The sequence below is a fragment of the Rattus norvegicus genome, chromosome 1 (assembly GCF_036323735.1).
Source record: "Rattus norvegicus strain BN/NHsdMcwi chromosome 1, GRCr8, whole genome shotgun sequence".
In the NCBI taxonomy this organism is placed as follows: Eukaryota; Metazoa; Chordata; class Mammalia; order Rodentia; family Muridae; genus Rattus; species Rattus norvegicus.
In genome coordinates, this window is record NC_086019.1 from 98,979,297 (window position 1) to 99,123,475 (window position 144,179).

Below are 144,179 nucleotides of genomic sequence, written 5' to 3' on the forward strand. Positions count from 1 at the left end.
CACTCTTGAGACAAGGACAAAAAGCAGCCTTGTTCTTTACCAAAATACCACAAAACAGTCTCTAGGCCACATGCTGAAATTCTTCTCTGCTGAAACCACTTGGGCAAGGTCTGCACAGTTCAAATCACTCATAGCAACAAAATCTTCTATATTCCTAGTGATGGTTCATTAAGGCCCACTTAAAACATCCAATGGCTTTCCAAATCCGAAGTCCCCAAATCCACATTCTTCCAAACAAAAATATGGTCAGGCCTATCACAGCAATATCCCAGTCCCTGGCACCAACTTCTGTCTTTGTTAAGGTTTTACTGCTGTGAACAGACACCATGACCAAGGCAACTCTTAGAAGAGCAACATTTAATTGGAGCTGGTTTACAGGTTCAGAGGTTCAGTCCATTATCATCATGCTGGTAGCATAGCAGTGTCAGACAGGTATGTTATAGGAGGATCTGAGAGTTAAACATCTCCATCTTAAGACTGCTAGCAGATACTGACTTCCAGGCAGCTAGGACAAGAGTATTAAGCCATGCTCACAGTGACACACCTACTCAACAAGGCTACACTTCCCAATAATGCCACTCCCTTGGCCAAGCATATATGAACCATTACAAGGGAAGACTACTAGGGATACTTTGATAAAACCATTATATACATTATGAAATTCTCAATACAATTTCTTTAAAAAAATTTAAAAGGAGGAAAAAGGAGAGAGAAACAGAGGCAGAGAAAGACTCCATGCTATAGGGAGAGCTTAGCAGTTAAACCACTTGCTATACAAGCAAAAGGATCAGAATCAGAGTTCATTGAATCCCCTAAATCCATATAAATACCAAGTTTGCATGGCAGCTCTCCTGTAATCCCAATATCAGAAGGCAAACAGGATATTACAGAAGCAGGCTTGCTATCAAGACTAACTGCAATGGTTGGCTCTGGGTTGGACTGGGAGACCTTGACTCAAAGAAGGAGGAATATTCCCAACATTAACCTTGGCTTCCAGACATGCACTCTCTCTCTCTCTCTCTCTCTCTCTCTCTCTCTCTCTCTCTCTCTCTCTCTCTCTCTCTCATGCTTACACATGAAAAAGAAGAAAGAATACCCAAATGTTCCAGTTCATTTGTGACTCTGGGACACTCAGGGGGTCCTGACACTCTTGGGTCAGGTGACTCTAAGAAACAGATGCCAGGACAAACTGAGTCAGGTCTCCTCCACACTCCAATAGACCCCCTTCTTTCTTTGTTCCTTGTCTATCTCCTCTCTTCTTGACTTTCGTGGATCCCTAGAGGTCAGGAATAGGTCAGACAAACTGTGTAGTCCATGGAAGTTTGAAAAGTAAGGCTTATATTGTTACAGGGCATGTAGGTCTTTACCTACTGCCTCAGTTTCCCAATGTTCCAAAATAAATAAGGGCATGGGAATAAGTTAAGGAAGATATTTACTTTGGCCAAACATGGGTGGATGGTTAACTTCCTCCCTACTGTTCTTCCCACAGGCTTATAGTTTATTAGCAACCTCAAGACAAAGGCTAGCTCATATGTAATAGCTCATATGTAAATTTAACTGTAGGGCAGGTTAGTTACTATTCTCCCGAAGGCACAGAAGACCCTATGTGGGCCTTAGGTTTCCTCTGTTATCTCTGTTCTTTGTTGTAGAGATGATATTCTATATAAGCCCAGGAAGAGGAAACTGAAATGGGGGTAGAGACTTCAAAAAAAAAAAAAAAAGGAAGAGTCTCAAAAATCCCTACTTATTGGGGCAAAGCCATTGTCCCTAAACCCATTCCTTTTGTGTGTGCATCTTGTATTTCTCACTCACTTTCAGAATGGGACCCCTGCCTGCCTGTTAGACACATCCATTGTCTTGAGAAAGAAACCATAGCTGAAGTGAGAGCACAAGCTTCACTCTTTAGGTCTTCAAATGCTCATAACCTCTCACTCGGGGATTCTAGGCAGGGGCTCTACCACTGAGCCACGCCCCAGCCCCTCACTGGAGGATTCTAGGCAGGAGCTCTACCACTGAGCCACACCCCCAGCCCCTCACTAGGGGATTCTAGGCAGGGGCTCTACCACTGAGCCACGCCCCAGCCCCTCACTAGGGGATTCTAGGCAGGGGCTCTACCACTGAGCCACGCCCCAGCCCCTCACTAGGGAATTCTAGGCAGGGGCTCTACCACTGAGCCACGCCCCAGCCCCTCACTAGGGGATTCTAGGCAGGGGCTCTACCACTGAGCCAAGCCCCCAGCCCCTCACTGGGGGATTCTAGGCAGGGGCTCTACCACTGAGCCACACACCCAGCCCCTCACTAGGGGATTCCAGGCAGGGGCTCTACCACTGAGCCACGCCCCCAGCCCCTCACTGGGGGATTCTAGGCAGAGACTGTACCACTGAGCCACATCTTCACCCTGAGTTGGTTCTTACAGTCTATTTCCAACATGCCAACCATCTGAGAACTTTCTAATATGATAAGCTATTGTACAGTCCCTATCACATATCTTGCTTGCATCATGTTTTCCAGGAAGGCCAGCTTCCATGTGGTGAGAAAGGAAGTTTAGAGACTACAGTCTTTCACTAGAGAGTCTCAGCACAAGAGAACTGGCCATTGTCTCCTGGCAGACCCTGTCAATGGACACATATTTAAAAAAAAAAAAACAAAACTCTAAATCCTCAAGAGAAAATACGTCACAAATTCAAATTGACATTTTCAATTTGAGCTTAGATTGAATTTTGATTTGCCTCTCTTTTCTCATGCTGGAAATCTTCTAATGACATTAGCATAGTTGTTTCATGGTTTCTTCCTACTTCGTGTGAACGTAAGAGGGAGTTTCTGAGTGACATTGTCACTGAAAATATGGTACCACACAGCACAGCTGCAGGTAGTTCCTGCCTTTACATTTTAACCCACTTAAAAATCTGTTTTAAATTCACTAAAAGTAAATTCTCTCTGTGGGTTAGACACCTAGCTCAGCCCACGTTTAGCTACATCTTTTGATTTTTAACCTTGGATTTCAATGAACAGTTTCTTTTTAAACTTTGAATTAATAATATTCAACAGTTATCTAAACTACTCATCTGTTCTAAAACAAAGTCTTCAAAGGTATATTGAGGCACATGCACCTTTCTTTTATCTGCCCCCTTCCACTGTTTTCCTTTGTTCTCCTTTTAATCACACTTAGGACTTAGAATTTTGCTATTAGCATCCACTTTTGTTTTTGTTTTGTTTTGTTTTGACAGAGTCTCACTATGTAGACCAGGCTGGCCTCAAACATACCGAGATCCACTTGTCTCTGTTTCCCTTTCCTAGTGTTGGGACTAAAGGCATACACTATCCTACCTGGTCTCACATTTACTTTAATAATGGCGTGCTATGGTGGGGTGGTTTGAATGAGACTGGTCCCCATGGGCACATATATTTGAATGCTTGGTCCCTAGTTGGTGGAACTGTTTTGGGAAGGATTGAGGTGTGGCCATGTTGATGATGTGTCACTGAGAGAGGTTTTTGAGGTTTCAAACACCCAAAGCAGGCCCCTGCCCCCGGCCTCCATCTTGCAGATCAGTTGTAAAATCAGCTACTTCTTTATGGCATGGCTGCCTGATACCATGCTCTCTGCCATGCTGATCATGGACTAACTCTGTGAGACTGTAAACACCGTCCCAGTTAAGTGCTTTCTTCAAAAAGATCCTTAGTCGTCAAAATAAAATAACCAAGACATATACTATCTACTTTTCTTTACATCCTTCTTTATTTCATAGAACAACATACCAGAGAGAAGCTTTTGTCGTGTTATGAAGAGAGACACTGCCCCCTCTCACACAGCTAAAAACTGTTCTGTTATGGGATCCTTTTGCTTTTGTTTCAATGTAGAGTGTCCTCCCATGTGTTGACAACTTCATCTCCCACATGCACCTTTGGAAGATGGTAGAACATTTCAAAGGTAGGGGCCTAGTGGGCAGTGTTCAGGTCACTGGGAACGTGACCTCAAATGGGACTGTGAGACTCTAGTTCATTCCTCTTCCCTTCATTGGCTCCCCATGATAAGGTAAGCAATTTAGTCCATATGTATTACCACCACGATGCGTTATTGCCTTAAAGTGGTTCAAAACCAGTGGGCGACCAGTGCATCACAGAGGGGACCTCCAACACTGTGAGCTCAAGCAAACCCTCTCCTTTTGTAAGATGATTTATCTCAGGCACTAAGAATAGTAACTGGAAACTCGACCACTTCTTAAAAAAGAGAGCTGTTGAGAAGGAAATACTACAAACCACAAAAACCAGGTGTTGGAGCAGGGACTTTCAGTTGTGTGCGGCATATATACGTGTGTGTGTGTGTGTGTGTGTGTGTGTGTGTGTGTGTATGTCTATATGTGTGTGTATATATATATGTGTATACACACACACATTTTATATATATATATATATATATATATATATATATATGAACCGAACTTTAGAATTGAGTTGAATTGAAGTAATGATTATAGGAGAAATATATACTTGTAGGTGTGGATTTTGATAGAAATAAAGAAATGATTACAGCCATTCCACCTTGGTCACTTACTTTGTTCCAGGAACTGGGATAAGAACTTTCCTTTGTGTGGATTACTTGCTTTGATTTCTGATAACTTCACAGTGTATCAAGTGGTTACAGGAACAGGATCTTCTTCCACCTAGAATTCTTATCACGCCAACCCTGGGTGAGTTCCAAGTTCATGGGTTCTTTTCCTCAGCAGTACTCAAAGCGCTAAACTTTCCCAAGCATGTCTATGTATTTATCTAGAGAATTCTAAGCTGGGATTTGACCAGCAGTTAGACACCCACACCCACCTACACATACTCAGGATTTTCTGTGCAGTCTTGGAAAAATCCAGGAACCATGAAAATTCCTAACAGAAAGCACTTAACCCCAATGGCCCTGAGTGACAAAGAGTGTCATTGACAAACAGGTGCTCATAAGCCTGGGCAAGGTCAAGTTTCCCCCAAAGCTCCCTTCCCTCAACACCCAGCCCAGCACTTATGGGTTGCAGTCTGAGCCATGGGGTATACAGTATGACCTCATACACAAGCTTTGTTTAGAGCCCCTGTCTGTTAATGTGGCCCATTGTACACATGAGACAGATAGCAGATGGCGTGTGTGACTAAGGTCTATTGCATCGCCCCCTATTGTCCACTGCGAAATAGTGAAATAGTGTACAGCCAGCGAACTGGAGTGGCAGATAAAAGTTCTGCAGCTGACCTTCACAAGGGATAACTGAGGGCTAGTCCTCAGCAATGGGAGCAGTTATGACCTTCCCTGTGGCCTCCCCACAGCCATGCTCCTTGAGGAGAATGGACGTGGCTTCCCACAGGGGCCTCATTTTACATGCCTAGACAGGGAACTAGCACCATGTTGAAAATGTACCAGATCGTTGAAATTTGAGCAAAAGACTCACAGAGACAACAGTCTGTTTCTCTTAACTAGTGGCTATGGCACGAACTCACATGCTTAGGCTCTGTCAGGGATGCAAGTGGAGACAACCCTAAGACGTCAGTTATAAGCATGGGCAGTTTCTAAATGGTCCATCTTTGAGAAGAGGTCATGAAAGTTGGTTTCTGCCCAATGCCCCTGGACACACACTTTGAACTGAACATTTCTTGGGATTTCCAAAGTGAAGAAATAACTCATTTGTCAAGATATGCCCAAGGTGGTACCATAATGCCTGTAATATTTTAATTCTCTGTTTTTTGTCTCCCTTCCTCATTACTAAAGAGCATATTTGGGGGGAAGGATCTTATTAAAACCCCAAGACCTTCAAGAACAATCTATAACCTGATTCCCTGTGATTTGTAAGCAAGTTAAAGGTAGACTTTCAATAATGTGAGCTTCTGGTGCCACTTGGGCTGCCGGGTGATGTAACAAAGGCATACTGACTCGGGACAGTACTAAGAGAGGCTCCCATGCAGCCAGGGCACTGCTACAGAAGAACCAACAGACTCGAACCCTAGAACAGTTGTGCGAATGGGACCAGGAGGACAACAAGCTCCAGGATGAACTGAAGTTCATCCAGTGTTAGTCCAGTGTTGTTATGTCATTTCCTATATGAGCTGGAGCAAGTCACCTGACTCCTGTGATTCTGGTTCCTTTCCTGTTACGTTGTTAATCCTGGAAATTAACACTACATCCCTCCCAGGGCTGTGAATGAGGACATTCGTAAGACAGCTTAGAAGAACGTTCAGCGGAATTGGGATGCCTGGAACCTCTGCAGCCTCTGGCTAGAAGAGTGTGGTATACAGCTAAGTCTGCTCCAGGAGTTGAGATGGCAACAGTCCAGAGTGCATTTAATCCCATGAAGAGTGAATGTGGAAGACTCTACTGCTCTTTGAATACTGGTTTGGGTCTAATATGGCTTAACTCTATCCACCATTTACCATTTTAACTCCTTGGTTCCCTTGTAGACAAGTTCTGCTATAGGTAAATTTTTAAGTTAAAAATTCACACACCCCCATATTTTGTTCAAAGATCACATTTTCTTTTGGAACCAAAAAAACGAACCCAACTTTTTAAAGAAAGTGACTCTAAAATCATGGCTACTACTGAAGTATCTAAGGCCAAACACATTTGTTTTCTCTATTCCCCAAATGCAGTCTCTACCCAAAGAGCTGTGGGTGCTCATACCTTGCTCTTTGGAGAACCAAGAAGCAGAGGCCATAAGTTATTTTATGGGGTGCCTACAGAGAAGACCCCCCCATCTCATGTGATTCATCTTTAGTCCTTGCTAAAGGACACAGGCATATTCCTCCCACAGCCAGGCCTATGAAGCCAAACACAAGGAAGAATGGGACCCACAATAAAAGCAAAGATAAACCGGTGTCTGAAGTTTCACTTACAACACAGATTTGGGAACAGAGTCAAGGATTTGTACTCGGCTAGAGACTTGATGGCAGCAATTCAAGGGCAGAGATTTGAACTCTTTGTCCCAACCTGTCCCACAGGCCACCTCCCAAACAGCTGATTTACTTGAGTCACTAAAGATACATTACTGGTTTTCTGATGGGAATAGAGGTGTGAGCTTAGTTATAGAGGGTGAGTGACAGCCTTTCTCACTCTCTCTACTTGCTTTAGCAAGAACTGTCCACAAGGAATCCATCTAATCACTGGTGGAGTTTCATGTGGTCTAAAGTCAAGATGCACTTTGTGGCCAGAATGTAAAGAGTTAAGTTGTTTCCTCCCTGTGATGTGATGCCTGGTCCACATCTCCTCCTCCAGCCCAGCCCTTCTCTCCTCTCCCAGGGCTAGCTTCCTGTGATTTATGGAGGGCTCCATCCCTGAAGGGAACTGACAGTCACTCTCATTTTCTTGTGTCCCCCCCTCCTCACGGCCAAGGTCATGAGTGAGGGGCCCCCTCCGAGTTTCCTCCACTCGTCCTCCCTCACCCTTCCTCCGGTATGGCCTCATGAATCATCCCGTCTTCACATTGAACTCCTGATGCTTCCCCAGCACCAAACTGCCCGACTTCCGCAATTTTTCTTCATTCTCACTAACAATTTGGTAATGAAATATTGATTTTTAGTTAGATTCAAATAGATGTTATTAAGTTTGCATTGATAAATCGTTCTCTTTCTCAGGCTAGAAGTACCTCAGTCAAATTCTAACTGCGCTTCCATACCTGGTGATGTATTAATCTGACGTGTCTGTCAGCCCAGCTGCGGGACCAGAGCTGGGGGTGCAGGTCTAATTGCTGTTACCTCACGGTGAGCGGATAATTCCAGCTGGTGTGTGGTAAAATTTTTTAGCCCGGAGATTCAAGTGAGTAAACATTTTCCACTTTTTAACCAGTGTTATTTTCTCCACGGCCACTTGCCTCATGGGGGATAAGATAGACACTGGCCTGTTTAATCTCAATTCCCTGCCCCAATCCCACCATGCACATTGTAAACAGAATACATAACATTCCAGTCATATTATAAAGTATTGAACAGAGAGGAGCAAAAGTATGTCAGTCTGTCCTCAAACTGTCCACGGTGTTCTGAAGGCTGTGAGTTAAAGCGAGAACTAACAGTGCACTAGGGCTTTGAACAAGTCACCCAAAGAGGGACTGCTATGGAGCTCAGATGCCCAGCTTCAGCTGTGGCATGGACTTTGGCACAGCCTGGGAATTTTGTGAGAATGGTCAAGGCTACCACATACCTCATCCTCTTGGTCACTATTGTGGTCTCTCCCACACCTCCCTGTTTCTCTTAAGTCTTCCTCTAACAGCCTTCTTCAGGACCCAGATGGTCCCTCCAAGCCATGCCCAGGGCTATTAAACACTCAAGCCAGAGAGGATTCAGATACATAAAAATCTCTCTCCTAGCAGAGAGCAGAATGTGCTACTTCTGAGAGAGGAATGTCTTTTCCCTGGTAATAAACTGCCCCCATCTCCAGTTGCCAGTCCTTGCTAAGGGTTGTTATGACAACAATCCATCCTGATACCTCTTGTTTATCAGATAGACACAAGACTCCAGTTAGACCAGACAGCGTTCTTCTCCAGAATGATCTTCAATAGAGAGAAATAATCCTTTCTACTTTTATAGGATACGGGGCCAGAAACACCGAGAAGCACACTCCCCGCCCACCGTATGAGAGGTGGCTGCCACCAGTCAGGAGCAAGACTGGCATTGTGGCAGCTTCCTAGTCCTGGAACTGTCAACAAAACCATGACCTTCCTCTTAGTAAGTCTTCCTCTGGTAAGATTAATCTTCCCAAAGCAGAACCCATGCCATGGTCATGGGCACACCCTTCATTGGATTTCCATCACATGCCATACAGCATCACAAACTCAACATCAAAGCAGCCTCCATCCACCAGCTCTTGGCTGAAGGTATTCATCTATGTGCTTCCTTTCTCCCATTCTAAAGATCACCTAAGGCTGTTCTTCATTCTTAGAAGAACTTTCTTCTCTGATCCCCTCTTGCTTCTCTCCCCACCTGTCACTCATTTTTTTATTAAACCATGTAGTTGGTTTGCTTCAATAAAACCCACGATCAAGGTGTCTTATAGAAGGCGGGGTATATTTGGACAGATAGTTCCAGAGGATGATAGTCTGTTCTGGCTGAGCGGAGGCATATCAACTAGAGCAGGAAGCTGAGAGTCCACAGCTTAAACTGTGAGCAAGAAGCAAAGAAAGTGAACTGAGAACAGCTCTAGGCTTTGGAACCTTAAATCTTACTCCGAGATGCACTCCTCCTAAGCTGGGCTATGTACCAGTGCCCGTGTGGACTATTCTCCTTCAAACCACAACACCCAAATGTAAAGCAGTCTTCCTTAGGTGACATCCCCAATTATAAGTTATCAGTGGACATTATCTCCCCAACTAGATTAGAATCAGAAGCCTAGAAGAGACACAGTGCCTATGTCTATGGTCCCCTCCGATCTTTTATTACCAGTGTTTTACCTGGAACTAGAGCACCTAATAGATAATATAAATATGCGTAACACTGTGTTAATTCATTGACTCCTTCATTCTCAAGTCCGACCCATTCCAGAAAGCCTCACTACCCCCTCCTCTTCTGAGCCCTTCCCAGGTATCTCCAGTCAGAATTAATCTCTTGCCTCTCAGTGTTCCCACACCATATTGCATCCAACATCTAATTAGCATGTATTAATTAATGTGTACATTTGCACGCACTCCTTTAACAATGTATTTGAAACCTTAGCTGGGAGGTGCCTCCTAGGGTGTGTTTCCCACTCTCTTCTAAGTTCTCTGAACTGCAGACTCATTTGTCTCCTCAGTTCCTAGGACAAAGGTTGAAAGGAGTCGGAGAAGGATTCGTCGGACTGAACAGACTTCCGATGAATTTCTCTGAAGGTGCAGCTGCAATATCACGGGCTACCTTTGAGCTTTTTAATATCTGTCCCCAAATCAGTTACAAAGACAAGCATATTTTAAAACCAGCTGGCTGCAAAGGTTTGAATCTGAAATATCCCACGGTCTCCCATTTTTGAGCACTTGGTCCCTAGTTGGTTGTCTGCTAGGAGGGACACCTGGGGACAGAAATGTGTTGATAGGGGTGGGTCTTTGAAGGTTAGACCCTGCCCTGGTTTCAATCTCCATCTCTGTTTCCTGGTCACCTCCCAGGTTAGTTGTTCCTAACCACAGCTCTCACCACAGACTGTGCCATAGTGTCCTTATCTCCATGGTAGATTGAAACCTCTGAAACCACAGTCCACAGGCAACACTTCCTCCCTTAAGTTGATTTTGCCAGGGAGCTTGTCTCAGCAGTGAGAAAAGGAACTACCGTATTGATTTACACCAAAAGAGAGGTTTACAAGCTCCTATGAATCAACCTAGTTGCCCATCAACAGATGGATAATGAAAATAATTTGGTACGTGTGTGCATATTCTCTATGCATACATATTATATAGAGATAATATTCAGTTCCAAAGAAAAATGAACTTAAAATCGTACAGAAAAAAAATGATGGATTTAGAATGTATAAATCTTAAGTGAGGCCGTACAGTCTCACAAAGAAAAAAATTCACATGTTCGCTCTCATATGAGGAACTTGGCCAATAGCATGTGTGTAAACAAACCTATCTGTAGGTACAGAGCCACATGGTGTAAAGAGAGGAAGAAGGGCTAAATATAAGGGCCTGAGGAGAGATTGAAGTCAGTGATGGGCGCAGGTCATGGAAGAGGATGTGAAGCTGATTGCTTATCTATCTCTAATTTGGTCAAATGTTATGTGGTTTCCATGATGGATAAGTGGATAAGATTTATTTAAAGTATAAAGTGTGATGTGTCAGTCCATAGCATCCATTCTGTATGCCTGCTCTGTATGTATAGAGTTTCTTAGGGTTGTATCGATTCGGAGTCAGGTGTGATGTTTTCATTTATTAGCCAGTTATTTTTTTTATACTTTTTTAAAAGATTTATTTATTTATTTCATGCATGTGGGTACACTGTTGTTGTCTCCAGACACACCAGAAGAGGACATCAGATCCCATTACAGATGGTTGTGAGACACCATGTGGTTGCTGGGATTTGAACTCAGGACCTCTGGAAGAGCAGTCAGTGCTCTTAACCGCTGAGCTATCTCTCCAGCCCCAAGTTATTTTTTTAATAATAAAGCTTATTTAAAAATAAAGGAGATAAAGAAAGAAAGGAAGAAAGAAAGAACAATGTCCACGCTTACATCTGCTGAAATCCTGATTCTAAACAATGTCAAACCCTACCTCTCTCCCTCCGCCTCTCTTCGTTTTGTGGTGTCTTTGTTCTCAGGCAGCCTGTTTCCTCATGGTGCTAAGGTAGCACCAAAAGCTTCCGTCAAACATCACATCTTCCCAACAGGAAAAGCAGCTTCTCCCTTTCTCCCATTCAGATCTGGACATTTGGATTGACTGGACCTAGGTCATGTGACCTCCACTTAATCTGGTCCAATTTTACCTTGTAGATATTGGCCTGCTTCTCACAAGATCACTAACTTCGGCCTCTCGTACTTTAATTTACAGAGCACGCTGTTGTTTCCTTGTGGAAGAAGCCTTTTCACTTAGCTTACCTGGAACTATAAGGAAACCGCGAAGAACAGCCATTTGTACAGAAGTAGTGGTTTCCTCCCTGTCAGTCTGAAGCTTTAAAGAGTCAACAAGTCTAAGAAGGTGATCACCTTCATGTTAGGAATCCTGAACGCCAGTTTCTCACATCGGCTTCTCAGTCTGAGCCCCAGAGTTACAGAGCTGTGGGGAAAGGGATGTCATCCACCCATGTGAGGGTGGTTAATGCTGAGAAAGGACGCAGGGATCTGCAGAGGCAATTGTCAACACAGGCCTCTGTTTACTTATGCCATCTTCCTTCAGTAGGCAGGCCTGAGTCCTAGCATCCTGGAGAAGGATTACATTAGCATCCCAACTTCTGCTTATGGACGATGGCTGGAAGACAGAGAAACCATCTCTGTGCCGAATATGTGTTGTCAAGTTGACACAGGATAGAGTCATCTGGGAAGAAGGCCCAGGCTACCCACTACGGGCAATGCCTCCCCTTGGCAAGTGGTTCTAAGATGTATAAGGAGGACTAAGCAAGCCATGAACAGCAAGTCAGTAAGCTGTGTCCCTTCATGGCCTCTGCTCCAGATTTCTGCCCTGACTTCCCTCAATGATAGAGTGAGACATAGGATGTAGAAGCCAAGAAAACCCTTTCCTCCCCAAGTTGCTTTTGACCATGGTATTTATTACAGCAACAGAAAGTCAACTAAGACACCCTGCCACTCAAAGGTCAGGCTTTAGCCTACTCATCGAAGCTGCTTCTAGAAAAAGTCTGCAATTCCTGTTACAGATTCTCACCAGTCCATGTCACCTAGAAAGCAAAGGAAACCTAACACTGTTAATTGGCATTCCTGAGCCCTTTCCCTGTCCGCACAGTTAGCCAAACAACAGCTAGAGGACAAAGAAAATTTATATCAGCATGATTTAGGATCTGTCTTTGCTGGAGAAGCCATCTTTCCGGTCTGACTTCCCTCAGTGAACCAGTATGGTGCTGATTGCTCTGGCAAGTGGACCGGCCTCTGCACCTGTTTTGAAGGCAACCATGCTTCCTCACAGCCCAAGGACCAGTGACCCCCACTGCCAAAGTAGAGCCAGACGGGCAGGGAGCAAGGAAGTCTCCCATTTGACCCCCCACTGCTCAGGTTTGCTTCTCGTGGCCACTGTGAGTGCGGTTTAGATCTGATTGATTTCATCTGTGAAATGAGCTGAAACTCCCTCCCAGAGAGAAGTGTTCAGCTCCCCTCCTCAGCCCAGACATACCAGATCAATCAGATTGCCCACCACCCGGCACAGGTGGGCACGTGCAGAGGGCTCCAAGAGGGCAGAGTTCATGGGCCTGGTGGCAGGAGATCGGTTGACAATGTCCACAACCTTCAGAGCTCAGGGTGCCCTGTGGTTGCAAGGCTGAAAAACTAGGGAGACAGAGTTCAGAACAATCCGTCCTTTCCGCTTCCACCTCGTGTTTGGGTATCATGCACCTGACATGTGTTGTTGCCTTACGATGGCTTTTCAAGAGGAAGCCCTCGGAGACACGCATGGGAAGGATTTGTAAGTAGGCTTGATGCAGGAGTGATCCTGGGAAGGCACGAGTTGATGGGATAAAGAACTGAGGTAGGGGAGGCCGTACATCTGGAAAGAGTTAATTAAGGAGGGTCAGGATGCCACCGTGGGCAGCTGGGCCAGTCTCTCTCACGGGACCTCCTCTCAGTGGCCATGAAGAGCAGGTCCTGGGACTGTGTCACTGAGAGGAACAAGCAGTCTAATAACTCCCAGCTTTTGTTGCTAGGCTGACACCCTGTCCTGAACACAGAACACCCCAGAAAAGAAAAAAACAATAAGCCACAGGCACGCAGGAACTGTGGAACCGTTTGAGGTGCTGTGCTCTGGACGCAGAAGCCCCTGTGTCAGAGCACTTGGTCCCCAGCCCACAGAGCTGTGTTGGGAGGGCCTGGTAGTCAAGGGACCTAGCTGGCTGATGTTTAGGTCTTAAACTCACAAGGTTTAGGCCTTAAAGCTCAGTACCAGGTGCCACTACTGGTCTTAGTCATAGTTTCCAGTGAGCAAGCCAGGCTGCAAATTCTCACTGTCAGAGAAGCCACACTTCCCACCATGACAGACTGTCCCCCTGGAGTCATGAGCCAAAATAAGCCCCTTCTTGCTCTGGTTGCGTCTGTCAGTTATTTTGTCTCAGTGAAGAGGGAAATAACTAACACCTGCAGTGACCCCCGAGGTATATTTAGGGACAGCAGGGTCAGTATGGTAATGTCAGCTTCAGCTGTGTCCACAACTCCCACCCCTGTCTTCCCCCTGGGCTCTCACCCCTCCTTCCCCCTCAGCTCCCACCCCTCCTTCCCCCTCAGTTCCCACCCCTCCTTCCCCCTCAGTTCCCACCCCTCCTTCCCCCTCAGCTCCCACCCCTCCTTCCCCCTCAGCTCCCACCCCTCCTTCCCCCTCAGTTCCCTCCCCTCCTTCCCCTCAGTTCCCACCCCTTCTTCCCCCTCAGCTCCCACCCCTTCTTCCCCCTCAGTTCCCACCCCTCCTTCCCCCTCAGTTCCCACCCCTCCTTCCCCCTCAGTTCCCACCCCTCCTTCCCCCTCAGTTCCCACCCCTCCTTCCCCCTCAGCTCCCACCCTTCCTTCCCCCTCAGCTCCCACCCTTCCTTCCCCCTCAGTTCCCACCCCTCCTTCCCCCTCAGCTCCCACCCCTCCTTCCCCCTCAGCTCCCACCCTTCCTTCCCCCTCAGCTCCCACCCTTCCTTCCCCCTCAGTTCCCACCCCTCCTTCCCCCTCAGCTCCCACCCCTCCTTCCCCCTCAGCTCCCACCCCTCCTTCCCCCTCAGTTCCCACCCCTCCTTCCCCCTCAGCTCCCACCCTTCCTTCCCCCTCAGTTCCCACCCCTCCTTCCACCTCAGCGTCCACTCTCCCTTCCCCCTGCAGCCTGTAAGATCTTCCTTGGAGCCAGTCTTCAGTGTCTCTGTGGTCACTTCAGAAAGCCCCCTTAAGTCCCCAGAATCAGAGTCACCCTCATTTTAATAGGAACAAAGGAAGGACAAATGAAAGGGGCAGAGAAGGATACAGGGGTCAGTTGTAGGCAGGCGTCAAGGAGGCTGGCGCCCCTGGAACAAGGGGCCAAGCTTGTTCATGTCTCAAAGGACATTAATGCAAATTTTTATAATTTCCCTCTTCATCTAAAAGAGACTCTGGCTCAGTTGTCTAAGAGGCACTGATGAAGCTGACGTGAAAAATCCCATAATTGGTTGCCAATATCCAATTACTCCCGGGTAATATGGAAGTGATGGCGAGGCAAGCCAAAAGGACCCAGCCTGGGAACAGCCAATGCACATGGAGGCTTGGCACAGTCCAATTCATGGTCACAAACAAGGGACAGGGTAGGACTTGGGGGGGGCATAGGGGAGTCCCACCCTCAGACAAGCATCTCCTGAGCTGTTTCTCCTCCAGAAGAGCCTTTCCTTAGGCTGGAAGATGATTTAGTGTCAACCAGAGACCCCAGGAAAACAGGCCTGTCACAGGCCGGGAGAGTGACTGGTGCAGGCCAGGCCCCACTCAGTAGGCTCTGCCACAGGCAAGCCAGGACGTCATCCTCTGGGCTTCCTCTTTTATGCAGTGGGTCTGTCAGGGATGGTGAGACGCCAGAAGGAAAGAATTCCATTTACAATTAAGTCTTCAGGTTGAAGTGTAGTTATGGAAAGATGACCAAGGTGTGCTGCCTCTGATGAACCCTGGAGAGGAACAGGCCAGAGCCCAAGCCTGGCAGGATGGCCCTTAGGAAAGAACAGGTGATTGCATCTGGATGCTACTCCTTAATACTAAGGAAAATCGGTGGTTGCAGAAGCCTTCCAGCCATCAATCCTAGACTCAGGACAGTCATGAGCTCGAGGCCAGCTTGGGTACATAGAAACATCCTGTCTCAAACAACATCAAAAGTAATATACTATGTACTGAGGTAACTATTGAGAAATGGATACCCACACTAGCCCCCAAAGACTTACTGGCTTCAGAATCTGCCTATGAAGGCAGTGGTTACTCTGTTCTCAGGAAGGTGACTGTCACTGAGATGCCCACCTCCAGGCTCAGGGGTGAGGTCAGGGGCAAAGCAAAGAGGATGAGCCCTCCGCCGTTCTGCACTGTATCATGTCTACAAATAAATGAGGTAATTCAGTTTCCAGGACACGTAACCTTTTCACTTGGCATAAATTGTGATCACCCAAATAAATACAGGGAAATCACATTAAAAACATATATATACGAAGCTCATCCATTCAAGACATTTTTTTCCAACTCTGAAAAATACGCGTGTCTTACCAAGAGTAGGAAAAAAAGAAAAACCACCTCAGTTCAGGACTTCGTGTGTCTATATACCTCTCTGTCAGCCGCAGACTAGCGTCCTGTGATTCCTAATAGCCCAAATGACCCCAGAGTTGCCCCTTAGAAAGTTCAAAGGTCAAAGAACACCTCCCCCCATTCTGAATTGGCAGAGAGCAAGTGAGATGTATGACCAGGTCACCATGCAGTGCCAGGAATGTCTGAGCAATAATCAATTGCAAATTATGTCTTATCAAGTTAAGAGTCAAATGGGAAGGAGGCTGGGGCTGAATATTTTTATCAAAGCCATTTGATGAGAATGGAAATTACCTTAAGGCTTTAACGAGAGGTTTGGAGAGGATCCTCAAGGAGCATTTGCAACCAGTTCTGTCATACAAAAAGAGTCAAGGGTTGGAAGAAGGTGGCTCAGTGGTAGAGCATTTGTCTGGCCCGGGCAAGACCCAGGTTCCATCCCTAACATTGCAAACTAAAAAAAAAAAAAAAAAAAAAAAAAAAAAAAAAAAAAAAAAAAAAAACAAGACTCCAAGGAGGCAGAGGCCCAGGGTTGTGGCCTCCAGTGGGGTCTTCCCCAGAGGCAGGAGGCCTGTAGTTCCTCTCTGCTCACCCTAAGCTCCAGCCAGGGTTCTATTCTCCTGGGGTCTGACTGACAGGGATGAGTAATCCTCATACCCTTGAGAACATGGGGTATCTCTGTCCTTTGTGTACTGTTTCTGCCGAGAGAGCTTCCTTCCATTCATCACGGCCTCATACCAGGGTTATGGGGAGGTCAGGCCTCACCAGTGTGCCACAAGGGAAGCAGGACCAAGAAGGACAGTTGCTGTCAACCCCTCAGAGGGGGATTCTTCCTTGTGAGCATCTCTCTACCGAGGCTGTTAGAGGCAGGGCTCAGACATTTCTGAGAACAGAGCAGAAATACTGCCTCAAAATACCATTCAGTGCTACGGAAGAGAGCTCATGGGAGTCACATTTCACACTGTCTGTGGAGGCTGAAATGCCAGGTGAGGCCTTGCTCCCATCCCACTGTCTGGCTACGGCTGGCCTGCATAGTTCATGTGACCAGGGAGGAGGGGCTGTTAACACATCCATTGTGTTTGGGCTCCCCGTGCACACCGCTCTTTGCAATTTACATGACGCATGATCTTTTGCTAAACTTCACTGCTCATAATTTTCCAGAGAAGGAAAACTTGACGCCCATCTTCCTCCAACAGGGAAGATCTCAGGAGGAGCAGCCTAAGGTCACATAGTAACAGAGCTGGGTCAAGGTCATCAATGGACTGCCCAGTGCTTTACCCTGTATCTGTAGGAGAGGGGTGAGTTTAAGGAGACTTGGGGGTCACCATGTGATTGTGGAAAAGGCATGAGATGGATGACAGGAACACAGGAGCCATTCGGTGGACAGTCTGTGTGTCAGCCTGTGCCAAGAATGAGAGCTATGGTACACTCTGCGGCACAGGGAGGAGAATAAAATGGAGAATCACATCTCAGCAAGGCTGAATGGTCTGGGCTATATTTACCAACGAGGTACAACACTAGGGAACCTTGTACCTGGAGGAGAAAAACAGACACACGCCCTCCAGCTCTCTCCCTCATGGATAGAAATCTTCACTAAACTCAGCAAGGCACAGGGTAACAAACGGGTGCTGTGAAATTACTTCAGAAGAGCTTCGCACTTCTCATGCGCTCCGGCTGCAGAGACGTAGTGTGCTGCAAGGAAGGGTGAGTGAGGTGCAAAGTCCCAAGAGTCTTCTTCTACAGCTGTATCTGCTCCCTATAAGACCAGAGACTGCTCCCCGAGGAGGAGATGCAGGACATCAAACCTCCGAGTGTCCTCCCTAAAGTACTTCCAGGTTGGGATGGGCTAGTCCGGTTGCCCTCCCCCCCTGGCGATGGGCATTTGTAAGAACCAAGAATCTGTGGTGGCAAGATTCTCGTTTTGTGAAGATGACCCTTCACTCCGTGGTCCCTGCTGAATGCCTAGGCCTGCCTGGAGTCCGGGGACCACAGAAACATCTTTACCTCTGGGCTTTAATTATGCTTGATTTTAGCTTCTGCTGAGTGATCGTTCGTCTTCCTCTAAGCCCCCATTTTTCCCAGAGCAGTGTCTTGATGTTATTAGAGCTGTCTATAAAATATGAATCCCAATTCCATGATAGTCATAAAAGCCATAAAATTCTATGCCTGCCATGAAAATATTACATGATTTACTTTTGTGTGAAGTACATATTAAATCTCAGTGGTGGGATAGGAGTTTGGCTCTTCAACACCACGAACTTTTAATAACACACACTTTGCCTTAAATTCCTATTATTTTAAGTTCCCTTTCTTCGTTTTACAATAGCTCTTCCTTTCAAAATAGAGTCAGAAAACAGCCCTGGTCATATTTATGGATAAAAGTTAGTAGTCACGGTATTTCGAATTCCTTTCACCCCTTTTACAGTGTTTGTTTTTGTCATGTATATGGCGTGATTTGTGTGTTGGTGTGCTTCGGTTTTATTTCAGGTTCCTTTGGAGCAATATCAGGTGATTAACCAAATCTCCCTTCAATGAAGCTGATAGTACCATCGCCAGGGTGAACGGGTGTGCCTGCATAAATCTGCACACACACACACACACACACACACACACACACACACACACACACGTAACTGTGAGCTAGAAAGGGGGGAAGGAGAGCAATCTGTATGAAATGGAGGTGCAGGAGAATGCACTAGAGTACCCCTCTTTTTCTCAACTCCTCCCCATGGATCAGTAAGTGATAGCAATTTGGTGTAAGAGGTGCAGAGGGGAGGACTTGGATTAGCCTCTGAACAGCATGGGGATTTGGAGAAACGGAAAAGATGGGACAACATCAAGCCTAAAGCCCTAGGCTTCATAGTGAAGAAGCTGAGGCTACTGAACAACTGCATACAAGGAGGTACTGCCCAGTCAGCACAGCCCCCAGAAGAATCGATCCCTACCCGAAACCCCCAGCTCCACACGTACCAGCTTTCCTGCCCATACACCCATAACGCATTTCAAACAAATCAAGGGTGGAGGCAGGATTGGTTTTCAGCCTGGAGGGTGCTTGTGACATTTGGAATGAGTTGAAACTGATCTAAGAGATTTTCATTTCAAAAGATATCTGATAGGATGTGTCGATGGGGTGTTTCACACACCTCATTGCAGTTCAAAGACTTTGGCCACGGAGGATGGCGATCCCAAGGTGGAGAGCAGATGTGTACAGCTGCAGCGGGAAGGGGGCTCCTGGTACTCAGACCTACCCACCAGCCATCTGACATAGCGTGGAGACAAAGGCTCGCGTCTGATCCAGGCAGGCTTTAGGTTTATGACATCCTGGCACCAACTAGGGGATCCTGGTCTCCTCTGAGCTCAGTCAACTGCTCTGTCCTATACATCTGAAAAGTTACACGAAACTCCTTCGCAAGGTGGTCCCTCAGAAGAAGGGGGAGGGGACAGCAAAGAGGAAGAAAGGATTCAAAGTGAGGGGTGTTAAGTTTTATTTCTTGCACCAGGAAGTCTCCTACCCTGTGGGCTGTGCCCGTGTGCACACAGACTCGCAAGGCCTGTCACAGCTTACAGTCCACAGCACGTATTAGGGCGAGCACTAGAGGGAGTGGGAATTATGAGCTGATGTCCATGAATCTACATGAAATGAAGCCACTGAAGCAATATGCAACTATGAGGGATGTGGAAAGTGAACGTCTGCGTTGGCTTCAAGTCTCCAAAGGTCTCCTTGCATCCACTCACTGCCCAGCCAAGACTCGGTAGTTCTAAACCCACCTCAACCCCTTCCTAACATTCCTCTACCTATGACGTCCAGTGGACGCTATTGCTCCCTCTGCAGTCACCCTTCCCACAGGCAGGGTCCTGACGTCAAGATTTGGAAACAGGTCTCTGAACCCCAGGATCTGCATCTATCCTGTTGCTGGGTCCCTGGGAGCAGAAAAAGAGTCACCTGCGTTTAGAATGCAAGCTATGGTTATTTGAATGAGAATGGCCTCATAGGTTTACTGAGTTGCAGGTCGGTTCTGAAGGACCAGGGGGTGTGGCCTTAGAGGAGGTGTGGCCTTAGAGGAGGCGTGTTATTGGGATGGGCTCTGAGGTTTCAGAAAGCCCTAGGCCAAATCTAGTGGTGCACTCTCCTGCCCTCAGATTAAGATGCAGCCTCTCAACTCTCCTGCCTCTGCTCTGTCATCCGTGGACTTGGAAAACTCCAAGCCCAGTTAAATGCTTTCTTTTATAAGCCTTCCTGGGCCATGATGTTTTATCCCAGCAGTAGAAAAGGATCTGAGACACAAGGCAATCCCATGTCCCAGCTGCAACTGCCTTACAGCACCCATCGAAGCAATCTCACAGATTAAACAAATAACCCTAATATTAATCTCAGCAGATCACTGGGGGGTGCTGGCACATTCCTGTGATCCTAGCACTGGTGACCCAGGCAGGAGGTTATCCAATTCAAGGAGAGCCTGGGCTACAAAAGGACTTCAAGGCTAACCCAGATCATATAATGAACCCCTCTTCTAAATAATAAAAATCACCTACAAAAACAAACAGATGAACAAACCACTTTGATGTTCTGGGCATGTGAACCAAATGGACTTGAAGAGGATCTTTGCAAGACTGAGTAATCCAATTGCTTCTATTAAAAATAGCAGAAAAGGCATGACAACTAGACAAGCTAACCTGGTGACAGGAACCAGAGCTTCAGGTGGAAATCCGCTTCCGGTATGACTCTCCCACAAGGCTTCCTTCGGCGGCTGGCAGTTGAGAGAACAAAAGGCAGGAAAACTCTGCACAAATGCTAAGTTTTGTGAGTGAAAATTGATCAAGACAGACAGATAAACCTGATGGGGGGATGGGATGCTCTAGTACCTTGGGCCACCTGGGATCGGGTGACTGGTTCCCGTAGGATTAAAGAAAATCACCGGAAGTGATGGTCTTTTTTCTTTTTCTACTCTCGTGCTTAGCATCACCCACTTGGAAGCTTCTTCCCCCTGGCGTCTAGCATTTTGCTGAGGGACAGTATCTCTATCGCTAAATGATTTCGCTCTTCAGTGGGTCCTACAGCCATCACCTCTGAAACTAAAGACCTTCTGGGAGAATGGAGAGATTGCAGCCCTGGGGTACCACATAGGGATACTACACTATAGTCATTACTTGCTCCTAGAGTTTGGAAGAGTGCCAGTTCTCAGAGTCTTGGCAAGAATAAATAAGTAAGAGGATCCTGGGATCCTCTGAGATTCATACTTTTACATTTCATTTTTTTTTTATTAACTCTTCGGGAATTTCATAAAATGTATTTTGATTACGTTCATCCTCAACTCCTCCCCTTAACTCCTCCCAGGCCGACGCCCATCTCTCTCTCTCCCCTTAACATCATGTTCTCTTTCCTAAAAAGCACTAACCTATGTACTCTGATGTATGTTACCCATATACGTCTGTGTGGGGGAAGAGGTTCATGATTCCCTGCCCCTCACCCACGAGCAGCTGACAGTGGGTGACTTCGACTATCTTCTACAGAGTCGCCCTTTTGGTCTGAGCATAGCTAGGGATATTCCCATCAGGTCAGAGTCACAGCCCACATGTGTTTCAGTCAACAGTGATGGACACAGTCTACTATGAAAGAAACTCATGGTCCCTGATATGACAAGGGAGCTGAAAAATCCCTATTGCCCAGTGATGCTGGAACCATCCTGGCAGTGTTTGTGGTCACGTGGTGATGATGACAATGGTGACATAGCACATGTCATTGTGCACAATGTATAATGTCTGATAAGGTAATATATGACTAGGTGATGTATTAACTATGCTTGACCTCATTATTTTACTTACATTAGTATGTTTTCTGCGACAGAATCTACCATATCAGAGCCAGTGCGGCATCTGGCCCTGCATTTACTTTTTCTCTTGGTGCCATCAAGAGGCTACATCCCAGCAACTGACCTACCCCTTCTGGGTGTTTGTAAGGTCACGCTCTATTGTTTGCTCAGTGGTGACCTTGCATGAAGATTAACCCCTCAGAAAGCAGTTCCAGCATTGACAAAGGCACAGCCGTAAATCAGGACTTGGGTTTGAAGTTGTCAATCACAAGCAGAGTACCACTAGGCTGCCAGGCCAAGGAGCCAGTGCACAGTAAAAGGTTTGCAGGAGGTGAAGAGACACAGCACACATCTCTGTGGCACATTCCTCCCTTCCAAGCTGAGCCCAGCTCCAGAAACCCTACACTGATCAACCAGTGTGTGTCTTGACAAGAACCACCTACTTCCAGATTCCACAAGGTTCCCTTAGCAGATTGCCATCACCTCAGCACCTATGTGTGCTGGCTAGCTCACTCTGCATTCCTCTGCTCTGAGGGCAACCCTGCCCTGCCTTAACTCTCAGAGAGGTATAGTCCCCCGGCTCTTTCGACCCAAAACCACTTGCCTTGATGTCAAAATTTAAGGAATAATAACAAACAGGTGTGGGACATTAACAAAGGCTGTCACTAATGTCTGCTTTTGTTCAAAGAGGAAACAGGAGGAGGACAAGAAGGAGGAAAGAAAAATAGAGCAGCCCACCCTCCTTCGTTCCCTTTGTAAGCTCATTGTTGTGCAGATAAGACACGGGCTGCTTCATTCCAAGCACCTTTAGAGTCTTTCTAAGCTGCTACATGGATGTCCCCAGCCCCAGGGACTCGAGGACTAATTACCACTTTGACACAGTCACTGTCTTCTCCATCATCAGCTTGCATGAACGTGTGCACCACGATGTCAAAATTGACGTACGTGTCAATCATTTGGCCTCCCCAAACACTCAATTAAAATACACACGAGAAGCTTTTTCTCAAATTTGTCATAACAAGATTTTTGCATTTGCGTATTCTTTAACTAAAGCTAAGGATCCTGTATACCTCTTCTAATTTATTATCGAGTATTTATTATGGGAAGAGAGTCTTTTTATTCCTAATCACAACTCATTAAAATAGAATATTATTCTCGACAATCTACCGCTGAAGACTCATCACTGTTATCAGGAAGGAATAAAAAAGCATGTTTCAAATGAAACTTCATTTGAAGCATTTTCTCTTTGGAAACAGTCCAACGTGTGTGTAGGGGAAAGAGTATAACACATGTAATAAAATGCCTTAGCGAAGAAAATTTTCCACAAAGGAAGGAAGGAAGGAAGGAAGGAAGGAAGGAAGGAAGGAAGGAAGGAAAAAGGAAAGAAGGAAGAAGAAAGAAAGAAAGAAAGAAAGAAAGAAAGAAAGAAAGAAAGAAAAAGAAAGGAAGAGGAATCTAAAATCCTTTGCAAAATCTGAAGCAGGATCCTATGACCAAATCCCAAAGGTTATTTCAAGGGTACCCTAAAGAAGAAAGAGGGGAGTAGGCTAAGCATTTGCCCCCCCCCCCCCCGCTTCTGAGTTTTAGCCACGAGCCCCTTTCATCACCAGCCTTGCACTGGAAGTGCTAGGTACCTTGTTAGTTGTGTGACGCTGTTCCCTGTACCCCTCATGTTCCAGCCAGAACAGACATTCAGATCATCATTACACACACAAAGAGGCCACATTTGTAATTCTCATGAATGTCACCCCATCCACAGCAGGCCGTCGGAATGGGGTTATGAATACTCCGTTTGCTGACTGGGATGATTCTGGCATTAGCGATGTGGCGTTTCCCACATGTTTAGCCTGAAAGAAGACATTTGTTTGGACTGTATGCTTCTGTGTACTTTTTTAAATGCAATAAAATTGACAGATGACTCTTTTTTTTTTTTTGCAACAGGTTTGGAGGAAGAAAATATCGTGAATTTGTTCCCCCTTCCCCTTTCTTCCTTGATGGCTGTTTAGGCAGCGGTCTTAAAAAATCACTAGTCACTAAAATCCCTCATGCCCGTTTCATATTGTGTTGATTCATATTAAATTCATGACAACAAAAAAGCAACTTGAGGCACTTTTAGAAATGACCGCTCTTTAGTGTGCCTCTCCTTCCTCCGGGCTCGGTGGGCCCAGCGCCCATAAAGCTGCCTGCTGTCTTGTGTCATGAAAAGAAACAGCTTTGCCTGGGAATGCCATTACTGTGTAATGAGGCGTGCGGCAAAATATACCTTCAGCAGCCACTTGATGAAGGCTTGCTGACACACCAGCCCAGACAGAAATGTTTTTTTTGTATGTTCTTCCTTATTTTGTCCATCAATCACATCATTAGTCAAAGCAGACAAGCCTGTCAGCCAGGGCCCAGATGCGGAGTGGCAGGCGATCAGCGGACAGGTGTTCTAGCCCCCACCCCCACCCCCTCCCGAAACCCGCACACCCAAAATGAAATCCGGAAATGAGAAAGGAGCCAAGACCTTGTTTCAAGGGCTGAGACGTCAACAAGAAAGAAAGGGCTGGGAGGGCAGAGGTTCAGAAGCCCACTTCAAGCGACCGGAGCAGCAGGGATTCATGGGATTGAACACAATTCCGGAGACGTTGAAGCAATCAGGGAGGGAAGTAGGAGAACACACACACACACACACACACACACACACACACACACACACACACACACACACGAGAAAGAACTAATAAACAAATAAATAAATAAAACCCTGTTCATCTCTTGTGGTCAGCGAGGTATTCAAACACAACATTCAAAGACAGTAAATAAGAACAACTTCCTGGGTGACCCTCTTTGGGATCTCAAATGCATAAAATTAAATTGGACAGTTCAGATGCCTGGGGCCACCCAAGCCTGTCTGAGCTATCTACCTGACACGGGCTGGGAAATTGAGGGCTCCAAACAGCTTGCTTCTGTAGCAGCATGGCTTATTTCTAGAGAGCTAAACATCCTCCGGATATAAGCCACCCCTCCTTTCCTGGGGATCTCAAGTTCCTTCCTTCCAGGCTTCCTTTCTGCCAGGGATTCATTCTCTCTGGAATATAATAGGTTAAAGAAACCAAGCATATGGAGTCATCTTCTCTGGTTAATTTCTAGCTTTCCAAGCAATCCCTGAAATGTGTGTGTAATGAGCTCATTGCTTGGTTACCCTTGGTTACCAAGGAAGACCATGTTGCTGAGCCTCTCCTGACCTCGCCCTGGCCATTTCAGCCCCTGAATGCAACACGAAGGCTTCCGAAGGGTCCAGTTTAGTAGAGATGTTGCCAGGCATCATGACTCACTTCCCATCTTCAAAGCAGACGTCCTAGGTTACAATAATTTTAATCATAGCATGACACGAAAAAGAGAGTATAGCGTCTCATGTCCACTTACTCCTCCTTTTACCGTATTAAATTAGCATGGCATACTTTTTATAGTTACGGAGTCTATGATGCACATCTTTATGAACAAAACTCCACCTCGAGTTCAGATTTCCTTCCTCATGCCTTTGTTTTTAAGCAGGACCCGCCTAGCATGCCTGGCGACTAACTGTCCTTTAGACTCTTGGATGTAGCAATTTCTCAGACTTTCTTATATTGTTTTGCCTGGTAGTTTTGAGGAATATCTATATTCGCCATTTTTTAAATAAATATTCTATTTTTAAATTTAGACTTTATGCACGCGAATGGGGTCTCAAGATTACACCTCAATAAAAATAGTGTTTGAAAAAATAAGTCAGGAGGGGAACTTTGAGGTGGGAAGGAATTGGGACCACAGAAAGGTCAGAAGTCTCTACACAGCACCAGGGAGAAGATCTGATGCTCCAATCTTCCCCGGAGTTGACCTTTCTAAAGATGCTGAGCGGGAAGGGAACGATACCTGATACAAGATTCAAGCCCACACGTCCACCTTTAACTGGGAATTAAATCTGCAGATATTCCCTCTGGGGCTTCCAAAAGGAAAGCAGGAACACCATTAATCTAAGAAGCCCTTATATGCCACCATGGCAGGACTCCATTTATCTGGGCTAGTGGTTGAGTTGGGCAGGGACCGTGGAAACACTGGCTAGAGGGACATGAAGTGCCATGGACTGAGGCCCCATGAGGGCCAGGGCTGGGAGTATAAATCCCAGGCTCCTAAAATAGAGACAGTTATGGTCTGTAAACCTATCCTTCTGAGAGTACTTCCAAGGGGGAGAGAGAGAGAGAGAGAGAGAGAGAGAGAGAGAGAGAGAGAGAGAGAGAGAGAGAGAGAGATCTCGTCTTGCCTTTTCCATGGGCCCAAAGGGCTCCTGAATGAGTGGGTCAGTGGGTCAGTGGGTCAGTGGGTCAGTGGGTCATTGGATCAGTGGGTCAGTTTGGGAGTTACTTCTGATGAGTATGAAAAGCTGTCTGCTTTTTCTCCTGTCTCAAAATCCTATCTGACAAGGAAAATAGTGACTCACAAAAGAATTCTAATTACCGCAGCCCCCAACACGCAGAAGCTTGGTGCCTGGACTCTGAATATGATGTGTGATGTTGTTAAATTGCGCTTTCCCTTCCATCCGTGCGAGGACCCCAGGTTTTCCAGCTCCTACACATGTTTTATGAGCCTTCCTTTCAGCCAGAAGGTCTGTGGAAAGTAAAATAAATGAATCCAACACTATTCATTTTACATCATCTGACATTTATTCTTAGAAAAGACAAGTGACAATTTGAATGGTACAATCACACCGTAAGGATCTTGACATTGGATGCACAGTATATTTCAATCAGCCAATCAATCAATCAATCAATTGTACGCAGCACTTACGTTGTAAGAAGCCAAGTGTATAGATAGCTCCTTGGCCCCTACGGATTTTAATGATTGGAGAATGAGAACCATGTTTTCCCCCACTGTGAGCATGGGCTAGGTGGATAGTCTTGAGAGGTCATCTAATTCACAGATCCGTCAGGAGACAGAATGGACTTTTCAGAGATTTTTTTTTTCCTTGAGAATTTGGGAAGAGAAAACAGAACACATTGATCAAGTCCCTGTGGTTTTTAGTTTATAAATGAAAATTCTCACTCTCAACAGGATAGTACATTTGGATGTACTCGTGCATTTGATCCTTAGCTAGTGGTGCTGTTTGCAGAGATTACAGGACGTACAGCCTTGCTGGAGGAAGCACATCCCTGGGGATGGGCTTTGAGAGTTTATAGCCTCACCCCACTTCTAGCTCACTCTCTGCTTCTGTTTATGGTTGAAGATGTGATCTCTTAGTTCTCCACTCCTGCTTGATGCCATGCCTCCTGCCACAGTGGACGCTCCCTCTAGAACCATAAGCCCAAGTAAATTCTTCGTTCCAGTGGGTTGAGGTCATCATGTTTTATCGTAGCAACAGAAAAGTCGCTAATACAAACACTGATACAAGATCAAGTTTCAAGGAAAGATTCTTCTCTTGTGTTTGTTGGAAGCCAATCAGCTGATGGGGTTTAGCTATGGCTTTCAGTATGTTCCTCAAGGGAGTTATGGAGAGAGCTCATCAGGTAACTGTGGGTGGCAAAAACTAGATCTTGGGAGCTTGCTGCCTGGCAGCCTAGCTCCAGGCCCCAGTGGGAGACTGTCTCAAGGAAATAAGGCAAAGTGTGGTAGAGTGAGAAACCAGATGTCTTTCTGCGGCGTGCACCCACATGCACACACATACATAAACTTATAACCACATGCACAACACATAAAACCACATGCATGCAAACAAACACACACATATAACCACATGCATACAACCATACATATATGTGCGCATGCATACAACCATACATATGCGTGCGCATGCATACATACAACACACACAACACACAACACACACACACACACACACACACACACACACTTTTAAGAAATGGTGCCTAGTTGAAGGTTATAGATCATCGAGGATCTGCCGCTGGAAGGTATAAAGGTGACTATGGGAGGCTAACAAGATTGGCAAGTCAAAGTGATGTGGCCAAATCTCCTGATCTGAATTTAACTCCCAAAACTCACAGGATGGAAGGAAAAAACTAACACCCAAATGATGTCTTCCAACCTCCATATGTGTCATGGAAAACATATGCATATGCGCCCTCCTCACACACTGGCCCACATAAAATAAATGTGTGAAATGTTTTAATAAGATCATCATGGAGGGGGCTGGAGAGGTGGCTCAGTAGTTAAGAGCACTGACTGCTCTTACCAGGTTGAGTTCAATTCCCAGCAACCACATGGTGGCTCACAACCATCTGTAATGGGATCCGATGCCCTCTTCTGAAGGCAGCTATCGTGTACATACAATAAATAATTCTTAAAGATCATTATGGAACTCTCCCTTCTGGTTCCCAATGCCCTCTCCCTGTGATTTCTCTTGCACATACTCTCGCCATGATAAGATGCAGCTCACAGGTCTTCATTGCATCCAGAATTATGCCGTTTGGACTATCGGTCTTCAAAACTATCAATTTAGTAAGCCCCTGTTTCTTCATAAAGAACACAGCCCAGGGCATTTTCACCACAGTAACAGAAAAGTCACTAACACTGTGTCCAAGAGTAGAGTTCTAGGTAGAGAGGTTCAGTGGGTTGACTTACGTCTCTCAGAAGTTTCTTTCAGTGTCTCTTAGGAGAAATGGTGTGCTTTCTCGTGTGGTAGCAGTCTTCCTTCCTAGAGCCTTGACTATTCCTGTAGAAGAAAGCACAAGGGGGCAAGTAGCTGGCCTGGGTACAGCAATGGAAAGAGATGTTATTTGTCAGTTGGCATGGCCGAGGCACCTTCTAGCCTTGTTTTACATCTTGTCACCAGTCATGCAAGGATGCCATTCTTTAAAGAAGTTCATGACCATTCAGTGTCCTTTGTGAGTAGCAGTAGGTTACAGATCGGTTACAGATCTGGTCTTAGAATCTCTATCTTTCCTTTCATGCACAACACCAGCAACAGGCAGGATTCATGCATGCATGCCTTTCTGGAGTTGGTCACAAAGGCAACCCTCTTTTCTAGATGCCATACTGAGTTATGTTGGCAGGAGGCTTCTGCATATCAAGGAATATTTATGTTTATAACGGGAGATGAAATAAAAGCCCTGTGGCTCCATAGGTGGAAAATAAAATGGAAAGAAAATTGAGACATAAGCTTCTATTATTTGGGTCAGAAATGTCCTGCAAACATCTAAAGGTCAAAGGTCAGTCACCAGCTTGTGTTGCTCCTGGGAGGTGGGAGACCCTCTAGAATGTGAAGCCCCTAAGAGGAGGAAGTTTAAGTCTTTGGAGTGTGTCCTTGACAGGGCTTCCAAGACCCCAGTCCCCTCTCTTCCTCTTTGCTTCCTGGCTGCCATAAATGATTAGCTCCCTCTGTCATGCGCTCCTGCCAAGATGTACTGTTCTACCACAGCCCCCAAAGCAACAGACCAACCAACCATGAATTGAAATCTCGAAAACAGTAAGTCCAGATAAATCTTTCCTCCTAAGAAGTTGTTTGTCTCGGGCATTTTTGTCACCGTGATGGAAAGTTGAACTGACACAGGTGCTGAGGTTGGAAATAAGATCCCATTCCTTCTCTTGACTAAGCTCTCTGTAACATGCAGCCACCAAGGTTGCCGAGGTCCCAAGACACGACACCATTGAATTCAAAGTTTCTGAGATCACCCAATGCTCAGGCCTCAGAGCAGGGACATAGGGTTTGGTTTTTTGTACAAAATGAAAAGATGATGCTTAACGCTTTGAGAAAACATGATAGGCTCCTTAATGCTCAACAGGGCAGCTGCATTCTAGAACTGTTTAGGGAACAGAGTGCAAAGACTAGCCAGTGCCCTTCAGCAGCATCAGACTGCTTGGCCAGCGGCCTTATGGATGGAACAGGGAACCTATGAAGCGAGAGGCTTCCTAGGGTGTGGCTCCAAACTGCCTGGGAGCCTACCAAGCAGCTCCCAGTTAGTGTTTGTGGAAGCAAAGTCTTCTGGTTACTGTGCAACCTTTGGAAATATCCTCTTCTATGGAATTAACCAATGTTTTTGACATTGCCTCCCTGTGTTTCTGACCTGGGATCTCTCTCTCTCTCTCTTTCTCTTTCTCTCTCTCTCTCTCTCTCTCTCTCTCTCTCTCTCTCTCTCTCTCTGTGTGTGTGTGTGTGTGTGTGTGTGTGTGTGTGTGTGTGTGTGTGTGTCCTGTGAGTCTGTATGAGCCTATGTGACTCTGCAAGGCTGCAGAAGCCCACCTCTCCTTAAGAAGCTCTGGCTTTTCTCCTCACAGTTCTCCCACTCCTCTTTAGAGGCGTAGTGAGGTGAGACAGGTGGGTGAGAAAATGTAGTGCTTGTGAAGTCAAAGGGGTTCCTTCAAACTCACATTGAAATATGTTTGGCATTTATTTGGAGAGGATGAGAAGAAATTAGATTTGGGAATGAAATTACACACGTTTGCTCTTGAGACTTTACTTCTAAGGTAAGTCACCGTACACAGTAAACAACTTAAATATCTTAAATATCTCCGACATACACAGAATGGTACAAGTCCCCAAATGTAGACAGAACCCTGTTTTCTTTCTTATCTTTAGGTGTACTAGTACCACAAAACCATCAGAAATCTCTCCTCCCAGTGAATTTTATCAGCCCATTTCCATGTGTCCTTAAACAAAATTAAATTAGCACAAAAGTAAGATGATCTCTTCATTTCTCCCCAACTGAGTTCATGGCAAATATCTTTTAAAACTAATCTGCATGGTTCTTCTTTTAAAAATTTTTTCTTTTGACGTAATTCACTTTACATCCCTGCACACTGCTCCTCTGCCAGTCAGTCCTTCCCACAATCCTTCCCCCATCCTTCTTATTCTTCTCCTCTGAGGGGGTGGAGCCCCACAAATTTTGGGAGAGCCCCTACTCCAGTTTTTCAGGACCCACATGAAGACCAAGCTGCACATGCGCAGGGAGGCCTGGGTCCAGCCCGTGTATGTTCTTTGGTTGGTGGTTCAGACTCCCACGATCCCCAAGAGTTCGGGTTAGCTGACGCCGTTGGTCTTTCTGTACTGCAGCTTGGTGTTCCACAATAAGGAGTGCTGTGATTTATGGGAGTTTACTACCTAAAAGGATTCCCTTGTTTTCATCATTACAGACCAGTAGCCGAGAGACTGCAGAGATGATGGAGCAGTTCAGAATAATCCCTGCTCTTCCAGAGGACTGGGGTTTGGCACCCAGCACCCACGAACGGTGCCTCACAGCTTGTAACTCCACCTCCAAGGGATCAGGTACTTTCTTTCAAGGGCACGCCAACATACACATATACAAATACAAATACATCTTTCGAGGAGGAGGCTGGTGTACAGTTTTGCACGTATGTCTTTGAAGTTTTCAGAAGTCTTATCATTGTTTCTAGAACTGAAGTGACTTGTTTATAGATATGCGTGTTCTAAGTTGTAAATGCTGTGGCTACATTATGGCCTTTGGCCAAGCTGCCCTTTTAAACGGCTAATTGACATTTCACCCATGGTAAATGGCATATTTTCCTATGCCCTTACCTGCTCACGATTAACCAGTCTTTTAAAATGTTAGCATTTAAAAAAATTCATTAAGGGGCTGGAGAGATAGCTCAGAGATTGAGAGCATATGCCGCTCTTCCAGAGGATCCAAGTGTTCCCAGAACCCGTGAAAGGCAATTCACATCTGCATGCAACTCCAGCTCCATAGGATACGACGCCCCCTCCTGGACCCTTCACACACTGCACTCATGCACATATGGACAATTAAAATTAGATTAAAATTCAATGCTACCAATTGAACGTATGTCAAGAAACAATCTTGTTCTAACTTAATGTTCTTCTGATTATAGGAGAAAATGATGTTTTAAATATATAAGGATACATTTGCATTTCCTGAATTGCTGAATCATTTTCTTTGTCTATAAAGTTTGTTTTTACTTTTCTCACTGATTTTCAGGAATATCTCATACATTTTAGATGAGAGTTTTTCGTACGTATATAATGACTCTGTCTCCATTTGTCTTTGTTCAGATGACTATGTTTATTTTATTTTTAATTACTTTATTTATTTTTATTTATTTATGCAATGGTGAGGGACTATGCATGTACTCTAGTATATGAGTAGAAATCAGAGGATGGAATAACTTTCAACAGTTACTTTTCTCTCCTTCCATTGTTTGGATCCAAGGAGCTAAATCAAGATATCAGGCTTGGAAGCAAGAACCTCTAGCTACTGAGCCTTTCCCACAGCCCTAGTTTGCTTCAGCATAGTCAAAGATGTCAACCTATTCTTTAGAGCTACTGGGCATCATATCTTATTGAAAAGTGTTTTCTGCATCCTAAGGCTGTTTCCTCCTAGTAATCTTTATCACTTCTCTCTTCAATCAGTCTCATGGTTTTATATTATGGACTTCCAATCCAGTAAGCAAATACATTTACCACTTGCTGATTAGACCCTGTCCTTCAGTTCCCTTCAACCCCTTATCTTAAACTCAATTCTATGGCTGTACTTCTTCTCTCTTTAGCCTTTTCTATGGCTTTCTTTCTTTCTTGGGACTCACAGTTTTAACTGATATGCCTTTAAATAAAATGTGAGACTTCTCCAGGGAAATTATTCCTCCCACCTCAATGTTCTCTGCAGTTTTTCTCCTATATGAATTTAGAATTAACTTTCTAGATTTTTCTTTTACATGTCTGAGTATTTGTCTTCATGCATGTATGCATGTACATATACTAGTCACATGCATGCCAGATGTCTATGAAGGCCAAAAGAGAATGCCACATCCTGTGGAACTGGAATTACACACAGGTTCATCAAATCCCCTTGCTGGAGTAAACAGTTGACTGTGACCCATGCAACATGGCTGCTGGAAACCAAACTTGGGTCCTCTCCTAAGGAAAGCCACTGAGCCATGTCTTTAGCCCCACAAAAAATGTATTTTGAGAGAGAGAGAGAGAGAGAGAGAGAGAGAGAGAGAGAGAGAGAGAGAGAAGGGAGAATATTCGTTTAACTTTTGTTCTATTTTATTGTGCATTTGGTAGCAATCATTCATATGCCTAATTTATAAAATAAGCCTGTGTAAACAGAGCAAATAAAATATAAATCATGCTTCAGTGTTTAAGACAGGCCTGTGGTCTGGGGACATAGCCCAGAAGATAAGAGGATAGTACTGTATTTTTGGTTTTACATCACAAATCTAAATTTCTTTATTTTGTTCTTTTTTTACTGAATTAAGAATTTTTCTTCCTTTTGTAACTTACTTGGATTTTAAAATCCATTAATGAAGGATGAATTTTACCTAATTCCTACTTAATTTGTAATCTGCATTTCTATTTTACTCTGTGAAATATATTAATTACAATAATAGGTTTCTTCAGGTTTGATGACTGTTTCCTCCTTAAGATAAACAGGATTCAACTTTATTTAGAGACTTTTCTCTGTTTGTACACGAATCTTCTGAATTTATATTCCTGTTGATTCCCTTTTGCTTCATTTTATTGGAAGGAAAACGAAGAAAGGTCTCTGTGTATTCCTGGGACCTTGAATATAAGATGTGTCTATTAAAATACTTTTTGGGGGGCTGGGGATTTAGCTCAGTGGTAGAGCGCTTACCTAGGAAGCGCAAGGCCCTGGGTTCGGTCCCCAGCTCCAAAAAAAAAAAAAAAAAAAAAAAATACTTTTTGGATTTTTAAAACTTGGTTGGAAGGGTCTATAACTGATGACAATTTAAGAATGATTTTCTAAAAGATAGATTTGTGTGTGTGTGTGTGTGTGTGTGTGTGTGTGTGTGTGTGTGTGTGTGTTTAGATGAACATGATGGCAGTCCATGTCTGTGGAGGCTTAAAGAAGGTGTTGGATATTCTGGAGCTGGAGTTATAGACAGTTGTGAATCTCTAGATGTGGGTGCTTGGTACCAAACCCAGGTCCTAAACAACAGCCAGTGCCATTATATACAATATCAACAAAGATTTTTTTTTAGTTAAAACTGTTATGTTTTTAAGTTTTAATTTGAGAAAGACTTAAAGAATATCTCTGTAGATGTTTAGAATGCTTTTTCATGGCTCCTTGATTTATGGATTTTGATGCCAAGTTGTTGGGTGCATAGTACTTGTTACAAAATGAACTACATAAGGCCTTCTATCCAAAATGATGCATTTTCCTGGGACATAAAAAAAATGACTTTTGACAGTGTGCTGGAAAATATACCAACAGACAGAGCGAGTGAGGTTAGAAATCAAGGCCCTTCAGTGACATGCTGTCAAAATGGCCTTTTGTTCTCTATGAAGGGGGAGATAACTATTCTAACCTAACTTTGGTAATAACAAGGTAAGATTTTGTTTAATGGAGAGGCACATAGGTTCTGAAAAAGCCATAATGGAGGGTCTACAGGACAAGTGAGAAAGAATAGTTTTAAAGAAGCCTTACTCTGAAGCCACACAACATCTGCACAGGTCTTTCAAGGCATTGTGGACCCTGCAGGTCACTGGCCATGGAGTCTGCAGGAATCGTATTGAAAGGCTCCGAGCATTCTGTCACTAAAAAAATTCATCTACAATAGAGAGAACTATGAAACTCCCAAGCTGGATAGGTCCCAACACAGGCTGAAACTCAGGGCAACTGCAAGTGACATGACATGCTCCCTGATGAACTCACACTTGGTCATGAGGAAAGACAGCATGTGACAGAGAGGGCAATAATCACTTTTAACTGGCTGATGCCATGGCCAGATGCATTGATGCACACAATTTAAGGAGGAAGTCTTACTTGATCTTGGCCCATGGTTTCAGAGGGCTCAACCCATAGTTGCTTGTTCCTTTGGAAATCATGCAAACATCACATTGACAGAACTACGTCAGAGGCTGCTCCATACTGTTTGGTGGACAAAAAACAGACAGAAAGAAACACAGAAAGGGCCAGGGTAAGATACCATCTCATTAAGATACTGCCTAGTTACTTCCTCTAAGACTCCGCATTTTAAATTTAATCCTGCTTGATCGTATCATTACAGTATAAATCCATCAAGGAACTAGTCCACTGGTTAGGTAGGATTCCTTATTACCTGACCCTCCCTGATAACACCCTTGCAAACACATCCCAAAGTATAGTTCCTTCACTAGTCCCTTAGACATAATCCTACAGACTGATCAAACTAGATACCATAGACACTGGCTGGAACTAGGCACTGATAAAGGTCAGCGAGTTGACATCACCTCATGGGACTGGGTAGGACAAATCGGAAGCTGGCTTGACCCAATGAGAAATGGAAATGGCTTGATAGTGACAGATGTAGGCTGTTCGTGTTATTGGTGCCTTTTCTAGTTCCCTAAGCAAGGGACAGAAAGGTGGGCTTAGGCCAAGCACAATCAAACCAAGCACTGAGGTCCTATGGAATATATGTCTTCCCAGAGGCTCCCTGATCTCAGCACCTAGTTACTGATCTCTCCTCTTTTAGTCCTTTCTTCTGTGAGAAACATGGTCAAACATTGTCCAAGCAGACCCATCATGGCCTTAAAAATCACAGTACATCTTTTTTTCAAAAAAGCAGGTTAGGATGAAGCCACATCTCTCCCTCAAAAGTTAACAAAGTACGGATTCTTTTGGGATGAGAAAAATAGAGGAACAAAAGAAATAGAAGAAATTAAATGTAGGCAAGTCATTGCTGACCTTGAGTATTCTATTAATAATACTTGAGGGTCCACTGATGTCTGGTTTTGATTATTTTTTTTTTCTTAATGGTTTCTTTTAAAAGAAAACCTGCCTATAGGATCAAAGACATCGCCATACTTAGAGGAATGAATAGTCTAAGAAAAAATGCCTCCACTTGCATTTTTGCAATTTTGCATGTAGAATTTGTATAAATGACACAACCTGGAACAACGTATAAACTGTTACAAAGACGAATACAGAGACAAGCAAGCATCTACTGTAATTTCAGAGAGCAGTTTTCTTTCTCACAAACGTTATGAAAATTAGTAATTTCAAAAGGCTGTTGGCGAATTGTGCTATTAGCAACCTGGTACCGCAAGAGTATAAATATATTAGATTTGAGGGAAAGGCATTCTCAAATTCTTTAAATTATCTTTTTTCTTTTTCGTTCTCAAATTCTTTCTTGCTGTCAACATTCTGAAATCACATAGCTATAAAAAAGAAAAAGAAAAAGAATAAAAACCACAAAACCCTGTTTTGTTTTGAAAAACACAGAGGCCTGATAATATTTACCTTACTGCCCAAGAGTGACAGAGGCTGGAAAGATGGCCACGCCCCACTCATCAGGTCTCTGCTTAGCCATCAAGCACTGCATTTGCATAACAATTCTACTGGTGAATTAAGAAGAAAGTGACACTAGGAGGCCATAGAACCAGAAAAGAAGACGTTGGGTCCTGAAATCCAGGTATTATTATAAGCAAGCCTGGTGTTCTGTACTTGGCCCTGGTTATTCTGTGCTGCTTGCCTTCTGTCTTTCATGGCTACTTTAGTAGAACATGCCTTTGCTCCTGACTGTGAGAGAGGCTGGCACAGCTTTGTGGGAAACAAACAACCACAGTTAAAGGATGCTTGCTGGTTAGTTTTGTAGGTATGTGACTCCTTGAGATTTAAAAACCCTGCTAAAAAACACTGAGGGTTTGATTTTTCCAAGTCCCAGAGAATCCATACAACTTGAGGCCCTTAAAATAAATATAAACTGTGTCCTGGGAAGATGAGGCTGTGGATTATTTGAACAATCCATGACTAATATGCATGAAGTCCTGGGTTCATTCCCCAAACCACAAAACTAGGGACAATAGCATATTCTTGTGACCCTAGCATTCAGGCTGCAAAAGCAGGAAGATCAAAAGTTCAAGGTTAGTGTCAGCTGCATAATGATTTGCAGCCATCCTGAGCTACATATAAGGTCTTTCTCAAAAAACAAACAAAAACAAAACAACAACAAAAAAAAAACCAAAAAACAAAAACAAAAAAACCCCAACCCAATAACAACAACAAAAACAAAAACAAAACCTGATACAACAAAGTATATAGAACTACTAAAGCATCACAGAACATAAGAAAATTAAGTTTTCTTTGGGATGACATTAATCTTGGGTATCAGGAAGCAAATAACACCTATGACTGTCTTAGTTTCCGTTCTACCACCTTGAAAAGACACCAAGACCATGGCAGCACCTGTAAAAGAAAGCTTACTTATAGTTTTACAGAGTTAGTCTACGATTATCATAGTGGGGAGCATGGTGCTACAGCAGAAGCTGAGAGTTTATATCCTGTTCAGGCAGCAGGCAGAGAGAGACACTGAACGTGAAATAGGTTTCTAAAACCCAACCCTAGTGACGTACCTCCTCCATCAAGGCCACACCTCCTAACCCTTCTCAAACAGTTCATCAATCTGGTAACAAGCATTCAAACATATATGCCAATGGTGTCCATTTTGATTCAAACCATGATAATGACCCTGTAACTGAGTCAAAAGCAAAATATACCCATAGAGAGGATGGGCCCACAATCAAAAAAAAATCACCAAGCAGATGAGAAAGAAGCAGATCTACAATATGACTCCATAAAAACAGCAAACAGGTAGATAAGAGCCCGAAACTGAGACTCTGAAACATCAGCTTGAAAGACCTTTCTACACAGTAAGCATTTTAGTGGGAAAGTTTTAATAAGTCAGGCATTTTTTAAATTTCTGAAGTATGCATGAAACAAGACTATAGAAATGCATATTTCAAAAAGAAATAAGTTGACAGAGCTCTAGAAATGAAAATCTCAGTCATTAAGCTGAGTATAGATTAAGAAACAGATAGCTAATGATCAGATGTCAGAAGCAGGTACATACCAGGAGCCATTAATAAGCCTGAAGTTATATTTCCTTCTTCAGCATCTCTGTCTTTAAAAGGAAAACAATAATCATTATTTATGACTCAGAAATGCCCACTAATTGAAGTTCTCTTCCATAAATAAATGTGTTCTATAGCATAGACCTATTATCACACCCAGGATACTTAATATCATTACACTAGTGTCATGTGTTTACTCTTTTATTCTAGACTATTCTCCTGTGGGATTTTCCCCTAGTCACACAATTTAGACCAGTTCCCTATTGGGACAGACAGACAGACAGACGCACAGGCACATGCACACAAACACAGACACACCCACACCCACACACACACACACACACACACACACAGAGAGAGAGAGAGAGAGAGAGAGAGAGAGAGCGCATAGAGCAGCTGTCCTATGAAATACAGTCACATCTTAATTTTTGTAATATTTCCCCATGACTGGAGTCAGCTTAAGCATACTGATAAAACTGCTACAAGGATCACAAGATGACTTCAAGGGCTTCTTAGAATTTACTTAGCAAGTCTGTGTTGGCTGTGGTTTTAGTAATTCTTGGCACTGAGATTGCCGTCTGCCTACACAGTATCCCTACCCTTTGGTATCCATGATCATTTGGTTCCAGAATCTGCAGATGCTCCTATATTCACACACATGGCATGGTCATTATCAGTAATCTGCCCATATTCTTTCATACCCACAAAAATAATTTCCAGGTGACTTATGCTACCTCCTATGGTAAAAAAATATTAGGCGAGGTGCTGAAGAGATGGCTCGTGGGTTTATATTGCTTACTGTGACTATGATAAAACAACATGACCAAGAATGAGTTATGGAGGAAAGTTTGTACTGGCTTACAGTTCTCAAGGTAGAGTCTATCATGGTGAGGAGCATGACAGCAGGTGGCTGGAGCAGGAAGTTGAGAGATCACATCTCAATCCCACACAGGAAGCTGAGAGAGTGAACTAGAAATTCGGTGAGGTTATAAACTCTCAAATCCAGCCTCCTAGTGACACACACACACACACACACACACACACACACACACACACACAGCAACATTCCAAATTCTAAGTGTTCCAAAGCCTCCCTCAAAGAGTGCTACCAACTGGAGACCACGCATTCCAATAGGCGAGCCTACGGGGGACATTTCTCATTCAAATAATCATACTGCTCTTGTAGAAGGCCTGGGTTGGATTCCCAATATCCATATCTGGTGGCTCACAGTTATCTGTCACTTCTGCCTCAGGAGGTGTCCTGGCTTCCGTTAGCACCTGCACACATGTGGTGCACATAAAATCATGCAGGTGCACACATAAACATACTTTTTTTTAAAAAGGAATTGTTAGGTAAGTGGTTGTTACGCCATGCTGTTTAGGGAGTAATGAACAGCAAGGGGGTAAAGTCCATGCAGGCTCAATACACATGAATTTGTTTTTCTGAGTGTTTTCTAGTGAGATTGTTTAAACCTATTAACTTGGAGCCCAGATACAGAAGCCTGGCTATACATAAGCATGCGGAGGAATTAGAATTCTCCTTGAGAAAGGGGTCACAGGTGTGGAAAGGGGAAAAGTGACAAATGTCCCCTATGGTCCCAGAATTGATATGGGGGAATTATAAGGAGCTCAGGACTTTGTGAAGACACAAAGGAATCTCAAAGGAACTATCCCACCTGCTGGCTCTGGCCATTGCTGAGCCTGGGTGCTGTGCACCACCAGTAGAAAGCAGCATATCCTTGAACCTGAATCCCATTCGGTAGGAGTCATTTGTGTCCAACAGGAAATGGCACTCCTCGAATAAACGGCTGATCCCATTCATGTGCTGGGAAAGATGAGTTGACCTGGGACCAACTCATGACAAGACTGAATGCTGGTGAGCAAGTTCAATAGATCCTCCTGGGCAACCCAGAGACACAGGACAATGAGTGAAGAGTGCTCTGCAGTCTGTAGGTCAGATTCCTAGTAACATAGCAAACACCAGCTCATCCTCATGCAAAGTAATGGCCCAGTAAGAAAACTCACTATTTTCTCCCGAACATAATGAATCACTGAGCTACTCACAGATTATCCTAAACCCCTACCTGGGAAACGCCTCAGGATGATATTTGCGCAGACATTATAAACAGGTCAGGGTATAGGAATGGAAGAGAGGGCAGCCACTGCTTTCACCAGGTGGATAGCCTTGGCATTGGCAGCCGGGGGCACTAATTGACATCATGCTGCTCCTGATGCAGGGCCATGGGAAATACCCATCATTGCCCAGTAATTAATTACCATTCTGTCTGCACCCAAGAGCTGAAAAGAAGCAGGCTGGCAGAACACAGAAGGGAACAGATCATCCCTGAAGGCAAAGTTGGCAGGGAAGATTCCCACCTCACGCAGGTGAAAATTTAACCCTGAGTCACCTTTCTCACCTTCCTTTTCCGCTCTCCTCTCCCAAGAACCACTCTTTTGTTGTTGTTTTTGTTGTATTGGGTCTCACTATTTAACCCGGGCCAGCCTGGAACTCTTGACCTTCCCACCTCAGACTCCTTCACATCACAGGCCTGGCTGAGACACTTTCTGAAAATGCTTGAGGATGAAGATAATGCTGTCTCTCCAGGTACCTTCTGGTTAAGGCAGTAGGAATGTATTTCAATCTATGATAATGAGCACTAGAGAAATAAATGGCTCATTCTGACCCCAAAGCAGGTCCTGGGTGGCTTTGAGTTTGATGGAGGCCTTTAGAAGCAATCACACAATTTGGGGTGCTTACTTTATGCTCATGTTCTCACAGCTGAAGTCCCCCAGATTCACCTGTGGTATCAGCCAGCTCCGATGGGCAGTCAGGGACAATGTTCGGATCCCCATGTGCCTGAAGAGCATTCTTGTCATCTCTCCTTAGATTCCACATGAAGCCTGGGTGGCTTCTAGGCATCAAGGAGTCAGGAGGCTGCTAGAACCTTCTCAGAGGTCAGGGCATCTGCATATGAGGTCACCAGGAGTGTAGAGTGCACCCTCCTTTAGCCTCGGCGCAGAGGGTCCTGATGCCTCCCCGCCTGTCTCTATTTTACCTTTCCCAGGATTTTTTTTTTTTTTTTTTTTTTTTTTTGGTCAGGTTGTAAAATACATACTCTCTCCCCAGGAGATTCTCCCGTTGTACTGCAGTCCATCTAAACAAATATGTATTTACAACGGGTTCTTTTTTAAAACATGCATTATGCAGCTAATAGACTGGAATGAGTCTTTGGGGGAAGTGGCGCACAGTCTCGGCTGTTTTTTTGTTGTCTACAACATTCACCTCTTTTATACGGCTATTTATCTGCCGCTGCTTTGGATGGTAGGGAGGGCTACGAGGAGGAGAAATCATCCACCCAAATATGAACTACGTGCATAAAACCTCCAGGTGGGCATCTCCTGCTAATGATCTCTGAGGCTGGTATGAAGCTGAGCTCTCTACTAAAAGAAGTCAAAAAGGGGGAAAGGCCCTGCCTCCGATCAGTGACTCGCTTTGTACGTTTGAAGCTTCGAGGCAAATTCCTGCCTGGGAATGTTGTCCGCTGTTAGTGAAGGGAAGTCCCACTCAAGCAAAGAAACAACCTCATCAGGTTCAGGAACAGAATCTCTATGGAAGTTCAACCCCAGAGGAAATTAGTCCTACAGTTCAAGGATGTCTGTGGCACCTGAAGTAAAGCTGGTCATTATCTTCTTTGCTTCTGTTTATGGAAGCAATTCCTAACATCACCTGCCAGTCTAGCAAGTCACCAGAGGAAGAGAGCCTAGGCTATCTTTTGAGTAACTTTCAAATAATCTTCTAGCTTCATCCTTCCTCAGCCCATGGCCATTCTGCAGCTAAGTCAATCACCAGTCAGAGAAATAAGATGGTGAATTAGTTCTGATCTGATATCATCTACCTCTTATTTTTGTACATGGTATTCATCAGTATTTACCCTCTATCCTAGCAACTTGTCTCATGGCCATGACAAACTACCCTGAAAAAGACAACATGAGGAAGGAAGGAATCCTCTGGGCTGACTTCAATGGTACATTCCATTATGGTAGGAAAGACAAGATGGTGGAAATCTGAAGCAACTGCTCCACTTCCTCCATACTCAGGGGGGGAAAGAGCAATGACTGTGCTCTGCTAGAGTTCCTCTTTGTAAGAAATGATGTAACCAAGCCTAGGGAATGGTTTCTGCCCTCTGCTAGGGTAGCTCAGTTGACTTAATAGAGATAATCTCTCACAGGAGTGCCCAGAAGCTCACCTACACTAAGTAACCCTCATGAGTATGCCTGAAGGCTTGTCTCCTAGGTGATTTTAGATCCTGTCAAATTGGCAACTCTAACCGTCAAATTCTAGGAGAAACTAAAACTAAGAATTTAAACTAAGATCATGTATTCATCAATCCAAAATGAGCCAAGCCAGGAGAAACAGCATACAGTTATGAAAAATAATTTTATTTCCAGGGACGAAAGCTAACGTGAAATCTGTCCTTTATTGTACTCCCGTTGCTCTTTAATGTCTGATCCACTACACGCAGCTGGTATGGGTTTGTTTATTTTGCTGTTTTGTCTGCTTTTGTTTTCAGACAAGGTCTCATGTAACCCAGGCTGGCCTGGGACTTGCTGTGTAGCCTGAACCCTCTCTACCTCCAACTTCTATCTACTGAAGACTGGAACGACAGGTTTGCAGGACCATGCCCAGCTCAAGAGAGCTGATTTTTCTTCTCTGCTTTTGTTTTCGGCCTATTGCGATGCATCCCTTGGTTGGAATGTACCAAAATCTGTGACGTTGTGCCATAGATAGGCTTCTTTAATAACTCCTTCAGATGCTTACGGTACTCTCCTTTGATACTACCCTGAAACACAGAGTCAGAACTGTTTAAATATTAGGTACAGCGTAGCATCTGAAAACGCATCAAAGGAACATTTGTCTTGTCTTAAATCACCATCCATTGATCTTTCTTACTCCTTCAGCTTCTCGTTCCCTGAGCAGGCTTAACACTTCGATCCTTTAGAACATATTGGTTCATTGACTCATATGGCTCTTCCTGGATTAAAGACACCTTGTTATGTGGTGCTGAACACTGTCCTTCCTAACACTGCTACTGACCTCAACAGAACAGGATTGAGGTATGGGTATCATGGTAAACTTGGGGGTCAAATATAACTCTTCTTGCAAGTACAATATTCCTCGAAAGCTTAAATTTCATCATTGGTGATAAACATTAGCTGTTTTCTTTTGGTTTTCTCTTTTTCTTTTCTTTTCTTTTCTTTTTGCTTTTTATTGAATGCCTGCAGTGAACACCTGTCTAAATAAGTAACCTATGTGAGGAAGGACTGAATGCAGGCAAAGGACAAGAGACATGAAGGAGGGTGTGAGGCTAATTGTTATTCCAGTTCTAACTCTGTTATGGGTGTTTGGGTTTTGGTGGCAGATAAGTGCATAAAAGTATCCAATATTGAAAGTGTAAATTTTAATATGAAGCTTCACAGCTTCTTTTTGAATGTTAATTCTGTCTAGAAGTTCATTAAGACTTTGGGTCTGGGGTTGGGGATTTAGCTCAGCGGTAGAGCGATTGCCTAGCAAGCGCAAGGCCCTGGGTTCGGTCCCCGGCTCCAAAAAAAAAGAAAAGAAAAAAAAAAAAGAATTTGGGTCTGGTTAAATTTTGTTGCACATTATTTTATTTGAAAGGTTATTTTTAATACTTTTTTTTGTTAAAAGAAAACGATAAGGCAGGAGAGACAGCTCAGTGGTTAAGAGCACTGACTGCTCTTCCAGGGAACCTGAGTTCAGTTTCTAGAACCTCCCTACATGGTAGGTCACAGCTGCCTGTAACTCCAGTTCTATGGACTCTGAGACCCTGTTCTGACTTCTGTGGGCACAAGACATGCACATGGTTCATAAATACATATGCAGGGAAAATACCAACAGTCATAAAAATACACAAATAAAATTTAAATAAATAGATAACCAACTGGAGAGGTGAAAGTGATGTTCCATTATAAAGCCAATGGTTTCTATTTTGCAATTTGAATCATTGTTACCAATTAGCTTTTTCTTGAGATGCCTGTGCCCATTATACATTGTCAGGTATCAGAAACAAGCTGCAACTACTTTCTTTCATATATGCATATGTGTATGTATATGTATATATAAAAGCTCCCATCGAGAGTTGAAATTTTTTAGAAAGTCATAAATGCTCTCAATTTACCAAAGTTATCATAGAATTTTAGCTGTAAGAATGCAGTAATAAATAATTAAAAGCTTTCTGATATTTTTTGGTGTCACTGCCTTGATGAGCTTCAGAAATTTTGATCATCATCAAAATTTTGATCAACAAAATGAGTTGACATCAAGAATTTCTCAGAAGGGTCTCTAGAAACCCCAGAATTTTCAGATCACGGTCTCAGAACCATTAGTTTAGACCCTTTGGACTTTCACTTTATAGACAGAAAAAGTTCACCCTGATAGAAATCCTATTGGAGAACTTCATGCCCAAGTACAGCAGTGGACAGAGTCGGGGAATCACCCTTGATTGGATCACACAAAGTGGTTTTCAGGTTACAGCTACAAAGGGCTCTATAAAGCAAGAGAAAGCAAGAGCTCCTGAAAAGAACGTGCTCAGGTATCCCCTCTTCCTCCTCCTCCTCTTGTCCTCCCCTTCCCCCTCCCTCTGTCTCACTCTATAATTTCTAAGACTTGATGCTTTCTAGGGTAGTGCTTATAAGACCAAAGTCATGGATTTGATCAGTCAGTCAGTCTGATGGCCAAGAGAGGACGCTGTGCATAGAAATGAAATGTCAGGACCCAACCCAAGCATAGATGAACCCTGAAACTTAAGCAGGAAGACCATGCACTCATTCAATCATTGAGAAATGCTTGTCTGGTGCCACTAAGACAACACTGATGTTAACTAAACATGGCCCATTCATCATGCAACTGAACTCACATTAATACTGAGGAAACATGCATTTCTTTGTGACTAGTGGTGACTGTCTAAATATAACACCCAGCAACAACTCTGAAGAGAACCCATAGGTTCATTATCAGTATCTGGCTGTGGCACCCAGTTCTGGGGACACAGGAGGGTTTGTCTGAGGAAAGACAGTTGCATAGAGTTCAGTGGAGACTGCATGATGAGGAGTTAGAAGAGAGAATGTCAGGAGAGACAGAAAGCAGGCAGGAGTGGGAGATAAGACCTTGGAATGAAGTAGGTACCTAGGCTAGACTATACAGAACCTACCTGGCCAGGTGAAGAGATTTAAAATTTTGTACTTAGGGAAATAGGAAACTACTAATGAATTTAAACAGGATAATTGATATGATGAGATTTGCATATTCATAGAGGCAGAAAATTTGTCAAGAATGAACAAGAGTCATCATGAGGGAATTGCTAGAGGGACTGCCAAACAGAGATGACGCATGAGGAAACAGATGTGCACAGCTCCTCACCATGCGTCTTCCCTAACCTAGTGAAGTTGTGGGTAGGCTGGACCACAGCCTTCACTGTGGGACTCAAAACACAGGGCCATGGGCGCTAAGCAAGCATGAGCCCAAGAAAGCCATATGCACTGTCTCACAATTGACTGGAAATGGATTCCCTTCAAGTTCCTTTCTTAAACGTAAATAAATAAATGTCAACGGAAGGATGGAGTGGCCAGAGTGGACGCCAGTGGAAAGGATGGTCCTGGAGTCCATAGCCAAAAGCATCAGTCAGGGATACAGCACATGGTCCTCGAAACTGAGTCAGCTCAACACATTATGGCTATTTATTGGCCACTGTTATTAGACTTTTCATCTCTGTAACAAAACACCTGACAAAGGAAGGGTGCCTTTTTTTAGCCTATAGTACCAGAGATACCAGTTCACAGCCTTAGTTCTGTTGATTACGGTCCTGTGGCAAGACAGAGCTTCACAGTGCTAGTCCATGTGGCAAAGGTTGCTCAGGTGACAAGTAAGAAGTAAAGAGACATGGCAAGTACCAGGAATAACATCCAAGACACTCCCATAGTGGCCTCCTTCCTCCAGCCAGGCCCCATCTCCGATAATTTCCATCTCCTACCCCCCTCCAAAAAAAAAGAGTAACACTTGCTGGGATCAAGTATTCAAAATGGGACCCCGTCCAGGACAGTTCATATTCTAGCCATAACAGTTCAAGTCAAAGGATCAAAAATCTCAATGAATGGATAGATGGTCCTCTACCTAATCAGGACCAGAGAACTGACTTCCAAGCTCGCCTCCAGAAACCATAGTTTTCTCCCCCGGGGGAAAGAGAAGAGTACAGGTGTCCCAGCTGGAGTCCTCTCAAGGTTAGCTACATTCACTTCTGCCCGAGTGCTGAACCATTGTTTAAGCAATGTTTAAGACCAGGTGGCACTCTGGTGGGACTGAGTTCCTCTATCTGCTCAGGGCATATTGTGAGGAGCGCGCATTTCCCAGGGAAATGATAATGAATGAAGTAAAAATCCAATGACGCTGGAAAACATTCAGTGGAGAGTCGGGAAGAGATGATGATTGTGGCAAACGCTGCAAAAAAAAAAATCATCATTGACCCTGGGGTGGGGCAGGAAGTAGATGCTGACAGGTTACTGGTGACCAGCATGGGGGTGCCACTCTATCTAGATGATGAAACACCTGAATTAACCTTCACCAAGGCTGGGGTGTAGCTCAACCACAGAGCACTTGCCTGGCATGTGTGATCCCTAGCAATGAAAATAAAACCTTTTTTAAGTAGCTGTGATTGTACCAGTAGGTAAAATTAGCCACATTAAGGAGAAAGAGAAATGCAACGTGTTAATCTGAGATTTAGACCCACTGATAACCAGGCTCATGGAAATCACCCTTGTATCCTGGGCCAGAATAAGATGAATAAAGGAAAAAGAGTGTCAGTACCCCTCGAAGGAATCCCACAGGGACTGGGTCTGTTCATTACAAACAAGCCAGGCAATTTGCTTACACTCAGCCACCTCTTGTGAGTCTTAGTTCCCACAGAAAACTCCTAATGCAATCAACGCAAGAACTATAAATCATAACACATCTTATGGTATTAGTAAAGCATTTTAAAATTCATAGCTGATCAAGTCATAAAATCTCTTGATAAATAAGACCCCACATAACAAGTTCTGAAATACAATGAGACCCAGTAAAAGAATAAACCTGTTGGATAAATTTGCTATGCAAAAAAAAAGGGGAAAAAACAACAAAAGTCCAAACTCAATGTGATATATAATGGAAGTCTTCTTAAACAAAAAACCAGAGAAAACAATAAACCTGCTAAAAGGCTCAATTTACTGCCCTCCAGGGCCATATTTCTCACCTGTTTTGGAAGCCACCAGACAACTCAACCTGTTTAACCTTTGCAGTCTTTTTCCCCAGCAACTTTCCCTGCTCTGTTTCCATCACTGCAAATGTAAGGAACCCCCTAAAGACGGTGTCAAACAATATTAAATCATGACCACCAACCATTAATGGGCAGAGTATATCTCCTTTCCTAGTTACACCACTCTTTCCCAGCTACCCCACTGTCTTAGTTAGGGTTTCACTGCTGTGAACAGACACCATGACCTAGGCAAGTCTTATAAAGGACAACAGTTAATTGGGGCTGGATTACAGGTTCAGAGGTTCAGTCCATTATCATCAAAACAGGAACATGGCAGCATCCAGGCAGGCATGGTGCAGGAGGAGCTGAGAGTCCTACATCTTCATCTGAAGGCTGCTAGCAGAACACTGACTTGCAGGCAGCTATGATAAGGATCTCAAAGTCCACACCCAGAGTGATACACCTACTCCAACAAGGGCACACCTCCAAATAGTGCCACTCCCTAGACCGAGTATATACAAACCATCACACCCACCATGTACCTGTGTTCCTGTAAAATCTCTCTGCTTATCTTGATAAGCTTCCTTCCTCCAGCCAGGCACAGATAATGTTTTCTCTCTTCATCTGCTTCTTTTCCAAAAGAATGACAGCATGGTTGGAGGCAATGGGAGAACGCGGCACAACTTTGAAGTAAGGTGTAGGGGAAGTAGGGCCCTTTGTGGAAAGAGGGAAGCAGGTGCTGAGGTATCCTCTTCCTTATTTCTGAAACACTGGGGGCTGGGAAAAGGAGAAAGGTACGTTAGAAAGCTGTCAGTCACAGGGGTCTTCTCCCAGGAGCTGTCTGTCATATGACACCATTTCTGGAGAGACATGAACAAACATTAACTGAACCCAGGAAGGGAAACAGCAACAGACCAAAGTCCAACTTGGTGACCAGTGATTTTCGTTGAGGTTAGTTATAGAAGTTTGGGTGTGAGGAAACCTCAACAGAGAAGATGTCCCCACTAGATAGGCCTATGGAGAAGCCTGTGGTCCATTTTCTTGATTGGCAGTTGATATGGAGAGGGTTTATCTTACTGTGGCAGTGCCACCCCTGGACAATAGTTTTGAGTTCTATAAGAGAGCCGGCTGAGTAATCCATGGGGAGCAAGTCACCAAGCAGCCCTGCTTCCTGGTCTCTACTTGAGTTCCTGCTCTGACTTCCCTCACTGAGTGGGCTATAACATGGATGTACGAGCAAAAGTTGTTTATGGACATGGTGTTGGATCAGAAAAATAGAAGCCCTAAGACAGTGGGTGAATGAAGCAGAAATAGCTTCAAAGTAGCTGCATTACCAAAGTCCTGGGTAAAGACCTGGCTGGAATCAACACACACATCTGAAGGCAGCTCAACAAGTAGGTCTGAAAGTATGTCTTCTCAGTAGCTCAGCTAGTCTGAATGATGTTTTTTTGTTTTGTTTTTTCCGGAGCTGGGGACCGAACCCAGGGCCTTGCGCTTCCTAGGCAAGCGCTCTACCACTGAGCTGAATCCCCAACCCCGATAACTAGTCTGAACCTTTTCCAGGCAATTTAGCTGTCTCAATCTCTCAGCAGTCCACATTGCTCATAAAAGACTGGGGAGAGAAGAGCCTGGTGCAACTGGTCAGTTTCAGGGACTTCCTGGAGTTTTTGAGTTGTTTACTTCTTATCTTTTAATTAGCTACCGTTTAGAACATCCTGGGTCTTAACCTAACAAGCTTCAGGGAGAATGAAATGCTTTACCTCTTTTTAGAACAACCGGCATCCTAACCAGATCTTCTATAGGATGAAATGTATCAACTGGGAGGAAATTGCTTACACACCAGGGTTTAAGAGGGAAGTTAGGTGAATGATGCAGAAAGACTAACCATGGTCCTCAGATGAGCTCTTTCCTCCAAAATACATAGGCAAATGTTAAGGGAAGGAAGACACACACATAAATCTCTGAAAGAGATACCACTTGGGAACAACTTTAAAATTGCTTTGTGTACTCACCTCCTTTGCCAAGTCCTACATATCAGCTGGGAAAGTATTAACAAGCACTTAAAAACCTACACAGGCAACCATGTAACAGCTGAACTTCACAAGTGGACCCCTTGGGAAGCTGCACACTGATTCCAGCAATTTATCCCTTGCAGAAGTGATTTCTTGAATTTATCTTTGGAGAGTTCCTTCAAGCTAATTTTGCCAGCCTATCCTGAAATGATACCCATCACCATGGTCGCTACCATCATCGTCATCATCACTAACACCATCGCCACCACCAAAGCTCCAAAACTGGCTTTTGGGCTATCTGTTCATTTGCTGGATAACCAATATATTCATGTTATCTGTTAAGGTTTCCATCCTTTCTAGGCCGTGTGGCAGGCACAGGGGATCGAGTATTTGCTGAGCCAGAGACCGCTATCTTATGAGGCTAACGAAGATAGAAATAGCGTAATTTGCTCATTTTTTTAACTTTTTAATTCACCAACGTGTATTAATTGTACAAGTTAAAGTAATTCACTCTGATATTTTCATGCATGCAAATGTTATGTGTGGATTATGCCCATGCTCCCCCTGTACCCTCCCCTCATTCTCCCCTCTCTACCTGTTCCTCCCCTGCCACCTTCCTGTGCCCTAATAGTCTGCCCATCTTTTCTTTTAGTTTCCACACTTATAGAAAGTATGTGGTATTTGTCTTTCTAAGTCTGGTTTATTCTCGTCCTTATTTCACTCCGGCTTATTTGCTCCTTTGTTCCACTCATATTTCTGCAAATGGCATAATTTTCTTCTTCTTGATGTCTGAAAAGTACTGACATAATAATGTATATGTGTGTGTGTTTGTGTGTGTGTGTGTGTGTGTGTGTGTGTGTGTGTGTTACTCTTCCTTTGACTGTAATAGAATACTTGATATGAATAGCTGAAGAAAGGAAGGGTTTATTTTAGCCCACAGTTCCAGAGTGCAGTCTGTCATAGTGGGGAAATCAAGGCAGCAGGGACTTGAGGCAACCTGTCACATTGCATCTACAGTCAGGAAGCAGTCTGGGGTGAATGTTCTTGCTAACTAGCTTCCCCTTTTTATATAATTCAGGACGCAAATCAAGGGAATAGTGCTGCCGTCCACTAGGCTGACTCTTCCCATCTCAATTAACTTAATCAAGATAATTCCTCAAGGACAAGCCTAGGTTTCATTATCTAAACTATATTATCCCTCAAAGATGTGCTAGAAGGCTTGACCTCAAGGTGATTGCAGATCCTGTCAAGTTAACAACACCATATATATAGTAGAAAGTGCTGTGGAAAGCTTGGGGCTCTGCTACTGTTTGGTGGCATAATCCTTCGGCCATTACAGTATCGTGAACGAGAATTGTGAGATATGTCCCCCACAGGCTGGTGCACTCAAACTTGGTCTCCAGTTGGTGGTATTGGTTGGGAAAGGAGGTGGAACCATTAGGAGGTGGAACTTTGTGGAGGAATGACATCACTGGGTATAAGTACTGAGAATTTATAGCCTCACCCCACGCTTATTCACCCTTCTGCATTCTGCCTGTGTTTGAAGCTGTGACCTCTCAGCTTCCTGCTCTGGCCACCCAGTGTCACATGTCCCCATTGTTATGGATTCTTCCTCTGGAGCGACAAGTCAAAATAAACTCCTCTGCACATCACAGCAACAGAAATCAACAAATAAGAGTATTCACTCAGCAGTGGTATGGAGAGGAGTTCTGGGGTGTTTTTTTTTCTTGTGAGTAAAGTCCGTACTGATTTCCACAGCAGCTGCACCAATTTGCATTCCCACTAACAATGTAGAAGTGTTTACTTTTCTCCAATCCTTGAAATTTTGGGATTTCTTTACTCTCGTGGATATGCCAAAGATACTATGTCTGGAGGTTTTTCAACTTTCTCCAAAGCAGATGATGATATAAAAAGCGAATCATTTGAGGATAATCTTTCCTTCTTCAGAGCCAGGGTATTTTATAAACGCTTTATTGATTTATAGCTCACACACTTTAAAAATTCACCTTTTTAGGTGTCTGCTTAAGTGGACTTTGGTCCTGCTGACTTACTTCATTATCCCAATTCAGAATAAGTCTGTCGGCCCACCGATGACTTATCTACCTGACCGCTTTCTCCTGCCTCACCCTCTCAGTACAGCCTCCCAAGCTGGAATCCTCTCCCTGGCCTTATGGCTGTCAGTTATGGGCATTTCATATAAATTAAATTATACAAATCGAGTCTTTTTGTACTGTCTTCCTTTTAATTAGTATAATGTCAATCAGAGTTATAGCTTTGGATTTATATTCTTATTTTATTTCCTGCGTTTTTTTTTTCTTTTGTACTTTCATTATGTAGCTATACTGTACTTGGTCTATCTTTTTATTACTTTATATTTAGTTATTTTTGCATCTAAGCTATAATAAAAATCTGTCGCACGCAAGTTGTTGCATGATCTCTTCGTGTGTGTGTGTGTGTGTGTGTGTGTGTGTGTGTGTGTGTGTGTGTGTACTGTCTGATGTGGGTGCTAAGAAGAGAATCTGGGTCTCTGTAAGATCAGCAAGTGTTCTTAACCACTGAGCCAGTTCCCCAGTCCCGTATTTCCATCCCGTTATGGTGTCATTTGAAGGTTCCAATGTAGATAACGTCTGATAGACCTTATTTTTCCCACTGTTGCTTGTGAACTCTTATAACTGGATAATTAACCCAGCATTCTTCCTTACTCATTGGAACTCTAACATTCACGACTACCTTTTGGGCGGGGGGATTTATATCTTGTGCATGGTGTGCGGTAGGGCCAAGATGTTTACCTGCCTGTGGATAAGCAGTCAGTACCGTCTGATGAAATCACCACTCTTTCTTTCTTGACTCCTCTTGGCAGTCTTGTTGACAACGAGTGGATTATGAATAGTAAATACGTGTTTATTTCTCTTGACCGCACCGCACGTACCTGTGCGTTCATGTCCACTCTCTGCCTCTCCCGCACTGTACTGACTACTAGGGCATTTAAGGGGATTTCAGCAGGGCGAAATAGGAAGACCCCAACTCGATTCTTCTCTCTCGAGGGTCATCTCTTTGTGCTGGTTGCTCCCATTTACATATGAATTATTACGATCAGCTTCAAATGTCAGCAAAAGGCAGTTCGGGGTTAGAATGGACGCTACAGGAAGTCATAGCTCTACGAGGGAAGTATGGCCTAATCTGGTGCCACATCTACCCACGACCGTGGGGTCACCTTCCATGTATTTGAATTTGCTCTGTGTGGTTTTTTCTAAGCACGCTTAATTGTTTTCATTAAGCCTCTCAGCTGTTTACTGAACCACCCTAGGAGCTCAAAAGTAGCTTTTATTTCTATTGTACACAAAAGTTACTGATTTTAATTTTTCTTAGTTCAGTGTGAGTGTGTGGAAAGGCACAATGATTTTTGTACCTGGATCTTAAACGCCTATACTGAATTTGTTCATTCTAACAAGCTTTTAATGCATGAAAACTTTTAGGGAGTTTTAACACAGGGCACATGTTTTCTCTTTTTAACTGGATATCTTCTAGTTATTTTTTCCCTTATGTCAATTTTATTTTTGCTTGTTTGCATGTTTGCCTTTATGCGCTATATACAGTATATCATATTCCTGAGGGCGCCTTCAGAAGTCAGAAGAGGACATTGGATCCCCTGGAACTAGAGCATCCGGTGACCGTGAGGCGCTATGTCGGTTGTGGGAAAGACCCCAAGTCCTCTGGAAGAAAAGAAAGAGTTCTTATTGGCTGTACCAGCTTACAGCCTCTATTTTCCTTATTTAATTTCTAGGACCTTTTATAGAATGTTAAGGGGTTTTGAACTCTGTAGCAAGTCATCTAGATGCCCATTAAGAAATGCTGGGGTCGGGCTGGAGAGATGGCTCAGCTGTTAAAGGCTAGGCTCACAACCAAATATATAAGAAATGCTGGGGTCTTTCTTTCTCTCTTCTTCCTTCCTTCCTTCCTTCCTTCCTTCCTTTCTTTCTTTCTTTCACTTTATCATTTTGTTTTGTTTTGAGACAAGGTCTCACTATATAACTCCAGCTGGACTTGGATTGCTATTTAACAGACTAGAGATTTTAATAGAACTTGAATTCAGACATCCATTGGCCTCTGCCACTGGAATGCTGAGATTACAGGCATGCATGCACCATCACACCCAATCTGCACCCATACCACCTTGAACACGCCCTAGACTGTGATCTAAGAACACTGTCTTCCAACAGTCTCTGTGGATATCACTTTCACAAATGCTTCATTTTTTAATTAATTAATTCATTCATTCATCTATTACCTTTTGTTTGTTTGACACACAGTCTCATGTAGTCTTAGCTAGTCTTGAACTCATGATGAAGCCAAAAGAACCTTGAACTAATCCTCCTGCCTTCGACATCTAAGTGCGCATATTGTTATTTTAAGTTTCTAGTCAACTCTTTACTTTCCCATTCATATTGCTACCTCAGATGACTGGATTAGTCACTAATCACCAAGTGTTGCCTTCCACAATGATCAGGGACAAGCTTTTTCCCACTTTGGGAGCTTCTACTCAAAAACACAAGTCTTTGTTTTTTTCCGATGCAAAAGCAAGAGGTTTATTTTTCCAGTACGCCGGATCCATCTTCAGCAGTCCCAACAAGGAAAATATCGATACGTCTCAGGAGTGGGAGCTTTAGTGAACCTTGTGTGTTCTTCCTCTGCACTGCCTGTAAGGCCGATGCATTGAAGAACTGAAGAGAAGACAGGACAAGGCAAGTTCAAATCTCTTTTGCTTTCTTTTCCTCCCCAGGACTCAGCTGTTTTCCCTCCCATTGCTGGAGGTCCTTGATTGCTACTCAGAGCTGTGCTGGGGTTGAAATAAGCATTTCACCCATGTTATCCTGGCTTTTCTAGAGGCAGGTCTTAAGCAGCCCTGGTTTACAGCGGTCTGTTACTGCTCTGACCAACCCTTCCTTCCTCCTCCTCCTCCTCCAAACCAGCCAAAACCCTCACCTAATCTGAATAGTCTCTGCATGCAGGGAAGATATGCTGTGCACAGTCTCCAGATGAGGGTAGCTGGAAACCTTCCTGCAATGTCTTCCAGTGGGGTCAGATCAAAGTCCTTGACACTAGCATTAAGCAAAGTAAGGACGTGAGGTTAGTTGGTTTGACTAAAATAGAGCTTTGGTAAAATTACATATGTGGGAAACACTCTCCTCCTCCTCTTCCTCCTCCTCCTCCTCCTCCTTCTCCTCCTCCTTCTCTTCCTCCTCTTCCTCCTTCTTTTAAGAAATGGTATGATGTAATCAAGTGATGTAAATCCCCACAGGACATTTTGATCTCCAACCCCAAGGCAGAAATTTGTAAGAAGCAAATATTCAAAGGGAATCCTGAAATTTGGAGCAATTAAACACTATCACATCGCTAAATCCACAAAGCAATTAGGAGTGACTCAGACCCCAGGTGGGACACTTGGGCCTCCTCTCTGGCCTTCCTCCCTCTCAACACTGTCCTGAGCTGTCTCCAGTGCGCATCCTTGGTTTGCTTTTCCTTCCCAACAGTCACCAGCCTCGGCTCAGATGGCACGATCCGTTCCTTCCCAGCCATTTTTTCTGAGCATAAGCAGGCTGCATTTAAAACTCCCCCAGTTCATCCGTCTTCATTTGAGGACTGGGTTAAAAAACAAAATTAATGATTGCTATCAGCAAGACGACGAGCAGCATCTTTGGTGAAAAGTAGGTCTGCCACGATTGTCCAAGGCTGACATCTTTCACCAGCTGGAAATGGCTGGATGTACTTGTAAACATTATTAAAAATAATAACTTAATGTTTCCTTCCTGTGACTCGCTAGCATTAGCAAGGTAGTTCCAATTAGTATTTCCTCTGAGTGAGGGAGGCCTTTCTACTTCATTTCATTTAAAGGGGGATTTGTTTTCTAATTTTTTTCTTCTGCCGTTGTCAATAATAGAACAGAGCGGTGGCAGCGACGGCGGCTACCTTCCTCCCATCACGTATGTCTTGCAAAGCCAGAGTAAAGGAATATGCATCTTTGATTTTATTTGTTTTAGCTGTGCTTGTTCTGAGGGAGAGAAGACACATTTACATCCCCGTGGCCGCGATGGGATCGTGTGGAGTTTTAAAATACAAGTAAATCACACGGAGGGACTAAATCATTTTGTAGGATTTCGAGAGTGAAGGCAAATCATTCAATGATGAATTAGTAAGAATGGTTTAGAATAGTGTGCTCCTCCATAAAAAATCCAGCTCCGAGTCCCTTCGCAGGGAAGAAAGGAAGAGAAGAGAATGGGGGAAGGGGGAATGGGAAGAGTAGGTGCCACCACCACCCGGGTGCTCTGCAGGTCAGCCCTCCCTCCCGTTCTAATGAGAACCCCTTTAGCGGACTCATCACACTTTATTACAGTCAAAAAATACGCCTCTAAATGCTAAGCGACTGAGGCACGCATTAGTCCAAATGCAAAGCTGCAAAAATGTGCTTGGCAGCCTCAAGGTATGAGCTGCTTCCGATTCCAACGCAAACTTGGTGAATATTCTTACTGATTATGTGGGGCGAACCAGGTGTCATTTACTCATGTGAACATGGAACTTGCATATGCAACACGATCCCACTCCCTTGTTTATCTTCTCCTCCAGAAAGCTCCCAAAGCCAGGTGCTGGCGCGTGCAGGCTGCTCACAAACGTGTAGTTCACGTCTCAGCTGTGCAAATGACTGTCCTGGGTGAACTGACATCCACGGGACTCTTGGGGATCAGGGGAGAGTGAATCATTACACAGAGGATAGAAGGCACTGTTTACATCAATTAAGTCTGAGGGTCGAGGGTCGGGGTGGAAAGGACCATATAAATCTGATTGTTTTCTTTTAAAGTGCCTTTGCTGGGGAATCTGCAGGTTAGAGTTTAGGCAGAACGGAGGGGGCCGAGCCTGTCAATGTTTGCGTGTCTTGGGAGGGGTGCTATGGGCCTGTTTGTGTTCTGAAACATAATAGCATTTGATCATGCCAGAAACTGACAAGGATCAGAGGAAGCAAGGAGGGAGAGGAGCACTGGATGCCACCAAATCAGAAAGGCGCTTCCTGTTGGGAGCTGAGTTCAAAACTTATCCCTTGGGAGCTGAGAAGTCAGAGAAGTCTACAATAGAGGACTGTGTGTAGGAAAGAGCATGACCACCACCCTGGAAGGGTCTCTCCAGTGCATAATCTTCCTGATTCAGTGTAAACATCAGGCATACTCTCTTCTCGACTCAACAATGATCTGGCCAAAGGCCACCTTGTGTGGTGGTCAGTGCTGAAGTCTCTGTCAGGGTCACGTAAGCAGGCTGTAGCCCAGGATGAGAGAGATGAAGAGAGGTTCTGTTTATTCAATTCTGACATCATTCAGATATCTTGCCAGGGTTAGACACTGAGCTGGAAGTTCATATTTTAAGCTATTTTTTTTATATGAAACCCACAGGGCACAGGTAGCCTTGTATATTCAAGCAGGCCAATGCTAGAGAAGGCCATAGGGACAGGAAGAAACTGAAATAGGTAACTGGCCTCTTCCTGAAGAAATGGAGAGAATTTGAGAAAGATGATAACAGAAGGGCAGACAGGAATGGAGGAGACAGAGGCAGCCATATTGGAGGAAGAATAAGAATATGTCTGGGTTTATCTGGTTTCCGACCACGACCTTCTTGGGGAGAGATCTTTAGAAATACAGCCTGGTTGTCTGTGAGCAAGAGAGTCTCAGTGAAAACTGACAGATTTTGACATTTTGCTGTGGACTATCAGGGCCCTCTCACTGGATCCTTGAAACTTACACTAACCTCAACCCTAAACATTTGAGAAGTGATGGGGATTCAGAAAGAAAGCAAGAGAGCAACCCCGCTTCTTCTTAATCTCTTTAGAGGGTTCTCAAGGCGTGGGAGACAGGGAGAAGGAAAGCAGTCACCCATAGTAGCTGTCCTCATCCTTGCAGTCAAAATGCCTGGCATAAATGACTGAAGGGTGGGCGGCTCGTTCTGAGTTGCTAGTTCATTTCACTGTGGAGGGAGTGGTAGGGTATCCCATATTGTGGCGTCCAGGGAGCAGAGAAAGGCAATGCCCGAGTTCTTCCCTACTTTCCGAGTCCTCAGTTTACAGGATGGCCCCACCTACATTTGCTGGGGCCCTCCTTTAATGCTGTCTAAAAACGCACTGAGAGAGGATGCTGATCTCCTTATGGTGTTGTGAACAAAATTCCTCATTAAAATAACTTATGGAAGGAAGAATTTATTGTGCCCCACGATGTCCAGGAGTCCAGGTCCAGGAGCTCCCACAGACTATCAGAGCAGTGCTCCCACAGAGGAGCAAGTGCTCAAAACGTGAGCCTGTGGGATAATGCACATTCCAAACACAGCTTAGACATCCCTAGAGACTCGTAATCTCCTCCATACTTGACAAGTGATGTCAGCAGTCTGGATTTGCCTTCACACCATCTTTTTGAGTGGCTCCAAGTGTTGCAGACTTGCCTATGGCATATCATTGGTGATCCAGTCAATGTTCTATCAAGGCAACCCTTAATTAAAGCCAGCATCCTGAGGCATGGCATCGCCAATAGCTTCATAGACTAAATTGGGACTTTCCATTTCCCCAGAATTAATACAAAACATTGTTTTTGGGGTGGGAGAGGGAAGAAACTGTTTTCCAAATCAGATCTGCTCTCCATCCGATTTAGAATTTCTGACTGCAGAATTAGTGTGGGGTGGCAAGGAGCCCCCCTGGATCAACATAGGCTAACCGGCTATAGGCTAACCCAGAGATAAAGGCCATGGCCTATACTGTGTACAGAAGTCTAAAAGCTCAAAGGTCCAGGCAGAGGAGGATGACGGAGGGAAGAGACTGCACCAGAGAACGCCCTGCCGTGCCTGCTGATTTGTTAGGTCTCTCAATGTTTGTTGTGTGACAAGTTGGACTTTGGTACAAGGTCAGCTCTTGAATCTTGATTATGTTTTTTTTCCCCTTGAGCCAAGAGACATTGATCTGTACATCTGGTTTACCTTGTTTTCTTAGCCATTTGTGACACAGTACAACAGTTCCCATCGAAAAAAGTGTCATGTAAATAAATTACAACTTAGGACGTATACATTAAATAATTTTATAAATGAACTTTAAAAATGAAGGAATAAAAAAAAAAAAAAGAAATCTGCCAGGCCTGGCTTGTGGAGCCACGGTGATTATTCTGATCATGTTGTCATGTGTAATGAAGCACAAGCCCATCATTAATCAAAAGAACCAATCAGATAACTAATTTAGGCAATATTCTTTACAACAGGACATGTCGGTCAGTAAAAATGCATTAAAATAGCGAAAGATCAATAGCCGCCACCAGGGGCTGTGTTTACAAACCAGCCTTAAACTTTAGGGCATTAAATTCTCAGTCATATTGGGTATCTGTTAGGTAAAGATAAAGGGAAACTTTAGAGAAATGGAAGTTCTCTTTATGGTTAATAGCGGACTCATAATGTGTACTGTAATAAATGGGCAGAATGTTGCATTATTTTTTGATGAATGGCCAAAGTGTCCCAGCTCCCTTCAGAAGAACTATCGAGACTCACTTTTTTTTTAGAGAAAAAGAAAAGAAGAAAGAAAGAAAGATCATAGAATGAACGGGATGTACAAATGTGTTCAAAGACGGCAACAGGAGCCAGGCAGGGTCCTGATTGTTTAAAGACGATTTATGTTTTAGTCGCTGCCGTCTGGGGCCGTGGTCAGGGCTGGCACGTGGCAAGCAGTGCTATTTCTCCTGCTCCTGAAGTCACCATTATCCCTCCAGAAGGTGGTCCAGCCTCCCTGCTGCATGTCCCTATGCCAGAGAGCCAGCAAGATCACGTTTTATAAGTGGAAGATCTGAGGCCACCCTTCCTTTCCCATTCCAAAGGAAACACCCGCTGTTAGTGCTGTAAAGCTCAGAGTCTGCTGGAGAAACACTTGTCTAGCTGGGCCTCATGGCACAGGCCTATTATAATCCCATCTGCCCTGAAGGTCGGAGGCAGAGCATCACAAGTGTTCAGCACCTGTTTGAACTGAGGTTCAAAGCCAGTCAGGGAAAGCTAGTGAAACCCTGACTCACAATGAAAGCTGAAATGGAGACTGGGGGTGAGAGGTTCAGTGGTAGTCAGCGTGTATAATCAAATCTAGTGAGGGAGGGAGGGAGGGGGAGGAGGAGAGAATGGAGAAGAAGTAAGAAAGGGAGGGAGAGAGGGGGAGGAGGGAGGGAGAGGAGAGAGGAGGAGAGAGAAGAGCGAAGGAGCAATGAAGAGGAATGGTGGGAAGGGAGAGAAGAGAGAGCCTCAAGGTTCTGTTGCCATTATGAGTCAAATTAAAGCAGAGCTGGGAGTGGATGTATGACAGAGCTGTTGCCCTCCAATGAGAAGGGTCTTAAGCAGCAGCTGCCCTGTACTGACATGTCCCAAGTTCTTCTAAGACACATAACATGTTTTCTTATTAAAAAACAACCCCAGGAGAAATGTATGCCTCACTGCTTTCTTTATACATGCAAACATTTATATAGCACCTACTATGTGTTGCAGGATATTTGATAACACTGTGAACTTAGAGATTGTGTTATTACTGGATAATCTGTTTTTACTTGTGGTGTGGCTTAGCCTTAGCACTCACCTTTAATCTAAGAGCTTTCTGTGTGATTATTAAAAACAGGATTAAATAGTCAACCATGGCTCAAGAGGCAGAGCCAGTAACCAGTTGACAGGGAATGAATGAACATAGGATTATTAAGAAAAAACATAGATAGTAAAATGGAGGCAGGAGGATGGATAGAAAGTTGCACAGGAAGTTGAGGGGGTGCATTCAGTTCAAAGGAGGTTTCTTGAGACAGCACGGTGAAGGGATGATTCCTTCCGGGACATCGGTTGAGGAGGAAGATCAGCTGGGTGCTTCCTGTGCCTCTCTGAGCTAGCAGACTTTCACCCCAGCATCTGGCTCCCAAGAGGAGTCCTCATGGCTAAAATCGAATGCTTGAGATCCTGTTAAAAAACAAAATCTTTGTGCCGGTGGATCTTCCCATCCCAATTTGAAACCCAGAAAGAGGGAGAGAGACATCATGGCTTGACTAATGTGTGTCCCACAGAATGTGGTATCTCCTAACTGGAAGAAAGAATAAGAAGGAAGGATGTGGGGGAGAAGAAAGAGACAGGGGGAAAGGCAGAATCTGGATTGTACATATGTATGCAGTGTATATATTCCAAATATGTAGGCTGTGAGAGTAAACAGGGAAATAAGTGAGGGAAGGAATGTATCCTGAGATAAGACACCTTGACCAAGGCAACTGACAGAAAAAGCATTTAACATGGTGTTTATGGTTCCATGACCATCGTGGCAGGGAGCAATGAAGCAGACATAGTCCTGGAGCAGTAGCTGATAGTTTACATCTGATCTACAATCAGGAGGCAGAAAGAAAGCAATAGGGAATGGTGTGCATGAGCTTTTGAAACCTCAAAGCCTGCCACCAGTGACACACCTTCTCCAGCAGGGCCACACCTCCTAATCCTTCCCAAACCGTTCCACCAACTAGGGACCAAGTATTCAAATACATGAGTCTATGAAGGCCATGCTCATTCAGATTGCCACAAGGCCTAAAACAGGAGAGGAGGGAAAGCAAATGCTGTATTCTTTTATAAGCGAGACTTAAATTTAATCTCTTCTCTCTCTCTCTCTCTCTCTCTCTCTCTCTCTCTCTCTCTCTCTCTCTCTTTCTCTCTCTGAGTGGCCAGGTGAATATAAGCAAGCTAGAATAATATATGTAAATGTAAACATACTTATTATATTAGTCAGGGTTCTCTAGAGTCACATAACTTATGGAATGTCTCTATATATTAAGGGAATTTATTGTAATGACTTACAGTCTATTGTCTAACCAACTAAACAATGGGCAGCTGTAAATGGGAAATCTAGTAGTTGATCAGTTGTTTCGGCTGCTCTTCTGTAGCCGTGGGTTCCAACAGATGTGATGGCAAGTTGGTGAAGAAGAGTGAGTCTTCCTTCTTCTGTCCTTATATAGGTCTCCAGCAGAAGGTGTGGTTCATATTAAAGTGTGTGCCACCACACCTGGATCTAGGACTTGCTTTGTCCCAGGCTGGCTTTGAAGTCAGAGATCTACCTGCCTCAATTTCCTGAGATTAAAGTGTGTACTACTTTGCCTGGGCCTAAGCTTTTCATGGCCACTATGCCTCAAGATCTCCACGTCAAGATCTGGGTTAAAAGCCTGTATCTTCCAGCTTCAAGATCTGGATCACTGGTGTGCCCTCCATTTCTGGATTGTAGTTCATTTCAGACGCAGTCAATTGACATCCAGGAATAGCCATCACATATATCAAACCCATAATTTTGCGCACTAAATATTTTCAGTTCATTTTGTCCAAAAGTGTGGCTGTAGGAAACTGAGAAGGCCCTCGGCATATCTCCCAGGATGGTCCCGAGGCAGCTCGGGTCAGATCTCTGTGATAATTGTTCTGCAGTGCTCCATGCTGCCAGTCTTCCCTGGGAAGCAGCTCGGGTCAGATCTCTGTGATTACTCTGCAGTGCTCCATGCAGTGTTCTGTGTTGCTCATGCTCCCTGGCAAGCTGCTAGGATAGGTAAACACACAGACCAGGCCTAATAGTATGGGATTCACCTGTTACGTGAAACCCTTGGAAAGGAAAACAACACAAACTCTAGGACTTAAATTCTATTCCTTGGAGCCCTTACTCTGAAATGAGATTTAAAGCTAGATAGGATGAAATCAAGCTCGAGTTAGATCGTTTTTTTTTTTTTTTTCTGTTCCTTCCAGAATGCACAATCTAGATAATTGACTTAGTCTTAAGAATCATGACTGTGTTTTCTTGGCAAAATGTGATAAGACAATTCCTTTCAAAAGATGGGAGTGAAGTTTGAGGAAAGCAATATGGCAATCACACCAAGTTGACTAGAAAAAGAAGCATGTGCACGCCATCACGAGAGTTTTGCAAATGCTCTTGTGAGGAGAATTGTTAATAATTGGCAAGCCATTGGAAACGTGTGAAAGCATGGTCCAGGAGCCCACCAAAGGCACAGAGTGCACCATCTCCCAGACAGGCAGAAGTCATTTATTAATAAAACTATTGACATATTTTAATATTTATAGTTATTTACCTTGCAAAGGAACTGAACCTGAAGTAGAGAGAATGAGTCACTGGAGACAGGGAGTGTTTACCTAGGCTAACAGCTTCCCAGGGAGGGTAGGCAGAGAAGACCGAGGCTGACAAGGACTCCACAGGATCTCTGGGGGAAGGAGGTGTGTGCACAGAGCTTCCAGCTAGAGCACCATTCATTTCCTGAGCCACTACCTGCTGTCAATTCACTGATAAAGGAAGCCAGAGAAGACCCCAGTGAACCTGTGGCCTTAAGAACTCAGCAAGATGAGTAACATGGATGAAACGTTGATTTCTTCTCTCGTCTGTTCTACATCTGCCTTTTTCAAAGACCACTGTCTTCATGGGAGGAAGAGGGACAGAGAGTCTGAAAGGACCAACAGTTCAGGCTAGAGATGAACCATGTAAATGAGAGTACCTCGAGGGAAGAGTGTGTAGCAGACATTAGTATGTGTTTTCAGAAACAGAAAATAGAATGATTGGCAGGAGATGGCCCCATGACAGTCACTAAGAGTTTACTTCTGTCACTTTAGGCTAAATTATAACCACAGCACCCTATCAGTTACGTTTCTATTGCTGTGATAAAAACACCATGACTAAACCAACTAATAGAAGAAACAGATTAGTTAGGCTTAGGGCTCCAGATGGTTGGAGTCTATAGTGGTGGAGCGGAGGCCAGAGGCTGTAGTAGGAGCTGGATGCTGAGACAGGACACTGAGGGCTCGCATCATGAATCATAAGTAGCAAGTAGAAAGCAAGCAAACTCAAAATGACTCAAGGCTTTAAACGTTCAGGGCTCCCTCTAGTGATGTACTTCCTCCAATAAGCTTCCTAAGCTTCTTCAAACAGCACCACCCACTGGAGACCACCTACTAAAATGTCAGAGTCTATGGGGAACATTCTCATTCAAACCACTACACCACTACAAGAAGCAAAATGGGAAAAAAAAAACAAAAAACAAAAACCAACAACCAAAATAACAAAAAAAAATACCAGAAATATATTTCTTGCTTTTATTCCTCAGTCATTAGCAATGTTGTTACTGGTCTCACTGAGTATGCTGGCTAATGGAGACTTTGTCTCTGCGTCTATTCCCACGAGTGTAATGGCACTAGGCAAGCAGATCTAGGAGGATTCATGGTGCTTTAATGGGTAAAGCCACTTGGCCACACATAAATTCAGATAGGAAGAAGACTTCATTTCCCCCATCAGCCCAGCTGGGAAGAATGAGGGCTAATCATCCATTGGAGAACTGTCAGGCATGATTCAGATCAATAAAGTAGCTGTGTCTCTCTTTCATCCTAGTTCATAGTTTGAAATATTTTTTCTTGGGTCCAAAAGAAAACAACATCAACCTTTTCCAGGACTTTGTGGATCTGTGCTAGAGAGCAGGGGAAAAGCTTTGCTGTAAACCAGCAACCTCTTCTTCAAGGAGATGTCATTACAGGCTGGGCTGGCATCCCATGGCCATTGACTCAACAAACTACTGATCCCTCAGCAAGAGTGACTTTTGTGAGATGGTAACTACTGAACTTGGCTATTCTAATACATTAGGGTAGTGTGCAGGATTGGAAGGTCCAGCTAGGCTGTTCTTGTTACACAGCCTTTAGTCCGTTTACGCTGTCTCATTAAAAATAAAAGTCTGTAGCAGTACTCAGCTGTGTTTATAAGAGCAAGAAACATTCCACATTGCGTTCTCATGGAATCAAACATTTTACAAATAGATGGAATGAAGGACCAGAACTTTGAAATCAATCAATGATGAACCCAGGAACTGAGACTGGAGGAAAGTACGTAAGAGGACCAGAAGGGAATGACAGGAATAGAGAAAGGGGACGGGAGTAAGAGACGAATTGGAGGCCCATCACAATGGAGATAGGGTGGATCAAGTTAGGTTGGGGAAAGAAGATGTTGCAGCTGGAATTGTAGATATAGGAAGTGTGTTTGGAAACATTGGTAAACTACAAGAAGGGTGGAAGAATAAAAAAAAAACATGGATCTGTCTGAGTACCCATATAGAATGTCAGATTCAAATATGATACAGAGAAAGATCAGGGTGAAACGGATGACTGAGCGCCACAAGTTGAAGTCCATACTGACAGGAAAAGCAGGACCTGGGGCAAAGAAAATAAATACATGAGTAATAAATGCCATACTGCCCCAGGCATGACCATTACTGAAAAGGGGTTTGTTTGTATTTTATAAACAAAGGAATGGGGGTTCCTGGGAGTCATGGTGGTAATCTTTAGGGTCCCAACACCCATCTCCCCAAACTGACATTTGCAGAGTATGAAAGAATCCAGACACACCACTGGAAGTCCCACAGGGAGATAATGTGCTCTAGAGAGATTCTGGCTTTGCTCCTTGGGGATAAACAGTAAAAGATAAACTGGTCTGTGCTGATGGCAACTTGAAAGTCACTTGATGGCCACTCTTTAAATCTGTTGGTCACGTGGTAGATTGGCACAAAGGAGAACGTACAAAAGGTAAGCAAGCACACAGAGCTCTAGGGAAAGTGCAGAAGGGAAAACATAAGTACCTATGTGTGATGGTTTATATATACTTGGTCCAGGGAGTGGCACTATTAGAAGGTGTGGCCCTGTTGGAGTAGGTGTGTCACTGTGGGTATGGGTTTTAAGACCCTCATCCTAGCTGCCTGGAAGTTAGTATTCTGCTAGCAGCCTTTAGATGAAGATAAAGAACTCTCACTTCTACCTGCACCAGGCCTCCTGAATGCCTCCATGTCCCTGCCTTGATAATACTGGCATGAAGCTCTGAACCTCTAAGCCAGTCCCAGTAAATGTTGTCCTTATAAGAGTTACCTTGGTCATGGTGTCTGTTCACAGCAGTAAAACCCTACCTAAGACATCATGCTGAAATTATTTAGCTGGAGATGATGAGTTTGCACAGTCTTGGCCTGGCTTTGGACCATCTGCAGGGTTGAAAGCAGAAGTTGACCTTCTTGACCCTTATGGAAACAGAAGACCTCTGTGAAAACACAGGCATGCAAGACTTCTACCATGTGCCTGGGTGGTAGTAAGAAAAATAAGACTCTATGAAACAAGAAGCTTTGAAATGATAAAACAGGCTGATTGACAACTCGGAACCCTCTCACGTCTAGGAAGAACTCACCCCTTGCCTACCTCTTGTAACAGCATCTGGAAGCCTCTTGTTAGATAAGAAGCAGAGGAGTTATCATACAGAGTGCCTCCATGCACACTCAGCCATCATCATATCAACTCAAACTAGGAAGGACCAGGAGGTTGGACTCCCTCAAATCCTTCTCCTTGTCAGTACTGGGACAGAGAATGGGGCTGTTCTCTAGTCTTGTAGTCTAAAGAGCTCAAAGCATGGAGACCACTCATATGGCCTTGTCTGACTGAAATAAGTGGCTAGGAAAATTCATCCCAAGTCCTTCTCATTGACCAGAATCACCAAGGCACAGGACCTCATCTCCACCTGTCCACGCTCATTTACTTGAATAGGAACAAGAAAGCTGACCAAGTCACAGGACCCTACACACTCATCATAGGTGAATTTGTATTATTACTGAAAGGTTGGTGAGAACAGAGAGCCTGGTCTGTGGTGCCTCCTCTAGCCCACCTTACCACATCTCAGCTGCCCTTCAAATCCTGTTTCGGAAGTCTCTCCCAACCATGCCTGTTTCAGCTTCTTCAGAACTCCTGTAGATGGTTTTCTCCTCTTTCTCTAGGCAGCTGTGTCTAGGGGCCTTAGAAATCCCTGTGCTCTTTGTCATGTTAAATAGTTTTGCCCAATACATGTTTGATCCATGCAGTAGCATTTCCTTGCACTGTGGTTTCCCAATCCCTGCTCTTCACAGTAGGTTCTGAGCTAATCATTCAATAAATTCAATAACTACTCATTTATATTCACCCATTGACAAAAATATTAAGTCAAAGTTAGAGAAAATGGTGAGAGAGTTAGTTGACTCTTGCTGGCAGTGGCACTGAACCCAGGTAAATCTGTGTACCAGGAGAAACCACTGGATATCTGAGTGCTGTGCTCCCGGTTAATTGAAATAAAAAAAAGAGAGAATTTAAAATGGTGGCAGGATGTGATGGAGAGATGGTATAATGTGGTTAAGAGCACTGACTGCTCTCCCAGAGGACTAGAGTTCAATTTCTAGTACTCATATGGCAACTCACAACTGTCTAACTCCAATTAGAAGCATCTGATTCCCTCTTCAGTCCTCTATGGGCACTGCACATACATGGTTCACAGATATACATACAGGCAAAACATCTATACACATAAAATAAAATTTAAAAATATTAATAACACAGGTTAAAGGCCAAGTTCCTGAAAAATAAGCTTCATCTGCCTTGTATAGTCTTAAAAAAAGATCTTTTAAAACCTACCACCTGAGCCAGGTCTGGGGTCATGGATTTTGTTAAAGGTAGTAGAAACCAAAGCAATAGGTATCTTCTTATATTTCTGGTCAAACTCATTTGCATTTTTTCAAAGAATCTAGGAGTTTATTATTTTTGGAAGTAATTCAACTAATTGTTTTCTGCCCCATTTAAAGAAATAGTTCATTCAAACCCAAGCAGGACTTCTTTGGCCTATTGACAACATCTTTTATACCCAGCTAAGCAGTTCTCTAGAGCCTTTGGCATTGTTCCTGCTCCAAAGGCAGGGCTGAGAACAAATGCTAGCTTCTCAGACTCACAATGCTGCTGGGTTCTGTGTTGATTAGTAGGCTGCAAAATTAGATGTGACAGCCTGGAGGTTCCTGGCCTCAAACCATCCCTAATGGGGAAAGCCGCTCTGTTCTCTTGGAAGACACTCCTCTACAGAAGTTTTACATATTGGAAGTGTCTCCGTTAACCCCATACTTCCTTTAGCATGTCTCATCTCAGGTGCAGAGAATTAATGAAGTCCTAGGTTAGTAGCAAGGAGATGAGACATACCTGGACTCATTATCCATCACTGTATCTTGTAGAGACTCGAAGTTGAGCTCTGTGAAATGGATGGCACTGGGAAAGTAAGAAGCAGTCTCTATCCTTATAGGTGAGACCACGCTCAGACCTTGTAGACCACAGGCTAAAGGACCAGAGCAGCTCTTCTTTCATCTGGACATTGTTCTCTGTTTCAAGCACATGGAGGTACTTTATCAAATCCGCTGTACTCTCCATCAGTTCCCTGGCTCTGAAGGCTAGCAGCAAAGAAGATACCATCATCTCAGAGAGAACCCTGTGCCCACAGCTTTGGGGTACCGCCATTAAAAGTATCCTTCAAATGCTACAAACACAACCCATTGCACTGACTTCAGTTCAGGCATCCTGGGTGGGAAGCTGGGTCAGAGACTTGGAACACAGCCAGGGCTTTGTGCCTCTGTAGCAAACCGGAGGAAGCCATCCTACTCAAACAAAACCCAGAGGATGATTGACTTCTTAAAGGCAGCCATCCCATATCGCAGGCATTTCTGCCTAAAGCCCAAAAGATGAACTTTTGAAATATGCAGCAGGTGCCACACAGTTTGCCATGGATTTATTTATCTGGAAATGCTAAGGAGGAAGAAAGAACAAAGCTTCCATTTGGCTGGCATTACTGGGATTCTTGCTTAGTGGATGGGTGAGACTCTTAAGACGGAAGGCTGTATTTGCTGTTTGATACTAGATTTCAAAGATTTCCCAGTTCTTGGCTGATGTCTCCGCACTTGGGGGCTGGGGAGCTGGGAACATTTTTTGGGTTTTTTGGTTTTGGTTTGGTTTTAGTTTTTCCCCTCAGCTCCAATCTTTCCTACCAGAGAACACTCCGGTCAGGACCAGATGGGTCCTGCAGCCCCTGGCTTTTCCTGGGGAGGCTGGTAGGAACTTCCATCCCACTCCCCAGCGCCTTGTTAGAAGCCAGCTCACTTCTTCTTTAAATCCAAGAGTAATAAAATACCTAATTAGTAACGTGAAGCTGCATTATTTTTATCCATCTATACGTTTCTAATTAAAATTATGCCATTCTTAAAAATTACAGCAGAATACACCCAAGCTTTTCATTCCGCATGCAAAGCATTTGAAAGGCTGCAGCCCCCAGTGAGCTGGTGATTTTAAAAAGAATGGTGAGCCAACAAAGGGGTAGTGGGGGAAGTGAAGCTATAAGTAATTCCTTTTAAGAAAATGTATAGGATGCACTAATTTGAAAGAAAAGCAATTTTGATATATAAAAGGAAATCTAAAAAACCGAAGCATTCGGCCCTCTTATTGCACAGCGTTGCCAATAATATTGTATATGTGATTAAAGATTCTTTCTGCAGCCATATAAACCAATAGAAATTGAACTTGACTGTGCTCCGTCTCCTGCACCCCAACCTGGTCTCCAGGAGGGGGTGGGGAAGCACCATTGTTAGTGGGATTCGAATCCCATCATTGTTAAAGAGGTGACTGCTAACTTGGAATCAGGTAAGAGGGACTGCTTTTCTAAAATGGTTCGCATCACAAAGAGCTTGAAGGTGCCTTAACCATGTGTGTCTCAGCTGCAGAGGGGACCAAAAGTCCAGGCAGAACAGAGATATCTCCTGTATGTCACTGCCTCCAGGCCACACATGGTTTATAAAATATTCAAATTCTCTTTGGCACTTATCCCCAGTGGACCCTGCTCCCTGTGCCACCCAGCCTGCACCCCCGCTCCGCACCCCCACTCCCCTTTCTCTTTAACAGTTGCAAGGTTGCCATTCTGCTGTGGCAAAATAGTTGAGGCAGTGACTGGATTTCAGTGTCCTCCTTGAGATGTGTGAGGGGGATAGACCCAGACCTAGACCCTGGCTTCCCACAAATGCTTGCTACCTCAGATGTCGTAGGAAAATATACTCCTTTGTCTAGGCCACTGTGCATCAGAAGCGAGGGCACGCACCAAACGGCCTTGGCTTTGATTGGCAGCACTGGGAGGCCGTCTCCTGGACAGGACCGTCAGGAACTTCTTTCAACTGAGTCTCTCATGGAACTCTCTGGATGACGTCAGCTATCATATGGTTTTGATAATGTATAGCAATATGCTAATTTTCAAGCCAGTAATTGCTGCCTGCCAGACTCCAAGTAGGGAGAAGCAGATGACCTTGGCATAATTTTTACAGCATCTGTCCAGCTTTGATATGTCACCTACCCTGCTCCTGGACTCAGGCCCAGCAACCCAGGCAACCCATGTTTGCACCAAAGACTAAGAATCCTCAGAAAGAAAAAGCCTGAGCAACTCTTTACATACAGGGTGCTAAAAGATACCTTTCCAAGACAGAGGACAGAGGAAGGGTGGGGACTCTTGACTCAGCCCAGAAGAAACACACCCCTTGTGTTTTTATACAGCATATATATGAATGTGTTAATCCTCATGTATGACCACACATGTCCCCCACATGTATGACCACATGTGTAACTGCACACTGTGCGAACACACAATTTAATAACCCCCTGCTCTAGCTACAAATTAATTCAAATCTTGTACTCATATTAAAAATGAACTCTATTTTATGTTGATCATTAACTAAGAATATTTCACACTGGAGATTTGTCATATTAAAGAGAATTGAAACCACTTATATCAATTAAATGTACAGCATTATACTTAATCTCAGCAGAGATTACCAAAATACCCTAAGCATGATTTTACAGGAATGTAAAATACAAATTAGACAGGGGAATATTGGCTTGCACACACACGCACGCCCCCCCCCCGTCCCTGTGACGCCCTCCTAAATATGGCTGCCTGAGAGTTGATGGAGCCTGGGGTGGTGGAGCTCTAATTCAATAAGAATTCCTACCATCTACAGCATCATAAAAGCAGGGATAGACGGAGTACTTGCTGGTGCAGCTGCCTTCTAGAAGACCTGTCTGTTTTGGCTTTGGGATTCCAGGGCTGGTTGGGACAGGGCAAAGCAATTGGGAGGGGTAGTGTCTCCTGAGAACTTCTGAAGTGACTCACAGCGATAACCTGGTAAGGGTGCTGCTTTTCAAATGGCCCACAGAGATAACCTAGTGAGGACGTTGCTGAATAAACATTGACCCATTGACTCAGCCTCACCTGCTCTTGGATACGTCAGTGCCTGAGTTAAGAAGAGTACATTGTATGGGAACTAACACCCAACAAGCCAGGCCCTTTTTCCTAGCAGCTTTCTTATGTTTTATCAGCCACCAGATACCACATTTTCAAGGACCTGCTTGGATACCATTATCACGGCCAGGGAGAAACCTTTTGTTACTACATTTTCATTGCACATGTATCCTAGTTTGGTTTGCTGTGATTAAAAGGAAAAGAAAAAGCAACCTGGGGAAGGAAGCATGCTTCCTAATTTGTATTTTACATTCCTGTTAAATCATGCTTAGGCTTACATATTCTGATCATTATCCATCAAGGAGGGAAGTCAGGGCAGGAGCTCAAAGCAGGAAACTGGAGGCAGGAACAAAGACAGGAACCACGGGAGAGTACTGCTTAGTGGCTTGCTTCCTCGTATAACACAGGCCTACCTGACCAGGGGTGGCACCACTCCTAGTGAGCTGTCCCTACCTATACCAATCATTAATCGAGACTTGCCTATAGGTCAAAAGTATGGAAGCATTTTCTCGGTTGAGACTTTCTCTTTCCAGATAAGTCTAGGCTTACATCAAGTTGACGAAAACCAACCAGCAGAGGAACTAAGGGCATCTCAGGTGTTACCTTCTCCAGAAGGTCTCCCATGATGCTCCAGACCGAGGCACACTATCTGTCCTTGCTGTGGTCCTATAGCTGCACGGTGCGCTCTCATGATCCTGTTCTTCTCTTCTTTGCCGAATTGTGTGCTACAAGAACCAGACATCAGCCTGATGTACATTGGTAACTCCTCAGGATATGGTACACAGTCAGCAGTGGCCATTGTGTGGTGACAGGCACCATCCTTCCCCAGAAAGCCCCTTCCTTACCCAGAGGTTCTGAATGAAGATGTAGCAGGGAGCATTGAAGATTTTCACTGTCTTAGAGGACTAAGCACCGAGGCCCACTCAGCAGGCAGGGAAGGCTGTAAGAGAGGCGGTTGAAGTCCCCAGAGACAAAGAGACAAACTCCACCCCACCTTATAAAGGCGAGACACTGTTGGACCCCACAGTCCACACTCGGGGACTCCGAGTAAGTTGTGTGGTTAGCAGAGTTGGTGCGTGTCTCCCAACCAGTGCCTACAACATATTCATTCTTCAGGCACAGCCCTAACACAGAGAACACCAGGAGAAACAGGCTCCCTGCAGGCATGCGCTTGTCTGTCTCTGTGAAGCAGGGTAGAAAACAGGGAAAAGAGCATTGTCATTACCATCAGGGAAATCCAAGGAGGCGTGGTTGTAAAGACGAGGAAGCAAGGGTGACATGGCCAGTGGAGGGCCATCCGTCAGCAGAGCTGGTGGGAACCTGGCTGGAGAAGGGCAGAGATACTCCAGAGACTGCAGAGGGAGTCAGGAGAAAGCAGTCTTAACAGTACATTCAAAGGCCCTAAGTGGCCAGACCTGGACACAGTGTAAGACCAAAAGGTAACTATGCAGAGCCAGAGGCACGAGGTCATGGGGTGCTGAACTGCTAGAGATGGTGAATTGTTTGTCTGAGCAAAAGATGTTGGCTTCTGTTTGCAGTACTCATCCTCAGGGCCATCTTCTAACCTCAGCAGGGCAGTGAGGATTTGAAGGGCTCCTGAGACAAACTAGCCCTCCACAAGTCATCTCATTGTTAAGCAATGTCCACTACACACACACACACACACACACACACACACACACACACACACGCAAATTACATATTATACTCACATATATACACATGCACACACACTCACACACATGTGCACACTCACGCATATACACACTCAAACACATACACTCATACACGCATTACACATCACACTTGCAAACACACCCAGTCATACACACACACTCATACACACATACACCTATACACCCTCACACACATATACACACACACAAAAATTACTTATCAAATTACACACACACACAAACGCAAATTACATATTACGCTCACATATATACACATGCACACACTCACACACATGCGCACACTCACACATATACACACTCAAACACATACACTCATACACACATTACACATTACACATCACACTTGCAAACACACCCAGTCATACACACACACCCATACACACATACACCTATACACTCTCACACACATATACACACACACAAAAATTACTTATCACACTCCCACACACACACACACACATACACGCTTACATGCACATACACTCACACACATACACACTCACACACACATTACACACACATTACATGTTCATACACACATTTACTCATACATACACATATACACACTCACACACACTCTCACTCATGCACACACACACTCTTGCACACTCATAGTCACATGGCCTTGTGCATACATGCACACATACATAGCCCCTTACAGGAAGAGAGGAAGGAGAGGAAAAAAGAGGGGAGGGGGAGGAAGGAAGGGAAAGAGGTCTCCTGGGTAATGGAGGCAGATCGCTTACTGCCTTAGAGTCACTGGACAAGAGTTCTTTCATGGTGACAGCTGGGCTTTGATTTGCGGGGGAAGAGTAGATGTTGGCCTGCAGCGTGCAAAGAAAAGACAACAGCTCCTACCATAGTCCTTGACTTGCCCAGGGGACTTGGATTCCAAGTAGTGTGTCAAGTGCTCGTCTTCACAGATCGGGCAGGTGGGGACAGGCTCTGTTAAGACTCCAGTGCAGACAGATGACTGGCTGCCACTTTCATACAAGATAGCTGCTCACAGGCATGCGTCTTCCAGAAGGGACACCAGAAGTGCAGAGAGGGGAAAGTTCTGCTTATCTCTGCTTATCTTATTACCTAGATCTAGTCTTGCCGCCAACGGCTTCTTTATTGGCATTGCTAAAAGACGCAATGTAGGCATTTTCCAGTTCAGATTTTTATTTGCTTTGTGTTTGAGATATGGTCTCCCTGTGTACCCCAGGCTAGCCTCAAACTGACATTTCTCCTACCTTGGACCCCCAATTGCAAAGGACTACAGGCATGTCCCATCACGGCCAGATAGACACTTTAAAAATATAATTTTAATAAAAAAATCTTTTGTCTCATGGATATATATACATATACATATGTAGATGCTTTTATGTGTAAAATGACTAGATAATACCATGAAAAATACAAAATTTACATTTTCACTGTTTACTATTAGTTTGTTTGGGGGTCTGTGATGCTGAGCCCATGGGTTCAGCCTCAAGTGACATTTGGGAACAGAACAGGTGATTGGAGTAAGAGGCTTCGACAGGCTCTGTGTGCAGCACTGAGTTCTGTAGCAACCCTTCCTTTGTCCTCTCCATCTGCAGGGTATTGACAGCCCTGACAAGACTTTGATTATCTAGTCAGCATGAGCCTGAGACTTGTCACTTGTCAGGACTGAACTGACAGTCCCAGCGGTGATGAAACAATTGGAGAGAGATTGGCTGAGCATGAGGAAAGTTGGGGTCAGACACCCAAGTCTTCTCTGCATGACCAGAAGGGGAGTCCCAATCTCTGCTACACAGCACCAGGAAGTCGGAGGAGGGGGCCATCTCCAAGAGCTGTGGCAACCTACCAAGCCTAAGGACCTTTGTTCACCACCAGCAGCAGTATCAGGCAAGGTCAGCATGGCAGGAGCCAGTCTCTTCCTAGACAGCCGCTCTCCCTCCTCACATCAGAGGACAGCTCCTTATCCAGCCCAGAGATGGCATTAGATTTTCTCTCATTAGGAGGAGAAAAGGAGGCAGAGAGCTAGCAGCTGGCTTCAGAGGATGGAAGGCTGTTAAAGAATGAGCTATTTATTCATCCCGAGCAAAGCTTGTGGTTTTATTTATTATGTCCAAGGGTCACACGTGAAACATCTTGTGAGTACTAGGCCCCTTGCACAGATCATGTGACCACCATGTCTATGACCGTGTGCATATGGTTTTATTGCTATTGCATTTTGCACATAGAGAAACTTAGGAAGCTTGAGAAAGAGGGTGAGGGAGAGCTTAGCCACGTCGCTTAGAGATGACACCAGCCACCAAATCCAAAGTTCCCTGAGCCTGAGATCTGTATCCCTTTGTCATAGTCAGGGTACTGTTGTTATAATGAAATGCCAAGACCAAAAGTAAGTTGGCAGAAAGGGTCGCTTTGGTTTCTACCTCTATGCTACATGGTAGCCCTCACTGGAAGAAATCAGGACAGAACTCAAGCAGGGCTGAAACCTGGAGGTAAGAGTTGATGTAGAGGTCATGGAGGGGTGCTGCTTACTGGCTTGCTCAACATGGCTTACTAGCCTCCTTTCCTATGAAACCCAAGACCATTATCCCATAGGTGGCACCACCCACAATGCTTTGAGCCCTTCCCCTTCAATCATTAAGACAATGCTTGACCGTAGCCTTATCTCATAAGGGCATCTTCTCCATTGAAGGCCCTTCCTTTCAGATGACTCCAGTTTGTGTCAGGTTGAGATAAAACTAGCCATCCCAGCCATCAACCGAGAATCACACCCTGTAAAATGAAGCTTTGGGACTGGCATTTGTGGACTATAGCGGTGAAAAATTTGGGGACATTAGGGTGTTAAAATATACATGCACTTGTCTGATAGTGACTGCCATTCTGAAAGGTGCACTTTATGGCTTCAGATGTCCTCTATCACGTATGTGAATCATTAGGAACCATCACAATCCCGCTATTGCGGAAGACCCAAGACCTTTGTTCCAAGAAGGAGGGTTTCTTCATGTTCACGAATGCCTAACGCTCCCTGCCATGCACAGCCCTCTGAGTATGTAAAGGGTAGAAACACTGACTTCTACTGGACCTGGTGCCTACCCCAGCCACAGGAATGACACTACAGTCCCCATTCCTGGTTGTTATAGGAGTCTATCAATGGTGCCATCCTGCTGGGAGAAAAAAAAGACACACTTAAACACTCCCTTAAACGCTCACCTTGGGAACCTCCCCCAAGATACCTCCTGGCATTACTAAGAGCACACCATTCGTTCTCCGGACCCCAGGAGCATGAAGAAGGTTATAGAGGTAAGAATGAGAAAGGCCCCATGGGCTCATATGTTAATTAGTTAGTTGGTGAAACTGTTTGAGAATGGCCTTGTTGGAGGTTTGTCACTGGGGTTGGTTTTGAGGTTTCAAAAGACTTGAGCTATTCCCATCATGTCTCTCCGCTTTCTGATTGAAGACGAGGATTTGGACTCAGCTGGTCTTTACACCGTTCTCTAACCTTCGGGAGCAGTAAGCCCAATTAAGCTCTAGTTTGAACATGTTTCTTTGGTCACAGTGTTTCGTCACAGCAATTGAAAAGTGAAAGTAATTTAAAAGTGAAGGTTCTCAAGAAGGGTGTCCCCAGGCAGAGAGCCCTAAGGTAAGTCTCGCCTCTGGAGCCTAGGCTGCCCCATGCATCCTTCTCCACCACAGCACTTGCCCAGCCTTCTCCACTCCCTGCACCCTTGGCTGATGCACTCAACTATTTACCCTCATGGTCGAATGATAGATTGACTCTTTCGTCTCCTCCACAGCAAAGCCATTCATTCAGGATTGAGGTTGCATGAACAGTTCCCTGTGGTCATAAACCCTCCTCTGAGGGACAGGACAGCAAACTCTATGGAAAGAGAATCTGGAGGTGGGCTGGACTTTTGTACCTTCAGGATGTTGAAGTCCCAAGCTCCTTTTGTTGCTCAAATGGCCAAGGCCTCTGTTCTTCCCAGCATCCTCTGCCTCTCCACTTTAGTGTGTCCTCTGGGACAGCCTTGCTGCTGTCCTCCAAGGACTGCATATGACCATCCCAAAGACGTGAGCAGGTATGTGTTGAAGGAAACTAGAGTTGTCTCTTTGTCTTTAATTCACTCTAACATAAACCTTCAGGCAAGTGTAGCTCTTCCCAGCACATAGCCCCACTCAGCACATAGCACACAGCTAATGGCTTGGCCTCATCCTGCATCCTCACAGTTTCTTACCATGCACGGTGCCTGCTGCTCTTCAGCATAGCTGCATCCGGGGTTATTTGCCTATTGCTCTATTTGGCGATAGGAACTCTCATTGGCTTTTCACTATTTCAAAAACTGTTAGAATAGAAATCCTTAGATATACTTTGATATGCTTAAGAAAGCAGGGAGATGACAACAGCTTAGTCTGCTGGAGAGAGAGAGAGAGAGAGAGAGAGAGAGAGAGAGAGAGAGAGAGAGAGAGAGAGAGAGAGAGGAAGGAGGAGGAGAAAGAGAAGGAGGAGGACCAGGACAAGGAGGAGGAAAAAAAAGAAGATAATGGAGGAAGGAGTGGGGAGAGAAGGAATATGGAGCAGAGGAGAGGAAAGAAGGGAGGGGAGCAGAGAGGATAACAAGGGAGGGAAGAGAGGAGGGGAGGTTAGTGGAACGGAGGAGAGAAGAGGGGAGGAAAGGAGAGATAGAGTTTAAGAGGGAAGGAAATGAATTTCTATGAGACTATGTAACCTCAGGCTAGTCTTAAAATTTATAATTATTCACACTCCTACTGCAGGATAGGACCATAGTTGTGTGACACCACACTAGTGTACAAGTTCTCTCAATTCTCTCCTCTCTCTGTGTCTGTGTCTGTGTCTGTGTCTGTCTCTGTGTCTGTCTCTGTGTCTGTCTCTGTGTCTGTGTCTGTCTCTGTGTCTGTGTCTGTCTCTCTCTCTCTCTGTGTAGATTTTGTAAGTGTGTATGTATGAGTGTGTGTGTGTGTGTGTGTGTGTGAGTTGTCTGTGAAAGTCAGAAGTCAGTCTCTAGTGTCTTCCCGAGGTGACACCACCTTGTTTCTTGAGATAGGGTTTTACTGACCCTGAGATCACTGACTGAGCATGGCTGGGTGGCCAGGGAGCCTCTGGAGTCTAAGAGTCATCACTGATTCAGAGCTAGGCATGCACAGCCAACCCCAGATTATCTGGGAACAATTTCACTTCAGGGTTCTAGTGATGATCTGACTCAGTTCGTCATTCTTGCAGAGCAAGCCCTTGACTGACTGAGCCATCGTCCAGTCCTTATCTTTAGTCTCTGCTTCCACCTCCTCCTCCAACAGACCTCAGCAGGTCTCTGCTTTGACTCACAGGTGTGAGAGCATCTTTTTACTCAATCCCTACGATCTGCCCTTAGACTCAAACTAAGAACCACCACACTCCACTCAAACACAGGCAGCCTTGCTGATGCTGACGATGCACGTGGGCAAAGGTGGGGTTGTTTGGGGTGGGAGGGGACATCGTTTCGAGAACAAGGGTTGAGGTTGAGTCTCATGCAACTTCATTAAGGCATCGGTTGGAGGAGCTGAGCTCATGCCTGCTACTCCACACAGGGCACGCACTGAGAAGAGGAAAAATGCAACTTCTAAAAGCTCTTCCCAGACAACCCAAGGACTGGCACAATGAGGGAGACCCTGGTGGCACAGGGAAGTCTTGAGGACAGACAGGCACACAGTCTATCTATCCTGACAAAGCAGAAGACACTTGTTAACATTTTTAAGACACTCCTTGAAGCTCACCTTCCAGTGAGGAAAATTGACAGTAGAGTTTCTGACAAACAGCGATTATTTTAATTCTGTCTCCTTTCTAATCTAGCTAAGAACTGGAACTCCCAGTAGACTAAGCACTGCCACATGCAAAAAGGACAGTGGCTGCTTCACATACCTGACACCTACCTAGAAAGCCACAGCCAAAAGGCAGGAGCGCTGGTAAGGTTGGGTTCAGACACCATCATAGCATAAAGACCACTGCATATGGAGCTCCATCTTCTCAATGGCTACTCTATACTGTCACTTTCGGTACTGTCAAGGACCAAAGTCTCCTTGGGACAGGCCCAACACTGCCATGGGCAATGACCATGAGCAGCCTGACGATCTCAAACACACCCTTCTGTACTCTGAATTCCTGAGCTGTTTGGCACTTTGGGAAGATGGGCAATCAGAATTCCCTTAATCCAGGCTTATCCCAGGCATCTGACCAGCAAGTGTCCCAAAGATTAACTATGTCTGACTATGCATATCAATGAGGGAAAATTAATGCCTTGTTAAGATCCGAAGCAAGGAAAATCCACAACACCTAGATAGTGAAAATCGGGCCAAGGGACACATCTTGTCCTCATCACAGCTGTCCATATGACTTTGAGCAATGTTGGCACACTTTATTGTTAAGACACAAGACATTATTTGCTCTGTAGGAATGGTTGTCAACAAAAAAAAATGAGCAGTAAAATTGTGTGTACATATGGTTCTCTCTCTCTCTCTCTCTCTCTCTCTCTCTCTCTCCCTTCTTCTCCACCACCTCGTCCTCCTTCTTTTCTCCTCTCAAGCACATAGTCATGCACCATATAATGATGTCTCTGGACTGCATTTATGAGGATGGTCCCATGTATTATTTTATCTTATGATGTCTTAGTCATGTTAGCTTACAGAGGTATATTCTGTGATCTTCTCTCAATGATCAAATGGCCTAATAGCCTATCCCTCCAAAACATCCCCATTATTAAGCAACACTTGGTTATACCACAAGAACGTGTGTGGTGGTTTGAAGATGCTTGGCCCAGGGGACACTGTTAGGAGGTGTGGCCTTGTTGGAGGAAGTGTGTCACTATGGGAAAAGGGGTTTGAGACCCTCTTCCTATCTGCCTGAGGATGCTGAGTCTCTTCTCCTTGACTGCCTTGAATCAAGATGAAGAACTATTTGGCTTCTCCAAAACCATGTTTGCCTGGATGCTGCCATGCTTCCCACCCTGATGATAATGGGCTGAACCTCTGAACCTGTAAGCCAGCCACAATTAAATGTTGTCCTTTATAAGAGTTGCCTTGGTCGTGCTGTCACTTCACAGCAATGGAAATCCTAAGACAAAGTATAATGCATAGAATATATTATATACATATATGTATATATAGCATATATTTAATAGTTGTGTGGGGAAGGAAAAAGGGACACTTCAATGGAAACAAAACAGGAAGATGAAAACCTGATCTCACTGTTGCAGAAGCAAAGGCCAAGTGAGGCCATTTTTTTCCCTTCCAACCTTAAACCTGCTGAAGTTCCAGGAGGAACAGCCTGGCCTTGTTGGAAGAATCCATGTTTTGAGCTGCCATTGAGACCCTACTAGTGCAGGATAGCTCATGGACTCTGTGGCCTGGGAAAGGCTCAGTGCTATGTCAGAACTGAGTCACTTAAGGCCACCACAGTCCCCAAAACAACAATCACTTTCTCACTCACCTGGCAGTAAAATGCTCGTAACTGCTAGGTAGGGTTTACTGTCCACTGCAAGGCCGTTCTATCATGCCAAGAGGGGGATTCTCAGTTCTAATACAAAAGGATATACATATCATATACAGATACACACACACACACACACACACACACACACACATATACACATTCATACTGGAAACATGGCATACTTGTACTCCTAGAATATGGAAGGATTAGGCAGGAGAATCAAGACAGCCTAACACTAAAGAAAATGTATGAATGAGCAAAGTAGAATCTAGAGAGATAGTCTAAAGTTAAGAGTACTGGCTGCTCCAAACCACCGAACTGAGAATGGGTCCCCCGTTGAAGGAATCAGAGAAAGGACTGGAAGAGCTTGAAGGGGTTTGAGACCCCATATGAACAACAATGCCAACCAACCAGAGCTCCCAGGGACTAAGCCACTACCCAAAGACTATACATGGACTGACCCTGAGCTCCAACCTCATAGGTAGCAATGAACAGCCTAGTAAGAGCACCAGGGGAAGGGGAAGCCCTTGGTCCTGCCAAGACTGAATAACTAGTGAACATGATTGATGGGGGGTAATGCGGGGAGGATGGGGAGGGGAACACCCATATAGAAGGGGAGGGGGAGGGTTAGGGGGATGTTGGTCTGGAAACCGGGAAGGGGAATAACAATCGAAATGTAAATAAGAAATACTCAAGTTAATAAAGATAAAAAATGTAAATAAAAGAAAAAAAAAGTACTGGCTGCTCTTCCAGAGGGCCCGGGTTCAGTTCCCAGCAACACAGATCAAAATAACTGTCTACAACTCAAATTCTTGAGAATCTAATGTCTTTTACTGGCCTCCTTGGGCACCAGACATGTATGTGGTACACAGAGATAACATGCAGCCAAAACACCCACACATATTAAAAACGAATAAATAAAACAAACCAGAACAGGAAAAGAGAAAGGAAAGGAAGGGGATGGGTCAGAGGGAGGCCAGAAGAGGGGAAAGCCTCATCTTTATACTTAAAGAATCTATCCTAAATTGGACTCAGGTAACTCTAAGCTAAACATATGAGAGGCCCAAGGGCAAATGTGACTACAGAGACAACTCCTGGTTGTGTCATCTACCTCCATGGTTGTTTATTCAAAGTCTCAGACTATGATATGAGGGTAAATTTGTGAGAAAATTGTCCAAAGATATGACCTTGAAGGCACATGAGCCATCAAGAACAGGAAGGGAGCTGATGCTGTAAGGTGGAGCAATGAGGGGTGAGGCACCCAAAGGGCGTCCGAAAACACTTCATGGGGGCATCCATGAAGACATCTAGAAGGTGAATGGGACTCAGGCGGGGTGAAAGAGGAGAGGAGTGGAGAGGAGAGGGGAGGGGAGGGGAGGGGAGGGAAGAGAGAGAAAGAGAGAGAGAGAGAGAGAGAGAGAGAGAGAGAGAGAGAGATGCTGCTCAGGCCCCCTCATAGTCCTCAGCCACTCCAGTGTCATACACAGAAGATGTCTGTGTGTAAATCTAAACCCTGCCATCCTGAGGCTGTTCAACCAACCACAGAAGATTGCTTCTATAAAAAGGGGGTAGGGCAGAGGCCTCTAAACTTCATAAAAAGAGGATTCTGCCTCCTTGTTTCTAACTCAAACCTAGAAGTATAGCCCCAAACTGAACGCACACCACTACTGGCTCCATTGCTACTTTTCAAAGACTCCAACAGCTCTGGGAAGAACCAACAGAGATACCAGCTGGCCCAAGAGGGGCCAAACGGCTCCCTTACCCCACACTGACTGGTGGAGAACCAAAAGATAACAAAAAGGGACATTCACTCCTGTCCTCTAGAGTTGAGACCCCCCTCCCCCTCAACCCATTTTAAACAACGATGTGGAAAGAAGTGGGAAATTAAAGATGGTTGGTATTGATTCCAAAAATACTTTTGCTTTGGGCAAAATACATCTTTAATTACTTTCCTAGTAGCTGTCATTTTTCATAAAGCAGCCTAGCCGAATCCTGCCAAATCACGCACCAAAGATTGTTTTCAATGAAATGCCACTTGGTTATAGCGAAGATCAGAGGAGGCTGGGAAAGTTCCCTCATACTCAATGCTCAGCAAATGCCTGGTAAACTTGCAGAGCAGACAAACTCCTGTCCCCTGACTGTCACAAGTAGGTAGTAGACACACTACCCATAATGCCCTTTGGTCTCTCCATCTCATGTGAGCTCTTCAGTGTAATGATTAGGACGAAAAATATACAGACTTGTGCCAATAGCATCCACCATAAATTCCCTTTCTTGCTTAAATTTATTATTCATACATTCAAACTCTGTCTCCTCCTAGTAATTACATACAAAAACCATGATAATGCCAGAAACCTACAGTGGTCTGAGAATATGGACCATTTTTTTTTTGTCCTTACTCATCTAAAGCAAGGGAGCAGAAATAACTTTAGCCTATCCCCATGTACAATTTTGACTGGAAATGACTTGGAGAAGCTAAAAACTGGGGGGAGTGGAGGTACTGTATCATACACACGCACACGTGCGCACACACACACACACACACACACACACACAAATGCACAGTTACCTTTCAGTATTGAAATCAATGTCCAGTTCTAAAATTGATATAATTGACTGTTAATTAATTCCCTTGATGTTTTCATTAACAGTTGGGAGCGACAAGTATCGGAAGCAGCATCTCTGAATTATTCAGGAGGCCTCAGATTCGTTAACAAGGGTGTCGCATGGTTGACGGCATGCTGGAGGACAGAGTTAAATCCCTTGTCCATTTGTACGGTGGCATCTTAAAGAGGAGAGTGTTTCCAGAGAAGGGAGTCATGCAGCACATAGGCCAAAAAAAATCTCGCTTGCCTCACAGCATTGTATGTGGTGGGTCTAGACACCGGCCATTAAATCTTCACATGTCAGATCCTCCTTTGATCGCGACGATTGGCAGGCGATCCTCACCATATTACGGGTCTAAGATGCATCAAAACAAACATGCCTTAAAGACAAGGAAAGCTCAGGCACTCATCTGGAATTGTAGCCAGATAAGAGAAAGCAAGAAGCTACAAATGTTGTAAAACTACAGGGGCACAGGCCGTGGAGATAGATGTCTTGGTTGGCAAACCACTTGCCATACAACATCTGAGCTCATGTTCAGATCCTCGGAACTCATTTATAAAACGAGATGCACTGGCTGCATCTGTGATACCAATATTTCTAGAAGGACACAGGGCACCCTCTTGGAAGCTCGAGGGTCACCTAGCCTGGAGTATACAACACAGTGGTGAGGATGAGAAACCCGGCTTCGAAACCTGGTGGAAAGCAGAAGCAACTTCAGAAAAGCTCCCCTCAGACTGCTAAATGAATGATGTGTCATGTGTGAGCCTAAACATGCATGCACGCACAATTGTATGCACGCATGTGTGCACATAAGCATGTACGCACGGAACTGGAGTCTAGAGCTGTCCGTGACATTATCCGCCCCAGTCCTCCCTACTACTCGGCTTCTGAAGGAGCTGTGGCCTGACTCTGTGTTGTCCTCCTGCCTCCTTCCTCGGGTGTTTCCTTCCTATCAACATTCCAACCTCACCTGAGAATGTCAAGGCCGGAAGCCAAGGTCCATATGTCGTTGCCATTGTGCCACCCTTACCTGTTAACTGCTGGCATCTCCAGCCAGGACGGCATCTCACACCATCTAGTGGGGAACTGTAGAAAGATAGGGGAGCAGCTAGCCACCATGGACAAGGCTGGCTGAGCCAGATGACGGATGGGTGGGTGGACATTAGAGTGTCGCCTTCTCCCCAGATCCTAGCACTTACCCTGAAGCAAGTCACCCTGGGGGCCTGGTCATGCTTAGACTTCCGGGAAGCCAGACTAAGATTTTAATTTAAATTAACGCCTGCTGCCAAGCACAGTGGTGACCACACCGGGCAAGCCTTTCTGATATCACCTGCCCTTTTCCTCCCATGGAGACAAATACCTTTGCTGGTGATTAAGGACCCAGGACCTCAAGCTCGTGTGTGTGTGTGTGTGTGTGTGTGTGTGTGTGTGTGTGTGTGTGTGTGTGTGTGTGTGTGTGTGGTGAAGCTATAAGAGCAACAGACAGCCAGGGTCATGTCCTTCCCTGTTACTTGCTTCAGAGGACATCCTGTGTGGGTCAGGGTCATAGGATAGGTCCCTACTGTAAATTCCACAGTGTTTGGTGACTTAAACTCAGAAGAAGAATGAGAGGTTTCCTCATTCATGCTGGTAGATGGTATGACCTCCAGCGTCAAACCATCTTCCAGTTTCCAGAAGGGTGGAAAACTCACCCTCCCCCCCCCCTCCCCTGTGACTGTCACCCCCACCCCTGTGACATTTGCCAAGCTCAGGATGCCAGAAAAAGAAAGCAAAAAGTCAGGGGTATTTTTGCTAGAAAGAGAAACCACGTTCTCTGATTCCAGTCGTTTACTGGGGACTTCAAAAAAAAATGTTAAGTTTCCTTTTTAAAGGACCCAACAAAATAAATCGAATAAAGTAAAATAAAATTCAGTGAGGAAGCGCTTGAGAGTTAATGTCATAAACTCCCCTTTGACAAGTGGCTTTCCATCACTGAACAGCTCCATCGATGGCCTCGGGATGGTGGCCCAACCGTCAGCTGGCAGATGAGGGACGGATCCACTTGTCAGGAAGCCAGCAGATTGCCCTGCAGTTGTTTGTAATGACAGGCGACAAAGAATGGCTGTCCAGAGTGATCTCTTGCTTTACGAGCTTGGTAGTAGGTATCTAGGGACTTTCTACAGCACCCTGGGCAAAATGTTTCCACCTGCACAGTTCCTTAAGGCCATTCTCTGCGTCCCACAATTTACACCCCAGGCCTGTTCGTTGACTGCCATCCAAGTTACAATAAATATCGTGGTAAAGATTGTGAATCCTCTGTCCTTGTGATTCACCACACGCCCCGTGCTGAGATTTCTGTCCTTTTATTATCACACTGAAACCTTTCCAATCACATTTTTTTTACATTTGATCTTGATTGTCTTAAAAAATTAATCAGACACATGTTCGCTATGTTTTTTTTTAATCCAACTGTCTCCAGAATGTTTTTTGACAATTTAGAAAAATGTTTTGAAAAATGGCAAAAGGAAATATTTAAGTAATTAGGAGCCTCACGTTGCCGGGCCAAGTGAAGTAAAAGAACGCAACGGAAATATGTTTTACATATTTGTTTTATTATTTTTAAAAGGACAATGAAATTGCATCGCTCTGGGGGAAACGATTTATAATCTGGTCTCTCTGTCTGACGCTTACCTCTTTGGAGACTCTGTGTGTAACTGACGGGAGAGCAGCTGGGCCAAGGAATGGCTTCCATTGAATGTGAGCGCTCCCCACCACATAATGTCCACCAGACCTCCTTCAGCCTCTTCAATAAACAAATGAAGTCGAAAACATATGCCTGTATGCAGAACCATCTTGAAGGCGTCTCAGAACCAGACTGTGGTCCTGGGGACCTCCCAAACGGAACTCTTGGTACAGCCACTGTGAAAACAGGGCTGTGATGCTTCACATGTGCTCTTTCTAGAAGCCAGGAGACCTCAGGGCAAGGGGCCCTGCCACAAGCCCATGCCACCCTGACCTTGGGAATAGGACATGACAAGCATTCAAAATGACTGTTGAGATGACTACATCCACTAGATCCTGGGCCTAAGAAGGTTAGTATGCTTCTGTCTTGTTTTTTGCTTTTTCTGGATTGCAGTGAGTTCTTACCAAGAGGGTCTAAGAGGACGGGACTCATATAAGGAAAAGGACCACTTCCAGGGGCTAGAGAAATGGGTCAGGGGTTAAAAACAGGTTGATGCATCTGCAAAGGACCCATGTTTGCTTCTCGATACTCACACTGGGCAGTTTACAATCACCCCAGCTCATCCGAAACCTGATGTTTCTACAGACACTTTCGCTCACCTGCATACAAGCTCTCTCTCTCTCACATGCAAATATAATTTAAAGCACAATAAATCGTTTTAAAAAGAAAGAGAACACTTGCTATCACTCAGTTGACATGCTATCCTTCGATTCTGACACTCCCCACCTGTGGTGAGAATAAACTATCCAATTCCAAGTAAGACTGTCCTCATTTGAGACACTGGTCACCAGCCCAGGGGGCACTAGTTCATCCATGCTTGTCACTAATCTGGAAAAGCCCCATGATCTCTCTGGTTCACCAACTCACTAGAATGACAGTGAGTGTCAGGAGATTACTTTCAACCACAATCTTATTAGGAAATATACAAACTAGGATCAGACAAAAGAGGTGAGGTCTGAGACAGGGCCTGGCATTTAAGGTTTTTCTCCGACCAAGATTCATCACTGAGATTCTCTGCTAACTTGCTTTGGTTTGTGAGAAAGGATCTTGCTATGGACTACGCTGGTGTGCATCATGCAGGGTAGACTCACAGTCCTCCCACATCAGCCTCTCCCTCTTGACCTCTAGGATTATAGACAGGTACCATAATTGGGCTTGAGAATTTCAAGTGCCATTTCATAGGCATGACTGATTACATCATTGGCCAACTAGTTGAATTTAGTCCCCAGGGCTCTCCCTCTCTCCTCTGAAAGGCACTGTGACTCAAAGTCAATAGCAAGTCTTCCTGATGACCAGGCATCTAAAACCCTCTCATTAGTCTAAAACTCAAGTCATACCCCAGCAACTCATGAAGAACAAAGACAGTCAAACCTATCACCTAGAGAACCCCAAGGATTTTAGTCTGTTTCTCTGGAACAGGGATGAGCCAAGTTCTATCACATCCTGAGAGTTCCTTTGATGGCACTGGCCCTTTGAGATCTGACCACCCATGACCAAAATCTACACTTTTATCATCATTTTCACAAATTCTAACTCTATAGCCCATGTGGCCACCAGAAAGTGTCACTCACAAGAGACGAGCTGCCTCTGGCTTATGGCCTTGACCAGATGCCTCTGGTCCCCTCTGAGTGTAGACTAAGTGGAGACGTAACTTTATCTGTGGCTTCCAGCTGTATTCCTCTTCCACTGGAAGTTTTGTGTTTAGTGATCTCTTTACTGCTGGAAGTCCGATGAGGAATCACTGCAGACAGTGCCTGGCTATCATCACGGATGCATTTGTCTGCTCTTGCCAGCAAGGCACAGCATCTTCCCAGTTTTCCCTAGCTCTGAATGGCCATCTTCCCATCTCAGCATCCCTTGAGGTATTGTCCTCAGGAGCACAAGACCAAGCAACATTTTTTTCTTCCAAATCCTATAGAGCTCCTTCCTCTGGGAAGAGTTCTTGTGGGTCCCCTCACCCCCATTCTGATGTTTCTCATGAATGCTACATTTGCTGCTCGAAACATGGATGACTCCATGGGAGTGTCACCACACGTGGAGTCTGTCAGCAGTGGCGGGACAGGTGTGTAGCTGGTTTAACAAGCTCTCCCACTGCATCTTTGAAGGCATGAGTAGGAGAGGTGGCACAGGCATCAGTCAGCCTCCGATGAACTCTGGACAAAAGACAATTCTCAGGACGGCTGGATTCTGGTCTCCATATAGATGGTCTTGCCGGTCAAAAAATCTCTGGGGCTGGGGCAGAAACTATCCAGGAGAGCATGTTGGAGTGAAGAGATCCCACAGTCTTGCTCAGCGCCTTCAAAGCCACAGCCCTTGGCCAGGGAAACTGACACATCCTCTTCCCCTTCCTGCTTCTCTCCCCAAGGGTCCCACAGTCAGGTACATGATTGCCTAGGCTCTGTAGTGGGCAGGACAAGGCAAGGCCTTCCCCTTCTCAGGCCCAGGCTGCTGTCTCATAGGGCTCTTTGCTTTCTCTCTGATGTTTCCGGAGTCATCTGGGAGCTGTGTGACCTCTAGAGGATAGGAGAATTTACCCAGCGAAAAATACAACCCAATGATACTTTAATAAATGTGATCCAAACCCTTTGGACTTTTTCAGTGTTTTATTCCCACTGTGTTCCCTCAACAAGCTTTTAATGGTAGACCTAGAATGAGGTGGAGGAACTTATTCTCTGACAATAAGGCCAGTGGAGGGATTTATTCACTGACAGTAACAGACAGCAAACACAACAACAATAATAAAAAAGATGTGGCGCTTCAGAATCTCCTCACAACTGTGACAAAATTCCTGACTGTCCTGGATTCTATCCTCTTGCTATGGGAGAATGCTCAGGCCAACCTTAATTTAGGGAGATAAATCATTTATTTCAGCTGATAGGTCATCATTTGCTCAATGAAAGTCATCATTGAGCAAAGTCAAGACAGAAACTTGAAGCAGAAACCTTAGTGGAGTGATACTTGTAGGATCTCTCACTGACACTCCCAATTGTTCTTACACAGTCCAGGGATACCTGCATAGGGAGTGGTGCCACCCGCAGTGAGCTAGGCCTCCAACATTGATTAATAACTGAGATAATCCCCTCAGCCTCACCTTATCCATATGATCCATCAATGCCAATCCATGCTAAATTGACAGCTAATCCAAGGCAGAAGAAATTCATTTTGGCTTACAGTTTCAGGGGATATCAGTCCACTGTTTCAGGGATGGTGGCAGTGAGAACTTGCAGCTGATTTGGTCACATCTTGGAAGATTTGGAAGGAAGAAGCCTGGATAGACCTGAAGGCAGATATAAGATTTAAGGCCCAGCCCTATTGGTTTATGTCTGTGAGCTATGGCCCATCCAAAACAACACAACCACACAAGCATCAAGTATTCAAACACATGAGAGCGGTGGTTCTCAACCTTCCATTGCTGCAATCCTTTAATGCAGGTTTTCATCTTATGGTGACCTACAATCATAAAATGACTTTTGTTGATTGCAACTGTAATGTTGCTTACTATTATGTATCATAACCTAAACATTAGATATGCAGGATATATTATATTCAACCTGTAAAAGGGTCATTCAACCCCCAAAATTAGTCATGACCCCCAGGTTGAGAATCACTGCACCAGAACCATAACCATTCCTCATGTTAAGCCCCTTTCTCACTTATTGAGGAAGGAACCTTTTGCCTATTTTATCTCATGCCATCTTTTTGCAACAGGCTTCTAAGGTCAGGAAAAGAGGGGAATGGGTACTCCCACTTATGACGCAGACTCTGAGGCTCAGAGAATACCAGCATTTTTTCCAGAAAACTACAGCCAGCCTATGGAAAATCTGTACTTTCGTTTGATCATCGGAAACTCCACGGGCTGGGCAAGCTGCAGAGAGCTCTGGGAAGACATGCCCGCAGCCAAACAGGGTGATGGTTCTACACTAGTGTCTAATGAGGGCCACTTGCTTTGCCTGGAAAGTAGCTGCGGATGCTTGCTACTCTCTGATGCTTGCAGAGAGTGGATATCCATTTGCTGTTCACATCCCAGCTCTCCAAGGAACAAGTTCATCATTTCTAAGGAACAAGGACGACGCTTCATCTGACACATTGTCAGGCCAAGCTTTTCCTGTAAGTGACTCCCCTGCTGTGGTTTCTGGTGACCTGGCCACCAAAAGGTAAAAGCAGAGGTCTGAGAGTCCCAACGGCTAGATGTTTTAAACCGTGTTCCTGCTTGATCTATGGCAAAGGGTTATCCTCCTGTTTGCTTCTCTTTGAGGAAGAATCAAGTTCCTGCATAGCTTCCAACGTGACCCCATCAGGGCGTCAAGCATGCTCAACTCCCACAATAAAGAAACTGTAGACAATCCTCTCAGGAGAGAGGGGTCCCACAGACACCAAAGGTGGGCAAAGTGGCCGTCAAGGGATGAAGACTGTCAAGTCCCTCCCTCATTCTTCTCTGTCTGGTATGGCTACACTGCATGTGGATGTTTCAGGGAGTTTATGGCATCCACAAAGGACACCAAGGGACTAGAGAAGAGGTTTTTGCCTCCACTTCATCCCAACGGCAAAGACAATGCAAGGGATTTCCCTGTATGGAGGGAAGCTTCACACAGCAGAAATGACCTCAGCTGCTGTGGAGGATGCAGTCTAGTAGAGAAGACGCCCACTCGTTCACACCCTACCCACACAACTTAAAGTTCAAACTGCTGTGTGTACTGTGAAGTGTTGCCAGGCAAAGGGAAGTAAGCCACGAAACGACTTCGTAGAAGCATGCGCAAGCCAGGTCATTGAGAATGTGGTAGAATACAGCGAAAGGAGATGTTATTTTCTGCATGCCAGGCACTGCTGATGGATGTTAAACAAGGGAGAGTGTGATTTGATGTATGGTTTTTAGAGCAGTGTTTGGGCTTCTGTGTGGAAAATGGATTGGCCAGCACAGATGTAGAGGTGAATGACTTTTGGAGTCCTGAGACATAAAAACAATGAGGCAAGATGGGAACAAGAAAAGTAAAAAGACAGAGTGACAGTCGTACATTAAAGAAGAGGGAAGGGGTTGGAGGGGTGGCTCAGATGTTAAGAATGGAGACCGCAATTCCAGAGGACATGAGTTTGAGTCCCAGCATTTACACTGGGCAGCTCAAAACCTCCTGGAACTGTAGGTCCAAAGGGTCTAATGCCATTTTCTGAACCCTGCGAGCCCCTGCACTCACCTGTGCGGAATCCTCCAAGATTCATACACAAACAAAAATTCAGGTTAGCTCAAAGCACTGGTTTAACGGTGATATCTTATGACATCAGCCTATCTGGTAGAAATGGGTGTGTTCTATGGAGACATGCGCGCTGCTCTCTTTGGAGCAACGGACCCTAAGAAATCAGCATTTCCTCAGAAGTCTCCTGCCGGGAGGAGGAAAGAGTGAAGCCCTGCAGCAGTGAACTTGTCTCCTGGAGAAAGATTTATAACCAATCAGATGAGCTTTCTGGGAAGATGTCTGAGTGAGCAGGGACCATACCTTCTGGAGTGCTTTGATGCACATATTTCTTGATTTCTATTTAAACCCTACCCCTCAGTCCCCTGTGATGGCTAATCTTGGTTGTCAACTTGACTACGTCTAGAATTAACTATGACCCAAGCAGGCAGGCATACCTGTGAGGGACTTTTCTTGACTGGATCAATTGGGGTGGGTAGACCCTCCTTAAGTCTGGGCCACACTTTCTCGTGGCAGCCTATATAAAAGGTACGGAAGAAGGAAATGTTTGCTTTTGACCTGCTTGCTCTCAGTCTCACTGGCAAGCCCATTTCTTCACTGATATTAGAGCCTACTTCTTGAGGATTCTGATCTGTACTGAAGACCAGCTAAGATATCTAGCCTCGTGGACTCAAGAAGTATTTATACTTTCTATCAGGAGACCGCTTTTGTTGGAATAGTTGAACCACAACCTGTATACCACTCTAATAAATCACACACACACACACACACACACACACACATATGCACACGCGTGTGTGTGTATGTGTATATGTATATGTACATGTATGTATATGTATGTGTGTGTATGTGTGTTGGGGTGTGTGAGGGGTGTGTATTCTATAAGCTCTCTAGAGAGCCCTGACAAATACATTTTCTGAAGACAAATGTCCTTGTTTTGTTAACCCCACTAGGCAAGAATAAGACCACTACTACAGTTTTGAGACAAATGTGAAGTAAATTTGAAGCAAGCTTCATTAACTACTGGCTGGGACAATGAACACTGGCTAGTTTCATACCCAAGATTCCCAGAATATGGTACCAAACTGCATTAGCTATGGCATTAAAAGACCTTTTGTTCAATCAGGGTGAGGTATACATCCTTACTTACTTCCTGCCTACTATGTCCTGCCTACATGTGATCCATCTCATAATGTGCAATTGGGGCAACTGGGTTTGTTTACAGATGTGAGAACATGTGGCTTGTTATCTTACATGAACAACAGCCCCCAACATTTCAGGAAGTTGTCTGTCCTTGGGAAAGTGAGGCTTGCAGGTTAGAGGCACTTTTGGTTTTTATAGATCTCTTAAGCACAGCATTAAAACTTAAAACGACTTCAGCCATCACTGTCCCCCTTTCCCATTTGGCCACATCATTCAATTATTCTCCTTTTCTGCTCACCTGCTGGGGCTGCTCTCAAGTGAGCTTCTCCATCACTCAGTGTCATCCATGGCAACAAAGAACCTCCTTCAGTTTGAATCCCTCTGAGTTCCTCTTCTCCCACTAACTGGAGACATCACTCAGCTCTTAAAGGTCCTTGCAGGATTCAGTGACTCCTACAAGACAAATCTCCCCTTCTGCCATCATATAATATAACCAAAGTCTAAATCCACCATATGCATGGCCCTAGGGAAGAAATAGTGGTAACCGGGGTATAACTTGGAGTTCTCCCTGTCACCTAAGGTAGGTGGAACTGAGTTGAGCTTCGGAATCACTGTTTTTCACGATGGTACATGGCCTACATGAGTTATGAAAAGTCAAACTTGGGGGCCTAGAGAAGCATGGGTTAAAGATACACAGTTGGGAGTGATCATCTCTGAGGATTGGTGGGATTACTTGAGACATTGTGGAGGGAGAAGTGAAAAGCTAAGCAAGCATGAGTCCTGTGAATGAAGATTCCTGGTAAGACTTGTCTGCATAGGTTGGTAAGCATTTGAATGGCCATGGAGAGTTTGGGGAGCTGTAGCCATATTATAGTTCCCTTGGGACTATATTTAGTCACCAAATAGTCACTCTTCATCCAGTTTTGTATCAGAATTGATATCCTGATAAACAAGTAAAATCCTTTGGAATGTTTAAAATTACAAAATCATCTTTTCCACTAATATAACGGCTAAGAAAACTATCATATAATACTGGGACCTATAGCTGAGATGCCCCCATCTTGCTGTAACTAGCTCTCTTATGTTTCCACCACTAGAACATTTTTAATTGTCCTAATTTCTGTTACTATAAAAACTCCATGAAACTGCTTCTACACAACACTGTATTTTGGGAGACCTAAACATTCACAGGCCATGGACACTCACATTTAATTCCAGAATAAACTATCTTATTCCCTTTGAGGTGACTGATAGGAAAGCTGTGGGTTTGTTTGTTGTTTGTTTGTTCGTTGTTTTTGTTTAGACAGTTCTGAGACACTCAACATGTAGTAGCTGGTAGACAATGTGTATTGATCCTTTATGGTGAAGAAGTCTATATGTAAGGTAGGAGGAAGAGAAGAGTGTGAGGCTTTAAAAATCAAGAGAGATGGGGGAGCATGGGGTATGTGTATCTTAAGGTAAACTCTTATGTGTAGTCATGCTCACCAAAAATAACAAGGAAAAAATATCCTTTGGAATAGACTATAATGGAAAGATCACTAAGGACTTTGACATAACACATTGTGAATGCTATAAAAGGATCAAACTTGGATTTGAGAGAGTAGCAAGGCACTCACAAGTATATTGGAACATTCCAGGGGTTGGGGGAGGAAAAACCAAGCAGTGCCACCAAGGGAGGTGTTAACCAAAAAAGCCATGATTTTGAGGCCACGCAAGAGATGGGATCCAGGCACCTGGGGTGGGATGGGCCTTCAAAGACATTTTGTCTTTTGTGAAATAAGTCACATAGAGGGGATACTGGACTGAGCACTGTTTGGAAAGAACAGGGAAAGGAAGAAAGGATTTAGAATCTTCACTTTTCTCAATCTAATGTGAGGCTGACCCCAGCTGATTGGGCAGAGCTGGTTAGGCAGGCTGGAGCTGAGCAAAGACTGTGTGAAAATGAACTACTAGAGGCAAAACTAGTAAAAGGCCTTGAGAGGGAGGACTTTAAACCTAGTGACAATCCATTTGAGCAAGCTTTCTAAATAGTCTCTGTCCACAGGTCTGGAGGCCTCTCCATCACTTAGGAAAGTTAAGGTAGGAACTTGAAGGAAGAAATGAAATGGAAGCTATGGAACTCTGATGACTGGTTCATACCCCATGACTTGCTCAGTCTGCTTTCTTATTGTATATATTACCACTTGCCTAGGGGATGATACCACCCACAGTGGACTGACTCTTTCCACACCAAACATTCATTAAGAAAATGCCCCCACAAACATACCTACAGGGGACGTGATAGAAGCATTTTCCGAACTGTGATTTTCTTTCCCTAGATGACTCGATTGTTCCAAACTGCCAGACCCTAGCTAGCACATGGCTCATGGATGTTTCCTTCAGCACCAAATGCTACACTGATGGTGAGGTTAGACATCAATTTCTTTCTCATCTTTCCACATGGCTAGAACCTCCTGCAACATCAACTGAGGGATGTTGTCCCCATTCATAAGCAGTGTGTCCTAGATGGACAGGAAGAGGAGCCACAGTGAAAGCAGACAGTGAGGACAGTGTAAGATCAGCGGTACAGGATGGTACAGCACTACAGGATGTAAACAGCACTACAGGATGGTTGCCTCTGACCACACACAGTGCCCGTGCCTTCAAAGGGAGTTTGGATCTGGGCTGTAGTACTAATTTTCAAATCTGTGGGTATAGCCATGGTTTTGTTTGTTTGCTGTCTTTTTTGTTTTCTTAATTTGAGCTCAAGTGAACAGAAACACCTAGGGAGAGGTTTCTAAAATACGATCTTGTTATTAAAAATTAATAAAACAGGGGTTGGAGGGATGGGTCAGTGCTGAGAGCATCGGCTACTCTCTTTGAACACTCCAGAAGAGGGCATCAGATCCCATTACAGATGGTTGTGAGCCACCATGTGGTTGCTGGGAATTTAACTCAGATCCTATGGAAGAGCAGGCAGTGCTCTTGACCACTGGGCCATCTCTCCAACCCCTCATAAAAGCATTTAAATCCAATTCTGACCCCTGCAAATAACAGAAGCATCAATATCAAGGAAACAAGAAAGCTAGAATTGACGATTATCCAAAGTTTTACTGTTTACTGAGTCCTGGGTACATACAAAGCCCTTGACTTAAAGTATCTGCTTTTGCTTCTCCTGATGGTCCCACAGTTAGTTTTACATTGTGGTGGCAAAATATCTGATGAAATTACTTAAGGGATGAAATAGCTATTTGAGTTCATGGATCCTGAGGTTTTATCCCGAGGTCAGCTGGCCCCATTGCTTTTAGACCCTGTGCTGAGACAGAAACAATATGGTGGACATGATAGTAAACATCATGGTAAGGGAGAACTGATGCTTCACGGAGGCCAGAAGTAGAGAGGACAGAATGCCAGTGCTCAACTACATGTTTCCTGTCCCCCATTTTATTCCATCAAGGTGCCTAGCCTAGGGGATGGTGCTGCCGGATACAGGCTGTGCCTCCCTCTTCCCTCACAGCCTTGATGCCATTAATTCCCTTGATGTCATTCAATCCAGTAAAGTTGTCAATCAAAATTAACCCTCAAAGTGCCAAATAAATAGGATCAAACGGAAGAGAGAATTTAGGAGTTGCCACTTTCTTGTGTCTCCTTTTAAGGGAAGGGAGTCTGTTTTAGAAGGTGCTGGCATATGCCTCATGGGCCAAGAATGAATCCTGAATCCTCTTCTTATGATAAACCCATCAGTAACTGCAGAGCTGATTTCATTTAACATGATTGTCAGAGACAAGTCAAACCAGGGAGCTGAACAATGGAACTCCAATATTCAGACCATTGCAGAGGTCAGCCTTGTATACAGCAAAGCGTTCTTGGAGTAAGAATGACTTAATGAGAGACCATGCAGGACCTGAGTGGGCAGTGGGCCCCAAGAGACAGCGGTGCTTTTCAACCAGTGCAGCCTTTGAACATTTTGTTTTCAACACTGAGGAATAAACCTAGGCCCTCACATGTGCTCAGCATGTACTCTACCATTGGGCTATGTTCCCAGCCCCCGATAGCTTTCTTGTTCTTTTGAAACAGAGCCTTGCTGAATTGCACAAGTCTTGAACTCACTTGTGTATCCCTGGCTGGCCTTGAAATTGCTGTCCTCCCAAGTAGCCAGGGTTTAGGCTTGGACCTCGAAGACTGGCTGAGTCTTTCTCTGATGCAAGCTGTCTGAGAAACTCTCAAGGACTGACTGCCTTCTTTTCTGGCCCCAGTTTCCCCTCTGCATGTGACTGCAACACACAGTCTTCTGGGGCTGGATCAGAAGGAATTATCCTTGATTTTTCAGGGTATAAGTTGGGAGAAGGAAGGTGACAGAGGGGAAGTTACCCATGTCTTATCCCATCCTTTTTTTTTTTTTTTTTTTTTTTTTTTACCAGAGAGCCTTCCTCCTGGGAGTAGGAATAAAAACATAGGTGTAGTTCTATCTATACCCTTGGCCACAGGAACCAGCAGAAGCAAGTGAAAAGACTTCCCCAAAGGAGATCCGGGGTTCTGTGATGCAAGGGATGCCCTGTGGATGCCGGGAAACTGGGTTAGGAACTTCTTTTCGAGTGCTTCCATTTGCTTCAAGCATTTAGCCTTTCCCATCACAACAGTATGTTGAGGCCCAATTTTGTAGCCATCACCCTGTTACATAGGGAAAGTTCTTGATGTTGTCCTCTATCATGAAGGACAAGGTGGTGGGGCTACCTGGATAGCGTCATAAGCTAGGTCAAAGACCACAGTCAAGCACCTTCATGTTTCCTGAAATTGTTCCAGCGAGAAGCACACTCCTCATGATGGGGGAGGTCAAAGAACACAAACAAAAGAGTCCAGAGTGGTGCTTTGTCTGCATCACCTCAAACTGTGCCTGTGCCCAGGGCCAGCTCCTCTCCACCACACCAGGGGCTTGTTCCGCACCACAAATGGATGGACGGGCACATGCAGGGCCACCCTACTTTCCCCAGCTCCCAACTAGGCTTTGCTCTGTCTGCCGCTGGACTCCCGGGGCCAGGATGCAGTCTGGCAAAGTGGCGGTGCGCGTGGGGCTGAGTGTGGAACTCTTTGTGAGCACATCTGGGCCGCTCTGCAAGGAGAAGCTGCTGACAGACTGTTTGCCAATAAAGAAAGTCACAGAGCCTAATAACAATCAGATGGGGCTCTGGTTTGGCTGTGCGTCTCAGGATGTACCTAGGCGGGCCCAGGCAGCTTTCTCCCCAGGGAACCCAAGACAGTGCAGACTCATGGCTCCCTCCACTACCCAAGAGCCAAGAAGGCTCTTTCCCCTCTGTGAGGGTCAGGAACTCGGCCTAAGGCGTTCAGAAGCATTACCTCTAAAGCTCTGGCCCACACAGCTGGCTTCTATTGGACCACCCCCTTAATTAGCATATTGGCGTACGGAGCCAAAATTCTCTAGTGCCCAGAATTCATTGCCATCTCATTACCTCGCATGGTCGTTTTCCCAAGGTGACTCCTCGAAGTGACTTTGAATCTTAGTTTTCTGCTCACTGCCTGGTACCAGCTTTGAGCAAAGAAGTTACCCAAGTGGTCAAACGGGAGGGCTTGTTCACTCTCAGCTCCAGCGTCCTGGTAGCAGCCATGCCAACCCACGCTGCGAAGAGAAAGCAAGAAACCCACAGCCGCTCATAGAATCACCTGGACATCTGCAAAACTGGATTGATTGGGTAGGGATGGGAAGCCACCAGAGGTTCCAATCCTTCAAGTTTCCAATATTTAGACTTTAACCATGAACCATTCAGCAGTCAAAAAAATCTTACCTTTGTAGTCAGTAAGAACACAGAGGGAGATGGGCTGCTCTGAGTGGGATCAGAGGGGTGGGGCTTCAACAAGTTCACCTTTGCTCTGTTTCTCCATTTCTCCACCCGAGGAACTATCCGGAAAGTTCTAGAACGTCTCTGGGCCTCACATGAGTATCTTTGCACCAGGTACTGGAGCCATGTCCCACGGGATCCACAGTTCCAAGTGGGCATAGGTCCCTCTGGAGCCCTGTCTGAAAGGAGATGGGGACATTTCTGTATGAAGGGAACATCCCTGACTTTCATTCCAAAAGCCTCGGCTTCACATTCTAGCCTTGGCCCCACTGGTTAAGCAGCCTTGTACTTCACATGCTAGACTTCAAGCTTTCTCAGTGTGGGTCCCGGTACTTGGTGGTCACGTGGTGCCCCCTGTGACATTTTATCTTTACAGAAGCAGAGATGTGGAAGAAAGTACGGGGTCAAAACCCCAAGGGGATATCTGGGTACCACCACAGGCATGGAGCTGAGACAAGAGGAAGAGTAGAATTGCTGGGGTATCCTCATACCCCTGTATTCTGCAAGGCATCCTGTCCGTTCTATTATTAGGACGAGGAAGCCAGTCTGGGACGCAATCAGCGCAGACCTCAAACTGCTGTTTACAAATGCGGGGCGTTTGCTGAGACCTAAAATGTTCTTCCTCAAATACATTCTCCCCCACCCCCTTGGTTTTTAAACCCATGTGGATTCCGAGGGAAATTGAATCCATATGTTTCTGGTTCATTTGCACTGAACTCATCAAAATGTAATTTTGCAACATCTAGCTGAAGTCCAGGATGCCTTTAGAAGCCTCATTTTTATGCCTTTTTACAAGGCCCTCTCCCTCGGAGACAGGAAGTCAGCCTTGCCAAGAGTGGACAGAATTCCAGCCAAGCAGGAGTTCTGCCTTGGGAATCCCAGGAGGTCAATGGAGTCGCTTATCTTAGACCCACCTCCATCTTCAGTCTCTGAGCTGGAGGCTGCAGCCGGGAGGTGTCACACCTGAGTGGGAGCTCAAGGGTTCACAATTGAACAGAAGAGGTCAGCCAGTTGCATTGTGGTGGCAAGGACTCTGGGGCACAAGGCAGAAAAGAGAGGGCAACCAGAGAGGTGAACCAGACAGGTGTAGAACGCCCTTCTAGACCAAGTGGTCCAAGTATGCTTTGGACAACTGAAGGATAACGGAAAGGAATAGATGTGGTCCTGACCTGGTTCCTTTACCAGCACACTGTGGGCTCCTGGTAAGTTAATGGTCATTTAAAAGTAAAATGTCCGTCAGCTAATAAGGCTCTGGTCACAGGCTGCAGCTTACACACAAATACAAATGCGGGGAGGAAGAGGGGTGCTTCGGGGTCATGGTTGGTGGAGGCAGATAAGTGGGGAATTTGGATTCTGGTCCTGAGTCTGGTCCACTGTGACAGGCTCAAATATATGCTCTAATTAATTAGAATACCTTCCTGGGCTCTGTCCTTAACAATTACTTGGGCAAAGAAAAATAGCATGCCTTCCAAGAGTTTGCAGAGGTCTGAGTGCACTTTGCCTTGGTCAGCTGAGGGTGGTGACTGCCAGCCAGCTTGCAAAGCTAAGTATGGGCACAAGACTGGAGCTGGACCAGCATCCTTGATACGGACGGCCCTGCCTCCTGGCCCCTTTGGAAGACTTTGGAGGATGACAGGGAGGGTTTCTAGACTAGGAAGATTTAAAGTGATAAAGCCAGCTTCAGTTGGAGTCCACCCGATCCCTCCACCCACCAATGAAGGACATTGAATTTAGCCGTGGTCCACGGTCACTAGTTGGGTTAGGGTTAGGGGTCATGTGGGGCAGCAGCCTGAAGTTAACCTGACTGACTTTCATTAACACTCATCTCTTCCCTCCCCAGAACTCAAACAGAGTCTGACATGCACAGGCTTGCTGCACTGAATGGTCCAAACAAGCCAGGGGTAGATCAACTCTGTGAAAACTCAGCCTCCATGTGGGTGGCTCCCACCGCCACACTCAGTGGAGACATGAATGGCAACAAAGACTTTGTTTTCCCTATGATTGGACAGGTTACAAAAGTTGGCCTCTCTTTCTTTTGCTGGATATATGGTTGTGATGTCTGAAACTAAGCAACCACCTTGCCACCATGAGGCAACGAGCTCAAAAGAACAAACAAAAAACAAAACAATAACAAAAAACAAAAAAACAAAGAAACAAAAACCCCACAACTTTCCCAGGGATATGGAATAGAAAGACAGACAGGGCCCCTGAGGTATTCTAGGCAAACAGAGGCGTCTGTAATTAGTGTCATTACTACATATGCAAAGTAAATCCCCATGTCTCCAAACCCCCTTTTCTGCCTTTTAGTCCTTGTGATGGAAGGCATTCTTAACTAATCTTGCTTAGACTGAATGCTATGGGGGTACTGAGGTAGGAGGTTTTGGGTTGATTTCCATGTTTTTATTTTGCCTGTTTGCTTGGTTGGTTGAGGTCTGGTTTTGTTTGTGACAGGTTCTTCCTTGGTAGCCCAAGCTAGCCTTCAATTTTTAGACAGAAGCTACTGAAGTCAGGGGCTCACGCCAAAGTTCGCAGTGCAAACTTACAAATCCTCCATCGTAGAGAGGGGCCTGCGGCATATCAGGAAGCTGATTTCCAGAAAGAACTAAAGGCTCACGGCGTTTCTGTAGGAGGAAATAGATGTGTTAGTCCATGAGAACCAATCACGGGGAGAGAGGATCAAGAACTATCATGGTCCGGGAATTGCCCATGGACTTGAAAAATGAGTCTTGTGGAAAGAGATCTTTGTCATAACCATACCTATCATGGCATGGTGCTACCAGCCTGTCATTTCAGGGGCTCAAATCATACTCCCCCTGGACAAGGTGGTGACATTCCTGAATGACAGTTCTTTAACGCTAGACAAAACAAGGAGCCCCAGAGAGCAGGGTCCCTAGACTAAGCTGTGCCCTATTAAGGGACACACCCCAAAGGATAAAGGCAGCTCCTCCCAGGTTTTGGCCAAGTCCATGTCTGGGAAGGTTTTGGAACATTTAGGAAGTAGAGTCTTGTGGGAGGAAGTAGATCATTAGGGGCAGGCTTTGAGAGGTTATAGTCTCACTCTACTTCCTGACTTACTGTCTGCCCCCCAAACCCTTGCTTCCAATCTATGAATGAAAGTGTCTTTAAGCACATTCCTGCTCCTGCAGTCCTCACCTTCTCTCATGTCTTTCCTGTCTATCCCTTTGGAATCATAAGTCAAACTAAACCCTTCCTTCGTTCCACAAGTTGCCTTAGTTGAGGTTGTGGTATTTTATCATAGCAACAGCAAAATAACCAAAGTACCACATTTTCTCTCCACCTTCCTAATATCGACCCTTTCCTCTAGAACTGAAGCGCCTTGAAGGTATCCTGGGGCCTGAACAGAAGCAAAGATTCTTGCTTCTTGCTCCGAAGACCTAGTGGCTTCTGGGCTCTTTTATTCTCAAGTTTTGAATGCACATTTCTAACCTCACAGGGGGAATAGTCATGGGCATTCCCTCCTGTATTTGCAGCTTCTCGTTGCTAGGACAAAATATTTGATACAAACATCTCAAGGGAAAAGAGGTCCATTTAGTCTCCCAATTTCAGTCTGCTGTGGGGAAAGTTGGGTGACTTGAGCAGCTTGGATAATGGTGATGGGAATCTGTAGCACAGCTGGTTCACGTGTGATGAGAGGCCTCCGTAGCCTGTTCCCAAAGACTCATCCCCGCCAGCCAGACAATACCTACTAAAGGTCGATAGACTCATCAAATAGCACCACCAATTGGAGATCAAGAATTCAAACACAGAGCACGGATAATTGGCTCTGTGGTTAAGAGCACTGGTTGCTCCTACAGAGGACCTAGGTTTGGTTCCCAGCACTCACATGACAATTAAAAACCATCTGTAACGAGTTGCAGGAAATCTGATGCTCTCTTCTGGTTGCAGAAGGCCCTGTAACACATTTGATGCATATACATACACCTAGGCAAAACACTCACATAAAATAAATTATTCTAAATTAAATCCAAGCATACGTGCCTATGGAGGACACTGCACATTCAAACTGCAGTCCCACCAGATCTTAAAGAAGATACTGGTGGCAGTTTTCTACTAGTCCAGAGGGCCCCTGTGCCTTACCCAGAAACTTTCATTTTCATCTATCTACATTACGCCTTTCAGTCTGTTCCTCTTCCTGGGAAGGGAGAAAGGTGCCCAGAGGATGCACACGGAGAAACCAGGTATGACTCCTCTGGGTGACGCACTTGCTGGTCTTCTGGTCTGTGGGAGGCACCTGGGTTCTGCAGGACTCAGACCTTTGTTCACAATGGTAGTGTGAATGAGAATGGCCCCTATTGACTCATATATTTAAATGTTTGTCCCAACGTTGTTGCAACTGTTTGGGAAGGATTGGGAGTTATGGCCTTGTTAGAGGGGATGTGCCACTGGGGTGGGATGGGACTTGAGGTTCCAAAACCCACACCACTCCCAGGTAGACTCTCTTTATCTGCCTCATGACTATTGTCTCAACACGCAATCTCTCTGCTATTGTTCCAGCACCAAGTCTGCCTGCCACCATGCTCCTTATCATGATGGATGGCCATGGACTCACCCTCTAAAACTGTAAACCAGCCATTAATTAATGCTTCCTTTTATATGTTGCCTCTCTCATGGTGTTTCTTCACAGCCACCCAAGTACCTTGAACTTAGTTCCTAGAAAGCAAAATAGTCCCTAGAGTGCCTTCCCTTACATCACCTCTATACTTACTGCTACTACGGAGATATCTGGTTCATGCAGGAATGAGTTAACTCCATCATCAATTCCCATGGATCAATGGGTCTAGCAACATGACTGCCTCTTCTGCCCGTGAAGAGGGAACATGCAGGAAGAGGGTAGAGGTCAACATTATGAAGGAAGTGCCAGCCAGGAAGAGAGCAGAGGCCAAAATTATTTTGAATTAAATAATAATGGACAGGATTTTGATAGCTATTTTTTTAATACCTGCACAATTGGATGAAACTCAGACCACAAGAGGAACTCAATTTTGTTTTTCATTAATATTCACTTTGTTAACACGAGCAGATGATTTCTGGAAGGCTCTCCTTGCCCTTTTAATTCGTTCTCATATAATGTGGCAGAGATAGCCTCCATTATTAAACTGATTAGCAAGTACCATGAATCTTTTCGTGTGGATTTCTTCATCATGGCTGAGTCCAGACAATGCGTATGGATTTTGTAAACCAGAAGACTGGGAGTGAGTGAGTGTGCTAAGCGTTAGGGAAAGAACACTCTTAAAAATTAATTTAAAGAAAAAACGATAAATGGCACGTAACATTCGCGATATCATGAAATGACACATGGGTTTCTTTAGTATCATATGGGCCACAAATGAGAATATATAATCTTGGGAATTCAGTGACTAGGGAGTATATGACCATAGTATCTCAAATAAGGCAGGGTCCATGATATCTACAGAGCAGATAGCTCTCCATAGATTCCCCGGTTAGGGTTTGTTCAGATTCTTGAATCCTTTCTATGATAGGAGCTCACCACCTCCCAGGACAGCCCTGACTAATTTAAGATTCCCTATTGCCAAATTGTGATTTAATAGAATTGGAGCCATTTCCTCCCCTGGGTGAGCTAGAGCACAGACAATAGTTGCTTGAGATGAGGAAGCCTTCGGTTTTTAATGCTGTGCTTGGAAACCAAAGGCCAGTGTGTAACAGAGCCAGACAAAAAGGGTGTGGGAGAGAACGAGACACAGCTTAAGCACCTTTCAGGCCCAAAGCTGTTTGACAAATATTACTTTATTTCCCATGCTAAGGAACATGTGAGCTAAGACCAAACTTACCATTAAAAGATCAACTAGAGACTCTAGAGGAAGTCCAAGTTCAGTGACCTGTGCCAGGTTAGCAGAACTGGTAAGAATGAGGCTTAGATGGCATTGGGTCCTAGGAGTCACCAGTATCTATATGGACTTGGGTGGTATGTCACAGGCTTTTAATCCCAGCACTCAAGAGGCAGGTGCACCTTTACAGCTTGAGGCCAGCCTGGTCTATATACAGACAGTAGGATCCAATCCAACTAGGGCTACACAGTCAACGCCCGTCTCAAATGTATTCACAGTGTCTGAGAAGCGATTGTCCCAATAGCTGGTAAACTCTTTGGTCGCTCTCACCAAATTGATACAGTGATGAACTGAGCCTCACCCCCATTTTGGGGGACCCCAGTTCCATTCTCTACAAACCATCTTTTGCCAGGGACAGTCATGTTCTTTGAACACCTGAAACTTAGAACATGAGTTTCTCATTCTCCTTCAAGAAAAGAATTCGACCTCCTCAGCCTCGTGAAGCCCAGAGCCAGGCAAAAACAGATTTCTGAGCCTCATCTCCTTTGCCTCCTCAGGGCTGTTGCTAAGCCTCCTCTGCAGTTTCCCAAGGTTCCAAGCTCCTTTTTGACTTCTTCCCCAGGCTTACTACTATGTATCTTCTGAGTGTACGCTGGTTCCAGTCCAAGGTGGTGAAAGAAATTCAATTCAGGATGATCTAACTACAAAGAGAATTTGTTAATGTATGTAAATGGAATCTTAAAAAAAAGTAGCTGGCTTCTGACACGGCCAAATCCAGAGGCTCAAACATCTTTAGGATTCTAAATGCCCCAATCTCCTTGGCTCCAGGTCCTTCAGTGTTGGCTGTGTTCTCCAGAGTGTCTTCTCTCAGGATGGTGAAGATGGCCACCAAGAGCATTAGGCTGTTACTTACAGGAACTTAATGAATTCAGTAAGGCAATAGAGCTCCTCTTTCCTGATTGTTTCAAAATAAAAGTCTTGGTTTGAATAAGATTGGGTAGCATGACCATGATTTTTTGAATGGTTCTCATATCTACCCCAAACTAGCCCTTAGTGCAACTTGCAGACTCAAGGGTGAGGTCATGAGAAGGCTGTTAAGGCTGATGTGGACAGAAGAGAATGATTTACTGAATACTTTAAAATGAGAGCTGTCCCCAGAGACTAGTGTTGTATGGGGGAAAAGAAATGGTTAAGAAATTAAAAGTTAGACTGTCAGAAAGGAGCAAGAAAAAGGAGGCCAAGAAGAGTAGCTGGAAGGCTAAGACCAAAGCATATTCTATGCTTGCATGGAAATGTCACCATGAAACCCCTTTGGATAGTTAATATATGCTTTAAGTAATCTGTCACAGTCCTACCCCTTTCTGTTTACCAATCTTGTGTGCCCATCAAGCAGTGCAGAACCAGAGTCCCATCCAATTTACACATGGCAATACCTCTACCAGCTGCTCTCCTCTGGTTTCTTATTTTATTGATTTATTTTAAAGAGTGCATTTTCTGTCTGTTATAGGATGGAAGCATTCTAACAGTCATATACAGTCATATAAGGTCTAAATAGAAAGTTTCATAAATAAACAATCAAAAGTCTGAGAAGGAGCCAATGTGGATAGAGAACTTAGGCCAAGTAAGTAAGGTTATCGAGGTTCCCTGCACCAATCCAGATTCCGGCCATCATAATTTGCTTAGATAGGAGCTGAGACAGCTCACAGGGTCTGTAGTCCAGTTTTTCTTTCATGTCTAAGTGGGAGTTAGACCATTCCAAACTAGCAGTCAGTAAACAGATGAGGAGTAGCAGAAAATGGAGTTAGCTTAGTATCCTAGTCTGTCCTTCAGGACCACTGAATTTTAGAAAGAAAACAAAAGAAAGCAGTTCTAGTGTTGTCTCCTGTTAGTATGATAAAACACTGTGACACAACAACAATAAACAAAGTGTTTCATTGGCTCATAAGTCCAGGTTAGGGTTCATCACAGTGGGAAAGTCACAGTAGCAGAAGGTTAGAGCAGCCAGTCATACCCACAGTCAAGATCAGAGAGAGAATGAATGCCTACCTGCTAGTGCTCAAAGCCATTCATACAACCCAGAGCCTGCCTTGGGAATGGTGCCGCCCACAGTGGGCAGGTCTCCCCATGTCAAGTAATGTTATCAAGTAATCAAGACAGTCCCACTCCCCTAGTCCCATACCCACAGGCTAACTGATCTAAAGAGTCCCTCACTGAAACACTCTTCCTAGATGATCCTAGATAGTGTCAACTTGACAGTTAAAATTATTACAGAAGCAAAATAAAGTTATCTTTTGGAAATAGCAGTGTTCTGGGTTTGGTAATGGGGGTGAGAATGGTGAGTGACTTGAGTTCTAGTTTTAGTTCACAAGAAAAAGAAAAAAAACACACTCCACTCCCTATAAATCACTAATGTTAAAAGCCCTGGCAGAAGAGATGGAGCAGAATCTGAGGATCTCAAAAGAAAATAAGGGAGGCAAACTGGGGAAGAGAAATAGACATCAAAATGGCACCAAAATGGCAGCCTTTAGTTTCTCCTCTGTGTGGTCCAGCTTTGCCTGCCTAGACTTAGAAGCAAGGCAAAACTTAGAGTTAACTTAAACCTGGCTCTGATCAGAAAGATACAGAGGAGCCCTGTCCATCCAAGAGAGTGGGGGGAAAAACCTCTGCTTCCTTTATTCTTTTTCTCCTGACCCATCCACTTAGTAATCCCGGAAAGCCAGAGAACACAGGCCTGTCAAGTTTCTTAAAGCAAACAAGGAGGGAAAGCCCTCTCTCTGACCGGAGTCGCTGTGATCCCACAACATGTTTTTGTTTTTCTACCAGCTTGCCACTTGTCCCCAGTGGTGGGTGACACAGTTGCAGGTGGTGAACCCTGAGGCAGGGAGACAGGCCAGGAAAGCAAGAAGGAATGTCTCCAGGAGAAGGTGGAAGGGACTGCTGGAAAGTGACCCCCATGCTGTGAGGACCCCTGGGTTGGGGAGCAGCTTGTGTGTTGTAGTTAATGCTAAGCAGCAGCCAAGGTGTTGAGACCTAGGCTACAGAATGGATTACCTTCCAGGTCCCAGACAGGCGGGAGGTGACAGGGACACAGAACAGATCTGAGTAACCCTGCCAATGCCTTGAAAATTGAATTTAAATTAGAACCAGAACTTGCAGGCTATGTGCGGGCTTCCCAGCCCCAGTCTAAGAGGCTTTAATCTGAGATGAAGCCAAGGGGGTAGATAGACACGACGATCAATACTCTCCGAAAGATTTAAACAAGACCCGGAGTCCTTCAGCGCGATATCCTAAATGCCCAGTGCGCTCCGAAATTGCATATGAAAAATCAGGAAATTCTCTCCGTCACTTGAGGATGAAGGGGGATGAAATAGCCCCCAAACTGTGTTGAAACCATCCGATAAAGGCAAAAGCAACATTCATAACGGTATCCCAAGGAGTACTGGAAAACGTTCTAGAAATGAAAGCTATGAACTCCGGGCGCAGCAATGTACCGTATGTAAAGGAGTAAGACAAAAACTCAACAACTACAAAGGTGGCAGTTTTAAAGCTCACTGGCTCAATTGAATATGGAAATGGACACACCGGATGAAAGAAACACTCCACCATACTCCAAAGTAGGCCAGTCGTGGATCTGGCAGGATGGCTAAGCAGTTAAGGACACATACTTTTCTTGCAGGGGATGAGTTTAGTTCCCAGCACCCCCATCAGGTGACTCACAATGGTCTGCACCCCTAGCTTCAGGAGATCCAATTCCCTCTTCTGACCTCTGCAAGTACCTGTAAAACACACACACACACACACACACACACACACACACACACACACACACAGAACAGAAGATCAGATAAGTACCTCATAGAAGATCAACGAAGAAAAGCAAAAGCTGTGTGGTTATTAGATACACAGTTAATAAACAGAAAGAGAAATAATAGTTGACAGTTCCTAACTTTGATAAAAAGCCTTAAACTTATAAATTTAAGCAATTCTGAAAAATATATCAAATGACAAACTCAAAGAAACCTGTTCCCAAACACATCGTATCAAACCGCTGAACATAGAGAACAGAGAAAAGTTGGTCGTGGTGTGCACAACTTTTTTTCACAGCACTCTGGAGGCAGAGGCAGGCAGATATCCGTGAGTTCAAGGACGTCCTGGTCTTCAAACAGAGAAACAGTATCTCAAAAACAAAAACAAACAAACAAAAAGCAAACAAAAAATGAGGGGGAGGAGGAAGAGGAGGAGGAGCAGAAAAGAGGAAAAGAAAAAAGAGAGCAATAGTAGAATCAGGTAGAGGAAGTTGGGTGTGATGTCATCGATCTATAATCTCAGCATCTGGAAGCTGAAGGCAGGAGTAGGGAGTTCAAACTCATCCTCAGCCACAGGAGCCAGTCTGGGCTACACGTGACCCTGTTTCAGAAAAACAGAACAAAGCAAAGCAAAATGGAAAAGTAGCCAATGAAAATGGACACGTTAGGGGTTGGGGATTTGGCTCAGTGGTAGAGCGCTTACCTAGGAAGTGCAAGGTCCTGGGTTGGTCCCCAGCCCTGGGGGGGGGGGGAGAAAATGGACACGTTAGCTACAGAGTGAACAATCACTTGCTTGAATAATTGAAGTGTCACCCTCAAACACCGGGACAACCCCAGGAAAGGAGAGACTAGGGCTGAAAAGATTGGAAACCATGAACAGAATTCAACGTCCAGTGAAAACAACTTTATAAAAAAAAGATAATATTCTCAGGTTAAAGAGATAAAAAAAGAATTATAATCATCATTACCTGCTTTTAAAAGGTGCTAAGAGGATAATTTTGAGAGGAAGGGAAGTGATATCTACTGACATTGTAGGTGCTGGAGCTTAAATGCAGGTCCTCTGCACGAGTGACCAGTGCTCTTAACCGCTGAGCCATGTCCCAGCCCCAAATTGGCAAACATTTAGAATCATGGTTATGGGAGTTAGCCTGACTTGATCATTCTATAGCGTATGCATACTGAAATACCACACTGTATACAGTAATTATATACAATCTAATTTTCAGCTAAAAAGTCTTCAAAATTATAACTCTAAAAAATCTTCTAAGAGATAGTTATTTTATATGTATATGTGTTTGCCTATGGGGATGTATGCATACATATAATAACATGCATAATATTAACATAATGTATAACATATATAATATGTGATAATTGTCCCATTATATTATAATGGCCTAATATGAAGGACAATAAATGGCTGTAATCATTTCCAGTTTAACAACAGATGACAAATTGCTGATCCATGCAAAACGAAACAGGGTAAGCACCCCAACCGCACCCATACATATCTTATCAAAGCTGCAGAAAACCATCATCGATGGGGAGACCTAGGAAGAAATCAGGGAGCACAGCAGCTGAGTCAAAGAAGGAGGGTGGTTAAGAAGGACATCTACTCTCCTGAAATCAGGAAAGCAAAGGAAGTTCTGGCGAATATTTCAAACATAGAAAGAAAAGCTCTGCCTGCCTGGATCCCAAGTCCTGTGGAGTTACCTTTCACCAGTGAAGGAGGCACAAAGACTTTTACAAATAAAAGCCGAGAGAATGGGGTTGGGGATTTAGCTCAGCGGTAGAGGTAGAGCGCTTGCCTAGCAAACACAAGGCCCTGGGTTTGGTCCCCAGCTCCAAGAAAAGAAAAAAAAAAAAAAAAGCCAAGAGAATTTATCGCCACTGGGTCTTCCTTCCACAGAATATTAAAAGTTTCTCAAGGAGAAAGTGAATAGTAGAGGCTAGAATCTTGCATACAAAAGGGACGAGATGATTTTTAAAGAGGAATAAACGAAGGTGAAATAAAATTCTTTCGTTGGCTTAGGAAGATTAATGATAGCAAGGGAGAGGAGGAAAGCTTGGACTGTCCTGCCATCAGGTACACTAACTATAAAACAACAGTGTTATTTCTCATGGAACCTGAGGGGATGGAGAGATGACTAAGCAGTTAGGAACACCGGCTGCTCTCTCAGAGAGCATGGGTTCAATTCCCAGCACAAGACGGCTCACAGCTATCACTTCAGTTCAAGGGGACTCTGATGCCCTCTTCTGGCCGGTGAAGGTACTGCATGCACAGTGTATACAGACATATGCAGGCAAACACTCAAAGATAAAATATAAAGACATCTAAACAATAAAGAGTAAAAGGCCATAACAAGATGCACTGTGCTCACACTAACCAAAAGAGCATTGGAGTAACTGTAAAGTTCAGACAGAGCTGATTTCAGAGCACAGAAAATTGCCAGCCTTGAAGAGGAAGATTACCTGGAGACGGAGTGTTCAGTTTTCTAAGAAGGGATAACCATCTTTAATGTGTATATGTTCCTAACCAAAGCTTTAAAACACATGAGACAAAAAAATAATAAAAAGGCAAGAGAAATAGACAAATACACTATCGTCTTTGGAGAGTTCAATACCCTGTACCTGTGACTGACAGATTCAGCAGGCAGAAAATCACGAGGACATGGCTGAATCGACAGTTCCATCCGTCAACGAGATCTAATTGACTTTTCCAGATTCAGTCAACAATGACAGAACGCACATTCTTTTCAGACTTGCAGGGAACATTCGTCACAATGGAACACATTCTAGCAGTAAGCACAACTTCAAACACCCGAACAGAACAAATCACAGAAAACGTGCTCTAGAGTTAGAAAGGATGAGAGCAGACGTTAGTGAGGTAACTACAGCCAAAATTCCCAGAGTCTCTGCAGATTCAAAAGGTCTCACAAGAAAGTTTAAAATGTTATAAGGGAAGAGAAACAGGGTCTACTCAATGTAAGTGACACAGTGAAAGCAGGGACTCAGGACAAATGGTCTCATTTACTATATATGGTGATATATATATATATATATATATATATATATATATATATATATATATATATATATATATATATATATATATATATAGTGTATGTGTTTGTGTGTGCACCACGTGTGTGCAGTACCTGTGGGGACCAGAAGAAGGTGCCAGTACCCTGGAACTGGTTAAGGATGGTTGTAAACCACAGAGTAAGTGCTGGGAATTAAACCTCGATGGCAGCTAGCACTCGTAATGGCTAAGACATCTCTGTAACCCAGAAGGGAATATTAAAAATCAACAACTTAAACCACCAACAAAGAGAACTAGGGGAGGAACACGTTGAATGAAATATAAACAGAAAAAGAGAAATAGAAAAAAAGCAAAAAAGAGAAATTAAACATAAATCATGAAAACTACAGAGAGAGAGAGAGAGAGAGAGAGAGAGAGAGAGAGAGAGAACCTAAAAGCAGATTCACAGGAAACATCCACATATCTGGGCATGATGGTACACATCTTTAATCCCAATACTTGTCAAAAGCAGAGGCAGAGGCAGAGGCAGAGGCAGAGGCAGAGGCAGAGGCAGAGGCAGAGGCAGAGGCAGAGGCAGAGGCAGAGGCAGAGGCAGAGGCAGAGGCAGAGAGCCTGAGATTCTGTCTCAAGAAAGAGGAAGAAAGAGAGGAGGGAGGGAGGGAGAAAGAAAGACAGGAAAGAGAGAGGGAGGGAAGGAGGGAGGGAAGAAGAAAATATCAACATAACTGAAAGGGAAGTCAAGGAAGCCAACTATCGAGGTCAGAAATAAAAATGGCTGTCACCACCAACTGCAGGGACATTAAAAGAATAATACTAGATTATTATGAACAGTTGTTCATCTGCAGTTTGATAACACAGATAAAGTTGATTAATTTCACTGAATGTGGTGGTATAAACCTATAATTCCAGCACGTGGTAGGCTGACAGGGAAACATCGTGAGTTTGACCAACCTGGAGCACAGGATTAAACCATCTCACACACGTCTGATAGATATATACCAACTAATACCCGGATTGTATAAAGAACTCAAAAGTACAAACTAACAGCATAAAAAAAAAACAATAACGACAACAGCAAAATGAAGAAAACAAACAACCCAGTTTAAAGCAGCGGGCTGCAGGGCTGCATAGCGGAGACCTCCAAAGACGAAATAGAAATGACTGAGCAATATCTGAAAGAGTGTCCACTGTCCTTAGACTTCACAGAAATACAAATTAAAACCACTTTGTCATCTCACCCCAGCAGAATGTCTAAGAAACAAGAAATGAAGAAAACAACTGGCCAGGGTGTGGGACTCAGAGGGAGCCTTAAACACTGGCCAGGGTGTGGGACACAGAGGGAGCCTTCATTTACTGCTGGTGGGATTCCAAACCAGTGCAGTCACTCGGGAAGGTAGGGGAAGAAATCTCAAACGTAAAGGTAAATTTACAATATGACCTAGCTACAACACTCTTTGGCATCTGTCCAAAGGACTGGACATCCACAAATGCTGGCTCAGCCGTGTTCACTGCTCCTCTATTTGCAATGGCGAGGATGTAGAAATCACCCAGATGTCCTTCAACGGAAAAGACGGATAATGAAAATGTGGTCCATAGACACCATGGAATACTATTCAGCGATGAAGAAAAATGAAATCAGGAACTTTGCAGGAAAGGGGATGGAACTAGAAAATATACTGACTAAGGTACTGTAGACCCCGAAACACAAATGTCCCATGCTCTCCCTGTCTGTGTATCTGAGCTCTGAGTCATTAGTTGTGAACACATATAATCTAGAGTAAATTCAGAAGCTAGGGAAACAGAACGACACCGTGTTGGGGGGGAGTATTGGGAGGGGGACGGTAGGACATGGGTACTATAGAAGGAAAAATGAGAAAATGTGAGGGTAATTGGGGGGAGGGAAGGGATGGTGATACAAAAGGAGAGAGAAGGGGGAAGGATAAACAACACCGAGACTGTTTAAAGAATCCATAGGAAGACTATTTTTTATGCTTAATTAAAAATAAGTTCTGCCAAAGAATTCATTTTTGCTAATTCCTTAAAGGACACATATTTTAAATCTTACACAGGAGAAAAAGGAATATATCAATGGACCCATATTTATTTACAGAGAGTGATTTAATAAAACTTCCGAAAATAGCTACCAGATTTAAGTGGTCTTTCTGGTGAGTTCCACAAAAGACTGAAAGAGAAACAGTGCCAAATTCCAGAAGGTGGGAGTTAGCCCCCATTCTAAAAGGTTAGCGCTATCTCCCAACCGGAACCTAACAAAGAAATCACAATCAAAGCCAAGCACACACCCGTAGTCCCGCACCCAGGAAGGCGAGGCCAGTGGATGGCAATCTCAAAGCCAACCCCAGGGTACATAGTGAGAACCACTTAAAAAAAAAGATAAAATGTGGACCAATGTCTCTCATGGGCACAGAGAGAAAACTCTTCACAAAAATATTAGGGGATCACAGGTCCACCCATGATGTGTCGAGAGAACGTGGAGGAGCTGATAATGCACCTTTCTCAGTGGAAGGAGACTGTCTGAAAAGAGGTCACAGGCTGCTCTTCAGGAAAAGAAGAGTAGAATTTTTAGAAAAGTCAAGAGTGGCCAGGGCTTAGGCAAGGCATAGGGAAAGGGTGAATGGGCCATGGCTCTATTCCGTACGATACCATGATGTAATGGTATGAGGAAACACATGACATCATACAAGTGGCAAACCCCATGGACCTTTACAGCACGAGGAATGACGCCTGATAGAGTCTGGACTGTACACTGAATAATAACTTCAATCACATTCAAAGATCTATCAAGGATTTCATGAGTCAGGGCTGGGGAGGAGACTCAGCACTTAAGAGTCCTGGCCGCTCTTGATGAGGACCTGAGTTTGGTTCCCAGCATCCTTGTGGTAGCTCACAACTGCCTGTAATACCAGTTTCAGGCAATCTGGTGGACACTTCTGACCTCTGTAGGTTCCTGCACACACGGTACACATAAAAACAATGAGTAAATAAATCTTTATTAATAAAAGAACATGAGAAAAAAAAGTCGGACTGGTGGCACATGTCTCTAATCTCAGACCTCGAGACCCAGGCAGGCAGAACTCTGATTACAAGGCCAGTTTGTTCTACAGACTTCCAAGACAGCCGGGGCTTCAGCTTCTCTAAGAGGGGACAGACGCCACAGTGTGAGTCCCCTCGGTGCCTTTAGTTGAGCAGTCTTCAGTGAGCTACCTAGCCTCTTTAATGGCTGACTTCGGACTTCGAAAAAATGGAGACCAAAGAAAACCAAAGCAAAACCCAAAACTATCCAGGGGCACCAGTAGGGACGCCATGGTGGTGGCTGCTTCTGAAGAGGTAATCGTTGAAGAATAGATTTAATGAGTTTTTTAAGTGAAACTGGTGTTAATCTACTTACAGAAGATTACTTTGTACGAATGGGGATTTGGGTAGAGGGGTTGTTTTGGGGTGTGTGTGTGTGTGTGTGTGTGTGTGTGTGTGTGTGTGTGTGTGTTTACCTTTTAAGTGAAACTGAAATGATTTTCCAACTTAAAAAACGTGTAGAAAAATAAAAAAAAAACCCCTTTCAGCCACATGGATGCATTAAACAATAGCAAAACTGGTTGTTACTTAAAAACAATGGACGGAATCAAAAGCAAATGTTAATACTGAGGGAGAACAAAGAGACCATTAGAGAGACAGAACCACAACTGAATGCCAAGTCCTGGGCCACCTGTGCATTCTGGGTCTGGGTGAGACAGTCCACGTGGACCCCATATCCAGCACCCAGAGCGCAAAGGCCACAGGCACCCAGGTACCCAAAAGGAAGATTCCCTGTGGTCTGCTCTTCACCTCAGAGCTCTCTCTGCTCCTTTCTCTTGTCCTTCTCATTTGCAAGACAAATAATTTTAAGATGTAACTAAAATTATTTTACAATCTTTTAATCACTAGAAATTGAGTATAATTATTTTTACCTCCACTCTGGTGCCAAGAACTGCTGTGAATTACTTGGCTTCTCAAAGTGCAGAGAGAAAAATGCTTCACCTCCGCATTAATTAAGGATCCCCCCCCCCACCATTCCTGTCCATTAGCCTCTACGACGCTAGGGCTGTGAATGGTCATTACAACAGACAGAAATAGGAACATAAATTTTTTGCTAATGAAAATGTCAGTTGGAGATGCTGTCTATCTCAGAAGGTTCTGATAGACATAGGAATCTCCTCCTCCTCCTCCTCCTCCTCTTCCTCCTCCTTCTCCTCCTCCTCCTCTTTTCTTCTTCTTCTTCTTCTTCTTCTTCTTCTTCTTCTTCTTCTTCTTCTTCTTCTTCTTCTTCTTCTTCTTCTTCTTCTTCTTTTCCTCCTCTTCATCCTCCTCCTCCTCCTTCTTCTCCTCCTTTTCATTCTCCTCCTCCTCTTCCTCCTCCTCTTCCTCCTCCTCTTCCTCCTCCTCTTCCTCCTCCTCTCTGTCTTACACATTTTTCCCAGGCTCTCAGAGACCCACTCGAAAGGGCAATCCTCTTTTATTTATAAATAGCCGGTGTACACCCTTTACAAGAGATTGTAGACTGTACTTGGGTCTCTATTAAATAATCCATTGATTTTTAAAATCGCTCTCTCTCTTAACAGACCTTGCAGGGTCTCAACCTGGGAAACCTTTTGACCTTCTCCCCTCCGTACAAGGCCAGTGTGCTTGAGATCCGGGCAGTGTGCATCCGTCTAGGAGCTGATGGCCATCCATCCGTCAGTCTGTACTTGTGTCCAGCATGCTGTATCTATCCCCTTAGCTCAGAGCTCACTCCCGAAGGGTTTTAAGAGCCTGTTCAGAAATATGTCTGCCAGGGTTGGGGATTTAGCTCAGTGGTAGAGCGCTTGCCTAGCAAGCGCAAGGCCCTGGGTTCGGTCCCCAGCTCCGAAAAAAAAAAAAAAAAGAAATATGTCTGCCCTGCCCTGCCCTGTACTGAGTGGGTTTGGGCTGGGAATCTTCTAATACTGATGCGATCTACCTGTTGTAGACCTGAGCTGACTGGGGACCTAGACAGATGCTTGGATCCTGAGTCCTTGTACCCACACAGCACAAGGTGAGACAAGGTATTTTCTGGTTCATGCTTACCACTCTAGTAGAAACTGCAGTATAGGTTTTCCCCATAACTGAACAAAAGACCGTAAGGATGCTAACTTTGAAAAACACCTACTGACTTTTTATAGGGAGAAAATGGAATTCTGCAAGCAGTGTTTGGTTATTGTTCTTGCTGTTCAATTGATTTTTATCAGCATTGAGAATGGAATCCAGGACCTTGAATATGTTAAACAGTTGCTCTACCATTGAGCTACATTCTCCGACACCATTTTATTTTAAATTTTAAGATAAGGTGATTCATTATAAATTGCCTAGGATGGCATCTCTCTCTCTCTCTCTCTCTCTCTCTCTCTCTCTCTCTCTCTCTCTCTCTCTCTCTGTGTGTGTGTGTGTGTGTGTGTGTGTGTGTGTGTGTGTCTCCCAAGAAGACCTTCCTGCCTCAGTTTCCCACATATCTGGGGCCTCAGGCAGTCATCACTACTACATGCAGCTTAAGGAGGTCTTTCAATTACTAAGTAATTGGACAGTCTGTGTACACTCTATCTCTACCCAGGTACAGGCTTGCCATGGCTCTCTCTGTCCTGTGTGGAGTTGTCTGGCTGTCTCAGCCTGGTGCAGACTCTGAGTCTAGAGTCAGTAGGACTGGTTCACAGCAAACCATGGCTAACACTCAGTATGCACTCACTAAAGCTTGCTAGCAAGAAGTGAGGCTAAGAGACATAGTGGGTGCTCATTAGTCATTCTCTACTACAATTGAGTTGGCTGGTCCGGCTGTCAAAAAGATTCCAAAAATATCTATTCTCTAGAAAACTTCCAGACAGGTTGTGTTGAATGACTATTTTAGAAATAATATTTCAACACATTAAAATGACTATTACAAAGCCACCATTTGGATTCAGTTCAGCTAAGTATGAATGGCTGAAGTCAATTTCTAAGATCAAGAGTTCTTTAATTGCAGTGACCACTAATAACCGCTGGTTGGACTCTGTCTCTGTCTCTGTCTCTCTGTGTGTGCCTCTGTCTCTCTGTGTCTGTGTCTGTCTGTCTGTCTGTCTGTCTGTCTGTCTGTCTGTCTCTCTCTCTCTCTCTCTCTCTCTCTCTCTCTCTCTCTCTCTCTCTCTCTGTGTGCATGTAAGTGTTGGGAATCTGAGATTGATCTCATGATATCTTCCTCATTAGCTTCTGCACATCCTTTTTGAGGTAGAACCTCCCACTGAAATCAGAACTTGCTATGTTAGCTAGACTGGCTGGGCAGTGAGTCGCTAGGTTCCACCCATCTCTGTCCTCTTATGCCGGCATTAAAGCTGCACATCCTATGCTGGTGTTAGAGGTACACATCACCACACCCAGCTTTTAACGGGTGCTTACCAAACCCAGGAGCTCATGCTCTCACAGTAGGTGCTTTACTCGCTTTATATACTGTTTCTTGTGTTGCACAGTAGGGTGGCCTAAATATGACAGAGCATCCCCTGCAGCCTACCCGGGTCTTACAAGGATGCGAGATAGCTGTCAGACATCGCCTCACACTTCAGGACAAGGACACCCCTAGATCCTCCCTCGACCAGCCACTATCCATACTGCTCGAGGGACAAATCTACCTGAAGGAGCTAGGAAATAGGAAGGTTCAAACAAAAGGTGCACAGAGTGAGAAGAATTAGAGCCAAAGACAGGGACAGAGGACAAGGCAGGTAGAAGCCAGGATGCTCATAAGGACTGTTCTGTAACCTTTGACCTTAGTGATATCTTGTTTACCTATGTCATACTTAACAGGAAACTTTGGATGTACACATTGTCATGGGCTTAAATTCACAATGACATTAAAATAGCATGTGATGCTGTACATACAAGTAGCCAAGAACAACTCTTGCCACTGAAATAAGTAACCCCAGACCAAGAACCATTTTTTTTTTTGGAAAAAAATAAAATAAAGAGCAACTCAGGAGTCTCTCACAGCACATATTTTTTTCAGAGCTCTTGGTCCAGTCTATGTACCAATCAAGTCACTGGAAGATGAGTAAGACACCAAACACACTCTTCGAGGACACATTGACCAATCAGAAGATCAAATGGTCAAACAATGAAACAGGTAGAGGATAGACAGCCTTGGGCACTGTCCAGTGTTATAGGATAGATGGTTCTCCTACCATAAATCAATTTGCTGGGCTATATAAAGCAAAGGACTTAGAACTCTCTGAGGAGGGCACTTGCCTTCAAGAAAATGCTGACCACAGAGCTGGAGGACCTGGTTCAGTAGGTAAGAGTGCTGGGTGCACTGTGGGACCCTGAAAGGCAGCCTGGTTCCCAGTTGAGCTAAAGCTAGATATCCTGGACGGTAGGAGCTTTGCCTGTTACCAGCACCAGGCCCTTGTCACTAGCCACACACACACACACACACACACACACACACACACACACACACACACACACACACACCATAGATCTGTGGCTATCCGTCACATAAAGGCAACACCCCAAGCCCCTCCACATGTAGAGGATGTGACCTGTGGTCATGTAGGCTCCAGACAGATCTCCTCCATATTAATGAGGTAGCTAAAGGCCTGGAGGCTTAGCCATTAAGCTTTCTTTCCCAGACACTCCTTCCTCAAAAGGTATTTAATCTCAGGCCCAACCTGAGAAGTGGGGTACGGTTCTACACATCTACTTTCCACCACGACAATAAAACCATGGCTGCCTCTTTTCATTAGGATCTGCCATGGGGAGCCAACTGGAGCTGCCCTCTTTTCCCCCTCAGCCCTGGACTAGATCCAGACTCCAGGCTCCCACTCTGTTCTCAGCTCTTCTGTGGCATCCAGTGATGCCTGGGTGTCTAAGAGCCTGAGAACCAGATGACCCTGGTCTACTTGCAGGCCGGAGGACTACCAAGCCAGCTCTGGCTGTCCTGCACCTCAGACTGTGCTCCCCACCCAGCCCCACCCCACCCCCACCCCCAATCCCTGAGCAGTGTCCAGGGGCTTCCCTATAGCCCGACACCTGCCTGGCAATGGCATGGGGTAAGGGCGGTCAACTTCCCACGTCCTGCCTCCCCGAGCAGCTGAGCCCTGTGGCGGAGCAGATGTGGACCTCACAACCCTACATCCCACAAGCACAAAGACCTAAGTTCAAATCCCCAGCATCAATGTAAAAAAGTTTGGAATAGACCTACATGTCCCTAATCCTGGGGACATAGTGCTGGTAAGAGAGAGACAGGCAGAGCTCAGGACACTGCTGGCTGCAGACCAAGTCTAGAGCACCTCCCAGTCTAGTCAAAATAGTGAGTTCCAAGTTCAGCAAGAGACCCTGTCTTGAAGGAATGAAGCCGAGAGCCATAGAAGAAGACACCGACAGCCCCCTCTGGCCTCTACATCCGCACACATGCGTGTGCACTCCCTCACATACATGAAAGAAGGGGGAAAAAAGAAAGAAAATTCCATCCAGTGGTGAACTGCACTCAGGTGGTGGGACCACCATCAAGATGCAAACTCTCCCAGAGGGCATCAAAGAGCTCCTTATGGGGTTTCCCAGGTCTGTCTCCAGACTCTTCTGTCAAGGACTATAGCCTAATGCCTGGACTTTTCCCCCTGTCATCAAAATCCACAAGGCCCAGCATGGAATCCTGGCAGAGGCAGCTGCTCTGACTTCTTCCCTGGAGGGGAACATTCAGCACCAGGGGCTCAAGACCAGTCCTGATTAAAAACAGTAGCAAGGACTACAGTGTGCCAAGCACCGTGTTGGGTCTTAAATGTAACGTGTCACGTTATCCTAGCAACAACCAACCTCAGAACTCACCTTTCACCTTCCAGAAACCAGTAGATGGAGAGAAGAGCAGTCACTGGTGAAGACCACGGCTTGTGCATGGAAGACCAGGGCGGGAGCCTGTCTCTGTCTTGGAATGCCTGTCTCTCTAAACCCAGGCTTCAGCTTTCAGGGACAGCCTTGGCCCTTCAGGAAGACCCCTGCCCTCGTGCCAACCTTTTGTCGATACTGTTATTTAAAGGGACACAACCCAATTTATTCCGATATCAATTCTCTGTATCATTTACCTCAGCACCGATTGTATCACTCACAAATTAGCATTAGACAGCAATTTCACATCCCCATATAAAACTATTTAGCAATCTAGCCAAGAAAAGGAAATATGCAAAGAGAAACCCAGGGTGTCGAACCTAATTCTCTTCCTTATCTTCTTGTTACATATTGACATATTTGAGGCCATTCAAAAGCGTCCAACTTGTCTTGCCAGACTGCAAATCAGAGTATCGACAGGGAAGGCTATTTAACAGCTTCATTTAAATGTCGGAGTCCTATCTCAGTGGGATCTGCTGCTCTCAACCAGCTTCTTCTGCAGAATTCTGTAGGCCATAGATGGGTATTATGGGATGCCTGCTCTAGTGCATGCAGACATCTTCCTTAAGATTACCTCATTCCAACAGTCTAGCCCAGGCACAGATCCATGCGAGATGCCAGGTATATACCATTGAGAGTCTGCCATGACTACATTGCTAAGAAGGGAAAAGCGAGTGGGGCATGATGGTAAATGACTAACCAAAGCACTCTGGTGGCAGGGGCAGATGAGTTCTGAGTTTAAGGCCAGCTTGGTTTGCACAGCGAGTTCTAGGCCAGCCAGAGATACAAAGTGAGATGCTATTTTAAATAAGGTTGTGGGAAAGAGACCTTAGCCTCTGATTTGCTGGCATATGTGTCCATCAGCCACTCTCGCAACTATATGGCTCCGGCTGAGACACAGAACAGTCAGCCTCTGTTAGCTGCTGTGGAAGCATCTCATTCACATATATTACTTGTGCTCTATGGATCATCTTAGGCGATCGATAATAATAATGCCAACAACAGCAAACGTGGTGTGTACTGTGGTGGATATGTGGTGGCATTGCCAAGCTTTATCTTCAGTGAGGCCTAGTGGCTAGGAGGGCATACAGCTGCCAACTCTTACCTGCCAGCCCCTCTGGGAACTGCTTTGACTGCAGAAAGTCACTTCCCCCAAGGTCAGGGTTCCCTGGCTTTCCTCTCACAATCAAAAACCTGAGATGACTTTGGGGTGATAGACTTTTTCCTAGACTGTATCAAAAAATAAAAATGAAAAAGGACATTTGGAAAGGGTCTAGTCTCACTGCGAAGTCCCCCCCCTTCTGGAATGTAATGTGTCATTATTTGGGGACATGAACAAATGCCTACCCACTTCAGATCATAGCAGACAAGGTAAGGATTCCATCAAAACCCAACGTGGTACACAAATGAGTTTATTGGAGAAACCTATACCAGTCTAAGTGAGGGCTCACTGACTTAGAGATAGCTGGACCACCAAAGCCAACCCTAGCACAGAAACCTGGAACCACATTGAAGGACTTGGCTGGAAGCTCAGTGGGTCAGAGAGTATCTTTTCTAGGCATCAGTTTGTCTGAGAGTATCCCTCAGCAGTTCTTATTGCATATAAACTTGGAGAAGGAAGGAGAAGCCTAGTGAACCTGATCAGTTTCAGGGACTTCCTGAAGCTTTGCTTGTTTATTTCTTAAGTTTTATGGAGTCTCCACTCATAACTTCCTGTTTTGTTTTGTTTTGTTTTGTTTTGTTTGGATGGAATATTTCACTTCCCTTCAGAATAACTGTTCTCAACCTTCCTAACCATGAAAACTTTTAATGCGTTTCCTCATATTGTGGTGATCCCCGACCATAAAATTATTTTTATTACTAATTTTTAACTATAATTTTGCTACTGTTATGAATTGTAACTTAAATATTTTTGGTGATAAAAGTTAGCCAAAGGGTTTGTGAACCACAGGTTGAAAACAGCTCTTAAGAATGTCCCAAGTCTTAAACAACTTCCTTCCAGTAATTAACACAGAGAAAACTACTACACAGCTGGGAGAACAGACATATGTCACCATACCTACCCTCATGCAATTATTAATGCCTCTTCTCTCTTCTGACCTTCCCACCAGCTGTCACTCATCCTGAATCATCAACATGCTTCATTTCCCACTTTTTCACAGGTATTGAAACCAACTACACATCTTCATAAAAGCGAAGCCATGCACAGACCAATCCCCCAAATTCAAACACTGAACGCCTACTAATTCTCTACCTCTCTATGTGATACTACAAGACAGGATCTCTGGTAGCTCATCAGGACATGGTATGATTTGGGTTAGCACACTTGTAGATGGTATTAAGGTCCTTAGAAGAGGCCCTGAGAACTCAATCCTTCCCACCATGTTAGAAAACAAGTAGGCAGCCATCTGTGGATCAAGAAGCTAGTCTTGTTTAAGACATGGAGTCAACTGACACTATGATCTCAAACTTCTCTGTGCCAGAACATGCTTCTGTTAAAGTGGCTGAGTGAACTAAGAGGAAAGTTGGTACTGAGGATTACAGGTGATGGTAGGGCCAATGCAGTCATGTGTCATTAGATGATAGGAACGTGTTCCGAGCAATGGATCACTAGATGATTTCATAGTTGTATGGATATCAAAACATGTACTTACACACACAAGCTAAGACGTCTGGGATCCTACTGGCCAATACAATCCAGTTGGAACTGACCTTAAGTGGACCTTAAGCTCAAGCTGCTCATAGACTGTCGATCAGTGCACATCTGTCATTGAAATTGTGAAAGCAGCTTTGGGACTAGATCATGAGTAGAGGCTACATGGAAGAGTGTTGGAGGTGCCAGATAGACAAAATCTAAACTACACCAGTAGACCACTATGGGTGATTTGGGTGAAGAATCAGAAAGAAAACATAGGAGATCTAGATAAGGCTTCAGGCTGTTTGGAGAATATCTAGGTACAACTGAATAGTATCGGTAAGAAATATCTATGGTAATGGTTATGCCTGGGAGATTAAGAGAGGTAGAGTTGTGTACATGAGCCATGAGGGCATGGCTACATCCACCCAGACAGCAAAGACCATCCAGCTAAGCCACAGACACAGGTTCCTGCCACAGAGAGCATCTGCAGGGGCAGGACAATCACCAACAGTCCTCGACATAGCAGTGCCCAGCAAAGCCATGGCAGTGGAGACTGACAACGTAATATTAGACCAGCAAAGCCACTAGCTTTGGCTTCAGTCTTAGTGACTAGCAGCTGCACAAGTCCCACTGCAGAATGGCGGAGGTGAGATCATAACGCCCCCAGGAGGTCCAAATGGCAGAGCATCAAGTCAAAACACTATATTCAAGCCAAGAATTCATGCCGTTGGTCATGTTGGGCTTCAGAGCTTACTTGGTATGGGGTTATATTAGTTGTCACAACTTTTCAATTGTGGTGTTTTATACACCAGGACCAGAGCAACTTACAGAAGGGTTTATTTGGGCTGACATTTCCAGAGAGATAAGAGTCCTTCATCAAGGAGAAGAAGCAGGCATGTTGACTGAAGCAGAAAGCAGAGAGATCACATCTTAAACTTCAAGCATGAAGCCAATAGAGTGAACTAAAAACATGACCTAGAGAAATTTGTCCCTGTGACACAGGGGCCCCAACAAGGCCATGTGTGCTAAGGATTCCCAAGGAACAACACCCATTAAGGACCAAGCATTTAAAGGCCAGAGACTAGAGGGGACATTCCTCATTCAGACCACCACATGGAAACGCCTTTGCTCTTTCTTGATTTTGTTTGGGGAACAGAGCTGTCTGTCCTGTACATGTCTCATCACTGTATTCTAAATACACATATCATTTTGGTTTCACAAGCTCTGGAGAGCCATGTGCCTCTGGATGAATCACCCTCTCTGTCTGAGACCCATCTCATATAGACAGATGATATTTAGGTGAGACGTTGGAACTCAGACGATAAAGTCACTATAGAGTAAACTAAGTCGAGATGTAGTCATTGTATTTTGAAACCAAGAAGGAGACAGATTTTTGGAAAGCCGAGCGTGAAATGATGTGGATGAAAGGTTTTGTGTCCCCCACAGTGGTAAATGTAATCCTCGGTTTAACAAGATAAGGTGGTTCATACACTAAAACTTCATTCCCAATATGGTGTTCTAATGAGGCAGAGCTTTTAAGAAGTTGTTAATGAACTTCAGAAGAAGATGGGGATCAAAAAGCATCTTCTCCAACCTGTGGGGATCATAGTTAGAAGACATGGCCCTATGATCAATAAAGTAGACTCTCACCAGACAACAAATTGTAGAGAAATTTTAATCCAACAATGTGGCTGCTCTGATCCCATCCAAAGACCTAGGTCTGTGTGGTCTGGCTGGAATTCAGGCAAGCCCTTAGTACATGCCTTGAATCCCTCAGGCTGACCTCATTTAGTAAACACCTTTAATCTCAAGCAATGACCTCTCATTGAGGGGCAGACAGAGGGATGAATCAGAGAAAGATTTGACAGAAAGAGTCAGAGCTAAGTTATGCCCAACGCTCAGGAGAAGAGCTATTTAAGAACAGTGCAGGGAGAGTGAAGACAGTTCAGTCAGTTCACTCAGTTGGGATTCCATGCAGTGAGAGCAGTGCAGTGGGACTTGGGTTTGTCCACGAAAGCGTGCAGTTCAGTGCAAGTCAGCTGAGGCAGAAGCGGCCGAAGAGAATAAAAAGGAGCCAGAAGATGAGAACAAATGGCCAGAGTTAGTTTGAGGCAAAACAGAACAATTCAGTGAGAAGCCAGATTGAGTCAGTCCTTTTGGAGAGAAATTCGAGCCAGAACCAGCCAGCCAGATCAGAAAGAGCTAGAAAGGGTTTATTCAGTTGAGCCTCAGAGACTAAACATTGAAGACTTAGGTTAGGAGGCAGTGGCTGGAAGTTGAAGCCTTCAAGGTCTTGGCTTGTAGAAGATTAGATTGTATGGAGACTAGAAGCTTTGAGACTTGGGCCCAGGGATAGTTAGAATAGAGAAGGAAATGCTCTGGGCTCAGCCCAAGCCATATATTCACAAAGCTTGGGTATGGCTCTCATTTCATTCCTTCCTCTGAGCTAATAAGGAACATTTACATTTACAGCAAATGTGCCAGTAAGAGGCAAGGTTAGAGAATGGTCAGGGGTCCCTACTCTCCCAAGAGTTAATGAGATGAGTCGCAGTCTACAGTTTTAGCACGTCAGGATGAAAGCTAGGAAGCAGAGAAATATTTGCATTACACTTCCCACTGAGCAGGAGCTTAAGAAGGACTCCAGTTGAGAATGGGCCTTTATTCAAGTGTGGTGCCTGGCCTACAGAATGGCGCCTTCTATATTCAGGTGCACCTCCCACCCTCCTAATTTCAGACCCTCTCCAAAAAATATTTTTAAAATGTGCTATAGTAATCTCGTAGGTGTCTCTCATCCAATCAAGTTGACCATCAAGATTAAACATTACCAAATCCATCCAATCATTGGCAGCCTAGCCAAATTCTACTTCGTGGTAACTCTGCCAGATTTATAGACATCGTGGTAGTATCTTTTCATTCCTTTTGTAGATGTCTGTAGATTAACAGTCATCCCTTGATTAAATACTCCTAAACAACAATCAAGGTGAAAAAAAACCAAAGTACTGTTTTCTAGAGAGATGGCTTTTAAAGATCTAGAAAGTTCAAGGTAGGTGATTTGTGTTACAACTCCATTTGTATCACGAGTCTAGTCACTGAAAAGAGCAAATAGAACCTGGGAGAGAGCGGTGGCCTCCTCACACTCAGCCAAGCAGTCACCCCAATTGCAGTTCTCCTGTCAAACGATCTCCTTCCATAGAGCAGATAAATATGTCTTCAGGAATATACTATGCAGCCTCTGATTTAGTGACTGCATTTTTATCATAACCAGAAAGCTTTTCTGTTTCTGATGAAAAACCATTCTGGGATGAAGAGCTGCAGGCACTGACAGGTTTCCCCAAGAGCTGTGTCAACATTCCTTCCCTCTGTTGTAGCATAGTCAAAGCAATCTGAATCATCCAAGCTTCTCGCAGAACATTCAACTGATCCCCTATATCAAAAGCACGAGCTTAGCAAGACTCAAGAAACAAGAAGGGCTATGCAAATAGAGGCTGGCAAGCCAGAGGCTAATGGGAGGTCATGGCTTTACCTCTCAAATTATAGAACCCTAATCCCTTTGAGACAGTACTAGGAGTTGAAGTTTCAGAAGGGACAAGGTTTAGATGAAATCATGAGAGTAGAATTCCCATGGCTCCATTGGTACCTTTACCAAGAAAGAGGCTATACATCGCCTGTGGTTTGAATATGCTTGGCCCATGGGAAGTCGCACTATTAGGAGATGTGGCCTTGTTGGAGTAGGTGTGGCCTTTTGGGAGGAAGTGCATCACTGTGGGGGTGGGCTTTGTAAAACCTCCACCCAATGCAGAATGACCCTCCTCCGGGCTGCCTGTAGAAAAGACGGTCCCTCCAGGCTGCAGTTGGATCAAGATGCAAAACTCTCAGCTCTTTCTCCATCACCATGTCTAATTAGATGTTGTGATGCTTCCCACCATAATGATCCTTGATTGGACCTCTGAACCTGTAAGCCAGCTCCAGTCATGTGTTGTCCCTTATAAGAGTTGCCTTGGTCATGGTGCCTCTTCACAGCACCCTAAGAGAGCACCTCTACTCGCCTGCTATCTCAGCCTCTCTACCACATGCAGAGACACAAAGAGCACATTCATCTGCAAACCTTGCCAAGAAACAAACTAATCATAGCATTGAGCTTAAACCTGCAGTCTCTCTAACTACGAAAGATACTTTTCTGCTGTCTGAGCAGAGTACATTCATTATAATACCCCAAAACTAACTGAGATAGACGCACTCCTAAGGCTAAACAGTCTTTCGGAGATTCGAGGATCTATTGAATCTGTAGCATATTTAAGAATTCCACATTAAATAGACAGGGCATCCTTCCACTCTCAAAGATAAATGATCGCCTCCCACCATAAAGAGAATGAGGCACAACCAGGTTCTAGGCTGCTTGGATTCTACGTCTGGAAACACTCCTCTTTACCAATACACCAGGACATGCAAAAATCTGTTAAGTTCAAATGGGCTCCCAAAGAGAAAAGGCTCTAGTACAGCGCCAGACTGTGGTGCAACTGCTTCACTGCTTGGAACTATCACTTATAAGGCATCAAATTATCAGAGAAGGCGATGAGCAATGTGGAGGAAGCATTGTAGTGTATTTGGGGTTTAGGATCAAGGCCTGTATGCTGCAGAGAAGGTGCCTTTTGGAAGATAGTTCCCTTTAGTCCTTCTCCAGGGCAACAAAGTAGTCCTTGCTCTTTATCAAGAAAGCTTCTTTTTGCAACCAGCAGTGAGACCAATGCAGAAAACCACAACCAGTTAAAGAGCAGAGCTGTGGAGCCCTCTCCCAATGGATAGATCTATAAAACAGCTCCTGCATCGAAGGCTCACTTAAGAGAACTCTGGGGAAGAAAAGGTGGAGAGTAAGAACCAGGGGAAGATGGAGTTTGTTGTGAGACCGCATATCCTAGAAATTTCAGAAACTACACTCATAAAGTATTATCAATATGACTGGCTAAACACGAGCTGAACAAAGACAACAAGAATAGACATGGCAGAGAGGACAGGGAAAGATCAAAGGCCTCGATCCTACACAAAGAGCTACAGGCTACTAAAGAATGCCTGGAGTGGGAGAGTCTTCCCTAGGGAAGTGCACACCAACTGATTACCCAATACCGAATAGTCAGCCCTGAAAACACACACACAAGTAACATTATACAGATTGTAACTGATCACATTATGCATGCTTAGGAGTGTGTGTGTGTGTGTGTGTGTGTGTGTGTGTGTGTTCCTGAGTATATATGACTATATATGACTATATGAATATGTGTGTGTGTGTATTACTGAGTATATATGACTATATGGATATATGTGTGTGTGTGTGTGTGTGTGTGTGTGTGTTGTGTGTGTAGGAATATGTTTGTGTATGCAATAAATGCCTGTAACAACAATTAACGCAAAAAGATGCCATGAATTGAAAAGAGATTAAGGAGGGGTATATGAAAAGGACTAGAGGAAGTAAAGGAAAGAGAGAAAAAAGAGAAAAATGGTGTAAATTTTATAATCTCAAAAATCAATTTTTAAAATTAGAAAAGAGGGCTGGGGAGATGGCTCAGTGGTTAAGAGCACTGACTGCTCTTCCAGAGGTTCTGAGTTCAATTCCCAGCAACCACATGGTGGCTCACAGCCATCTGTAATGGGATCTGATGCCTTCTTCTGGTGGGTCTGAAGACAGTGACAGTGTGCTCACATGCATAAAATAAATAAATAGTAAAAATAAATTAGAAAATAAAATAAAGAAAACACCTCAGCTTGAGCACAAAGCCCTGAGGAACATGGGGCCAGTCCCTGCTTGTGAGCTACACATCACAGCAATGGGTGGCTAGCAATCTGTGGAGGAGGAGAGTAGTCAATCTGTGGCCACACACAGCAGGGACAGCATGAACAAGCAAGTTGCTCGAGCAGGTCACGTTCACCTTCATGCTACTCACCATTCATGGGCTGGCAGCTCTCTGTTTGCCCACTCTAAAAGATGTGAGGATCCCTGATGGCCTGCAGCATTGATGCCTCGATAGGTAAACTCATGCGGAAGCTGAAGATGTCCACCTTACTGCGCCACACTCAGACACGGCTATGAAAGAACCTGGACGGGTGAGTCTGAGGACCCGCCTATTCAATTTATATGGACAATGAAATAGTTTAAGGTTATGATGCATGGGCTGGCTAGAGTCCTTTTAGAAAAGGGAACTTTAGTTAAGAAAATGTCTCCACCAGAACGGCCTGTTGGCAATCGTGTGGTACATTCTCTTGATTGATGATTGATGTGAAAGTGCCCAGCTCATTGTGGGCAGTGTTAACGGGGGTGGGGGTTGGGGGCTCATGATCCAGGGGCTATGAGAAGGCATGATTGCAAGTGATGGGAAGCAAGTCTTTCATGCAAGCAGCACTCCTCCATCTCGTCTGTCTCCAGGTTGAGTTCCTGCCCTGACTTCTCCAGTGACGGACTACAATACAGAAAAATAAGCTGAAACAAACCCTTCCCTCTCCAAATTTCTTTTGTTTATGGTATTTTATCACAGCAATAGAAACCCTAACCAGCAGGGTAGTGGTGGCTATTTACACAACTCTAAATCCAGCCCTTGGGAGGCAGAGGCAGGAGGATCTCCGTGAGTTTTAGGCCAGCCTGGTCTACAGAGTGAGTTTCAGGACAGCCAGGGCTACACAAATAAGCCCTGCCTGAAAAACCAAAAAGGAAAAGAAAGGAAGGAAGGAAGGAAGGAAGGAAGGAAGGAAGGAAGGAAGGAAGGAAGGAAGGAAGGAAACTCTAGCTACAAAATGCATATGGACTCATAGGCAGTGGGAAAAAGTTAGATGGGCAAGAACCTTTAACAAGAGAAATTATGCCTTAGTCATGTGGGCAGTGTTATTTTACTAAAGATTTATTAAATTGCATGTGTATGTGTGTTTGCCTACATATGTCTATGTCAATCACATGTGTGCTCTCAGAAGTGAGAAGAAGGTGTCAGCTGTAGCTAGAGTTATAGATGTTTGATACACATAATACGGAGTTGAGAACCAAACCTGGGTTCTCTACAAGAGCAGCAAGTGATCTTAACCATTCAGTCACCTCTACAGCCCCAATAGTATGGGGTGTTTGTTTGTTTTTGTAGTTTTAGCTTTCTGCATTTTATGATGTTTTAAGATCTTGAGATGTTGCTACCCCAGGGTAGATCTCTCCCAGGGCTTGGAGACTGATACTTCTCCTCTGGGTATACATCTCTCGCAGAATAAAACAAATCTATCCAAATCCCAAACTCCTGTCCTGCCACCTCCTTTATTGAATTTGCATCAGCCTCTTGTCCTTTGGGGACCATATTCCCTTGCCCTAATCATCTTAGAGTCAGGAACCAGACAACTTCTGATACCTTGGAGTCTGCCAAAATTACTCAAAGTGGTCAACTTGGAGCCTAAATAGCTTGCTTATGCTGATTCATCCATTTCTTCCCATGAAAACTATGAAGTGTCTCATCCATGCCTTCCCTCATTCATTCTATGCCCTGAAGACCCGTCTGCTTCCCTTTGTGCCCTGCATGATGCGGCATGCTTTACAAGCCCACAGATAAAGAGGTCTAGAGTAGGGGTGCATGGATTTGCTTATGGAAATGAGCGTGACTGTCCTGATATCATTTAATGCTTTCTTGAGAGCACTTTCCATGGAAAACAGTCCATGGTAGACACCCCAGTCCTCCTCTGTGGACATATAAGGAGAATGACCAAGGTAGGAGGGATGGAGTCTTAAACTTGGGCTTTCAATCTACCAGCTGACAAATCTTCCACCTGACATCAACACCAAGAATGGATATAGCACCACCATTTGGGGAAACCAACCAGACCCACAGTGACACATTGTGACATAGACCTCCTTTCACTATGGAAGTGTCAGGGATTCCTGTGTCAGGAATGAGCTAGAGTAAGTCTGAATTCACTTTTGTTTTTGAAAAGTTCTTCACTACCAACACACCTTGCCTGCAAAAGATGAGATGCAAATATTAGCTTCTCAGACCAGGGAGTCTTTCCTAACAGAGGAGGTTGGGAGGTGGGCTAGCGATCATGGAATCTTCCTGTTGTGCTATACTCCGTCACCTGTAGGCTTCCAACTGAGCAGAAAGAAGAGAAGCCTGAGGGAGTCACTGTGCCATCTTAAAGACAATGTTCTATGAAACAAAGAGCCATGCTGTGGCATCAGAGCCTATGACATAAGCTTGTGACTCCAAACATGGTTGTGGAGAACTGAGAGGTAGAACGGGAAGGTCTACTCCCTGCTTGCAGGGAACATTGAGGGAGACAGGTGCTCCCTGCACAGTACAGCTCTGGGATCTTTAGCTGTAAAGGTCTTAGCTTCCAAAGAAGACACTTGCTTAGCTCGAAGGTACCAGAGGAAGCGTTGCTCAATGATCTAGGCTTTGGCCACATTCACAACACCTTGGCTTAATTCCTAGTACTGAACAAGAAGAGAAAGGATCATCTCACCTTAAGCTAGAAGAAGGCTCCATGACCGTGATCTGCCCTACTCCAGAGCCTGCCAGAGACCAGCCCCAGAGCACAGTGCTTGTGTGGATCAGTACCACACTGTGAAATCAGATTGGCATCTCCTGTTGATGCCTTCCTGTTCAGTAACCCCTATTGGCCTTGGGGCAAAGTGACTTTCCCAGAGCCATATATGTAAATCCCATCCAATGAGCTTGTCACCCAAATCTGTCCCCCAACATTTAAGGGTTGAATCCCCTGTTTCTTATCAGCTCTTCACAGGTTCCCCTCAAAGGGCTTACTGTTCCATTGCATTTAAAACTCTCAAGCGTACTCAGGTCTCATTACTAGAACACTGTGTGATGGTTCCTGGCATAGATCCACCTTGATCAGTTAGCTATCCCTTCATTCCCTTTGGCCATCCTTCCTGCACTTGGCAAATACGCAGTAAGAGGCAGGTCTCCTCCCTTTGCAGCAACTGATCCTGTATTGAAGACAGGTGTGTGAATGGTGATGGAAAGAAAACAGACTAGAATGAAAATTATAAATTGTGCTCAACAAAACAATGAAGAGATAACGGTTCTGGGTCACGAGCCTTCTACAAAACGAAGAGCCTTTCTGCTGCGGTCATCAGATGTTTCCAATTGTTGTTCTCTTTCCTTTGCTGTTCTACAGAAAGGCCCTGTTTTGAAATCACTCTTTACTTCTGTTTCCTCATCCCTGTGATCTTATTCTTAAATGAATTCTCCTCCTTATTCAACCCTCAACCTCCTCCTGCCCTAGCCAGGGGACAGCCTCTTCCAGATCTCAGTATTCCCAGATTGAGCACTGGCTCTGGGGACAGCCATTAGCACCTGGCCCGGCCTATGAAAGGCAGACATTGCACTCTCTTTGCCCCTGCTTATGATTCTCCTCCCATCTGGCAATCCCGATAATCCTTCCAGCTGCTGGTCCTCTCATTTCACATCTACTGCTCTCTGAGTCCCGGCTTCCACTCCACTACCACGGCAAGCAAGAAAACGAAGCTAGTAGATTAGCCTTCCTCATCCTTTAATTCTCACCAACGGGTCTCTTTGTGGCTCTGCGTCTTAAGGGGCTTTTTGTTTCTTCTGGTCACCGTGTCTCACAAAGAAGACGGAGGGAAGAGGATGGAGGGGAGGAATGCAGGATGGGAGTGGGGGAGAGTCGGGAGAGGTGAAAGAGTAAGTGTTTTAAAAACTAAAATTAAAGCAGGTGAGTCAGACAAGACCGCTGTGCTGTAGTCTATCGCGCAGACTCTCAGCCTCGGCCATCCTACTTCCGCCCGCACCGCCTCCTCCCACGATGCTCCTCTGGGGCTCTTCCCGGGCCTCTTGCTTTGCTCCGCTGGCCACATGCCCTGGCGCCTTTGAGTTGTGTGCCCAGCCTCCTTGTTTCAGGCTCACACATCACCCGCCCTCCATGTGACCCGCGGATCACTTTCCTCAGGAGACTGAAGCCTCCACAGAGCTTCCCACACCTCCCGCCCCCGCCCTCTGGTTCTGACATGAAGCAGTCCCCTCTCCATCACCCTGGCCTCTGCTGAATTCCTGGCAGCGACCATCTGTCTCGTCAATCTCATTATTGCAGGATCCATCAAACTCTCTTCCTCGCCAAAAATGATAGCTAAGGACGTTGGACTAAATTGTCAGCCCCACCCAGCTGTTCCCAAAAGGCCTTCACTACCCATTAATTTATTCCTTTTCTTCTCTCATTTAAAAAAGAGGTCGGCCCGTGCTGGTTACATTCAGACACTGTACCTGACGCTGGAGTGGCCTTGACCAAGGTTGCTACAGTATGGGCACAGGAGGCCATTACTAGAATGACCGAGTAAGTCGTCACAAGCGACCTAGCATGTAATATATAGAAAGAAGCAAGTGCTGGACTGTAAATGGCTACGCCGTGAACAAAAGTGATGCTATGTAACCTAGACTGGATTCAAACTCCCTATGATGCCAGGCTGGCCTTGAGCTCTCAGTTATCCTGCCTCAGCCTCCTGAGGCTAAGGTCATAGGCTTGTTAGTAAACTCAAAAGCCTCTTTGTCAATCATCATCTCTGCAGGGGTTGGACAGACAGCTCTGCCTTATGGTGTTTGCTGTGCAGATACTCGGACCTGAGTTCATATCCTCAGAATTCCCGTTAAAGGGAGAAGGAGGCAGAGACAAGAGTCCTCAGAGCACGCTCCCTAGCCAGACTAGCCAAAGAACAAGCTTTCAGTTCAGCAAGAGCCCCCTAGCCAAAATGTAGGCTATGCAGTGCAGGAGAAAGAGGCTCGATGTCAACCTCGGGCCTCCACATGGACACACAACTATACCTATGGAAACGTTAACACAGACAAGAGGCACATATATCTTTTTTTCAAAAAAAAGCAAGCTCCTGGGCCTGGGGATACAGCTCAGCAGTGGTACCTTTGCCCAGCCTGAGCCAGGCCTGGGTAAGATGTTTGGTGCGGTGGGTGCCACAAAAGCAAAAGCAAATCAGAAAGCCAGACTTCTCAGCTCCACGAATGTACACTCCCCCCAGGCAAGGAACCCAGACCCATGGGACAATGAGGATCTGGACATGCAGGGAGAAGGCCAGAAAGGACAGCTGGTGGCTCCGAAGAAAGGCAAGCCAGAGGCTGGCTGAGGAATACCCAGCTAAGCAGGAGGCTGACTGCCAGCTCTGGTGACAGCATGTCATTGGTGCTCAGCCTATCGGGATGATTTAGTTGGTTGGTACGATCCTTGCTATTTCATTTTGGGGGAGAGAAGTAGGTGTACCCAAGAGGGGACCTCCATTCTGAACCTCCCTACCTCACATTCCTCTTGAGACACACTGATCGTGTGATTTTATTATGGACAAAATCCAGAGGAACTTTCAGTCCTCTGGTAAGTCCCACAGGTACCTGAGAGAATGAGGTTGCCAGGCAGGGGTCTTCTCCCATAAACACCCAGGCTCCCCCACCCCTGCGCACCTCCCCCTCGCCTCCAGAGCCCAGAATGCACCCTCTCCTGACATGCAATAAAGACTGAAAGACAGCACAGGCAATTTCCTTTCAAATTAAGAAATACAAATATTTCTGGCATGAAGAAAAGCCAAGGAGAGAGTCAAAAAGTCTTCGCCGAGGTCCCTCTTATCAATTTACGCTATGAAAACATCTCATGCATATAAAAGCGGATGTGGGTAGCAGAGGGCTTAACAGGAGTTCCTGGGTGCTTTCCCGCACCCAGGTTAGTTAGTACATATTTACACATAGAACGCGCACAGGATTAAGCTGGGGCCAAGTGCAGAAAGAAAACATGCGGGAAATGGTCGCTTTAATAAGTTCTGTTTTGTGGAAGGGAAATAAAACCTGAGTATTAATGAGATATAATTATATATTTAAAATCTTTTCCCTTGTGCAGTATATAGGATTAATGCCAGTAAACTCACAAACTGCAACATTCTACTCCATTACATCTGCAATGATTAGAGATAGTTTGAACATCTGGCATGCTCTCCGTGATAGAGAACAGCATTCCGCACTTTAATGGACGTCTGGAGGCTACACATATCTGATTTTATTTCTTTCTGTTAACTCTTTCGTGAGAGACAAAGACTCTGTGACTGGAAGCCCCTCTTCCTTTCCTCCTTTGAACAGGGTCCTGTGTACGCCCCACCGGGGTCCGTTAGCATTTCGCCACACACTCTATCTGAGTTCCATACTGAAGCCTCGGGATGCGTCCAAAGTTATTTATACACGCCGCCACGAAGCGGCATTGATATTCAGATTCCCAAACTTTCTCCTGGTGAAAAAAAAGGGGGGGGGCAATTTCTTCATGAACACAAAAAAACCCAAGCCACAAAAAGGAAGCCACATCGCTCAGTTTTCCCTTCAGGGTTTCAAACATGTCCCACCCTCAACCCAGTTTCCTTCCCCAGCTGTGTGCATGGGAACCTGCCTTTCGAAGCTGAGGGTGCCAATATCTTGTGGGGTTTTTTTTTTGTTGTTGTTTTTGTTTTTTAATTCCTCTTAGGTAAGAGTGGGTCATGATGTCTCTGATTGGCACAGGTTCTCATTGCAAAAAAACAACAAAAAACAAAACAAAACAAAACAAAAAATAGATGATTTTTCTGCTTGCCGAATTTGGCCTCAAGCAGAACAATGGGGGTTTTAGTCCAACCAGGCTTCCGTAATGGAGAATAAAGATACTTTGTTGAAGTGGTCCCTGAGAGATGACACCAGGTTGTGTTTTACTGAGCTGAAATAATAGCTAATGCCAGCATCTAAGGAAGCCCTGAACTTGGACTTTGTGTACCGAGACGGAGAATGATTGACATGCAGGTTCTGCAAGTCAAATGCCGTCAGACAGAGGCTCTGGCTATGGAAACAGAGTGCTCTGAGGGCTTGCTTTGGTCTGAGAACATGCATGGAAAGGTGCCAGTGGTAAGTGGATTTGGGGTGAAAAAAATCATTTTCATGCCTCAAATTTAATGGCTGGTGCTGAATGTTGCAATAAAGGCCGTAGTTACTGCTCATAACTACAGGTGTAATAAGGGGAGATGCTGGGCCTTCAGACCCTTCTAGCAATAACTCATGAGGGAATTAAGAAGCCTTAATGAGTCCGATGTGTCACTGGGGACCTCAGAAATATAGTTCTTAGAAAAGACGAAAGCAGAAAGGACTTGCTGGGATTGGAATTATAGGACCATTACGAGACAGAGTGAATATTGGCTTTTCTCTCCCCAGGTTTCTGACCCACTTGCCACGCATGTTGTCATTATCGCAAAAGTTAAACTCTTTGAGGGCAGTGCATTAGCTACATGGGCATAGCTGTGACCAAAAAAAACCCTGGACAGAATCAACGTGAGGCCGCGAAGTTAAATTTTGGCTTATGGTTTCAGGGGGTTCAGCCCACAGTCCTTGGCACACATTAATTCTGGGTCTGTGGTAAGGTGGAACATTCATGTTGGTGGAAGCATACAGTAGGAGAGTCCTTCACTCCACACAGAGAAGAAGCAGAGAGAAGGGAGGCTGGGACTTGGGGACCAGGTTACAACTTCTAAAAGCATGACCTCTTACCTACATAACCTACTTCCTCCAGTAAGGCCCTACCTCTCAACTCTCCCACAGCCTTTGAGCACAGTGCCACAAGCTGAGACTAAGCACTCAAAACATGAGGCAGAGGATAGAGCTGAAAGGGAAAATCCCTTGCTGTACTAGCATGAGGACCCAGGTCCAAACCTCAGCACACACAAAATGTAAGGTGTGATGGCAAGGGTCTCTAACCCCAGAACTGAGGTAGGGGTCAGGACATGGGAGACGGGGAGGAGGGAGCCTCTGTGGACTAACTGAACAGATGTCATGGGGGACTGCCTGAATCAGTGAGTTCTGACTTCAAAAAGAGACCCAACCTCAAAGATTGAGAAGAATCGAGCAAGATACTTTGTCAACTTGACACAAACTAGAGTCACTTGCGAAGAAGGAAACTCAGCTGTAGGATTACCTCTGTCAGACTGGCCTATGTGCATGCCCATGGTTATTTTTTAAATTGCTAATTGATGTAAAAAAGAAAGGCCCAGCCCACTGCGGGCGGTGCACTCCCTAGGCAAGGGGACCTAGGCTCTATAAGAAATGTCAGTGGATAAGCCAGAGGGAGCAAGCCACAACATTCCTCCATGGTTTCTGCCTCAAGAACTTCTTGAGTTCCTGCCCTGACTTCTCTTGATGACAGACTGAGACCTGGATGTGCAAGCCAAATAAACCCTTTCCTTCCCAATGTGACTTTGATCGTCATTTTTATCATAACAATTGAGAAGCAAACTAGAACAAAACCCAAAATGGACTTTTGGTGAGCATACATATGAGACTAGGTGATTACACCCACCCACACAAGTACACACACACACACACATACATGCATACACACACACACACACACACACACACACACACACACACACACCCCACACACACACACACTTACCTTGGGGACTATTCATACTATTCATATACCAACAACCACAGGCAAGTTCTAGTTGACTCAACCCTAGAGTGATCCTCAGCAAAGGCCAAATCGGTTCTCCCGCTGGATACTCAGTGTTGGGAGGCATTACTGGTCCTCAGTACCAGTTGTTACCTGCACTGATGGGCCCAGGCTGAGGATGCGGCTAACTATCCTACTGCACATAGGACAGCATCTATGGCAGAGTCATCATCAGGCATGGGGTTTTCAGGGTCACGGTTGAGAAGTCCTGTGTCAATACTTAAGTCAAAGAATTTTTCCAGTTCTCCAGGTCATGTCCTTTCTGAGAAAGAGTTCACCTGAGATTCCCCAGATGCAATAGCTTCTAAGTCTTAGAATCTGAAGGACGAGATTCCCAACCCTACATCCTTTACTAATTTGCTTTCATTATGTAATACACAGAAATTCAGCCATGACTCAGACACACTGTAGCTTGCTCTGTCGGTACACAAAGATTTGCTGAGCAAGGGCACTGAACAGACACCATGGGGCATTGCTTTAGAACCTTTTAAGACAATTACTTCTCAAGTGTATCAGGCCCACCCTCAGGGTGCTGGCAGATCCCGCACTAGTCATAAATGGCTGTAGGTCCTTCAAGAGTGCAGGGTCAGCAGGACACCCACTTGTCCACACTTTCCAGCCATTAGCATCGGTTGCTGAGACCACTCAGGTTTAATGAAAGGGTTTGTTTAAAACTATTCTAGAATTTTGATTCCTTCCATTAAAATCAGACTACTGTGCCTGGTAGCCAGATAAACCAGACCCTTTCTCCACCCACAATTCTCTGCCTTAAAGTGATCCAAATCCTAAGTTGGAATCCACTTCAACACCCCTTCCACTTCTCATAACCCCCATCTCCTGCTTCTGGATGACTCTTTTGCTGGATCTCAGGATTTCAGGAGTCTAACATCTGAGCTAAGGGAACTTGGGGACATGCTAACATCCTTCATTTCACCGGGCTTCCCCTGTGAGCCAGCTACCCCTCTGGCCTTGTACCTAAACCACAGGGCCACTAGAGGACACTCACTCTAGGACTTGGTCAGGAAGTCCTGGATGACAGCGTTGATGGACCAGGGAAGTGGTAAAGACACTTCCTGGCAGCACAGCATCTGAAACTGAAGGACAAACTTGCTAAGTCTGCAGATATCAACTTCCAGGACATAGGCAACACGTCCTTCTCTGATGTGAATTCTGTGGCTCCCTGCCCTCCCCAGTGCCTTCTCCTAAAAGACAGAGCAGATGTTCCTCACTTTTTTACTTTTGAATCCACTTCCTGCCATTTCAAAACATGGTAAGTTCAGCTTACTGTGACCTGGATAACTGGGACTTCAGGGTGACATCTCATTCTCTGTTCTCCTCAGCCATTTTACCTTTTTCCTAATCTTTGATGCTTTCCCTGGAGACTGAACGTGTCTGTGCCACTTTCTGTTGACCATGCCCTACTATGCTCAGCAGTCTGCACTGCTGAGACTGGAGTGAGACTGGAGAGATTATCTAAGGCCAGGTCCCACTGTAGATGTCTATCTCTCATAGTCTTGGATTTTTGTGTTTATTTTAGGGCACGTACATGTGTGTTGGACTCCAACACTGCATTGGGGGACCCAGGAAACACAATATACTCTGCTCTCTCAGGATTCCCAAGATACAACGTTCTTGGATGTGTCTAGAAGCTAGAGATAGAGAAAATGGTTTCTTGCTTGAGTTGTAATCTGAAACAGGCATTTCTGTGGTGCTACAATGTGTTGATAGAATTTCTGAGCACTTCCTTCTTGGGGGGTCTTGCCTACTTTTTGACCTTCTTCAACAGAGTTGTCTTACAGGGTCTCCCTAACCTCCAGGGGCTGGTCTCCAAGGTGGACTTCCAAGCACGTTGCAAGCCCAGATGCAAAGATATTAATATTTGCAGATGACATCTCTTTGAACGTTGTCCTGGCTAGTTTTGTGTCAACTTGACACAAGCTAGAGACATAGGAGAGGAGGGGGCCTCAGCTGAGAAAATGTCTCATAAGATCCAGGTGTAGGCAAACCTACAGGGCATTGTCTTAATTAGTAATTGATGGGGGAAGGCCAGCCCATTTTGGGTGAGGCCATCCCTGGGCTGGTAGCCCTGGGTGCTCTGAAAAGCAGACTGAGAAAGTCATAAGCAGCACCGCTCCATGGCCTCTGCATGAGCTCCTGCCTCCAGGTTCCTGCCCTGTGTGATTTCCCGTCTTGACTTCCTTTGATGATGAACAGTGATATGGAATTGTGAATGGAATAAACCCTTTCCTTCTCAGGTTGCCTTGGTCATGGTGTTCTGTCCCAGCAATGGTAACCTTAACGAAGGGTGCAGTTTAGGGCATCCCTTTAGCCTCAATAGTACCATTGCCCCCACTGCTTTGTCCTTGGAAGACCAGCCCCAGGCTATTGGCTGCTCTCACCTTCAGAAAAGGGAACTCCCAGTCCTGCCTTGTGCAGAAGCGCCTTTACCCTACCTCTGCCTGCCACCATATTTGAAGTTTATTCTGGGTCCTGAGATGGAAATTTGGGTACCGGGATCAGCCCTACTAAGTTGGATGTACCAGTCTCCAGCATCCATAGATCCCAGAGGCTCTCTCTCTCTCTCCAGCTCACAGAAACCTCAGCTGCAATCAATTTCATTCATCTTTTTTTTTTCCTAAAGCAAAACAGTAGGACTGAGGACATGGCTAATGGGCGGGGTGCTGACATAGCTCGTAAGACCGTGGGTTTGGTCCCAAGTTCTGCCAAACTAAAACGCATCACAGGAAAACAAAATCACCGGGGAGCACCTGATGGCTGCAGGGAAAACTCTGAAGCATCCAGCTTAGGTGACACTGACCCTGGAATAAACTGTCCCCAGGGAGGAAGGAGCAAGACTGTAAGCAGCCCAGACACTGCCCAGGTACAAAGCACTGGAGGGCAGTGGTGTGATGGATAGAAGGAGGGGAAACACAGGCTGCTGGAGAGCCAAGGCTTCCTATGGGAAACATCCCTGTTGTTGGTCCCACAGATCTTGTAGACTAGAAAACAGAATACAGAGAAGGAAGCAGCAAGGCAGGGGAAGTGAATCAGCCTAATCGGTTAATCAGACCTGTCACACCTTGACTCCGAGATTTACCCGGGTGATAAAGTTCTTTCTGCAGTCCCGGCTTTGTTTCCAATTAACGACGGGATTTTCTCTTTTATTCAGTTGTTAGACATTGATCTGGAGCTGCTGAGGAACTGAGTCTGAAGGAGGTGTGAATGGTACATTGCCCAGAAAAGAGCAAGGGGAGGATGCCTGGTGGGGAGGCGGGTGGAAGGTCCCGGATGGTGGTATAGACAAAGCCAGGACAGAGAGGAAGGCCTAAATTGAAAGTCAGCCCCAGTCCTGTGGGGACACCAGGGCCTCCTATCTGCTCCTCAGTGCTTGGGGATGCACAGTGATTTCCAAGTGGCCCACTGTGCAGAGGGAATGCAAGCGTTCCTCGGTGCTGATCTTGCAGCCAGATTTCTACTGAAAACATTGCTTTATTGGTTTCTATTTTATGCCCGTGCTATTTCCAAGGGGACTTGAGGCAGCTTCTCATAAAAACTGGCCTATCTATTTATACAGGCTGGCTAGAATACAGGTACGTTTTAAAACTCAGAAGCCAGAGAAGGAGCAGAAAGCTAATGGCTCATGGACCCACTCTCTTCAGCCACCATTGGGGTCTACTGTGAGTCGCTTTTGCAAACCTTCCCTTAAGGGGTCCTCTTGATCAGTGAGCTGGGCTGAGTGTGGTGCCTTTGTGTTTCGGATGAGCAACCTGAGAAGGTGGTGATAGTTGGGGATGGCCTTAGAAGCACTGCGAGTGGACTCCAGGCCTGATTCACCTTGGACAAACCCGAGCCTTCAGGCTTCATTTGTGTCATCTAGCCTCGAGGTCTGTCAGAGGAAAGCACCCACTGGCATCTTCCAAACAAGGGCCTTTAGGGTCCTTAATCTAATTTCTAATGGTACCCCTTTCTGCATCTAAAACTTGTAGCAGGAGGAGGTGAAAGGCACATGTGATTCTTCCACATGGTGCGGAGCTGGCCCTTTAAGAACTACTTTCTTCCTTCTGATGTGTTTTATAGGTTTGTGGCCCGGATGTGGCTTGCTTCTCCATGTCACTCTCTCATCCTCTCCGGGAGTCTCTGGAATTGGTCACTAGAAGTCCCACCTATGGTCTACCACAATTTGTTAAGAGACTAGCAGAAGATCCCATGTGAGAACCAGTAAGACATGTGTGTCATGCTGCCTTTGGCTTAGCATAGGCCTGACCAAGCGTGTGCTGTGTGAGGCACTGCATACGTAGCTGCCTTCCGGGGCCAGTTCAGTTCTCAGTTCACGCTGAGATGCAGTGAGAAACAGACCAGCAGAGAGGGTACCCTGTCTGCTGACTGAGAACAAACACCTGGCCTCAGACACGTGCCTGGATCACTGTAAATTATCCCGGGATACCTCGGCCAGTGAGAATAACCCAGCAGACCGGGGATCCAAGCATAGACAAGAATCAGGGCACGTTTGGGGGGGTTGGGGTGCGTGAATTTGGTGCCCACTTATCCTCAGAAGGATCCCAAAAGAAACAGAAATGAACATTTGTGCTTTTTTCTTTTCTTTTTTACTTGCACTTGAAATTATCATTTTCTTTTCCTACTAGAGAAACAGCTCCCACACCTTAAGGGAGGGAGCCAGACACAGAGCGGAGCATTATCTAATGCAAATCCATTCTAAGAAGGTTGTGGGGGCCATCTGGTGTCCGATGCAGAGAGGACCCGCTGCCAGAGGTGAACCGAGAGGACAAGGGACAGGGTGAGAGTGAGGGATGAGAGGCCACACGGACTGGCTCCTTTTCAGTCATGTCAAAAAAAAAAAAAAAAAACCCATCATCTAAGGATAAAAAGGAGAGGGGGAGGGATCACCTTATGTTGTGGGAAGCAGATCAAAGCAGAAAAGATAATGTCTCCAAAAGAAAAGCAGGGCAAAGAGCTGCTGCGTGGATGCTGAGCAAACTCCCAGGAGAGGAAGAAACTCGGGCCTCTGGATCCAAGTTAGCCTTATCAACCGGCTGGGTGGGCACCTTCAAAGCCACAGCTGACCCCTCCACTCCCGTTTCGGACCTTAGCTACACATAGACAGTAGACAAGAAAGCTTCTTGCAAGTTCTCCCTCTGGGCTTTCTATTTCCTGAAAAGGTGGAGTCCCTATCAGCGGCTTTCTGCGTGGAGCTGAAATAATTCATCAAATATTTGGAATGTGTAATTAAATATCTAATGTCAATTAGCAAATTACTAATGAAATAATCGGGGGCTCTCATGGTTTATAGTTCAGCTCGGATTTTAATTCTAAGTGGTTATTGATTCTAAATAGAGTCTGTTCTGCTTTGCAAACCATTGGGTAGGTGTATGGGTATGAAATGTGGGTGTGGATAGGGTGGGGTGTGACCACTTCAGGGTCGCAGCAATGAACTTTGACCTGTACTGAATGTCAGGATGTTGAACATCATATACAAGGGGTGTGTGGCCCAGGCCATTGAGTGGCCATTGTGCATCATTGTTTATAGTGACACCAGAGAGGGTGGCTGGGCAAGGCCAGTCAATGACTGAGGCATGCACTCACCATTGTCGACTAGTGAAATGACACCTTAGCATCTTCTTGGAGACCCTCCTCTCCCAGGCAGCAGAGCTCAGCTTGAGTGGATTGGATGATGGGACAGCATGAGGCTACCTTGTTCCTTTGACTTGAAAGACAACAGTGACAATCTTGAAAGTCTTTATATGAGACCTCAAATAAAATCCCACTTAACCATGACTTTGGATCTGAGTTGGGGGTAGGGATACCTGGTAACAGGATACAGGATGCATGGCTGCACACAGGATGTGGGGTAGCTGGTTTCATATGGAGTCTGGGAGCCTGTTGTTATATTTGCGGGGCTGGGACAGATGGTGATGTAGGAGATCTATAGAGCATGGCTGTCTATCTATACACAGTTTCTTATAGACTCTAGGAAGTATGGTGTCACTCAGAGGCCAAGAAACAAACGGTTCCATCAAGATAAATGAAGATGGAGAAATCACAAGGACCACTATTCTTCTGCCCTTTCAACTGATCCTCTGTCTTGTTGTTATTGTTGTTGTTGTTGTTGTGGGGGTGTATATGTTTCAAGACAGGGTTTCTCTATGTAGCCTGGCTATCCTGGACCTTGTTCTGCAGACCAGGCTGGTCTCGAACCCAGATCCCCACATACCTTGGCTTCCCAAGTACTGGGATTAAAAGCATGAGCCACCACCACCTGGTACCTATCTCTTCTTATATAGAAAATATATCGCAGACTATATATAAATGTTAGAGCAGCTCCCTTAACAATACCCTATTGCTAATAAGGGAAAAAACCCCTAAAATTCCTACATGGTATGGAAATCGTAACTGCCTTTTTGTAAGGAATATCTCTGCACCAATCTTATCTTGCCTGTTGCATAATTAATACATTTATCCCTGCTGTGAACTGTAACCAGCCCCCGCCCTGTTGATTCCGGGTTCCCAGAACAACTTCACATACCAGTCCCCACGGCTGCCACCCAACCCACTTTGACGGCGTGTGAACATTATCTCCATTTCACAGAGAAGGGAATTGAGGCCCAGAGAATTTCAAGAAGTTGACCAAGCTGTGGAGTTAATAAGCGCTGGGGCCCTCGGAGTCCCGGCATGAGTAATGTCAACGCTTGTGTCCCATTGATCACACTAAACAAAGCAGACAGCAGAATGACCCCTAAATCTCTGAGTATCTCAATTTGCTGAAAGAAAGAGTCTGATGAGCGGTCACACCCTAGGGCACCCTGGAAACAGAAATCACAGAAGGTGTGATTTGGCTAAAGTCAGACCTAGATCCACAAGCAAGTCCTCCATGGCCACCTATGAAGGAGGACGCAGCGGAGGAGTTTGCCAGCTACAGTGTGGCCCAGATCGAGGACAAAAATAACCCTTGGGGGTATTCTTCAGGGAACTCTTGATCCTCCTCCCTGATCCTGCGCCTACCTGGGCCAGGCCAGCAGCAGGACAGTTGGGTTGATGACCCCAGCCCTGCACAGCATCTGGCAGTGGGAGGGGAGCTGCACTGTGTACAGCTTGAGAGTGATTTAAACACTCCTCTAGCTCAAAGGGGAATCTTGGATTTCATTAATTAATACATCAATAGAAGCCAATGGAGAAAAACATGTCTTGTTATCTGGCTGCTCAGATGCTAGACATGGGCTCATTAGCCTTAAGCATATCAGCCCGATAACACTATTTATTCCATACGGAATAATGATCTACTTTGGAGGAATACTGCAGTGAGCCGAAAGGCCGAGTCCATCCGTTACCACTGCTCCTGGCACACACAAATGGTGTCACCATCCTTTACCAGCAAGCACGTGGTGAGTGGGCATGGGGTGGCCAATCCAGGTCTAGGACCCTTTGATGCGCCACACCTACGAGTTGCTCCCCACAGCACACACCCACAGAGTCGACCATTACCCACTTCAGAAATGAGAGGAAGTCACCCCCAGTCAAGGTCACACCTATTCAAACAGGGGTCAGAGAGACAAAAGAATCAGTTCTGTGAAGATCCACAGGCTTAAGAACACTCTCTTGGGAAAGCCAGCCACACAAGGAAGAAAAGGAAGGGGTAGTCAGTCAGTGACCATTGTGTAAAGAAGAAAAAGCCACCTAACATCCAGGCATGATGATTTCTGTTCTCAGTTACGTGATCTGTTTAACGACGCCGTCTTTGATGGGGGCTACTGAGGGACGCAGACAGTCTTAAACAGGTAAGCCTTGAAAAGAGTACATGAAAACTAGCAGAATGATAGTTGCTGATGGTTGTTTCTGGTGGGCAGTGCAGTGCCTGTCTGTAATCTTAGCACTCAGGAAGCTGAGGCTGGGGGATTGCAAGTTCAAGGCCAGCCTGGGCCACACAGTGAGATGCTATCTTAGAACAGAAGTTCATAAGCAAAACATGTTCTGTTAGTCTCACGCAATGCTGATGTAAGACACCAGGGGAGCCTTTGGGCAAATGATGGTTCTGTCAGTGGAAAGAAGGTTCTAGACACTGGTGTCCAGTAGGCGCTAAGCACCCTACATTAAGAGATCAATAGCTGTGATGCAGGGCAAGTCACGTCTAAAATAATTCTCTATAGAAGTTGTGGCTTTCTATCCTTCTGCCCTTCTGGTCTCCCAATTCACCCAACTACACAAAAACATGGGAGCCAGTGACCTACTTTGGCGCCCAACAGTCAAGCCTCATGGTAAGAACTCTGCTTCCACTCCTGTGAGTATTCTAAGCAAGCACAAGGGAGAATCAAGAGCCTTGTCCCAGAGCCCTCTTGGTCAAGTAGACAAGATGTGTCCTGAGACTGTCATCATGTGCCAGTCCTGAGACTGTCATCATGTGCTGAGTCAGTTCTCAGGATGCATGGACACTGGAACCAAAGGGAAGTCCCAGGGAAAGGGTCAAAGTCTTCCAGAAACATCAGAGTGTGGAAGTAAGAACTTCTCAGACCTAACCTTGAGACTAACTGGGCAACTTTCCATTCAGCCATGGTGGGCAGGGCAGGGCTGGGAGCAGGAGATCAGAGGCACACCTGCTGAGGGGTTCAGCTCTCCTGCTTTGAGCATTGAGACTCATCCCTGGGGTGAGCAAAGGGACACCCTTCAGGACCACAAAGCCCATAAACTGCAGACAGTTGTCTTGTTTATGAAAGGGAGGGAAGAGACATTTGGGAGGGAGGCTATGTGTTCCTGTCTTGACAGCGAGCCTTTGCACAAACTCTGGCAAAGAGATTGGCCAGTCTTATGCCTGAAACCAGGTGTTGTCCAGGTGTTCCTGAGGCACCAGGTACTTTCCAGTGACGACTC